This window comes from Brachyistius frenatus, unplaced genomic scaffold, assembly GCF_029030835.1.
Source record: "Brachyistius frenatus isolate BFR_SWC_R1_liver_20210118 unplaced genomic scaffold, ASM2903083v1 Contig_219, whole genome shotgun sequence".
In the NCBI taxonomy this organism is placed as follows: domain Eukaryota; kingdom Metazoa; phylum Chordata; class Actinopteri; family Embiotocidae; genus Brachyistius; species Brachyistius frenatus.
In genome coordinates, this window is record NW_027210818.1 from 404,390 (window position 1) to 546,878 (window position 142,489).

The following is a 142,489-nucleotide window of genomic DNA, read 5'->3' on the forward strand; positions in this document are numbered from 1 at the left end:
TGTTGAGTTGAAAGAACGATCGTCACGGCGGTCTTTCAGTAAAGCCGGTTCTAGTGGAGGGTTTAAAATGTCTGCAGGTGATGTAACGCTGCTACATAATGTCTGTTTCCACAACACCACCCCTCAGTTCCTACCCAGCATGGACGGCGGGCCAAACGATGGTGTAGGGGTGGTGGACGTCCCCACCAAAGACTTCCCGTCCATCCAGGCCGTTCACAGCCAGGACGCCATGGTGGCCGACCTCCTTCAGCAAGCTGCAGAGGCGGGGGGCGTGGTGGAGGGACAAGCTGGAGTCGTCCTGGAGCAAGGTTCTTACTCATCTTCTCGCCATTGAACTGTAAAAATCTCACATAGTAGTGCAGATTTCTGTTGCAAGCAGAAACGGTGTTGTTGTTGTTGTTGTTTTTTGTTTTGAGAATGTGGTCAATGTTGTGTTTCAGGTCACGGGGAAGGAATGGTAGCTGTCTCCCAATCCCAGCAGCAGCTGATGGAGGCTGGGGTCGGTGTGGAAGGCGGAGCAGGGGTTGAAATGATGGTGATGGAGTCACTGGATCCCACCTTGTTGCAGATGAAGACGGAGGTACAGTCATTTTAAGAATCTGTTATTTGATGTGACTCACTTGTTGCCCGGTCTCGGCACAGGCAGGAAGCCCTTTGTGCTAATGTCACTTTCGTTTTAGAAATCAAATTTGCAAGAACTCAAGACTCCAAAATGGCTGCTAGTGTCAGGCTTCACCCAATATGCCCATTAAATTGAAGCTGATTTACAGGTGATTGATCCTGCGGTGGGGGGATCATCAACCACCGTGGGTGTGGTCGGAGGGGTAGCGGGTGCTGCTCACCAAGCCACTGTGACAACAGTGGACCAGACTCAGATCATCACCCTGCAGGTAGGTGCTCCTGTAAACCATTTCATATCGTAACATCTTGTATCTCTTTGTGGTGTCAGAAGGAAGTTGACTTTACAAGATACGTGCAGGCCTTTCAAAAGTTCAATTCTCATATGTTTGGTATCCATTCTGAAGTCTTTCATCGGCCACAGTAGATGCTCCCTAAACACGTGTGCTGACCTCTGTCCTCAGGTGGTAAACATGGAGGAGCAAGCGGCTTTGGGCCTGGGGGAGCTGCAGTTGGTCCAGGTGCCTGTTTCTGCCACCACCGTGGAGGCCCTGCAGCAGGGCACCTTCGTAGACACCACCGCAATGCCAAAGGACGGAGACCCGGTCATCTGTCACACCCTGCCGCTGCCTGAGGGCTTTCAGGTACAACACTGATGCACGACTGCATTTTACAATTATAAACTGGATGACATTGTGGTTTTAAACCCCTCGCAGACATGTAGCCTACTTCATTACAAAAATCTATTCGCATTCAATCCAATGGTCAAATGATCAAAATATGTTTGGCTAGGGATGTTTTATATCATTTCTTTTGTCCACTTCAGCACCTCCAGAAGAAAACTCCACACAATGTCAGTTCTGATGAAATGACTAAACAATCCATGCATTTGATGTTCAGGTAGTTAAGGTCGGTGCGAATGGGGAGGTGGAGACAGTGGAGCAGGAGGAGGGAGCGGAGGTCCACCCCGGAGAGGAGGAAGATGAAGAGGTGGGACACCAGCTGCTGGAAGAAGGCGAGGAAGAGCCCATGCAGCCTCCAAATGACGACTCGAACTGGAATAAAGACCCGGACTATCATCCCCCGTCTGGAATCATCAAGAGGAGCAAAAAGGTGAGATATTTGTTGGTGATATCTGTCTTTGTTCCTGTAGATGTGGCGCTGCTCTCTGGAACTGAACTGAATTGACCTCCCTGTTTGTCCAGGGTAAAAAGAGCCGTCTGCGTTACGCTGAAGGAGACAAAGACATGGATGTCAGTGTGTATGACTTTGAAGAGGAACAGCAGGAGGGCCTTCTGTCCGAGGTCAACGCTGAGAAGGTGGTCGGCAACATGAAACCACCCAAACCTACCAAGATCAAGAAGAAGGGTAAGACGGTGCCTTTGAATGACACGATCAAATATGTAAATGTCCCCATCAGGTTTGATTTCATAGTTGGTTTTGGCTCGAAAAAGGAAAAAAAATACACTGATTTTTTAGAAACTACAGCATGAATCATATTTTTCTCCACCGGATTCACTAGTCACTCTAAATATAAGTAGGTAAGCAACAGGCAACATGTTTTTACAATGCACATTGCTTTACCCACAGTGCAATGCAATCAATTACTTTGTTTTGATCCCATGCTGCTGCTATATTACCGCACGTATTCTTCCTGAGAATTTTACACAAAATTACAAAATGCCAATAATAACATTACATAAAACATTTAGAGAGTAATATGAATTATTTACTTGTGTTATATATGGAGCATAAGTAATGACAAAACTTAACGCTAGTCAACATTTATGATTAGCAATTATTACAGCTATTATTATTATTATTATTATTATTATTTTGTAATACCTCCAACAATAGCAATATCAGTGTTATATGTGATACAGGATTCTTCCACAACACCAAACTACATAGAAACGGCTCATCGTAATACTATCACTACGTTATTATCAGTGTTATTATTGTACCAATAATAGAGTTATCAACACCACATTATTTTCGTGATTTTACCTGTGCAGTATTCAGAGCTATCACAACGATGTCTAAAGAGTCTTTTCTACAGAACAGGACTATTCATTTATTAAAGTTTTTATTTTACCTGCTTGAAGCGTTTAGTGTAGAATTTTTTTTCCTGACGTGTTACATCGTTGGTTTTTTTGCACGAGACCATGTCTCGTGGGATTTGAACCCTGTCACTGAATGTGAGCTCTGTGGATGTCGTTGCTGTGTGGTAGGAGTGAAGAAGACATTTCAGTGCGAGCTGTGCAGCTACACCTGCCCTCGACGCTCCAACTTGGACCGGCACATGAAGAGCCACACCGACGAGAGACCTCACAAATGTCACCTGTGTGGACGAGCCTTCAGGACGGTCACTCTGCTACGAAACCACCTCAACACACACACAGGTATTCACCAACCTACACCTTTACAGAAATATGAGGCCGAAAGTGTGCTGGTAAGTTTTAAGAGGGGACAGAAGACAACACGTGCACGCAAGGACAGTTTCCATGCGTCTTTGTTGCGTGTCTGCAGGAACTCGTCCACATAAGTGCACAGACTGCGACATGGCCTTCGTGACCAGTGGAGAGCTGGTCCGACATCGTCGCTACAAACATACTCACGAGAAACCCTTCAAGTGCTCCATGTGTGACTACGCCAGTGTGGAAGTAAGATTAACTCCCGTCTGCTTTTATGTTCTTGCTTTTTCCCAAAGATGAAATGTAAAAGTTCCCTCTGCGTGACTGTTGTGCAGGTGAGCAAACTAAAGCGCCACATCCGCTCCCACACCGGCGAGCGTCCGTTCCAGTGCAGTCTGTGCAGCTACGCCAGCAGAGACACGTACAAGCTGAAGAGACACATGAGGACACACTCAGGTACAACTGACACCAACTGTTCTGCTACGTGTTTGTTGAAGTACTGAAGGAGCACACTTGCAGAGATATCAGACTTTAGCAGCGTTATTTTTGTTTGATTATAGAAAAAACTCATTTTGGTTATTTTCATTTGGAAAGCTATTTTTAGCCTCACTCACAAAATAATGTATTAGAATTTTAGATTAATAGGAATTAACCTTTTGCTAAACTCCCCAAATAATCACTTTCAGTAGTCGTCATTTGTACTTGTAATGAAAAAATGTGGCTTCACTGATGGATACAGTTTTGTTCAAATCAGTACTTTTGCCAAAATGTATACTTTGTGTTTCATACCGCCGACCCATTATTATTTAATAGGTCTCTTTTCTATTCTTTTATACTTCTGCTGGATTAGAAATGTTAATAAGAAGATTGAACAGTAAATATGATCAACATTCTTCACAGGAGAGAAACCGTACGAGTGCTACATCTGCCACGCTCGTTTCACCCAGAGTGGAACCATGAAGATGCACATTCTGCAGAAACACACGGAGAACGTGGCCAAGTTCCACTGTCCACACTGTGACACTGTCATCGCACGCAAGAGTGACCTGGGTAACACACACACACACACACACACACACACACACACACACACACACACACACACACACACACACACACACACACACACACACACACAGAGTGTAAACATACCAGACAAACAGGTTGTTTACCGTGCCGTGTGGTTTCACCCCCCTGATTTGCGTTCCCTGTCCAGGTGTCCACCTCCGTAAGCAGCACTCCTTCATTGAGACTGGGAAGAAGTGTCGGTACTGCGACGCCGTGTTTCACGAGCGCTACGCTCTGATTCAGCACCAGAAGTCTCACAAGAATGAGAAGAGATTCAAATGCGACATGTGTGACTACTGCTGCCGCCAGGTCTGTTTATACACAAACGTCCTGTGATATGTGGAGTTACTGTATTCTGAGCTAATTATCAATTTAATTTCAATACTCAAGATCTCTCAAGACAGTGACCTTGCATTTTAAAAGGTTAAAATGTTAATGAATTCATTATTAAGAGTTATGAAGTGTCCCCACAGCCACTCCTGCTCCTCTTGAGTTATGTTTGCTGTGGTCATCTTCCTACTTCAGCCTGTTAGCTGGTAGAAGAACTGTAATTCAATTTAATTGAATGCGTGTCCCATGCTGCTGTTTCTAGGAGCGCCACATGGTGATGCATCGCAGGACCCACACTGGAGAGAAACCATACGCCTGCAGCCAGTGCGAGAAGACCTTCAGGCAGAAGCAGCTCCTGGACATGCACTTCAAACGCTACCACGACCCCAACTTCGTGCCCACTGCCTTCGTCTGCCCCAAGTGTAGCAAGACCTTCACTCGTAGGGTGAGAACGCTTTTCTCTCCAGCTGTCACACACCTGAAGCGAAGTCCTGAGTGGTTCAACACCAGATAATTCCTGATACTGACCATCTACCGGTGCTTTCTTTGTAGAACACCATGGCTCGCCACTCTGAGAACTGCAACGGAGAGGTGGAGGAGGCCGAGAATGGAGCTCCAGCCCCAAAGAAAGGGAGGAGAGGAAGAAAGAGGAAGATGAGGAGCAGGAGAGACGAGGACGACAGCGGTGAGAAGTCGGCGTTGTGCACGAGCAGGCCGATGATACTGTGCCAGCTGGAATCTAATCAGATCATCTGTACTCTGTCTCTTGTCATTCAGAGGAGGATCACGCTGAACTGGATGAGGAAGAGGAGGAGGGTGAGGGTGAGGAAGAGGCATCACTGCTACAGGAAGAGGAGGAGGAGCCGGAGAGCATGGAACTGGACCAGGCACCTGCCGCCATCCCGGTGCCGGCCCCCGACGAGCCGCCGGTCAAGAGGAAACGAGGTCGGCCCCCGAAGAACGCCCCCAAGCCTCCGACCCCCAGCAAGTCGGTCAGGGTGGCGGCCAAAACCACTGCTGCTGGTGAGAACACGACACGATGGGTTACACAGATCAGAGCAGCTGACGTTCAAGAGCAAAATGTTGCAAAGTACAGACCTCAGATGATCATCGGTGAAGATGACATCATATTTGAACAGCTGGTAGTCTCCCAGTTTTCCTGCAGCTGTGAGCGGTGCGACGAGGTTACCTGTCGTGATACCTGCATATCAACTGGGTTTTAAACTTAATGAGTCACTGAACATAAAAACAAACTGCTTCAGTCTCTTTTTAAAACATTAAAACAGTATTTTTCTGAGCGTGTGTCTCGCTCAGTTTACTTTGCTGCTGGTTTCTGACGCGCCGCATCACGTGATGTAACGCTGCGTTGTCATTGGTTGAGGGATAGTAGGAGCGTTTGTTTCGATGTAGCTGATGTCCCGAGAGAGAGATTCTGATTTGTTTACAATTAATTGTGCTGCCCTACTTCAGATACGTCCCGTTGTTACCTGCATCAGGTGTTTACTTTTTCTTATTCCCAGAGTTCCGAGCTAAAGTGCGTCTTTGTGTGTTTTGAAGCTACCGCCATCATTCAGGTGGAGGATGAGAGCACTGGCGCCGTGGAGAACATCATCGTGAAGAAGGAGGAGGGCGACGCCGCTGTCGCCACTCCTCTGGAGCAGGGCGTGGCCCTGACTGTGGAGGGGGTGGGGCTAGACGAGGAAGGGGTGGAGACTGTTGAGCTGGCCGTGAATGAGGAAACAGCAGCAGCTGCTGCCAACGGAGACCTGACACCAGAGATGATCCTCAGCATGATGGACCGGTGAACACGACACACTGCATCACACATGTAGCCGGACTACGACTCTCAAATCTGCAAATATACGTTAATATTTCCTCTTACTCTGCCTTCACCTGACGCTCCTCGACCCGAAACGGCTTCAAAAACGGGGGCGGTGAAAATACCCGTGCACAAAGAAGGGAGGCTGCATGTAGATACTAAACACAGCATCCATGTACATCAACCTGCATACTGATTTATACGAGTCACACACACACACACACACACACACAGATAGCAGACCCTCCTGCACACACACCTGTGTCATCTCCCTCTTAGACAGACGTGTCCACCACGGCTCTCTTAATGCTAGTTTTCAGTTTGAATGTCCTATGAATGAGACTCTTTGTATTTTGCTACTTGTTCCTCCTGAAAGCCACATCCTGTGTCGGTCTCCGCCCACACACACACTCTGCAGTTCATCCTCTCCATCACGCTGACATATGAATATATTATTTGATGTAACTTCACATTTTGCTCTTCTGCTTGCTGTTCATGCAACAATGCTGATATTTGCAAATTCCAAGCGTGTGTGTGTGTGTGCGCGCGCGCGCGCGTGTGTGTGTGTACAGATACATGCACATACATACATTCATATATGTATATATGTACACGTGTATTTACTTAACAACAAGGTAGTATACGGTACTTTGATTTGCCGCTGAGTTACCTCTCAGTCATATGACCTGACCGCGTGTCCACACACCAGGTCCTCCGTGACCTGGTGTGTGGACACGCGGTCCACCTTGTACATTGAGTCTTTAAGAGGAGTGAGTCGACGGGAGGACAGACAAACGGGTGTTTTCTAGTCGACTCGTTAGACCTCCACGATGCCGGCACCAGACCCGGTTCTGAACCGAGAGCAGCTCCCGGTCGGCCCGTGATCACTAACGGGTTGAAATAGCTGCTGAATTAGTTTCCCAGTTATATTTAGATTTTTTTATTTTTTAATTCTTTCTCTTACCTATCACGGATGGATGTTCCTCCTCTTCCTTTCTCGCATTTCGAAGGACTCGAAGGCCATCACAGAAAATGAACGATCGCAGGTTGTGATTTTAAAACATTCCAAACACTTCAATCAATATGAAATTATGACTATGCATCTCAATCATCTCACCTCAAGTATTCAGCAGTGACAAATATTGCTTTGCCGGGTAATAAAACTCGCTCTGCCTCTTTCCATGAAATGTTTCCCACCCCAGTTTATATCGAACAGTGAACGAAGACCAGACCGTGAGTCGATGTCACTACCCACCCCCCCACCCCCCAATAATAATCAGCCCTAACCAGCCTTGGCAGGTGGCGTGTGATTGTAAATACACATTAAAAATCCTTGTGGACCTTTTGAATCTTTTTAAATAGTTAATTTGAAGACATGTTTGTTAAAAGAGACGTCAAGGTTTTCATTTCTCTGGTTAACATGTCAGTGCTGCTCTTGGTGCTCCATGTCCATGCCTGTCCTCCTCCTCTCCCCCAACCCCCCTCACCTCACCTCACCTCACCTCACCCACCTCTGTATGCTTGTCTGCTTTGATTCTGTTTTACGGTTTCCATTCCATTTTGTTGTCGCCACTGTGCTTCTCTGCGGTCGGTTACGTTCAGTGTCTCCTCGTGTCCTCCTCTCAAACCGGTGGGAGGTAGTTTCACCTGTAAAAGGAACAAGATGTTTTTGAGTATCTGCTGACAGACTGTTTGGCACTCATCTAAAAACATAAACTAGTAAATATTCTGTAATAACAGCAAAACAGCCTTCTTGTGTGTGTGTGTTTTTTTTTTTTAATACTGTTTTAATACAAGTTTGAATGCTTTTGGAAGCCGTCTGTTATGTGTGACTTGCAGGTTTTTATTTTCTTTCTGTAGGCCGGGTTGGTCCGTGTTCGCTCACTTTTGTAGCTTCGACCTGAGTTTCGGTGGTTTGGATTTAGTTTCACTCCTACGTTCAGGTTCAGGTTATTTCATTCCTGAAGATGAGACGCTGAACAGCTGATGAAGAACAAATCCTGTCCTCCGTCAGTGAGGTGTTTCAGCTGTGTTCAACACCACCAACCTTTTCCAGTGTTTCCCTCCTCTAACATGTGAATCATATTCATCTTGGAATAAATGATTAGTCAGCGACGAAAGTAATCCACAAAAACTTAATCTCACCTTTGCCTTTATTGGGAAAAAGACCTCTGAATATGAAGATATTTTTCAGCCATAACTGATGAGCTGCATTTGAAAATCACTTCATGGTATAAAGAAAACGTGACGAATGTCAGCTCACACGTAAACAAACATCTGTATGATGTCACATTTAGAAAAATTAAAGTACACACAATCACATTGGATAATAAAATACAGTTTCGGGGTATTGTCTGGTAATATAAGTGTGTTGATGACTGAGCTCCTGCTGATGACTTCACTGTGACAGTAACAGACTCCTGCAAAATGATCAGTAATAACAAAGCAGCCTGTGTTTGTGTTTAAAATCCACCTGTTCGAGGCCTTTTGAGTTTCATTTTGAACGCAAAGACTTTGACTTGTAATCAAGGAGTTTTAGATCATAAATTTTCACCTGATCTAAACGGTTCTTCCGTGACCTTGAAATATACCATGTCATGTTTGATTTCTATAAAAACATTTTTGGAGCCCCCTGCTGGTTACAGGTCAGTTAAGCAGCCTTGCGCTGGCTGTGCTTTTACCACAGTACTAATGTCTCTTCAAATGAACCACTTGTAAAAGTCTCATATAAAGTTCTTTTAACCTCTGTGATGCTCTTTTGTTTGCCTCCATTGTTTCGTCTTCAGTTTAATCCCATCAAAGATTCAACATCATCACACATCTTTAAAGGGAGAAGGTTGTTTAGTTATTTTTGTTGGTTTGTTTTTGTGGGGATTGTACAAGGTGTTTGTTTACTTGTATAGTTTGGAGCTGCAGGAAGTTGTGCCATCGTGGAAGCTGAGCTGCTGTCTGACGGTGAGCTGAAGATGTTCTCAATATTGTGCACATTTAAACTGATGTATATTCTTTTAGGTGCTTGAACTACGTGCATGTACTGATCTCCTGCAGGTAAACCCTCCCATCTGCCCCTTTAAACCTGAGACAGTTATGATGGTTGACTTTGTGAAAGTGCAGATTTCCTGGCTGCGGTGGGGTTCTCGGTGTGCGAGGCTCGATGAGGTTCCTGTCTGCTCAGATTTTCTCCATTTTCACTTTAATCGTGACTCACAATATGCAACAGGATGTGTATGTTCATGAGCAAAGATTGTGCATGATGAGCCAGAGAAGGTGACGTGTGTGTGTGTGTGTGTGTGTGAGAGAGAGAGAGAGAGAGAGAGAGAGAGAGCGAGCACAGGCAGGGTGGAAAAGAAAAAGGTGTTTATCGTCAGATGTGTATCAGAAGAATTTTGGTGTCGGTGGTTGGTGTGTTTGTTCAGCCTGTAACGTTCCTCCTGTGCTTCTCTTCTCTGGAGGAATCGTGCTGGTTGTCTGGTGATTACTTCTTCACATCCATGTGTCCCTCCGTGATCTGTCCTTCTGTGTTGACCGTGTGGACGCTGGACGAGCAGCAGAGGATCTCAGCCTGACGGTTTACTGAAGCGTGCAGGATGGACGCCGTCTCCCAGAACCTGCAGGGTGAGATCAGACATTTCAACAGTTCATCCGTTTATATTGGAGACGGAGGAGCAGGCGAACAGCTGAAAGGTCCGTATGTGTGATTTTTAGAGCCACTGGCCACAAATCACACAGTTATGTGTGAGTCTCACTTCCTGCTTTGTTCAGGTCCACATCATTAAAACTGATTGAGTTAGAGAGGAGCTCCTTCAGCTTCAAACTCACTGAACTTGAGTTGTACTTTATTTTACTAAGACAGAGAGGGGACACCAAACACCGGAGGAATATTTGTTTGATAGTTTATGATCTAAAACAGGGAGAAATGCTCACATTATCCTAAATGAAATTTAGAATTTCAATAAATTTCAATTCCGAATAAATAATAATAAAGAATAAATAAATAAATTTCAATACCGAAAACACAAACGGAAGCTAAAGACTTTTACTTCTTCATCATATAAGGAAACAGTTTGTGACTGAGGAAGATCGCTGTTCACCTTCTGTAGAATAAATAAGTATATAATTCATATCACAGAGAGACATCACGCTTGTCTGGACTGAAGTCTGCCTTCACAAACATCCGTTGATCTGCAGACTTTAGTTTTCTCATTACAACGTGTGAGGGAGAGTTTTTATGTCGTCAACAGCTGAGTTTCCACTCTGACAGTAAGAGACACCGAGAAGAAGGAAACGTGACTCAGTCTAAGGTTTTATTAACGAGAGAGATCAGAGAAATAGGATTCTGTCAGTGTCTCTGTCAACCTGCCATCTGTTGGTAGAAGAGGAATTTATAAAGAACAGATTTCTTTAAAAAAAAACCAAAAAAAACTACTGGACAGAAGAGACGTGTCCCTGAACAACATGACAGCTGTTAAAATAGTGAATATTCAGGGTTGCAGACAGAATTCCTCCTTCTGCATTACAAATCTAAGTTCATTCAACTGAAGTTGAATAATTTTTCCAAAGTACTTTGATGAGTTTTCAAAATGTGACACAAAGTTAAGGTAAAAAAAACAACAACAAGAAAACAAGTTAAATAAACTAAGTTTCCTGTGGACGGTTTATTTGACGTCGTCTCAGTTCCTTGTCTGTCAGTACAGTAACAACATGTGAGGCTGGCTGGTTCATTTATAAGTAATATGGACTGATTTCAATATCGACCTTCATTTTTATTATGAAGAAGATGATTTGATTGGACGTCTGTTAAAGACACAAGTTTCCATCATGTTGGTTTTCTTCAATCTAATGAAGGAAGTTTTAAATGTGATGAGATGTTAGCTTTGCGTGCATGAAGGAATGTTTTACAATGTTTGTTTCATGGATTTCAATTTAGTATTCATTTCATTTCACTGCATTTAAAGTAATAAAACTAAATACAAAAGCAACAATTAAAGATTACAAAAAAAAAATCTGAAAACAAAAAAGAAGTTCGTCATAATGAGTCTGAAACTGTATTGGTGATATTTATTTGCTTATTCTCAGCTCCTTTCTGTCAGCTTGTAACAAGTCAGGAGTTAAACTGTTTCTAAACGGCATATTTTGAAAAAAACAAGATGTATTATTTCACCAGTTTATGACTGAGAGTCTTCGGCTGTGTGACTTTAAATTTTCAGCTCCAGTATATTTGATTATCTTAGCTTCCCTCTTTGAGAGTTTGGTGACTCGGGTTCACCAGACTGAATTAAGACCATTAGAAAACCGGATTGAACTGGATTATATAGTTACACAACCCGTGTTATCCCACACAGTGAACCTCTCCCCATCTTCACTGCTGACAGACTCTGCTGTCTGTGATGCTCTTTTTAAACCCCAATATGTCACTGATTTGTTGTCAGTTAACCTAATTAGTTGGGAGATGTTCCACCAGGTTGGTTTTTTTGTAGCATTTCACAACTTTTCCAGTCTTTTGTTGCTCCTGTCTCAACTTTTTGGAGATGTGTTGCTGCCATCAAATTCAAAAAGAACATATTTTCCATGAAACAATTTGCATTTACATGATTTGCAAATCATTACATTATTATTATTACATTTCATTTAGCTGATGCTTTTATCCAAAGCGACTTACAATAAGCGCATTTCAACCATGAGGGTACAAAACCCAGAACAACAGGAATCAAGAAAATACAATTTTCTTCAAGAAAGCCAAACTACAAAGTTCTATCAGTAAGTTCCATTTTAAGTGCTACTATGTCGAGCTGCGGCATTCTGGATGAGCTGCTGAGGTCAGATGGTGCTAACAGGTAGACCTGCCAGGAGGGAGTCACAGTAGTCTAGATGTGAGATGACCAGAACCTGGACCAGAGCCTGGACCAGAGCCTGAATGACAGAGCCGAGAGAGTTGGTGTACAGAGAGAAGAGGAGGGGACCCAGGACGGAGCCTTGAGGGACACCAGTAGTGAGAGGACAAGGTTCAGACACAGATCCTCTCCAAGTTACCCGGTAGGTGAGGTCGTTGAGGTAGGATGAGAACAGGGAGAGAGCAGAGCCTGAGACACCGAGGTCCTGAAGGAGGAAAGAAGGATCTGGTGGTTCACTGTGTCCAATGCAGCAGAAGGTCCAGAAGGATCAGGACAGAGGACAGAGAGGCTGCTCTAGCAGTGTGAAGCTGCTCAGAGACAGAAGGAGGACCGTCTCTGTTGAGTGGTCTGTTGAAACCAGACTGGTGGTCAAGAAGGTTATTATGGTGGAGATAGGAGGAGAGTTGGTTAAAGATAGCTCGCTCCAGAGTTTTAGAAACAAAGGGAAGAAGAGAGACGGTCTGTAGTTGTTTACTTCAGACGGGTTGAGGGGGGTTTCTTCAGGAGAGGGTTCACTCTCTCCTTCAGAGAGTTCAGGAAACAGACCGTTGACAGAGAAGTGTTGATGAGAGGGAGAGAAAAGGAAGAAGGTCAGGAGCAATAGACTGGAGAATGTGAGATGGGATGGGGTCAAGGGGGCAGGTGGTTGGGGGGGTGGAGGTTACCAAGGTGACAACTTGATTGGGAGACGGAGGGGTGAAAGAGGAAAGTGAAGGGGATGAAGATGATGGAAATGTAGTTAGAGAAGATGGATTAGAAAATGAGGAGCGTATGTCATCAATCTTTTTAGTAAAGTAGTTGACAAAGTGGCTCGGTAAAAGAGTGGAGGGGGGAGGAGGGGTCAAAGAGGTTGGAGAAGATGGAGAAGAGCTTTTTGGGGTTAGAAGATGAGGATTGACTTCTGGTTAGGTAGAAGGAGCTTCTGGCTGCAGAGAAAGAGGAGAGGAGAGATTGATAAGTGAGCAGGTCGTCAGGGTGGTTAGATTTTCTACATTTCCTTTCTGCTGCTCTCAGACAACCACGGAGCTGGGGAGGACTGGGGGACATGGAGGAGGACAGAGACAATCAAGAGAGGAAGACAGTAGAAAGGAGAGTGTCTGTGGCTGAGATAGGATGCATGAGGGAGAAAGAGTCAGTTGAAGGGAGGGAAGATAAAACAGAGAAGGGAGAGAAGAGGGAGAGAGGAAGGAGACAGGAGTGAATGTTGTGACGGACAGGTCCAGAGTCTGTTGATGTGGTCAGGTTGTCAGTTTGAGAGAGTCAGAGATAAAGAAGTGGTCGGAGACATGAAGTGGAGTTACAGTGAGGTTAGATGTGGAGCAGTTTCTGGTGAAATATAGTCCAGGTGGTTACCGGCTTTGTGAGGAGGAGGGGAAGGACTGAGTGAGAGAGCAAAGGAAGACAAGAAAAGTAAAAGGTCAGATGACTTCTCAGTCTGGATGTTAAAGTCATCGTGTTCTCTTTTTATTTACATTTTAAACAGCATCCCAACTTTTTGGGGGGGAACAGGGTTGTAATTAAGCAGCATATCATCGATTCTCCAACTCGACGCTCCACACAACTTCCCTTTGTCTTCGTTGGGCTCCTCGCTCCGTAATAAAAGCTGGAGCGGTAGAATTTATTTCTACAATAAGATGCAGCAGGTCCGTTCTTACAGATACTCTAGGCTGCTCACAGAGACAATCAGACTCCCAGATGTGCAGAACATCACGCAGAGGTCCTGTTGACCGTGAAGACGCTCCGAGTGGAGTGTGACAGGAACGTAACAGCGCTGCTGTCTGTGTTTGTGACCCTGAGAGCAGATGAGATCTCGGCGCTGCTGAAGCCTCACAGAGTCTGTCTGGTGACGCCGGTGGTCCTGAACCAGTCCAGTCAGCCAGGTGGCCGCTCAGCCAGCATGTTAATGGTGAGTAACACACACACACACACACACACACACACACACACACACACACACACACACACACACACACACACACACACACACACAGTCCACTCTGTGACTATAAGGGCTCTACTCACAACACTGTTTACTGTGCTCACTTTATATCGTCATGTGAATAAATAAGAGCACCCTGTGGAAGTTGGACATATTTCATCCTCCCTGAAACTGTCTACAGATAAAGGTGACAAACTCAGACTAATGTCACATAAAACTCATTTATTTAATTTTAATAATACCTTTTTTTTTTTTTTTAAATCTCATGGAATAAGTAAATACATTTATCACATCTTATAATATTATATCTGTATCTGTTAAAGCAACTATATTATCTGCATCCCTATCTGTACTTGGAGGGGCTAAAACCGGAAGTGGGTGGGAACTAACCTAAATAGATAAGTAATTAATCAAAATTTGCTAAATTAATCCATCAAACTAAAATCAGGTTCCAGTGATCAGAACCGCCTCCTTGATGGGTCTGATTCAAACCTCTGACATCGAGGCTCTGCTGTTCACTGTGCTGCTGAAGTGTGTGACGTCCTCATGCTGAGATCTAAAGAGCTCTGAGGCCTTCAGAGAAAAAAAATCGTGTCACGAGTTTGTCGGAGATTTAAAAAGATCTCCAGGTGATTAGAAATAAATGGTTCCAGTGTGAGGAGCATCATCTACAGCTGGCAGTAGACTGACTGCTGGAGCAGATTCAGACGCTTCGACGCACAAAGAGTCTCCGAGAAGACAAAACCTTCATCCAGGAGTAAAGAGCACATAGAACATTAAACCTACTGATATTATAGCTGAATAAATGATAGAAAAACATACTTTGTTGAACTCAAAGTGAACTTGACCTTCAACCTTCAAAATCTAAATTTAACATTTGTGACAAATTTGAAGAAACTTTCTCCAGGCATTCCTGAGAAATTGCATTTACAGGCATGTGTTAATGTGAGGTGGCAGTGACCTTTGACCTTTAACCACCAAAGTCTTATCAGGTCATCGTTGGTACTAACTGATGTTTTGGCCAAATTCACTCACAGTGTTCTTCATATATTACAATCACAAGAACAGGACAGATGAGGGGAACATGAGGTCACAGAGGTCACAGAGACTTTGAACTTTGACCTCTGTCCACCAAACTCTAATCAGTTCATCCTTGAAGCCGAGCGAACGATTGTGTCACATTTGTGTTACGTAGCTTTACCTCGTTGACATGGTAACCTCCTTAAGTCTCTGAGAGAAAAAAAAAAAAGGCTCGAGACTCTTGAGCTACACAAAATGACCAGAAACTCATGCAACCACCATGTAACTCCAGTGGGGGGCGCTGTGGGTCTGTCAGCTCTATTGATGTCTGTCTGTCTCAGGTACTGAGTCTATGGAGAGGTTACCTGGTGATAAGCAAGCAACCTGTCAGGGTGAGTCACTACTCAAACCAAAGCTCCGCCCACTCCCTGCTTTGTATGACAAGATTTGAAAATATGCAAGTTTAATTTTCTCTGATAACCTGCTCTGGATCCTCTTCACTGTGTGTGTGTGTGTGTGTGTGTGTGTGTGTGTGTGTGTGTGTGTGTGTGTGTGTGTGTGTGTGTGTGTTTGCAGGTGGAGAGTGCATTCAGCTACCTGGATATTCGCTCCATCAGCATTCACGGTCTCACGCAGGTACGCCATCACTGTGAATCTGATCAGAGTCAAAACTGTTTATTATGTTTGCCCATATTTCTTGGATTCACTTTATCAAACATGTTTTATTCTATTTGTTTATTTTTGCTCTAATGTTATATATATAAAAAACGTCCTGCTATTTAAAATGATTTAAAATAGCAGGTTAGAAATATGCAGGAGAAATAATGTGATTTTAGATTTATTTTGCTGACGTGTTTGTCCGGAGAGTCACACGTGTGCGACGTGTGTTGCAGGTTGCCTTGGAGACCGACATACAGACTCTGTGCTTCAGTGTGCTGCACGCTCCAGATCTGGAGGCCATGATCAGTCACATGACCGCCTCTCTGAAGAGGGTCTTCCCCGATTCGTCCCCGGGGTGAGTGAGGTGTTGTTCCGCCGTGAAGCTTCGGCGCTTCCTGTCAGAGATTCTCCATGTTTGTGTGCGACTATGATATAAATATGTTGGAGGATGGTGTTCGACACTCGGCTGTAAAACCTCCTGCAGCTCTGCTGGGTTGAGATCTTTGAGGGAGTCTCAACATTTCCTTCAGAACATCAATATTCAATGTTTCTGCTCTCTTTTTTTTCCTCTTTGAGTTGTCCACCAGTCTGTAAATCAAAACAGTAACTTTAATCCTGCCATCAAACATATTCAGCACATATTTAAACTAAGAACCATTTGATTTTAATGAGCTTTCCTTCAGCACCAGCAGGTTAAGTGAGGTCATGTAACTCTGGTCTGTAGCTGTATGAGGGATGAACCGAGCTCATGATATTAGCTGAGTGCGAGTCTTATGATGTGTTCCAGATGTTGTTTTTGACAGAGGACACAAAAACACGTTGATTTCTGGGTAAAATAATTATAACTACAGACATTATTTCCAGTCAGTGAGTGTCAACACTACTCTGTCAAAATTCAAGTACTAACCTGTAAGAGCACTATTAGTGAGGGAAGTACATCATCTGGAACACAACGTTAGTGTTTACAAGTGAATTTTAAACATGATGTCTCTGTTGGTTTGATGATGTCAGCATGTCAGTCTCCCACCTTAAACTTGTGGCCCCTTCGATCTTCAGGAAGCTGTTGAAGACGATCCCGACTGATCTCCAGGAGAGACTCCTCTCGCTGACGGCCGTGATCGAACAGCAGCTGGACGGTCAGATGGGCTCCTGCGGTACGTCACCGTCACTCTCTCGTTAAAACGTGTCATCACCCGGCGTGAACGTCACCTCTGGGTCGGATCGAAGGACATCAGGTCACGTGATCACTGACGTGTTTGCATGTTGCCCTGCAGGAGGATTCTCTGACACGTATGCTGCTTTGTGTGATTTCAACGAGATGCCTTTTAGAGAAGAGATCCAGTGGGTGAGTCGCAGCGTCAAACACTTCAACACACGAACCTCCTCCGTTCTGTCGTCAGCTGTCTAAGTGACGGCCGACTGTTTCCGCAGGACGTCGACAACATCTACCACGTCCACAACCGGAGACAGTTCAACCTGCAGGATTTCAGCCACTTGGACAACAGGTGGGATGCAGAGCAGGGCGTCTTCACCTGATCTCCCCTCACATCTGTCTCACACGGTCCTCTGTCTCCTCACAGGGACCTGGCGCTGGCCGTTGCAGCTCTGTCCTACAACCGGTGGTTCACCAAGATCTACTGCAGAGACCTCCGACTGGTTCGCTCTTTCTCTCTTTGGGATGGTCGCATATTTATGCATCAGAACAGAACTCATTTCATACAACCGGGTTTCCAAAAGAAGTTGGGACAGAATGTGATGATCACATAAACCCATATTTAATTGAAAACAGATCAAAAGGCAACACATTAAACGTTGAAACTCTGTGTTTTTGTCGCTTCAGTCAGTGGACGTCCAGCAGCAGCTGGCCTTCCTGTTGTCCAGCTCCCCCAGCCTGCAGGAGCTCTCGCTGGAGGCCTGCGGACTCAAGCTGTGAGTTTGTGTGTGAAAGTAAAGCAACGCTTCCTAGCAGGGAGCGTTCTGCCTGTTTCCCCCAGTGCCTGCGTGAAGCTCTGGTTTCCTCCCACAGTCCAAACACACGTCTGTTCGGTTAACGGCTGCTTGTCGGATGTCTCCAAAAAACTTCTGTCGTTTCTGTGAAATGGACCAGGAGAGGCAGAGTTAGTTGAAACTAAAGGAACTCAGAACTGTGCGCATGTTTAAGGAGCTGAAATTATAGTGAGGATGCTTCTAAAGATTATTTTTTTTTAAGTGAAGAGCTTAAAATTGATCCATTAACTTGATAAAAGTGCAGAAAAATAAAAACCTCATCATATGAGTGTTTGACGTGAGGACAGAACCAGCTCTTCTCGTTCTTCAAGGTCTTCAGGCAGGTGGTTCAGCATGTTGGACGTCTGTCTGCAGGTCTTCTGTGGACTCAGTCTGTCTCCTGGTGAGATCCAGACCGACTCCCTGAAGTGGAGATCAGAGCTGCGATGGTTCAGACCGTCGGCTGCAGGACTCTTTGTTCTTTATGACTCCGGCTGAACGTTTGGACTCGTTGTCCTGCTGCAGAAAGAATTTGGGACCAATCAGACGCCTCCGTGATGGTATCAGACGGAGGATCTGAACATTTTCAGTATTAAAAACCTCTGTGTTGCTGGATACCTCCAGGAAAACGTGTTCACGTGTGAATCAAAGCAGCTGCTTCCAGTTCATGATCGATCGAGAAGTGACTGTTTCATTCTGCTGCAGAGACTTTGCAGTGAAAATGGCGGCGGCCCTCCGAGAGCCCACCTCCTCCACCCTGCGGTCCATCAACCTGTCGGGAAACCAGATCGAAGACAAAGGTGCAGTTCTGATGAATCACATCGGAGGGATACGAACACACGGCAGCAGACTGACGGTTCATCTTCAACCGAGCGGCTGAAGTTCTCCTTTCTGATCATTACACTTCTAATCTGTGGGGATCAGAACACACACTGGGTTTTACACATGTTGTGTGTGTGTGTGTGTGTGTGTGTGTGTGTGTGTGTGTGTGTGTGTGTGTGTGTGTGTGTGTGTGTGTGTGTGTGTGTGTGTGTGTGTGTGTTGTGTTTTTGTTAGGTTAGGTTATGTAGTTACTTTATTAATCCCCGAGGGGAAATTTTTTTATTCCTAGGTGTGATAGCTCTCAGTCAGGAGTTGGAGAATCTGGATGACGGACTGAAGCACCTTTCTCTGTCGCGGGTGTCAATGACTGCGAGAGGTACACACACACACACACACACACACACACACACACACACACACACACACACACACACACACACACACACACACACACACACACACACACACACACACATTGACTGGACAGTGTGTTTCTGTTTTTCCTCCTCAGATTGAATGAGGACAGAATGTGCTGTGATTTTATGGATCTTTCGGTAACACGATCATCATTTGACCTTGTCTGTGTCCTCTCTGTCCTCCTTGTCCTCTCTGTCCTCTGTGTCTTCTGTGTCCCAGGTCTCGGCTGTCTCAGTCAAGTGTTGTCCTCCAGTCAGCTGTTCTCAGCGTCTCTGACCCACCTGGACCTGTCCGGTAACCCCGGCAGCCTGGTCACCGAGGAGGCCACGGTACGCCGATGTGTGTGTGTCTGTCCCGTCAAGTCATGTGGATTTTATACACAAAGAGTACACGCATGGTTATACAACACACACACACACACACACACACACACACACACACACACACACACACACACACACACACACACACACACACACACACACACACACACACACACACACATCCAGAAGTGGAGCTGTAGTGGAGAGGTTGGGGAGAAATCCCAGCATGGACCTGATGGTTAGAATCTAAACATCTAGAGTTGTCAGTCACGTCACAGAAAACATCCTGGAAACCTGGAAAAGGATTTCCTGATGAAATGTAGGAACACCGTACGAGTGTTCGTAGTTCCAGGATTTTTCGCTGAACGTATTTTTAAGTTTGGACTGTAGTAGTAGACTGTACTGATCGTGGTTTTATTGTTTAGGTTTGTGTGGATGCAAACAAAAACTGTCCAATAATTTCTTTTCATAGCGGACATCACTTTATAAGACTAATAAATGTGTCCAACATTCAAAGGGACCCTTCACGCTGGTTAACTCCTGCAGAGATCAACCTTGTTCATGTCAGAATTCCGTTTATTGGCTGTTTTTGCACACCAGGACTTTGCTCGGTTCTGCAGCAGCTCTCAAGACACGTTCAACGACAGACATTAAAGGAAATAAAGTCTTAAAAATAAAAGAATACATATCCCAACGCTGCTGTGAGACTCACAACTGTGGAATTAACTCACTTAAACTCAAACTGCAGCAACCCATGTCTCAACCACTGAAACACATACTACACAGTATATGTATACATTGTGTGTGTGTGTGTGTGTGTGTGTGTGTGTGTGTGTGTGTGTGTGTGTGTGTGTGTGTGTGTGTGTGTGTGTGTGTGTGTGTGTGTGTGTGTGTGTGTGTGTGTGTGTGTGTTGCAGTTTTTCTTCATGTTCCTGTCCAGCATGAACTCTCTGTCTCATCTGGACCTCAGTGACACCAGCTGTCCTCTGGACACGGTCAGTGGTTTTAAAACGCTTCTTTCTTTTGTTTCTTGGATTTCATTGAAGGATAAAAGTCAGACATTTTGGAAAATGGTCACCACGGTGCAGTTAGTGTTGGAGCCACGTTTGAAACTATTCTGCCTCCAGAAGCAGCAACTCAGTCATCACGTCTCCGTCTCTGTAACCGTCTCTTGCAGCTGTTTGTGTCGCTGTCTGCTGGATGTTGTTACAGACTGAAGCACCTGAACTTGGCCAGGAATCCTTTCAGCCACAGGTCAGCTGCTCCGTTCCTCTTCAGTCTGTGTCTGCAGTGTTTTTATGAGACCTGTGAATGATCTCTGCACTGGTCACGCATGGATTCATCATTATAGACTCATTACTTCTGCATATGTATTTCTGCACACGTGTCATGGATGATGTATGAACACATCACTCCGGCCGTCATTAGTTTTGTGGAGTTTGTACTGTATGTATTTAATTCTTCAATAACTGCTATTTGTTTTTTATCTGTTTACCTTTAGTATAATTGGTTTAATTTACTGCAGAGACAGAAACAAATAACTGAGAGTCATTCTGATAATTCATTCAGTCCATGACATCCAAAGCATCAGCTGACAGGAAGTTGTTCACTTCTCTCAAATATAAAAGTTTATATGTTGTTATGTGAATGAATGAAAGCTTTAATACCAATACGTGGATTCACTTTTTTCAAAGAGCATCAACAGCAACTAACATAATCATAAATATGAGGTTATCAAGGTGTCAGTGTGTCCGTCTGTGGTCGTCTGAATTTTTAATAAACATAAAACAATAGATATAAAAGCTGTGTGACATTCAGCCAAATAAAGTCACATCAGTAATTAACAGGTATGCTAAATAAATACACCCTTTATTACAAGTGACGTAAACTCACATGGGTAAAACATGTAATACTTTAAATAGCCACCAGAGGGCGTTGTAAGACAACAACAGTCCACAGTTTGCTATAAACCTCATAAGAGCAATAATGTCTGACTGACCCCTGAAGCTGGACTGTAACATTAACACAACAATAAATACAGAACAGAAACACAGTACATGTTTAACACAGCAGCTTCCCGTCATGCATCAGTCTGTGAGCTGAGAACACATTCTACTGATGACATGCTCTTTTTAAAATTACACAAGCGTTTATTCTCTTACTGCTTCTACACGATTCATCATCACACAGATGCTCACGAGAACTGAGGTGGAAGCGTTATAATTTTTAAAAGAAGTGGTGATATTAACCAAATTGATATCAGCCCTGTTTAGAAAATGTTAGCATGCTCATATGCTATCTGGAAAACATCAGCTTGTTGTCAATATTAGTCTGCGAACATCCTGTTGTTGAAAAAATAAATAATAATAATTAAACATTTTATTCTGTAATGGTTAAAATGATCAAAACAACACATCGACAGAATAAAATGTACTGTAACTGTATTTACGTCTGTCTGTGTGTGTGTGTGTGTGTGTGTGTGTGTGTGTGTGTGTGTGTGTGTGTGTGTGTGTGTGTGTGTGTGTGTAGAAAGGTGCGGGATGTGACCAGGAGCATTCGGGAGTTCTTCAGTCAGAGCTGTGAGTTAAAGTATGTTGGCCTGTCTGCAACCAAACTACCTGCACAAGCTCTCAGGTGTGTTTACGCCCCACAATATGTGTTATATATATATATATATACTGTATGATATATGTTATGGAAAAATAAGATGAGACACATTGAAAAGGATCAGCGTATTTTGGGGATTTTTTTTCAAATCGCGATAGCGATGCAAACATGATTAACTGGCTGACAAAAATATCTTCCCTTTAATATCTGCTGCATTCATTTCTGTTGTCCCTCCACACTCCCACCACGCTGTAAGCATTTCAGCACAGCCTGAGAAATAGGAAGTCTGTTTATGTGTCCACGTGCATGATGTTACATCGATATGTTTTGTTGTGTTGCAGGTTGTTGCTGCAGGGACTGGCCACCAACACTCGTCTGTTTGGGCTGGAGTTGGACCTCAGCAGCTGTGAGGTACAATACACACCTTTATAATACACACATGCAGAGAAAAGAAAAACACCTTTTATGATAATATATGTGTGTGTGTGTGTGTGTAGCTCCGCTCAGCGGGGGCGCAGGTGATACAGGAGCACATCTCTGAGGCGACAGCCATCAGCAGTCTGGATATTTCTGATAACAGTAAGTTAAACCACGTTACGCAGTTAGGTAATACGATACTTTACAAGATGATAAGTTACAGTACGTTACGATACGATACGATACGTTACGATACATTACGATACGATACTATACAATACTTTACAAGATGATAAGATACAGTACGTTGCGATACGTTGTGATGCGATGTTACGATACATTACGATACGATACTATACAATACTTTACAAGATGATAAGATACAGTACGTTACGATACGTTACGATATGTTCCGATACGTTACGATACGTTGTGATGCGATACGTTACGATATGTTACGATACGTTGTGATGCGATACGTTGTGATGCGATACGTTACGATATGTTACGATACGTTGTGATGCGATACATTACGATATGTTGCGATGCGATGTGTTACGATACGTTGTGATGCGATACGTTATGATATGTTACGATACGTTACGATACGTTGTGATGTGATACGTTACGATATGTTACGATACGTTGTGATGTGATACGTTGTGATGTGATACGTTACGATGCGATACGTTACGATGTTACGATACGTTACGATACGTTGTGATGCGATATGTTACGATACGTTACGATACGTTGTGATGCGATATGTTACGATACGTTACGATACGTTGTGATGCGATATGTTACGATACGTTACGATATGTTACGATACGTTGTGATGCGATACGTTACGATACGTTACGGTACGTTGTGATGCGATGTTACGATACGTTACGATACGCTGTGATGCGATGTTACGATACGTTGTGATGCGATATGTTACGATATGTTACGATACGTTACGATACGTTGTGATGCGATGTTACGATACGTTACGATACGTTGTGATGCGATGTTACGATACGTTACGATACGTTGTGATGCGATACGTTACGATACGTTACGATACGTTACGATATGTTACGATACGTTGCGATGCGATACGATACGTTGCGTTACGATACGTTACGATATGTTACGATATGCTACGATACGTTACGATACGTTATGATACGTTACGATATATTGTGATGCGATGTTACGATACGTTGTGATGCGATACGTTACGATACGTTACGATATGTTACGATACGTTGCGATGCGATACGTTACGATACGTTACGATACGCTACGTTACGATACGTTACGATATGTTACGATATGCTACGATACGTTACGATACGTTATGATACGTTACGATACGTTACGATACGTTACGATACGTTGCGATACGTTGCGATGCGATACGATACAATACTTTGCATTTTTTGACAAAACATAACATTATTCCTAAAAAAAACCTGTGTTTGTGTGCCATAATTAACGATGTTTAAATAAAAAGGTCTTCACATAAAAATAGACGATACATTCCAACGCGTAAGACATACGTGCACAAATGAGACGACACTCAGCTTAAAGAACTAGCGGTGTCTACAAGCTTTAAAACGTACTCGAGCACAGCCAGTCTATGAAGCATCCAGCACAGTGCACAATCTAAAAATACATCTTAGGTATTGCGCCTATTGCATAATAATATTGCACCATTAAGGACGACACTTTAGACAACAGATTACACAACTATTCCATCCTAACAGAGTCCCTTGTTCAACGTGTTTTTGATTGATACCACTGTGCATGTCAGCTGAATAAGGAGCTGCGGCCGCTGGACGCTCCGTTTATTTCAGGAAGTTGAGAAGAAAGAGACTCATTTGAAATAATCTGTCTGGTTTCAGGTTTTGAGAATGACATGGTGACTCTGGTTCTGTCTGTCGGTCGCTGTCGGTCTCTTCGACACCTGGCGCTGGGGAGGAACTTTGCCATGAAGTCCAGGTCTGGTGAACATCACACAGACGCTTTTAATCAGCTCGTTACACTGAAGTTTAAAATTTAAACGTCACTTAAAAGGAGTCATTTGAGGTGCACAAAGTAAATATATGTATGAATGTACTTTTCATATGATGGAAATATGTGACTAAAACTGTCCAGCTGCCTGAATCCAGATGTGAGAAAGTCCCATTGTGCTTTAAAGTGCTGGTTAGACCGTCTGAAACAGACCACTGGAGTTATTATTTGTATGATTCAGAGCGGTTGGAGGGAAATCTGGGACACAGCGAGGAGGCGTTTGGACCTGTCAAATGTGTTTTGTGGTCTTTTCAACCCTGGGTTTTGCCTTTCAGGGGACAAACAAGTTGCCCTTACAATGTATTTGGCAGTAGATGCCAGGGTCTCGTGCAACTTAAGAGGAAGCAGACAAAGCTGCGATAACTACTGCAAGCTGCTCTGCATATTTATGGAGAAGAAATCATTTCATCATTTTTACAGGCAACAATATTTAATTTGGATAGAAATGAGAAGATGCTGTGATATCAGCGAAGGACTCTGGTGTTGGTCACTGAAGTATCAGTGAAACCAAATGTGCTTTTCAGCATATTAAATGAAAAATAGGCCTCAGATTGCATTTTGATGTATTTTTCAGAAGAAGTCTCATCATCATGTGTTGTTTGCTCGGTTAATATAAATGTATGTATTTAAATATAACAGACCGGGCTTTTAAAACTGTTGCATCCATGTGTGTCGTCATGTTTCCTCATTTCTGTTTCTGGTCTTCTCTCCTTCGCTCCACGCTTCATGATCTCTCTGCCTGCCAGAGCTCTCAGTGATGTTCTTCATCGTATCGCTCAGCTCATCCAGGATGAAGAGTGTGTGAGTGACACTTCCATTAATATCAGTCTCTCATTTCAGCAAAATGATGCACATTCACTGATTTATTTACACAACATGAGTGGAATCTGTCTCAGTTTTGGACATTGAGCACTGTGTGTGTGTGTGTGTGTGTGTGTGTGTGTGTGTGTGTGTGTGTGTGTGTGTGTGTGTGTGTGTGTGTGTGTGTGTGTGTGTGTGTGTGTGTGTGTGTGTGCAGCTCTTGCAGTCGCTGTCCGTGTGTGACTCCAAGCTGAAGGCAGGCATGCACATCCTGCTGAGCTCTCTGGGTGGCCAAGCTGCTCTGGCTGAACTGGACATCAGTGGAAACAACATCGGAGACACCGGAGCCAAAATGCTGGCCAAAGCCCTGATGAATAACACCAGACTGAGGTGCACACACACACACACACACACACACACACACACACACACACACACACACACACACACACACACACACACACACACACACACACACACACACACACACACACACACACACACACACACACACACACACACACACACATATACACACACACAACAATCTAGCCAAAGAGTTGGACACACAATAATTAGAGGCAGATTGATCCATTTTGATCTTATTTTATGACACTGTGGTGTCACTCTTTGAGGTGTGATCGCTGCATGTGAAGCTCAACTGACCTCCGTTTCTCTTTCAAGGACATTGACATGGGACAGAAACAATGTGACTGCCAGGGGTTTGCAGGATGTGGCAGATGCTTTGGAGAGGTCATAAACACACACACACATACACACACTAAAGTCCTGTTCTGCTATTTGACTTCCAGATATTGTAGGACTTTGCTGCTGAAGTCTTTATTTATTATTCATTATTATTATATAATTATTTGTTTTATTTTTTCAACGACAGGCTGCTGACTTGCTCATACTGGCAACAAGCTGATATTTTGCATGTAGCCTGTTAGCACGCTAACAATTTTTAAACAGAGATAAAGCCGAGGAGTTTAGGGGTCATCAACCAAAGTCAGACGATTATTATGGTTGTTACAATTCATCCTGAGTGGAACATGAATGTGTGCATTCAGCTGTTTGGAGCTATTAATGGATGGAAAATCAGAGAATCAACAAAGTCCAGGATCCATGGGAGACACGAATGTCTCTGCAGAACTATAATATAAAATATATAGTGTTTTGTTCTGCTCAGTTGTTTGGATGTACGTTGTGACGGGAGGCTTCTTTGTGCTGCAGGAACTTCACTCTACAGCAGGTGTCTCTTCCCCTGGCTGACATCACTCACAGTTACCGCAGCAACCCTGACAGGACGAGAGAGGCCCTGCACAAGGTGTGTGTGTGTGTGTGTGTGTGTGTGTGTGTGTGTGTGTGTGTGTGTGTGTGTGTGTGTGTGTGTGTGTGTGTGTGTGTGTGTGTGTGTGTGTGTGTGTGTGTGTGTGTGTGTGTGTGAGAACTGCTGTATACAGAAAGCCTTCCTCATTTGTCTTGTCTCGTTTCCAGCGTGCCGTCTTTCTGTGTGACTCAAGTTTCTACAGGTTAACAGTTTAGGTGTTTTTATGGTTGAATATTTTGTGATTTCATATCAGGACATCACAGAGGAAGTTAGTGTGTTGTACCTCTCTGCTGTCAGCATGCTGTCATCATGGTGGATGTAAAGTATCAGCTGAGGTTCAGTGAAGGTCACAGTTCGATTTAGGCTGTCCACAATCAGTGACCGTGTGTGTGTGTGTGTGTGTGTGTGTGTGTGTGTGTGTGTGTGTGTGTGTGTGTGTGTGTGTGTGTGTGTGTGTGTGTGTGTGTGTGTGTGTGTGTGTGTGTGTGTGTGTGTGTGCGCAGATTCAGCAGTGTTTAGACAGAAACAACCGGAGACAGTCTGACAGCAGTGAACTTCAGCAGGTGTTTAGAAGTCGCCGGCCCGAACAGGTAAGAAGTTCAGCAGATTCAACAGAGATGTAACACACAGTGTGTAGCTGAAGGTCAGTGAACAACAACAGTAGAAGATCTACCGCTAACATCCCATAATGACTGTTCATCACTATCACAAAAAGATAAAGTGAAAATGTTTTGTGGTTGTGACTCACAGCTGAAAAAGTTTTGCTCAAATCTGGAATGTTTTTACTAGTTTTTTTTCTTCGTCTCTCTCCATGTCTTCGGTTTTCTGTGTCGGTCTGTGTCTTCGTCTCTCTCCGTGTCTTCGTCTCTCTCCATGTCTTCGGTTCTCTGTGTCGGTCTGTGTCTTCGTCTCTCTCCATGTCTTCGGTTCTCTGTGTCTTCGTCTCTTTCCATGTCTTCGTCTCTCACTATGTCTTCATCTCTCCATGTCTTCGGCTCTTTCCATGTCTTCGGTTCTCTGTGTCGGTCTGTGTCTTCATCTCTCTCCGTGTCAATCTGTGTCTTCGGCTCTCTCTGTGTCCGTCCTCCTTCCAGCTGCTCGCGGGGATGTGTCGGCAGCTGGAGGACAGCCTCCAACGTCTGAGACGGTGTAACGTGCAGGAAGTGCAGGCGGACGTCCTGACGGCACACGAGGTGCTGCAGAATAGCAGGGAGGCGTACAAGGTACTGAAGACCTGGCAACCATCATCATCATCATTATCATCATCATCACTACAGCGTGTGCAGTCATTACATGTGTACATGCAGTCAGTACGCATGTCATTAATTCTACATGTAAAATCTGACGGGAGCTGATGCCACAGCTCGGCCATGAAATCTGCCTTTACAAAGATATTCTATTCAATTCAATTTTATTTATAAAGCGCCAAATCAAAACAGGTTATTTCATGGCACTTAACACATTAAAGTCCTTATAGCAGAACTTTACAACATTATACAGAGAAACACAACAACATAAGCTAGGAGGGAAAAAAAACTACTTTAAGGGAGAAAAACCTCCAACAAAGGGAAGAAAAACTCCCTTTAACAGAAAGAAACCTCCGACAGAACCAGGCTCAGAGGTGGGCGGAGCATCTGCCTCGACCGGTTGGGGTGAGAGGAGAGCAGAGAGAGAAAAGGACAGCATAGAGATAGAAGATGTGAACCGTTGGTGGGTCGACAATCGCAGAGATGTGCAGCTCCATGACGGGACATCTGGAAAAGAAAGAAGAGAAACTACACGAGTGAAGGAACTGAATGGAGACAACAGACAATAAGAAGAAACTCTGGGAGAGAGAAAGCATGAAGTTAATGAGATGTGATGGTGAGATATGAGTTGTAGAGAGTGAAAGAGTGAGAGGAAAGAAGCTCCCCCAGCAGCCTCGGCTTATAACAGCAGAACTGCAGGATGGTTCAGGGTCACCTGAGCATCTCTTACTGGAAGCTTTATCAAAAAGGAAAGTTTTAAGTCTAATCTAGGGGTTCCTAATAAAGTGACCAGGCAGTATAAATGAAGCTTGCCACCTCATTTTTCCTTGTGCAGCTGCTTCCCTCTCTGTATGAGGCAGGCAGGACGTGCGCCCCCGATGGAGACGTGGTGAACAACATCCTCACTGACGCTGCTGCTGCTCTGACGGATGAGTTCACCAGAAACATTCAGGTACACGTTCAGAAACTCAGCCTCATCTCACGGGCCACATTAGAGCCCTGCTGACAACAAGCACACACCCAACTCAGTAACTCTTACATCTCTGTTCACAGGAGAGGTGATAGTACAGCGTGGGCCTGATTTACTAACATCTCAAATAAAGGGGACTAAATTGCGTGTTTATTCCAAAGGTTTTTAACATTTATTTTACGGGTGATTTCCGAAGAGTGTTCGCGTCATCGATATCTGGTGCAAATCGCGCTCTATTTCGTTTGCGTGTTTTAAAGTGATTCCAGCCATGAAAAACAGAACGACCGCAAAAAGAAAAGGAAATTTGATCCCTTTGAAATTAAGAAATATAAATATAACGAGAAGAGAACTCTACGTGGGAGATTATCAGCAAGAAAGTCAATGCAGTGGGAAAAACCAAAGAGATCAATAGCAGATGGTACGACATGAACTATCAAGTAGAAACGCTCCAATATTACATCATGCATTTAGCGGTGTTAAAATGCTCGTTTGGAAGAAGCAATCCTCGCTGCACGTCGTTAGTAGATCAGCCGGGACATTTTCTTGCGGGTGGTGTGAAGTTTGCATGTGATGTTACACCTTCAGAAAATCAGACTCATTTTGTTGGTCTTCCGACAGTTACAGAGGATTACATCCATTTCTCTCTCCACACGCAGTATCGAGGGCATTTCTGTTCCTCCTCTCGTTCCCCAGTCAGTGAACAGACACGCTGCACATAGCAACAGATGAAGTGAGCGTGCAGCAGGTTCACCGGGGGCCTCATTTATCAGAGCGTGCACAGAACTCACTTTACATCTACACGCATCACCTGCCGCTGCACACAATACAGTCTGTGCTCATTAAACAAGCTGCACACACCTGGATGCAATGGGAGTCATTTACAATTGGCCAATAGAATTGCTTGCAGACAATAAATTGAATGAGGAATTAGCCTTATCTGTGTCGTCCAGAGATTAACAAATAGTGGAAGTTAAGAGAAGGATGTCAGTTTCTTTAATATGACTGACAACAGTGCTTAAATTTCTGAGCCTGCAAGTCAGTTCCAGTGATTACATCTGATTCTGTCTGTTGACGTGCAACATGTGCAAAAAAACAAAAGGCTTTTAGGTTCGGAGCAAAAAACTCTTCCCAATAAAATCATATTAATCTACACAAATTTAATTTAGTCTATCTAATGTTTTTCTGTGTAATAATCTCATTTCCCAGATATACTTTAATACCCTGCTGAGGCCCAGAGGGAAAAGGGTTTTGCAAAATGTAGATCATTTAAGTATTGTAGTTAAAGGAAACATGTTACTGCCCCTGGTAGTGGACATCACGTCTTGGTTGATTAAAGATATTTTATTATTTTTCATGTGTATTTCTGTTCAAATGTCTTTCCATTTAATGAAAATAAGAACACTAAAACATAATTTTTCAAAATAACCTCTCATAGAGGACGCTTGTCTTCGTGCTCAGTCTCCCCTGGACTTTCCCCTTTGAGTAAAATCCTCTCCGCTTCCTGAAGTATGGAAATTGGTTCAAAATGACAGTTAGCGAGTCCTGCTGTCCACTACAGAGGACCCTGAATAAAAGTTGGATTTTGAAAGAATTACTGTACACTTCTGAAATCTTACTAAATTGAAGTTAAGACTCTCAGATTCAAGAAACAATTTGATTATTAGCAACAGAAACATAATATTCTCCCAAAAAAAATGGACCAATTACCTAGAATGTAGAAGTTAAGATGCCCGTCATTTTGAAAAGAAAGTCCATGCGCCCTGTTAGCCAAACCCCTCCAACTATTGCATCAGTAAAGCCCTGGATGTCCCCTGTGCAGCACAGCAGGAACGGAGCGGATTGCATTAATATTGTTGAAGTCTCAGATTCACGTCCCCCACAAGAGGACAGAAGTGAATCGGACGGTCTGAGGAGGACATCCTCGGGACAGTCCAGAGTGACTCTGAGATGAAGCTCCAGCCCGGTCCTGAGGGGGGACTCGTTCTTGTTTGGTTCCCCGTCTCGACCCCGTCTGTGTGTTGCAGGAGTCGGCTCAGGGCCTGATGAGATGCGCGGAGGCAGCGTGCCCGCGGGCGGTCCGGCGGTCCAGCGTGTGCGACGGTCTGTCGGAGTGCGTGTCCAAGAGAAGCCGACAGACACGCGTGTTCCTGAGCAGGACTCTGGTGGAGAAGACGGGGAACCTCATCAGCTGCAGACTGCGGTAATAACAGAAGACCGAAGACCTCTTTCACACCATTTCATCACCACAGATCATCGACTGTATGACTCGTACCAGTAGATTTACTGATTTATCCTTATTTACTGCACATTCAGTTTTCATCAGAGATCACTGACTGATGAAATAAATGAAGTGATTCCTGAGCTTCTGGCTCACTGTGAATCTAAAACATTTCAAAGTGACATTTATTTGTCCGACTCGAAGGCTGCAAATGTGTTTTACTGCATTTTATTTACATCGAAGGAGCAAGAAACATGTTCAGGACCGAAGCAGCATGATGAGCTCCGACACAACAGCTGATACCACATCAGGAAGTGGAAGCAGTTTTTACTGTAGAAAACTGCACATTACACTGCAACGCACGTGGATCTTTGTTATAATAGGTACAGAAACTAGAATCAAATAGAAAAGGAGACATTTTCAGGCCTGCAGATATTTGTGGACCAACAAACTGAGTCGCTGCTCTCTGAATATATTACCGACCAGTCTGCTGTCTGACACGACATCACGATGTGACAGAGTTACAACGGTAACACCAGCTGTGTTAAAGGCGACCAGATGGATATTGATGATTCACCGTTAATGTGTTGTCTTCGCTCTTCGAACCGCTGCAGTCGAACTGTGTTTCCGTTGTTTCTTTGCTGCAGCGAAGTGAGACGAGCGCTGAGCGTCACTCTGGCCGAGAGCATCGTGGAAGGAGTGCTGCAGGACCTGACGACGGCGCAGGACAAAGTGGTAAACAGCTGCTTGTGTGGTGATCACACATTTCATATTTATTACTCAGGATATTGTATGGCAAAATATTCATTTAATGACACGTGAACTGTTGCCGGACACCAGTGGGACCTGCAGTGATCAGAAACACCTCCACACCAAATATGTTGTTTTCTGTCTTATTTCAAATCAGATGGAAACATTAACATCCATGTATGTTTGTTTGTTTGTTTTTTTAGATCCCCATTAGCCTTTGCATTGCAGCAGCTACTATTCCTGAGGTTTTCATAATTGACATATAGTGACAATACAAAGACAGACTTTATTCAACTCATACAATACACAAACATGACACATTGTTTTACTAACTAAATAAAAATGATGAACAGTTTTAAAGGACACAAACACAAAAGTAAAATACAAAGAAATGCTCTGATTGAATCTACTGTGATCAACAAGACAAAATGTAATTTCTGCCCTCAAAAATGAAGAAATACAACTTCCAATACAGTGAACCCTCGCTATAACGCGGTTCACCTTTCACGGTCTCGCTACTTCACGGATTTGCATCGTGCATTGTGTTCTGCATTCTGATTGGCTAAACAGTCTCTCCGCTTCTTCTCTACCTGTTTGTCAATAACGTTGCGGTTTAATATGTACACGTACGTAAAACAGCTTGCCAAATTAAAAATAATCGATGGTGGCATGTCGGTTTATAAGAATCTTTTTGCCCAGAAGAAAAAAGAGCGACAACAACTACCGATAACTATGTTCTTCTCTCGAAAAACCACACCTGCACCGCCGGCTTTAGAAGAAAGAACCGCTGCAGAGCGGAGTCAGGATGCAGCGGCTCAGTCAAAAGAGCAGTGAAATACACGAGTCACTATTTGTCCGACTGTACTTTGTACTTTGTATTTGTTTTCATAATCATTTTTCATTTCCTCCCGTTCTAATCCAATGACTCGGGTCGCAGTGGGGCGGTGCCGATCTCAGCAATTTGAAGCCTTCAGTTCGTATTGATGATTAAAATTATTATTTTACAGTACAGTAGTTATTTGTTAAAAAAAACACATTTATACAGTACTTTTATTTGTTAAACAAATGCTTGGGCTTGTAAAAAGGTTTTGTTCTTTGGTTTCAATGTATTATGGAGTATTTCATTGTATAATAATTGTAAAAAAAATAAAGGTTCCTACTTCACGGATTTCACCTATCACGGTCTCTATTTGGAACGTAACCCCCGCGATAAACGAGGGTTCACTGTAAATCCATCACGTCTTCTTCATGTTCCTCTTCATAAGACCACAATATCTTCCTGAAATGTTGTTGTATTATTACATGATTATAATTATGCAGCAATTACATATTATTGGAGAACTTTGTCACACATTTTATTCCATACACTTGTCAGTCAACAACACATCGTATTCATTATTGGAGATGTGTTTTTTTTTTATTTGCTGTTTAGGACTGCCTAATAAAAGAAACCTCGTGCGGCCCTCAGAGAATCACCATCCCGGAGCTGCGACTGGTCAACAGCGACTTCCCAACAGATGACGTGAGGACACACGCACACACACACACACACACACACACACACACACACACACACACACACACACACACACACACACACACACACACACACACACACACACACTCAGTCCCTCCATTCAATCTGCTCTCATTCATTTCTGTGTTGAAACTGACTCTTCCTAACTCCTCCCTCTCCATCACAGTACAGTCCGGCAGTGTGGAGAAACAGTTTGTTCTCCATGAGCCTGAGGCCCGCCGCTTCAATTAAAAGTAAGAGAAACCCCCGATGACGGTGTTGTCCGATGATGTCGGATGTCGCCTCCGTTCTCTAAACTACTGCAGTTGAAAATAGCATGTTTGTGGTATTGTTTATGTATTTTTATCATTTAAGCAACGATATAAATATATAATGATCATATACAGTTTTGCTGTAGATTAAACAACCCAAGCAAGTAGTTATTAAAATGAGCACAACCATCTATAGCAGTAAAATGCATACACATACACAATAATGCAGCTCTTCGGTAGTTTTTTCATTCGGCTTATGTGAAATTAAAAGTGAAAGCACTTGGGTGCTGCTCCGACGTGTTTTGATGGTTAAGGAAGTTTCTTAAAAAGAAAAAGTCGCTGTGGAAACACTCGACTTTGTCTGTCCCGCTGCTCTGCGGTCCCGGCAGGGTAGGGGGAGTCAAAGTGGACTGCTTTTTCAGGCATTTTCCAGTCACCTTTTTTCTGAAAATCTATAAATACGGTACGTGTCGCGTCTCCAAATCGCACTGAACGCACTGGGACCTCGGGTCCCCAGGACACACCTACGGAGTTTGAAGCAGGTGGGACGGACGGTTGAGGAGATACGCCGAGGACAAACAGACAGATATTCCTCGAATTATAGTTCAATTCAATCTGCATGTGCAGGGTAAAAGACATTAAGTACATGAAATAGCAAACTGCAACAATAAAAACAACCACTTACTAAAACTCTATTAAAAATAAAACGGTATGTAGTGTTTTAAAAGGACTAAAATTAGATGGTTGACAAATGTTCTTTACTGTACTCCACATGTTAGCAAACAGCTGTGTAGACATTAACTATCATTTATAATCACCTGAAGATCTGAAGACAGAAATTAATTTCAACATATCTGCTAAATAACAAAATAACATCATAAGTATAGTACCATAAACCCAGTACCGTCCACAGTGATCATAATTGAATGTATTAATGTAATGATGGTATTACAACTGCATGTTTTAAATCTGTTGTGGTGCTGCAGCAGTCTGAATCTGAACCTCCTCCTCATGTCTGTTCATCTCCGAGCTGAACCGTTCTGTGGCAGACGTGCGGCTCCGTTTGGCTAATTGGAGCATAGCCTGTTTACTCTCACACCAGTGACTTCCACCATGGGGGAGAAGATGGAGGAGGGGAGGGGAGAAAACATGGGGGGCTGGGGGAGGATGGAGGGAGGGATGTGAGGCACTTTGGTTCACAACACCCTACCCCCACCCCCACTCCTTTTGTTTGATGGGACGGGAGCTTTAAAAGGGGTGATAACAACAAAACCAGATCGCACGCTGTGTTGTGTTTGACATATATAGGTCACAAAAACAATGAGGTCAATATTTTATGAAATATTGTGACCAACACATTTGGATGTTGTTATTTGGGGGTTTTCTTAAATGTATTCATCAATTTGCATTACAAACGGCCCTCAAATATTGACACTGAAGCCGAGATAGAGGAACATTTAGCCGGACTTTATTCCGCCTTGTCCTGTGCGACTCGGATGATAACTCGGTACAGTACGACTGCCGCATCCATCTGCTGCTCTGCTTCCTCTCTCTACGCTGAACTGATTATTCCTTCCTCTCGACTCCTTCTCGTCCATTCTCCCCCCGCCTCCCTACATATGCGTATATACAGTACGCTCACTGCGTGGGCTGGATGGCCGCTCCATCCTTCCCTTCCCCTCTCATCATCTCTCTTTGTGCCTCGTGCTCTCGTCGGTCATATTGCTCCTCTTGCAGGTCTCCTGGATGCAGACTGGGAGCAGCAGACCAGGGACCGGAGAGCGGAGAGAGAGAGGGGAGGAGGTGCCGAAGAGGACGACGTAGGAGGAAGGTGTGGCCTCCCCCGGTTGCCGGCAGCAACCCCACTGTCACTCACGACCTTAAGCCCCTCCCCTTCTCCGTGCACTTCCCCGTCCCCCTCCCCTCCAGGACAAAGGGGGAGGAGGTGGAGGGAGGGGGAGGTGGTGGCAGTGGATGCTGCAGAGGCGATATCAGGAGCGAGAGGAGCATCGTTCTTTCCTCCTCCCAGTCTCCCCCTCCTTTGCTCCGTCTCCGCTCGAGCTCCAGAGGAGGAGGCAGCCGGCCGCGGAGGCTTACACCAACCAGAGGCTCCCTTCCCCGGCTGCGGCCCCAGCCCAGGCCCCCTCCGCGGCTCCAGACCCCCCGCTTCTCCCATGGAGCCTCTACCCACCCAGGGACAGACTCTAAGGCACTACACTGCCTCCCGACCGCGGCCGCGACGCACTCACACACAGCCCCCCTCCTCCAGGCCTCAGGTAAGAACACACACACACACACACACACACACACACACACACACACACACACACACACACACACACACACACACACACACACACACACACACACACACACACACACACACACACACACACACACACACACACAGCAATGACAATCCACACAAACACACACAAATGTTTTTTGAGTGAGCATGCAGAAATTATAGAGCACTTGTATCCACACACACACACACACATACATATACATTAATGATAATGCAGAATCAACATATTTGCATTGGCACACAGTGCAGTACATGTGTAAAACACATCCACAGGAGGAGGTAGACAGCAGGAAAGATGAGAAACAGGAGGGAAGGAGAGATGGATGAAGGATGGAGGGAAGGGTAGAGGAAGTAGGAAGCTAACTGCACGACTACAGAGGGATGTCCAACGGATGGAAAACAGAGAAAAACAAAACAGCAGCACAGGAAAAAGGTTAATGCAGCAAAATATCTATCTATCTATCTATCTATCTATCTATCTATCTATCTATCTATCTATCTATCTATCTATCTATCTATCTATCTATCTATCTATCTATCTATCTATCTATCTATCTATCTATCTATCTATCTATCTATCTATCTATCTATCTATCTATCTATCTATCTCTGTGTCTCCGTTACTCTCTTGCTTATTATTTCTGTGCTGCTGTAGTAATAACGGTAGCCATCTTTATCTTTGCATTCTCTTGCTCTATGTTGTCGTGCTCCCCCCCCCCTCTCTCTCTCTCTCTCTCTCTCTCTGTGTGTGTGTGTGTGTGTGTGTGTGTGTGTGTGTGTGTGTGTGTGTGTGTGTGTGTGTGTGTGTGTGTGTGTGTGTGTGTGTGTGTGTGTGCTCATATGTTTTGGGAGTGGTGTTCCCTGGGATGTTCCCAATGGTGACTTCTCCATCTCTTCCCAATGATGAAGCCCCCCCCCACCCCCACCCCTCCTCCAATCCTCTCCTGGGAATTCTTTCACTAAGTCAATTATTCATGTTTCACATTAATGGGGGTCTCTCTCTCTCTCTCTCTCTCTCTCTCTCCATGTTGTCACTGTAAATGAAACAGGATTTTATCTTCTTCTACAGTGGCCTCGTGTGTGATTTTTTTTTTTTTAAGATACACATCTGTAGGTTGTTGTTGTTCAGTGCCTTCGGTTCTATAAGAGGTTCCTACAGTAGATGGTAAACAGTCTGTGCTCGGTGGGGAGATTTGATTGTGTTTAATAACTAATGTTGTGAGAACCACTGGTGTGTCCAGCGTGGACATTATGAGACTTTGGTTACTATAAAACTGACTTACGGGACTGGAGCGTGATGGACACTTTTCTGACAGTATAAAAGTGTCTTTTGGGCTACAGGGGAGAGGGACCATCCGGCTTGTTAATAGCGCACAGTTCAAAAGCCAGCTGCCGTCATGGCATGAGTGTGCATTAGTGCACATGGGCTGGGTGGCTTGCACATCTGGAAAGGTCCCATTAATGCTGAACGAGATATATATCGGTTTTGGAGCAATAATGTGTCCATCCAGACGCTGATTTCAGCAAACCACATTCTGCCCGTGTTCCAACAGCACGGCTCCATAGTAGAAGAGTCCGGCTGCTAAACTGGCCAACCTGCAGTCCAGACCTGTCTCCATTTGAAAATATTTGGCGCATCATGAAAAGAAACTGTTGAGCAGCTGAAATCTTGTCAGGCAGGAGTGGGACAACATTTCACTTTCAAAACTCCAGCAACGCGTCTCCTCAGTTCCCCAGACGTTTACAGAGTGTTGTTAAAAGAAGAAGTGATGCAAAATAGTCCCTGTCCCGACAAACGGGGTTGTAGACTGAGACGAGTAAAGGATGTCTGTAGTTACGTTAACACATCTGCTCATTGATTTCAATGGAAAGTGAGCGCCAGTGATTTAGCAGTTAACTTGCTTTAGCCTGTGAGGGTTAACAGGAGCCATTAGCATGGTGGACTAGCTTTAGCTCGAAGATGAGAGCAATAGGCTGTTTAAAAAGTGTAATTAAAGGGGAAGTTCACCACTTTTTATGTGGATGTCAGTGAGGAAGTTGCCAATTGAAGCAATGACTTTCTCAGTGCTGCTGTCTAAACAAACGCCGAGTTTTCCTACGAGCGGCTGCCAGTGCCTACATGTACCAGGATGCATTGCGTGCAATGCTTTTGTCGCTTAGCCCCTACAATCCTTCGGTTCCCTTTGTAACATCCATTCTACAAAAAAAACGATAAGCCGCTGGACGATGTTATCAGAGAGGAGAAGACAGGACAGAAGGTGGTTATTGATCAGGAAGCCGCCTGATCAGATACTCTAACGAAACACAAAAAAACACAAGGTGTTGAGAAAACTGCTTGTCCAGCGTCGTCGTACATCGACAGTCATCACTGTTGACATCAGAGGGCAGTTTGATCAAAGGCACCGGCAGCTTTCTGTTTGCGCTCAGCAGCTCAGTTGCTGGAAGGTCCTCGCCGCTCATATCGTCTTACACGGCGAAGCTAATCGTCTACGCTGGTTCAAATATATACGTGTGAATATCCGAATCAGCCTGAACTCTGTAAAATAGATCCGACCGGCACGTCCGGGAACTTTGGCTTTCAGAAACGTCCCCGCCCCCTTTTTGGGGAAAAACATACGACCCTCTCCGTAGACTTCACTGTAAAATAGCGCTACAAAACCAATCTGTTGTAAACCACCAGATCAAAATGACTTTAAAAATGACGCGTCGGCACTATTTGCCTGCCAGAGAACACGCTGGATAGATGAAAGAGTTTGATTGGATCCCTCCTTGGTCACCTCAGTCTTCCCTTCTATCAGGATCTTTTTTAGGACATGACAGGGAAAAAAATGTGAGATAAGAGTTTATTTCATCATTGTTGGTGCAACTAACTACGAAGCAACTCTTCGGCACAGCGTTGTTATTTAAACCGGTTAGTTTCAAGCAGAAGTTTGGAGAAGAGTCTCAACTTCCTCCGATTCTCCGCAGCTGTCAACGCAACGCCATCGATCAGACCGGCATTTCCTCTTCCAGGGACTGAGGATCGAATCACACTTTGTTTGACTATGAAGCATCTTCTCCGGCAGGTAGAGTGAAAATTAAATACCAAGACGCCGCGTCGTCTTCAAAGTAATTCTGACCCAGTGGTTCACAAAGGACTGATGACGAGTCCGTCTAGTCAGCGGTGCTGCCGGTCTCCGTGGAGATGACACCGATACTGTCAGTTACAGTTAACCACGGAGGTTTTTACTTCATGTCTCTCACCGGGTCTTTAACCACGACCACGAGCTCCATGCAAACTTAACCAAATCCTTCTACTTGCCGAACAGTTTTGTCATTGTAATCCTCTTTGTTGACTTTTAAATGAGATGAAAAAACGGAAGCAACACAATATGAATATGAATTCCTCTGGAGCATGAAGGAACCAAAGCATGAATACAGTACACGGACAAAAGGAGACGAAGAGTTACAGGATGTGGAAAGAAAAATACACGGAAATGATTTTTGTCTTTGTTTCTCTTGGTGTCCAGAATCAAGTCTGATTTGAATCAATTGTTCAACTGTGTTTTAATTTAAGATACTTGAGGTAATATTTAAAATACTTGAGGTAAATGTTGTACTTGTTGTGTCTTCTCTTATCTAAAAAATAATCTGCAGCTACTTTCTTGTCAACTTTGAAATGTTTTTTCCAAACAGTAGTAAATAAGAGAGGAAAGATTGGTGCAATATTTGTTAGATTATTCTAGCTGTGTGTGTGTGTGTGTGTGGGGGGGGGGAGGCTGCCTCGGCATAGCATGCACATAAATATGTGTTTGCACATGGTTTTGTTTTGCCATAAAGCGCTGTGTATAATAGACACGCCTGAAGACATTGGCGTTATGACAATAACATGTTTTGCTTGTTGTGTTGTATGTGCACATATTTGCCATGATACCGTGTGTGTGTGTGTGTGTGTGTGTGTGTGTGTGTGTGTGTGTGTGTGTGTGTGTTTGTTTGTGTGTTTCTTGGTCATGTTTTCTGACTGCAAAATGATCAGTCTGGATGAATCCACTCTGAGATGAAATATTATTTTTAAAATCCTGCATCCATGCATCAGTATATTCTGTCTTCTCTTTCTACAGGTAGTCTGTCAAACATCTAGAACTGCCTCCCTGATTATTTACATATATACTTTGTACAGTGGGACTAAAGTACCATCTCCATTATTTGCCCTCCCTCTCCTCTCTGGCTCTGACTGGTATATTTGAATTCCCTCATTTTAAGCTTGTTCTGTTGTTTTTCCGTGAGCTGGCTCGGAGATGCTGCCTCAGCTCTTTCTCTATACTTTTATGTAAACAGCTCAGCTAAACATGTTATTGCCAAGTCAGAAGTCTAAATCATCCTTGAGTTGTCTTTATGCTCCATGCAGACCGCTCAGATGATGAAATGCCCCAAATGGAGCCCGTTTCATTCACGCGGCAAAACACAGAGCTGCTCCGCCCAAAGAAGAAGAAGCTGCTCCGAATGTTTGGTTTCGTTATTCTGATCTACCGGGCGCACAGAGCTCTGATTATTTAAGGAAAAATGCAAAGAAAGAAAATGCAACTCAGCCCAATGAACAGATGCCGTTGGCCCGGAGGTCTAACGGAGTGTTTTTGTGGGCTGATGCCACCGCAGAACCTTTTGTGCTGCTAAAAGCAACCCTTTTACAAAGGTTCCCAATAGCAGCACGCTCAAATGGTTCAACATAAAACATGTATGAAGAACACGGTTCCACTGTGACACAATTTCAAAACCTTTTTAGGAAACACAGTGAGGTCTTGTGAACAAAAAAAAAACAAAAAAACGAGACTGAAGGAAATAATCCGAGTATATCCAGTAATGGCGGCGTTATTTGGGTCGGTCCTCGGGCCATGTGGGCCGACAGTGGTGGTCCATGTCTGCTCCCTCAACCATGACATTTTTCCCGTCATGGAGACAAATTGTGTGAATGCAACAACTGCCTTTAGTTTTACTGTGATGGACTGGAGATACCAAAAAAAAAAAAGGAATTTCTTCCATTTTTAATATACTAAATGAGCAGCAAGTCATTTATTAATCCATACATCCACACCAGCAGTCATTACAGCGCGATCAAGTCCTTTTAACAGAAACCGATGATGGTTTTGAGGCAGGCGAGGTAACAGATGGCTCGAACACTCGGCACCACCGGAAGATCTGGCGAGGGAGGCAAAAGAGCAGGAGGGAGGTCCTGTGATCACAACCTGGGAAACGCAGTAAGGGCATCTACTGGACAGATGTGGTACAACCAGGAAAACGATACCAATTTTTATATGTCATTAATATCAACTTGGTATTCCAGCACCTGGTCCTGCTTTATTCGGAGCAAGTAGATCATGAAAAATAAGGTGTATACTTCTTTTTTTATTTTCTATTTTAAGAAACACTAACTCTTTCTGCTGCAGAGGTAAATCTCTCCGTCCACCGGCTGTGGTCGGCCCAGCCGGGCCCACGGTGTGCTGCTGCTGCTGGCCCGGCTCGTCTGTCTGTACACACACGGGAAGATCCGTGTTTGCTCCGCTGCTGTTCACTCAGCACACCTGCTGAGTGAGCAACGATGAGCTCACATTTGTTGTTGTACAGTAAGAGCTGTAAAAACCTGTGACAGGATTTCAAAGGTCGAGGGACCGAGATTAGATGAAAGCCGGGTTTACGCTGCCCTCTATAAGTGTGTGAACTGTAGACACTGTGTGTGTGTGTGTGTGTGTGTGTGTGTGTGTGTGTGTGTGTGTGTGTGTGTGTGTGTGTGTGTGTGTGTGTGTGTGTGTGTGTGTGTGTGTGTGTGTGTGTGTGTGTGTGTGTGTGTGTGTGTGTGTGTGTGTCGTTTGAGATTAAAACTCAACAAAAGGAAAGATTTGCTGCACTTTTGTTTCACACTGTTTATTAAACATTTGTCATTTTTAACAAAGAACCCCACAGAAAGAAAAATATCAAGTCTGTCGAGGCCACGTTTTACTACATGGAAAGCTTGAAATACCCCAACCACATGTTGCTATTTTTAATTTACATAAGTGAAATCAAAGTGCGCTCTTGTTGCACAGGTGCACACTTCCTGTCACAGGGTCAGTACCCCGGCATGTTGTGTGCACACATTTATTAAATGTGGGAAAGAATTGCATCTCGTGCACATTTCTAGCACTCAATGTAGGAGAAAAAAAATCATGTTGAGCCCTCCGTTTTTTGTATGTGCAAAAATAAAAGAACCACAGTGTGTGTGTGTGTGTGTGTGTGTGTGTGTGTGTGTGTGTGTGTGTGTGTGTGTGTGTGTGTGTGTGTGTGTGTGTGTGTGTGTGTGTGAGGGAGAGTGATAAAGTAGCATGCTGGCATGCAGCACATAGAGACAGGTGGCTGTAAGGGAGGTGGCAAAGAATGAAAGAGAGGCACATTATTGTCATTGGATGATTAGGAAGAATGGAAAGAGCTGGAAGATTCTTCATTTTCAGACAAACGTCCCTCGGTGATGGCTTTGGAGCGTTCGTACATTATTCCAAGTATTCATTTTGGCATCGGATTTTGATTTATTTGATAGCTTGACATCATTGCCGGCTTGGTAACCCCTATACAACGCAGGGGCACCCCTTCGTGCGTACAGTTACCATGGTTACAGGAGTTCTGTTTCTACCCGACTGTAAAGGCTTAAACGCACGGTTTCATCTTACAACACACTCACTTTCTTCAGGAAATCAAGTTGTCATTACAAACTGCTGTTTGAACAGAGCCACTGATAAAGAACAACAAAACAGCCTTTTCATCGACTCAGCTGGTTTAGTTTCAATCAAACACAGCAGCTTAGTTCATTTAATTCATGATTGGAAAGTAAACTATTCACACTCAAAGCTGCCGATGCAGTTTATTTATTAGCACCACGACACCAGTGACGTTTGGAGCACACTGCTCTTCATCAGTGTTGTTAATAAATGAATCGCATCGTGTGAATAATTTACTTCTACTCACTCTTCAACATCCTTCCAGCACCTGATTTCACCTTTGTTCACTTTGACATTTAATTAATGCTGTGGTTATGTGTCTCTAAGACGGAGGCTGAAGAATCGTTTATTTCACATGACTGTAATTTATTGGCAATGTTGGTTTTCAGTCACTTTGACCTGCAATAATAACAAATATCTCTGCACAGGAATTTGCAAACAGAATTCTTAACACAGTATCTCTGATAAATGATTACAACCCGTTTTATTCACTGATGTTTGCCGTCTGAGGCCATGATGTGATTGTTCATCTGTTTTACTCGTTCTAATACTGCAGCATCAGTTAAGGTCATAATTATAAAGCCATCCTACTATGTGCAGTAACATGTAGACAGAACGGTGAAAAATCACGTTTACTACATGTAATGGTTTGCAGAAGGCTTTGTAATACCCAGAATGCAACTCCAGGAGGTTTCTGCAGACTTTGCTTGACCCAGTTAGAATTCTGCTTACCCGTGACAACTGTCCTGAACTGGAGACACTTGTTGTTCAGCCCGCAGCAGCCTGAATCGGTCCGATCCAAAACCCAACACTGCTTTTTATCTACAGTTGAACTTGATGAAGAAAAATGCTGATTAGCTGAAATGTGTGGTGTGATGAGTCATGTTGGAGTAAAGTATGAAAGCATACTGCGTTCTAGAGTTCATTTTTGATCATCGTTTTATTGTTTTTACATTAATATGGATATAGGGGGTATTAAATTGACTGAGGCAATCTCTGACTTTTTAAAAGGATAGAAAACTTACAATCATGTAATAAAAAGTTGGGAAGTTGTGTAAAATGTAAATAAAAACACAATGCAATGATTTTCAAATCCTGTAAACACATTTAATTAGAAATTCAATCAAAAACAACATATCAAATGTTAAACTGAGAAATTTCATTATTTTATAAAAACAAATTGCTCATTTTGAATTTGATGGCAGCAACATGTTTAAAAAAAAAAAATTGGGACAGGGGAAAAAAAGACCTGATGGAACATAATAGGTTACCTGGCAACAGGTCAGTAACATTATCAGGTATAAAAATAGCATCCCAGAAAGGCAGAGTCTCTCAGCAGTGAAAAAGCAAATACAAATATGTAGTGAAAGTCACTGCATGGGCTCAGAAACATTTTCAGAAAACCATTCGTCTTTTTCAGGGAAGGTCTTGCATTTTTTCATCAAGTTGCATTCTGCACGTATTACAACAGTCCGGGTGTCAAACCGGCCTCCTGCAGTCCAGACCCGTCACCCATTGAAAACATTTGGCGCATTATTGAAATGGAAACTTAACACAAAGGAGACCCTGAACTGTTGAGCAGCTGAAGTCCGTTACCAGGCAAGAATGGGACAACATTCCACTTTCAAAACTCCAGGAACTGATCTCCTTAAAGGGAAATGACACCGGTTTATTTCATGTTACGCCCAAAACAACCCCTCTGAACCGTGCTTTGTACTTTGTGCTCAGATTATCTGCCTTTAAATGATCTTAAATGGATCCTGACATGGCCTGCCTACATTGTGCTTTTTAATTGGTTTATAATGATCCCGTAGTCTACCTGTCACCAGGGTTCACTGTACTTATTCAGCTGTTAAGTAAGCACTTCTCTCTGACTGTTGACATTACAAACCTTCCTTTCCTGGTGAATGTTCTCTGTGTGGTGTGTTTCATGTTTAATGGTTTCGGTGATCTTAAAGTCGGTTCTCAGATTAGAAGGAAGGAATAGAGTCCGTTGTGGCAGTCCAGTGGGGAGGAGATGAAAACACACTTTTCATGGTTGCTATGAGATGAAGACTGCTGATTATTAATTGGATATCTGTAAACTAAAACAAACTAAATGGACCAGATTCACATTACTCCTCAAAAATAAAGTCAGACTCAAAAACAGCCTGATTTATTTGGTTTTAACCGTTTATCTTGGTGACCCTTCAAGCAATGTATTTTCCCCTTTAAGAGTTCTTTCTGAGTGATATTATTTCCTGATATTGTGTTGTTATCAGTCATTTCCAGAGAGGGGAATGTTTACTTGAGTGTCATTTTTTACTTGCAATATGTATGTTTAATTGTTCCTCTTTAGTTGGTGAATTTAACTAATATTCTTGTAAAAGTGCAGCTGAGTACCAAAAAGCACTGGATGATGACTGATGGATTCTACCTGGGTCTGATGTCGGGATCAGACCCAGGTGGGTGTGATGACACAGATTCTAGAGAACCTCCCTGATTGGCTGCAGACAGGAAGTGAAAAGGTTTAAAAGGTCTCGTGCTGTGTTCCAGATGTTGTACTTGTGTTCCAGATGTTGTTCTTGTGTTCCAGATGTTGTACTTGTGTTCCAGATGTTGTACTTGTGTACTAACTCTCTACTCTGAGTGCATCAGTGTGTTCTCACTGTCAGTACAGGAACATCAGAACACTACAAGTACCAGGATGAAGCACTCAGAACGCAAAAAAAAAGAAAAGAAGCGAGAAACACTTTCCACCATAAACAGTCGCCATCTTGGCTACGTAGAGGAAGTGGGCGGAGCCACCAACGTAAAGGATTTTCAAATTAAAAGCTCTGATGAAGCTGCAGCTGTTCCTGAACACTAAAGTGTTTCTTTTCCACTGCTGCTGCTGGACAGAAGAATCAGAGTGTTTATTGAGTGTTAAACAGAGGACACAAAAACACGTTGATTTCTGGGTAAAATAATAAAAGCTGCAGATATTTTGGAGGGTGATGTGGTCACATGATGAGGTCATTTCTGGTCAGTGCAGAAAGTGGATGAGTGAATCCTCTTGTTTGCTTTGTTTTTTGTTTTTAGTTATTCTAAATAAATAGAATTTGTTTTCTGTAAAAATCACTACCTCCATGCTGGTCAATTCTTCCCACTCAAATTACAACTATAGTCATCTGCAACACCCCACTTCATCTGTCACTCACATTTTGAGAGAATACTGCATGTTTTTATTGTTGTTGTTGTTGTGTTTATTGCAGGAGCCCGTGTCAAAGTTCGAGAATGAGGCCAGTGATGCAATGGGCCGAGTGGATGAAGGAGTAGAGGAGTTCTTCACCAAGAAAATCATCCCTGACTATGCACTGTGAGTCAAACTAACACACACACACACACACACACACACACACACACACACACACACACACACACACACACACACACACACACACACACACACAAACATTTTCACCCAAAGTCAACTTAAGGCGGCAGTATACTGGGAAAGAAATATTAGATTTATACTGAGACGCAGCAGGAAGCAGGGACTTTTTGTTAGTTTCAACTACCTCCCTGTTTCATTTTGATTCTTCTGGAAATGCGAGTAGAGAAACTGAGTTCCTCCGATCGTTCTAAGTTCCTGTGGTGGAAACAAAACACTAAAACTTCTGCTACCTACAAATTTTATTAAAATATAAATCTGAGCAGGCTGTGTGTGGTGTACTTAGACATGTATACATGCATATGGTGGCCATAAAAACTCTGGGATATAGAGGAACATCTATTTCAACAAAATACTGTAAGTACATCTGGAACCAGTTGAAAAAGTGGAGTTAGATATGTAAACATATTGGCTAATAACCGGATCATGATTCAGAAAGTCTTCATTTTTAATAACATCCTCTGTCTGTTAATTTACATACATTTACACACAAACATGGCCTAAAAATCTCAGATAAAACCGTGTGATGTTGACTAATATCCAAACAGCAGATTGTTATAATTTCACCATCAGTGAAGATTTTGTCTCACCGTGTTTCGACCTGAATCCAACATACTGCGTCTTAAACGTCACGTCTGATGACGGTCAGTCCTGAAACCTCCTCGAAGGACTGACTGCTCGTGGGTAGAAGGACAAACTGTCAGATCAAAGAAAGAAGGAGGGAAATCCTCAGTGACATCCAAGCTGACAGATGTGGAAATTGACTGTGGCAGAAGAAGAACTGAAGGAAATATTTTTCCTTCTTTACGAATCAAACTCCCGGCTCACAAGAGACTTTGTTTCCTCCCGAAACCACCACTCAACAAACAGGACGTTGAAATTGGACGAGTCTGAAAAACATTTTGCTCAAAAGTTTTGATGTTTTCCTTCCAACATTTTTTGGCTCCTACATTTGGAGACAACTTCGAGTTTGGCTGAAGGAGCGTCATGAACGCACCAGGTTTGATTTCATTTCTGGTATACTGCCACTTGTATAGCTGCATCAGTGACATGATCCGTCTACAACAAAGAACACGTTAACCTGCCTCACATACGACCGGAGTCTGAACTCAGTGACAAACATTTCCACCAACGTCCTTGATGATAAGTTACTGTTTGTCCCTCAGTCAGTGCTGAGGAGAGCAGCTCATTCAGGCACATTTTTACTGTATATAATAGATATATATAATAGATATATATAAAATATGTGCACAGTGAGCTTCTGTTGTCAGAAGCCTATTTTTTCTCGGCTGATAACTGCCTGAATAAGAGTGTATTGTTGTGTAGTTAAACGTGTGTGACTCCCACCGTGTTGTCGGTGAGGCTGCATGGTGAATGTTGTCGTAGTGTTGAACCGACCCCGTGTCCCTCCGCTGTAACACCACATGAACACACTCCCTGTCTGGACTCTGTTCCGACCCGCCTCAGTTCGCTGAGCACAAAATAATTAAGATGCTTGTATTTTACAAACTGAACATATCACGACTCAGTCTGTGTGAGAATTTATTTAGAAGTGCTTTTATTTTGCCCACCTCGACACGGCTGATGTGTCCGTCCACGCGGTGTCATCATTTCACCCAACGGTGACAAACTAACCTCAGCCTTACCAGCTTGTTCCGCAGCTTCCAACTGAATCCCGTGGTCTTCATCGGTGGATGAAACGAGATCAAGCATCAAGTGTGAGGTGGTCACGTGACTGTTCAGAGATGATGTCAGCTCCTCATTTTAGCCGACACAAACTGTCGCAGTCGATATCAGCTGTCGCTAATTCATCTTAATTCAGTGAGTGAGTTGATTGTCGGGTTTGATGTGCTGCCTGCGGGGCCTGTCGGTGCTCAGCCCAATAAAAAAAAGCTTTAAAAGAAGCATCTGTCGATCCAACACCTCCAGTCTTTCTCTAGCACACAGTGTCGTTATAAAAAAACATGCTGATGAAACTGAAGTATCTCCCGTCGCTGCTGCTGCAAACAGAATCCAGACACGGCGACACACACCCCTCCTTCCCCCCTTTTCAAAGCAAACATGCCTCCCGTCTGCAGCACGAGGTCACATCTCTCAGGGTCAGCAGGTCCACCTCACCTGCTTTGCCTGACCTGATTCACAAAGAGAATACACATGTAGGATGTTTGTGGAGCCGCGATTGTCAGACACACATTTTAGTGTCCATCTTACATTTATATGTAGAGCCGGCCGGATGTCCACAGACCGGCACACCAGTTCGTCCTCCAACCAGTGCAGTGGTTCAAATAAAGCATCAGTTTTTTCAGAGCCAGAAGCTATGAAGACTTTTACATACAGTCTGTGGTCACTACATAACAGATAAATACCAAAACCAGTTGGTAATCTTGCCTGTAGTCCGTCCTCCTGCTCTGAGCAGGCTGACGGACTGATGACATCACCACGCCTCCGGTGGAGCGCGTGATGGCCGAGAGATGTTTTTGCTCTGAGTGCTGTCTGCATGTGTGTCTTTGAGCTGAGCATGTGTCTTGGGTTCCTGTACCAGTAGTTTTAGTACTGAGTGTCTCTTCTTGTCTGTTGCTCTTTCTGCTGTCTCCCTGCTGCAGAAAAGGCCGGTGGGAGGAGTCAAACCCTGCCCAAGCCACTCCCTCAGAGTCGAGCTCCACCCCCACAGCCTCAACCCCTTTTTCCTCCTCGTCTGACATTGTCACCTCCTCCATCACCTCCACTGTCACTCCTCCTTCTATTGCATCACCCGACACATCCCTCACATCTACTGATGCCCCTCCCCTCTCTACATCCGACACCCCCCCCACCTCCTCTTCTGTCACCACCACCACACTTCCCACCAAAAATATCAAGAAAAAGTTTGGTGACTTCTTCGCCTTCAAGAGGGCTCGAGCCAGCCGAGCCACCAAGGCCGGCGGGGGAGAGGGAGGTGGAGAGGGGGTGAAGGTCAAAAGGACCTCCATCGCAGACCTCATCCGACCCCTCCGTGAGGCCAAAGAAAGGGAGAGGGACAAAGAGAGAGAGAAGGAGAGAGGGGGCAGGTCAGTGGAGGATGTTAACGTTTCTAATGATGCCGCCACCACAGAAGGAACCGTCGCCGCCAGCCGCCACCTTGTAGGCGACGTGAGGGGAAAGATGGCGCCTGCCAAGACATTAACCACGACGACGCCCCCCAGTGAGACAGCTCCCTCTTATCCCACCGCCACCACAGTCCCCGACCTCGCCACCGCCGCGCTCTCCCACCCGAAAGAAGAGGCGGGGCCTGTCTCGCCCGGTCGCACCCCCAGTCCCGTGGTCACCTCCCCTCTGACGGAGCAGGAGGTGCAGCTGGGAGGGACTCCGTACGGAGAGAGGAGACTGAAGGTGACCAAGAGGTCACTGAGGGAGGGAAAGAGCCAGAGTCTCATCCTGCTGACGGGATTAGAGCCTGAAGACAAGGATAACACCCCCAGTAAGGTCAGTCTGACACACAGGAATGAAACACCAACAGATAATCAGCTCAGACGGGGAATTCTTCTTCTGCCCGAGATCCTAATTTCCCTGTTTTATTCCTATATTTTTCTCTCCCGGTTCTCTAACCTGCTCCTCTTTTATTCTCTCGTCGATGCTTTGTTTGTTTTTAATGCGCACCATAAACACGTCCTCCATATTTACCCGTCGTCACGGTAAATCCAACATAACGTGCACACGCACACCGTCAGTGCACATGATGCAAGACTCTCACTCTGCTGCTCTCAACTCCCTTTAATAACACATACTGTTGTTACTGACTACGTAGCTGATTTTTCAATCAACGTTAACATACCGTCAATAAGATTCAAATCTTCCTGCACATGAGCATTTAATGTGAAACATCTGCATGCGGGCTGTCCGACACAGACTTAAAGGAGATTGAGGAGTGTTATTCTGACTGATTGGAGCTCCTCTCAGTCTGCAGTCCATCTCCGGCTCCCCACTTCCACTAGAAAATACATCTGTTTCTGGAAATGAATGCAGAATTCAGTCTGACTGAACTTGGCGAGATTCTAAGTTTTCTGCTGATTTTTAGTAAGCAAATATTCTTTGTTTATATTTGATAAAAACCCTTTATAACATATTTGCGGGATGCAGCTCAGACGCAGCAGTAATCCAGGTAATCAAGATGAACCCAGCTGCCCCGAGATGGAGGGAACGACGCTTTTAAAGATGCACCGGTGCCAAGCAGTGTCGGTGGCAAGGTTGAGGTGAACTTGAACCTCAGAGCAGGTCCAGATGCAGTGCAGCCGGAGCATGTTGGGTCGTTCTGCCTTCAGTGGGCAAAGTGCACATGAACAGAGTCAAATTCACAATTACATAGCAGAAAATGTTTAACAAAAAAAACTGAGATTTACTTTCTTTCTTTTTCTCTTTTACTTTATTTTAAGTTTAATAGTTATAATTAAATCAACCAGCCCCACAGGGGTGAGGTGAACAGTCTGAAGGTCGTCAAAACACAGAAATATTTTAAAACTATATTTTAGAACATAATTAATGTTAAATATTGTAATTATTTGGTGTAAAAGTGCAGAAACACAGATACTGTCCACACTGAAGGCTCTGAAAGGTGTGTGTGTGTGTGTGTGTGTGTGTGTGTGTGTGTGTGTGTGTGTGTGTGTGTGTGTGTGTGTGTGTGTGTGTGTGTGTGTGTGTGTGTGTGTGTGTGTGTGTGTCTGGGGGGGAGGGGTGTGTGTTACCGCTCTAAACTTTCATGCTCTGTCTTCCAGAAACATGCTTCTGACAGCACATGTAGTTTTGAACAGAGGCTTCAGGTGATGCTGCACAGAATGGGCGTGGCCAAAACTCCACCTGCCGACACCAAGATGAGCCAGGTAGGATGGACGTGTGTGTGTGTGGGGGGGGGGGGGAGACAGTTCATATCTCCTGTATATACATGTTAGGATTGATAACATTATACCTAATATTATCGGAGCTTATGAGCAGTCTCAGCAAAACGTATTCGTATATATTTCCACTCTGTTACGACATTATACGCGTGATTGCGAAACTGACAATGTAAACACTATACTGCTGTTCACAGAGGAACTCTGTTTGATCTGTCTAGTCAGCTGACATCCATGTATGGACCTATGTCTAGTCAGCTGACATCCATGTATGGACCTATGTCTAGTCAGCTGACATCCATGTATGGACCTATGTCTAGTCAGCTGACACCCATGTATGGACCTATGTCTAGTCAGCTGACATCCAGGTATGGACCTATGTCTAGTCAGCTGACATCCAGGTATGGACATATGTCTAGTCAGCTGACATCCATGTATGGACCTATGTCTAGTCAGCTGACATCCATGTATGGACCTATGTCTAGTCAGCTGACATCCAGGTATGGACATATGTCTAGTCAGCTGACATCCATGTATGGACCTATGTCTAGTCAGCTGACATCCAGGTATGGACCTATGTCTAGTCAGCTGACATCCAGGTATGGACATATGTCTAGTCAGCTGACATCCATGTATGGACCTATGTCTAGTCAGCTGACATCCATGTATGGACCTATGTCTAGTCAGCTGACATCCAGGTATGGACATATGTCTAGTCAGCTGACATCCATGTATGGACCTATGTCTAGTCAGCTGACATCCATGTATGGACATATGTCTAGTCAGCTGACATCCATGTATGGACCTATGTCTAGTCAGCTGACATCCATGTATGGACCTATGTCTAGTCAGCTGACATCCAGGTATGGACCTATGTCTAGTCAGCTGACATCCAGGTATGGACCTATGTCTAGTCAGCTGACATCCAGGTATGGACCTATGTCTAGTCAGCTGACATCCATGTATGGACCTATGTCTAGTCAGCTGACATCCATGTATGGACCTATGTCTAGTCAGCTGACATCCAGGTATGGACATATGTCTAGTCAGCTGACATCCATGTATGGACCTATGTCTAGTCAGCTGACATCCAGGTATGGACCTATGTCTAGTCAGCTGACACCCGGGGTGCAACCATTGTACCTAAGATAGGGGCGTGACTGATTGTGAAAAGTACATCCCACCCCACTATGATGTAACGGGAGTGTATAAAGACTTTACGTTCTCTCAAGAAGTTGGAGAACTTCTCACCATGCTGCATGTCCATTAAAGAAGTCTTCTGAATCCATCTTCGATCCGAGCCTCATCTGTGACCTGTCTACTCAGGAAAGATATTCCACGTGTGTCACGCTATGTACCTTTAATAGTTTAGACCTTGTTGGTTGTAATCAGATGGTTTGATGAAAACATCCCTTTAACACACAAATGTTCTGATGAAAGTTGAATGTTGGGAACAAAGTGACATCAATAAAGAGAAGTTATGACAATCATACAAGTTGGAAACAACCAAAATAACTCTGAGGAGCCAGTAGAGGTGAAATCACTCCGTCCCAGTTTCCAGACTCAACCTCCTGCTTCTACTCTGATGACTTCACCTTCACACGTCTCCTGTGTATCATTACTCACTTTGAGTTTTACCTCCAGTAAAGATCTTTAGACGATCTGGTTTGTTTCCAACCTGTCAGATCAGCTGACATCCAGAGCTCATGAGCTCGGTGTGTAAATGTTATCAGAAATTGTCCTTTAATCAGTTCTCTGTCCTGTTCCTGATGTTTGTGTATTATTTACCCTGAGTTCAGTCTAAATGCAGAATTCATTCATATTCTCAGACTACGTATAATGCAGTCTTTTGTTCGTGGCTCCTCCTTCTGAGTATAAATGCTTCGTCAGGTGGTGAATAGTTTGTGTTGTTGGTTAAATGTCGTGGTCGTTTAATTGTGGCTCATGTTTCTGTTGTAGAATAAAGACGAGGAGCTGAGAAAGGCCAATTCTGAAGGTAAGCAGGTTCAGTAGCTCTACAATGGTCTTTTTTTGTCTTCTAATTAAACAAAATAAAAATGTACGATTGTCCGTAACTGACACGGCAAAATCAAGTTAAAAACTCACAGTTGTATTTGTTTCAGAATAAATATAATGACCTTGATGATCCATTTGTTTTGTGAATGATTATTTAGCCAACATGTTTCTTCTAAACCACGATGAGCCGTCGTTTCATGAAGTGTTATTGGTGGAAGTCATGTGATCTTCTCCTGTTCAGACTGTTCTGAGTGTGAACGTGTTCCAACTGTCTGTTAATGTTTCATGACAACTCAACACGCTGTTTAAAGAAGTCCTTCAGGCTCCTGACACATTTCCAACTTCTGCTGGAGCTTCCTGAAACTGAAGCTCGCTGAATGCTTCAAGATGAAACTCCTTCAGTGTCGTCTTTCCTCCTTCTTTCGTCGTCAGCAGCGTTTGTTCAGGAGCCTCTCGGGTTCACGCTTAAAGTTTGGATGAAATGTTCTCCTGTCTGCTGTCTCCGTCCTTTAGGTGCTATCCTGGAAAAACCTGAACCGCCTCCCACATACATGAAGCCCAGAACCATGTCCACTTCATCAGGTACCGCCGGTGTCTTATTCTAATGTTTCCTGGTATCTGATGGCCGAGATCAGGGATTCATTTCTGAAGTCGTCCAGAGTGTCCTTGTGACTCACAGTCTGTCTCACCGTGTTTCCAGCTGACCCCAGGCATCCCATGAGAGCGCTGGACCCCATCCGACCGGACCTTTACCCGAAGCCCGCCATCCCTGAGCGGCCCGCCGGCACGCTGCCACCCAAACCGGCCGTCGCAGCCAAACCTCCCCTCCCCACCCCCGACGTTGCAGGAGGAGCGCGTCCCTCCTCTGCTCCTCCTTCCAGCAGTTCCACGGACCGACTCCAGATCAGAGGACACACACATGACCCCACGGTGCAGGTAACACAGCGCTCATCCCATAATGAGCCGGCTACACACACACACACACACTGGTTAAATATTTATTATATATTCATATCATATTTTTACATTTACCCCAAAAGTTAGTTTGAAGAGAACCGACATGTGAGCCGTGTGAAAGTTATAAAAACATATAACAATGTAATGTTAAAAAAAAAACAGGAAGAAAGAAGGAAATTTATGAATTACCCACTGATATATTTTGTTTAATGATTTTATTCAGAGACTCCCAAAATCAAATATACCAATCTTTTCTACATGTGACAGGACTTCTAATTTTAGAATTATTTGTGGACATCACTTTATATATAAAAGAAAATGCAAATATTAAAACACCTTTCACACAGATTAAAAGGTGAAATGAATTGAAGATTAAGCTGCTCCTGATGATGCTTGATGTGATATTTGATGGTCTGATACACAGAGTTCAGCCTTCTGTTGCACCACATGGAAACAACAGTACCGCAGCCTGTCCTGGGTTTGGCCGGGTGGAGGGAGGGGGGGAGGGGTTGGCCATGAAGGTGTACAACAGATGGTGACACGTTACAGTGTCCAGACGCTGGACTGTTGGCAGGAAGTGTCCGTCCGTATCACTCGTCCAGAGTTCTTCCAGACCAGAAGGATTGCTGTTTACTCCCTGGTCTCTGGGGATGTTAACCACGTCACCATGACAACAACACCGCTCAGCCACTCAGTGTTGGTCCACCTTGGAGCTGTGCTGATTGTGCAGATCTTCTGTGTGTCGGGTGGAACGTGTGCGTGAAGCTTCCGCATTTTAAGAATCTGTAGCTTCTTTCCGTCCATCCATATTTGAAGCATCGTCTGTTGTCATGGCGACAACATTCATTACAATCAGTTTAACATTAACATTTAATCAGCTTCTCCTTCAACTTTTTGACATGAAATGATGAAATAAAAAACACATCCACACAGTGTCCATTTCCCAGCAGTTGTTGATATTTGTATAAATATGGGAGGACAACATATTAGACTTTATTGGACATGAACTCTGTCTGCCTCCATATTCTGATATCAGTCCTGAAAACGCAGTTCTCCTTGTTTGTGTCTGAGTCCGCTGAGCGTCTTCTGACCTTCTCACCCAGAACGGCGGTCAGGATGTCCACCGGGGAGCGACGGCCACGCTGTCCCCCAGGAAAGAGCTGCTTCCTTCAGCCACGTCTCCGTGGAGGGTTCCCAGCACGCAGGACCGCACAGAGAAAGCACAATCAGTGACCGAGGGTACGTCTGACGGGCTCACCCAACCTTTCCTCAACAGTTTTAAATGTGCGTTTATATTTACTGATAATGTTATATGAGCTTAAAAAAAAAAAACCATGTCACTCATGGTTTGAGTGTTCCCTCCCTGTTTGTGTTTTTATTTCCTGTTCATTCACTTCCGTTTACATCCCAGATAGATTCACTGACAGAGAAACTTATGAATTCATATTTTTATTGGCGTTCTCAGAAAGTGATGACGATGACGTCGTACATCCAACGTGGAGCGAACAGACAAACGACAGCTATGTCTGCATAAAAATGAGCCGTGTGCGGATACAGACCATAAAGTTTTGGAACAAGCTGCCTGAGAAAAATCTCTTCTTAAAAACATACTTTAACGGAAAGCCTTTGCTGATTTTAGTGATCTGCTTTAATTTATTTTGTAAGCTGTTTTAATTTGTTTAATGTTTTTTTATTCGATTTTTGTGTTGTAAGGCTCGTTTGAATTCACAGGTCGTTTTGTTTTAATGTCTTGTTTTCTTTGAAGCTCTTTGTAACTCAAGTTTAGAAAAGTGCTGTACAAAAATAACATGTCTTATTATAATTATTATTATAAATACAGTTGAATAAGACAATGAAAATACAGAAACACATTAACGTACCTACATACGAAATACATAGTAAATAAAACACAACGGAATAAATCAATTTCAAAACAAACAAACAAAAAAGAAAGCATCAAGAAAGGTTTCAGATCATCTGGTGATCAGTTTCACTGTTCGATTTATAATATTCCACCTTTTACATTTAAAAATGTCAAATTCAAGTTTAAAATTAAAGAAAGTTTCCTTAAAGCTCTCCGCATGTGTGTGTGTGTTTGTGTGTATGTGTGTGTGTGTGTGTGTTTGTGTTTGTATGTGTGTGTGTGTGTTTGTGTGCGTGTGTTTGTGTGTGTGTGTGTGTGTGTGTGTTTGTGTGCGTGTGTTTGTGTGTGTATGTGTGTGTTTGTGTGTGTGTGTGTGTGTGTGTGTGTGTGTGTGTGTGTGTGTGTGTGTGTGTGTGTGTGTGTGTGTGTGTCTGCATTTGCATACTTTCAGAGAGTCTTCCGAAGACACGCCAACACTTGAAGCCCCTCCCACAACGCCGAGCCGTGTCCGTCCATGAAGACGCTCTGGCCATGACACAAGGTGAGGAAGAGTTCGATGGCGGCATCTAAAAACAAAAAAAGCAGCTGGTCGCAGTAAAAGCAGCCGTCGAGTCAGCGAAGTCGTAACTTCACGCTCTCAGATTTCACAGAAATAACAGTTATTAAAGGTCGGATTAATGCAGCTTTGAGTTTGTTCATATTTGGTTGGAGTTTCTTGGTGATAACTGAAGATGAACTCAGAGGACACAATAACACGTTGATTTCTGGGTAAAATAATTCAAGCTACTCTGTCAAAATTCCTGCATTACACTAGTAAGAGTGCTGTTTGTTAGTGTACTGAGTGAAGCGTGTCATTTGCTGCATGAGTCTCACGCTCCTCTTCACTCCATCTTCCTCAGAGCTGAAAGCTGTGTTGCAGAGGTCACCCATCCGTTTCCGGGGCAACAGAGGGGACCTGCCCTCCTGCACTGAAGATCCATCGACTGGAGAGGAAGCACAAAGAGGTGTGAGACAGTTCAGCTTCTAATTTGCCTGTTTGTTTTTTTCTCAGTCATGACTGAAACTCATTTATTGATCCGTCCGTCTGTCCGTCGTCCCTCCGGCCACCAACACAGGGAAACATACGGATGGAAAGAAGGAGGAGCTGCAGGCCGACAGAGGAGCTGAAACCAAGCGTCCCCCGCCAGGAAAGGAAGACGCTCCGGGCTCACGGTCTCCGTCCTCTACAGCTCAGGCTCCTCGAGAAGAAGCAGCGCCCCGATTCTTCAGTCCAGCTGCAGCACCTGACAAACCTCCGTCCTCCCTGAACCCGCCTCCGGCACAAACCCAGACCCTGGAGAGGTCTCCGGCGTTCCCCCCCTCACGGAAAAAGAGCCCCAGCAGCGTCCCAGCAGCGCCCCAAACTCTAGTAAAACATCCGGTCTCTCCGCCGCCCCGAGACAAGCCCCCCAGCACAATCCCGGCCGCCTCTGAATCCTCAGAAATCCCAAAGGTGAAGAAGAAGAGCACCGGCGCCGAGGACGTGAGAAACAGCACACAGGAGGGCGGGGGGGCGGCCGCCAAACAGCACACGGTGCCGACGGAGCCAGCAGACCAAAGAACTGAGCCCCGCCTGTCTGAGTGACAGACGGACTCACCTGGGGAGGAAACACGAGCACACACACACACACACACACACACACACACCTCGGGGGAGGGGGGAGGGCAGGAGGGCGGGGTCTGTGACGTCACTGAGATCAGGAAGTTGGAGGGTGGATGAGGTCTGAGAGGAAGAGAGGAAACATGTCAGGGCTGTGAGGACGACACACATGGGTGCTGCGTGTTTTTAGCGTGTGCTGGCTGCTGTACGTTCACGGTTTGGGGTGAATCAGCTTTTGTTTTACCGGTATGAGTTCAGTACGTGTTTGTGTTGCCGGTTTGGATTTTGCGGTCTGTGGTTATTTACCTCAAGAAGCAGACGTACAGACGGCTCACACACACCTGGCAGGTGTGTGTGTGAGTGTGTGTGTCGACAGCTCATCCTCCGACTGATGTCACAACGAGCCAGATTCATGATTTTTCTTGCGTTTTTTGCATCCTGGAATATGCAACAGTCTCTCAAATGCATTTTGACACGCGGTCTGGTTTAGGTGGAGTTTAGGTGGAGTTTAGGACTCGGTGTGAGATGGGACACGACTCGGTCAGTAAACCGACACGAGCATCACCTTTGTTGTTTTCCGCTCCACAGAAGTTCGGCTCTCGTTACAACGCGTCACATCGAAGAGGTTTTTCTCTCTTCAACGTGTCTTTAAGGAGATTTTACAAACAGTTATATAACTTACTGTGACGAAGGTCGTTTAGACATTCAGGATTTTTTTGGGCTCATTTAAAATCGTAATGAAACGCGCCGGCCTTCGTTACCTGACTGAGAGGGAGGATTATTTTTCAGTCACTGTGACACTCATCCACTCAGACAGATGCTGCGTCTGCAAATATTATTAAGGTTGCTTCATGTCAATCAAACTCATCTGTTTTGAAATGGCTGATTCATTTCACTGCTTATTTATTCCGCTGAGGTCCTGCAGTTTAAGATCGCACAACTCGCAGTAACTTAATCTGCTTTTTCAATAAACATCAGTGAGATGAACGAGTATCAGCAAACAGAAGTGCCATGCTTATTGAAATAACATAAAGTTATTACGTAATATGGATCTGATGCCATATCATCACGTAGTTATTTTTTTATGACTTTTTTTTTCAGATGAAGGATGATTCTTCACCAGATTTGATTATTTTTATAGCACAGGAAGTCATTCCCTCATCTCGCTCCTCTAACGTCCGATGACGATGTTTGGAGTTCAGGTGAGACGTCGTTACGGGTTAGAAACTGGTCAACAATCAGATAACAAGACAACAAACAACATATATATTATAATGTCTGCAGGACCTCATGGTGCTCCGTGGTAACTCCTTGTCATTGTGCAATGTTACTGTGAACTTTTATCTTTATCCTCAACTAAGGGAACGGAAGAGAAATATGTTTTGAATCTCGTTTCCTCGTGAACTAAAAAGGTCAAATAATAAATTCCAAACCGAACTGTGAGAATACAACAAAAAGAAACGAACCCCAGTGCAGTTTAAAGTCTGTCTGTCCGCCTGCAACAGTTTATCTCTCATTTGTCTCCACATCTGTTTGGAGGAGCATTCAAACTGAAGCGCTGCTCACAGTGGCTTTGATTGGCCGGTTGTTTTTTCCAGCTGTGAAATCATCCAATCAGGAGGGCAGCAGACCGTTCAGTCAAAATTCACCCGGCGACTAAAGCTTAAAGTCCCCCTCCACGCTTGATGTCCCTCCAGCTGAACGTTGTCAGCTCCACCTGCTGAAAGGGGGAAAGTTTAGTACAATTTTAAAGGGGCGGGGTTTTCGAGCACAATTTGTGACATCACAAATAGTTTGAAAGTTGATCCCGGTCCGTTTCAGCTTATGTGATGAGGAAATGTGGCGCCTCCGGTGCACAAACGCTGAAGTCTGAGACCTCTTGTGTTCCAGCAGTTCATCTTTCAAAATGAAATATATTTAAATTTTATAGAGTCTGAAATTTTTAATGAGGGAGATTACATAGATGTAATTTTAAGGAATTTTACAAGATAAAAGTAGAAAAACCATATCAGACACAAATTAGTATTGAAAGTGGAGTATTTTATATACATCTTAAAACATGTCTGGAGGGGATCTTTAAGGTTTTTGCCTTAACTTGATGTTAGCAGATTTTTTTTTTTTTTATGATACCTCCTAATTTTTCTTACAACAGCGAGGAGATGCTTCTCCTTAAAATTCCAGCAATCTGCCCCATTTTCTGATTATTTTCTCACATTTTTTATACTTTGAAAATGACAATTTTTATAGTCCCATCATGCCGTCTTGAGAAGGCTGTCAAGGTTTTTTTGTATTTATTTTTAACTTGTTTTCACGTGAAGCCTGTTAAATTCTTCAGCTGAATACTTGGGACACTAAAGCGCTGCATGTTTCTGCATATTTCCGTGGGATCACATTATAATAAGACGTTCAAATCAATCCACGCTCATTCGCTCCACTAGTTTCACCAGAGGACCAGAGAAGATTCGAATTAAAAAAAAAACATATATGACTGGATAAGGTGTGAGGAAGTGTTCAGATGATCAGACTCTCAGGGTGGAGGTGGAGAAGGAACGGTGTGTCCGTCTCATCCTGGGCGAGAGTTTATTTTCTTGTTTATCTTTGCCTTGCACGCACAGAATATGTACAAAACATAAAGCAAACAAAAACAAAGTTATGAACAGAGTGTAAATCCATACCTATACTTGTTAATAATTATTAAAAAGTCGATTGAGTTGTGTCAGAATTTTGTGGTCTCTTATTTGGCTCAGTTGTTTTCTGTCTCTTCCATAGACTGAATATAACAGTCTGAAAAAAATGAGGAAGAAGTGCTTTAAAGCTGCAATACCACCAATTGCCACTAGAGGTCGGCTCCAAAAAGCCTCCGGCTCCATAGACTCCCATTTTACACATCAAATGTGTCCATCAGTTCTCTCGGTGTTGTTAGCTAAAGTCACTCCTTCTTATTAGTTTTCTGGAGGTCCATCTGAAAATAATCCCTCATTCATTAGAAAAGAAGATTCAAAAAGCATATGTTTGGGGCCGTGTCTGTTTTGATTGACAGGCCTGTGGTGCAGTCAGGTTAAGGCTATCGGTGGGCGGGACGTAGTATCGCCAGGCCTCCAATCAGATCGAGTCAGATCATGTTTGAAGTCTCCATCATGTTTCTGTAAACTGCTCTTGAGCAAATGTGATCCATTTTCTGAGCACAGCCATCCTCCACAGAGGATAAATCAATGTGGTGTTAATGACTCCTGAACGTCTCCCCTAAAACGACATATTCACTCTATCACTGATGAGATTCTGAAAATATCAAAATTACAGGTGTATTTTGTGTCATCCAATATTTCATACTACAAACATCCTCAGTAAACCACAGCATCAACACTACCAAAACTCCAGAGGGCCTGTTTCAATATTCAGTTTTAAAATATTCTGCCAGTAAAGGATGATTCCTGAGCTGTTTTGCTTTGTGTCCCAACCCCTGACAAACATGACGCAATTTTTATCCCAGCATCGAAAAAATATACACAAAACACAGAGACTGAAAGGAACGGGCCACCAGGGCCAATATGGGCCAACAGGGGCCAACAGGGGCCACCAGGGGCCCAGCACGGGCCCAGCAGCCTCGAGGCTCTGACCCACGAATAGGACAATGCAGACCTGTACTTAAATCTTGTGAAATGTCTCTTTGGGGAACTCCATTGTGTGTCCGTCCCACAGACTGTATATAAAAGTGAACCGATGTGAAAGTGCATTAAGCTGTAATACCAGCGAGTGCCACTAGAGGTCGGCTCCAAAAAGCCTCCGGCTCCATAGACTCCCATTCAACTTCTCTCATCAAATCCAAAGTGAATAAAATGTGTCCATCAGTTATCTCGGTGTTGTTAGCTAAAGTCACTCCTTCTTATTAGTTTTCTGGAGGTCCATCTGAAAATAATCCCTCATTCATTAGAAAAGAAGATTCAAGAAGACCTGTTTTTGGGGGCGTGTCTGTTTGATTGACAGGCCTGTGGTGCAGTCAGGTTACGGCTATCGGTGGGCGGGACGTAGTATCGTCAGGTTTCCGATCAGATCGGTCAGATCCACCGCTGGCTCCTCCCCCAGCTCCTCCAAATATGGTGACTTCCTGCTCCAAACCGCTCTGAACTAGCAAAGATGGCGACGGACAAAATCGGAACTGGAGGATTCATAACGGTGACAAAGTTCACGAGTTCAAAGGCCGGCTTAATATTATGTTTGGTAACAGAAAGGTCAGACGCTGCATGTTACCACCCGGTATCACGGCAAAGCGTGAAATAGAAGCACTCGTTGACTCCAGAAAAGCGTGAGATAGCTACGCTTGGTGATGTCTAGGCGTGAGAGTTACACGTTTTGCGTGCCTATTACACCTTACACACACGTAAATGTCACGTGGTGAAGGGTCATGTGACCGTGGTGCCGCAACAGAGGTCTTGAGAACAAGTGTAAAGGACATTTATTTGTAACATTAGGAGGTGGGAGGGTGTCATGGTGCCATTAATCACAGACTGCCAGACGGGACGATGAGGTTCGAATCTTGGAGGTGTCAGATTTCTTCTTTAATTGTTTATTTTCTCCTAACCACAACCATTTTATTACACTAACGTCAACCACGTTTTTGCTCATGTTTCGTTTGTCACATGGTTGAACTCATGCAGTAGGTTTTATTTTCTTAAAATCGCTCTAGGCCAAAGCGTGTAATAGACACGCGCGTGACACTACAGAAAAATGTGTAACTATCAAGCCGAGACATCGCAAAGCGTCGCTATCTCACGTTTTGGTGTAGGGCGTGTCTATTTCACGCTTTGCATGATTGGAGGAGCTGTCTGAGAAAAAAACAGAACGTGGCATCTGACTGAAGAATGTTTGCACACATTTCTTCTGCAATTTATTTTTACATTTTTTTCATTATTCATAATATGTTCTATAACGGTTCTGTGTCCCATAACAGTTTCCCTCCTTCTGTTCTTAATTATGCTCCATTTCTTCCCACATACCTCCCACTGGGATCATTTCAGTCCTTTTTCTTTGGTTTGTTGTGTCAAAGAGCAGCCCGGCAGCTCCTGGTGGATCAGAGCTGAGGAGGAACGCTGTTAAATACAGGAAGACAGAACTGCTGCAGGTTCTGCCACTCACAGTCCAGATGTACGTACACTTTGTACTGTAACAGCATCGTGTTTGGTCTCAGACCTTCCTCAGTGGACCGGACTGACTGGTAACATCTGTCCCAGCTGGTTGGATGTCAGGTGACTGATGTGATCCCTGATCCGGACCGCAGCCGGCTGACTGACTGCTTGCTGCTGAAACTCGACCAAGGAAACTGTCTGTCGCCTGAAACCACTCGGCTCCACTTTTCTGAGACCTTTTGCCGAACAATCTGGGCAGAAAGGACTCCGATTGTATTCATTATCTCTCTGCAGCCCCGCTTTAACTTCAGAGGGCTGACTGGTGCACTGTGAGGAAGAGGTACCAGCCTCCACTCTTCCTCACCATCTTCACCCGTCAGTGTGCGTGAAGACCGGAGGGCTGAGTGTGATTAACATCCTGCACCAGAACACTGCCGGGTTCACACCCTGCAGCACCGTCGCCCTTCAGAGCAGCACGGTGATAAAGACACGAGATAACACTGTCGTTTTCAGACATTTAATGTATTTTACAACCCATAATACTCAGCTATACAAGAACAATATAAAGGAGTATATATTTCATATAGGTTTTAGACTACACTCTTTGCATAAGAATATTTCATCTTCAGTTTAAAATGAGAATCATCGGCAGCTTTATATTTCACCTCTAAAAATAAAACATCTAAAGGGTTTTACAACAGGCATCTAAAATCCATTGCTTTATATATATCCAGATGATTCCATCATCACAATCTGCTCTTCGGCTTTCACATATTTCATTCTTTCTACTGAAAAGTCTCCTCGTGAAGAGCTCCATCAGTCCGTAAAAATAATCCTATAAAGTTTAACTTCTGCTGGTAAGAAAGGTCGACCTGAATAAATGACCCCTCGAAGACAAGATGGTACATCCCAAAACTTGTATCCTAATAAACTCATTTGAAATATCCTTTATATATATATATAATAAGGTTCTGAAATCATATCGGAGCCACGAATGATCAACACAACAGAAATAATAATGACCAATCATAGATGACCTGCACACACACACACACACACACACACACACACACACACACACACACACACACACACACACACACACACACACACACACACACACACACACACACACACACACACACACACACACACACACACACACACACACACACACACACACACACACACACAGCTTGGACACACCTAAACACATAAAGTGCAACTAATAACTGATTATGATTAATAATTATGAGATGAGACAGGAGGAGGATTTAAAGGACCATACTGATGCTTTGTTCATAATTTATCACTCACGTTCATCATCTGTGAATTAGAAGGAACCTTTTGGAGATTGTCGCTAATTCAAGTTGATTCAGGAACAATGTCAATTGTCGACCTTAAAAAAAACATCTTTGAACAGAAACGTTCCTCCACTGAGCTGGTTGCTTTTCAAAGTGGACTGAAATGACAGGAAATTCTGTAGCTGACATGAAGTAAAACCAGCAACATGGTCCTTCAAGCTTCCTCCCATGTAGCCGCTGTTGTTTTCACTTTTACTAAACAAATCCAAACTTTTCTGCCCCACAGAGTAAATAAAGTGTTTCAGGAAGATGCGTGTAACGTGAGTATCTAAAATAATTCCACAGATTTTCTCAGTTGTTGTTTTTTTACGGGAGATGAATCTGCTCGTGCCTTCATGCTTCTGCGTTCACTCGGCTTCGTCCTCGCTGTCGGGATCGGCCGCTTCCTCTGACTGGAACAAAGGATTGTGGGTCAGTTTGTGCAGATCGTCCGGAGTCATCTCTCTCATCTTCCCGTCCATACCGAGCTGCATGGGCTGGATCAGATTGGTCCTGCATGGAGCAGAGGTGCAGGTGTTATAATGGGTTCTGATGACTGAAAGAAATGCCTCTGAATCTGAGTCTTATCGTATTCTTTATCACGTTCAGTTATATTGACAAATACACAAAATATAAGTTTTCATTAAAACAGGAAATGAAATCTAAATGATATATTTGAATTTGTCTCTTTAAGGCGTTGTGTGTTTCCTTGTATTCACCTTGACAGTTTGTCAAACATGCTGACCAGCTTCATGGCTTCGTACTCTTTCTGCTCCTCCGTCATTCCCTCCATCGGATTGGGCTGCTCCTCTTCTACAACTCCTGTTATCGGGTTTATTCTGAAGACGAAACAGACGTCACAAGAAAACACTTTTTAATGAAGCAGATGATGTGCATAAAGAATCATTTGAAATCACATCAGCGTTAAAGATCGAAATAATCTGCAGTTTCACAACAAAAGCACATTGAAGCTACAATTCACGACAATATTTAAGTGGCAGTTCTGATGCGTTCAGTCAGATCGGTCAGCGTGAAAGAGACGTGCTCGTAGCGCTCAGTGACAATTTGATTTTGGATTTAAGACTCCATCTGTGCATAAAAATCTACTAAAGACGGTTAAAAGCTCCAGAGAAAAAAGACTGCACTCAGCAAAACACAACACTTGACTTTGAGTTGAAGTTAAAGATTGGAGACTTCTTCTATGCACACAAAAGGTTTATTTATTTTTCTTTCTCGAGTTGCAGTTTTTTTTCCCAAATTCCAGCAATTTTACGCAAAAAACTCACTTGAAACGCCGCAAATAGCAATTTTCAATCACAAAAAACCTCCTGGAGGGACTGATGATAGCAGTGAGTCAGTAAACGCTGACGTTACTGAACCCAAAGCAGGATGTTTGGTGAAGGTGCCCTGAAACACAGAGTTCAGGTGGCCCGGTGTCGTGGGTGGTACTGACTGGTTTCTGGCCTCTCTGTACTCTTCTGTCTCCGAGTCTTCGTCCTCAGAGTAGATCCCGGAGTCTCTGCCGCCCCTCAGCAGCCCTCTGGCAGCCAGCAGACCGGCGGCGTTACCGTACCCGGTGTACTTAATGAACCTCGAGACTGGAGAGGGATGTCACAATAGTTAACGCCATAAAACCACAATAATACATTAATAGAGCGTCAACAATCATTCGGTCGGACTCGTAACCAGCTCAGGTCTTCATACGAGCCGTGATGTGTGTGATTGAACCAACACGTTTCTCTCACCGCTTTCCTTGCAGAGAACAAACAGGAATTCTGCAGCACAGTCTTTGACGTCGGTGTTGATGTGTGTCATCAGACGCACTATTTTGTTCCTCAGAGCGTTGCCCACCTCCGGCCTGTTTATCACGTCACGCAGTGGAGGCAGCACCTGACACACACACACACACACACACACACACACACACACACACACACACACACACACACACACACACACACACACACACTGAGGGATGCTGGAGCCAAAATAGTGACAGTGCTCATGATTCATGTCTTTGCCACAGCCCGGGACTGACCTTTGACCTGAGGAACTTCCTGGTCTCTCTGTGGATGCGGGCGCTCTCAGTCAGCAGGCTCAGAGATGGTAGAAGGATCTCCTTCAGTTTGTGTCCCTGAGAGACAGACAAGTCATCGCTTATCAGGTCAAATTTCATCCAGTCAGTGTCACTGTGTTCTCCAGTCTCAGCAATGAACATTGTTGATAAAAAAAAAAAAAGTAGATTTTTGCGGTGGATTTTTAAATTGTAATATAATTTGAGTTTTGTGTGAATTTTTTGGGGTACAACTGAGTAAATTATAAATAATTTCAAGTTGAGACAAAAAAAAAAAATCGAATCTACCTGATGAAGAGTACTACGTAATGACTTCCTGTTACTTGTAATCTCTTTAATTCTGTTCTGACTGTAGAGAACAATGTCTGAATCAGCTGAAAGTGATGAAAACTTCCCTGAAGTGATGTAGCTTTATAGAACTTATGTCAAAATTCAGTTCTGTTTAATTAATATTAATTTAACATAAACTGTATGCACACAAACAAAGTGCAGTCTATTACAACTTAAATATGTGTGTTTAAAACTAATTTAACAAACATTATTCCTCAATTTAACGTTAAGAGCCCATTTCCCACAATCCCCGGCACTTCTGTTTTTTCAGCTTGTCCCGGTTTTCTTTGGTGCACAGATGGTGAGAGGAGGCAGCAGAGCTGTGCTGATTGTAAATGACGAGTTATTTTTGTTGATAAAGAGAGTTTTGTTTGGAAAGGCAACTTTATGGTGAAATACTTTCAGCGGAGCTTCTGTTGACGACATTTTTTGTGGAAAAATTGTGGGGATTTTACAAAATTGCAAGCTTCTTTAATTTGCGTTAATTATTGCTATCACAAGATCATGATTTCCTGGAGGGACTGATCATTTTCTGATTGAACTGTTGACCAAAACTATATGAAAGAAAGTTGTTGTAAATCATAATTATCATTAAAGTAAATGTCTCTCACAACAACAATACTAATTTATTTTGGCTGCATATGTAAAACATTACTTAAAAGTCAACTTAAAAACTTAAGAACTTAAAAACGTTGAAGTTGTAGCAAACACGTTCATCAGTTCACATGCAGCTCCACCTGGTGACAAAGATCACGCTCAGGGTCGACAACGGTTTGCCTGCATGTGTCCAGTAGTTTGTTTCCAAATACCACATAAATATTAATCCAGCACATTTTAAAACCATTGTTTCATCATGTAATTAAGGTTATAATTTGTGCATTTTCATTCTCTGTTATAGAAGTTGAACACAGAATCTGATCCTACCCGGTCCAGTTTTTTCTCCATGAACTCCAGCAGCATGTTGACGGCGTCCATGTTGACGCCCATGTACTCGATGGAGCCTTGTTGCACCTTCGGCATCAGCAGCACATCCAAACAGGTCAGAGGCAGGTTACCGAGCAGATTCACAGTGTGGCTGAGAAAAAGAGGAGGGAGGAGACGGGGCGATGACATCACAGGTGAGCGATGACTGACGGACTCCGGCAATCAATGAAGAGGAACTCCGAGTGTTGAGATACCTGTGAAACTCCTCCGTCCGCTCCTCTCCATCCGCCTGGCTCATCAGACAGTGTCTCAGTATGGCTCCCAAATGTCTGTACTCAGCTGCCTCTTCCTTCACACACACACACACACACACACACACACACACACACACACACACACACACACACACACACACACACACACACACACACACACACACACACACACACACACACACACACACACACACACACACACACACACACACACACAAGCTGTTCACATGTTTTTAAGAGAACCCTGATCTCCATGAGTCTTCACTGTGTATTTTACATTTGCTTGAATGTAACCGGCAGCGAAAACTGTCCGACTTCATGTTCTGTTGTTTTCTGGTATTTCTTGCATTGAAGAACATATCGTCCAAAACTAGAATTACATATGCAGTTCATGCCACATATAGTTTAGAGATTTTTTAAAAGGTGTTCCTGAGATATCACGTTCACGGTGAGAAGCGAACGGGGACTCGGAGTGACCTTTGTAGCAGAAAGGGGGAAACAAGAAACAAAAAGTAGGGAAGAGCCCTTTAGCACCCTGATGGGGAAGTGATAAATGAAGCACACCAGGAGGCGGAGCGATCAACAAACAAAAGAAGCCTGAAGGAGAACTGAGTGACTAAAAGAGAAGCTGTTTCAAAGAGTAATTCAGTTTCTGGATTTAGTTGCTCTACAAAAGAAAGTGGTAAATATTTTCGAGGTAAGCAAGCATTATTAGGATAATCCCAGAGCTTGCTTTGACCTTTTTTGGAGGCCGAGGACTCGTGCAGCTGTCTGGATCCCCGGAGCAGGTGGACCGCGCTGAATTTGTCCCCCACCACCACTTTGGACCCGTGTGGCTGCGACTGAGCTTCCCTGGCTTCAGTTGAGTGTAAGATAAGTTTCCCTGTAAGGAAACTCTCCAGGCTTCTCCCTGTCCTTCCTCGCCCCTTCATCTTTAACTCTCATCTTCCTGGACCTACGCTGCACCTTCGACCACGAAAATCCTATCAGTTCATTCTTCAGTTAAATTGAACATTTGTGACACATTTGAAAGAAATTCCCTCCAGACGTTCCTGAAATATTGTGTTCTTGAGCACAGGCCAATGTGATGGGACAGTGACCTTGACCTTTGATCTTTGACCACCAAAATTGTATCCGTTCATCCTTTAACCCTCGTGTTGTCCTTGGGTCAAAATGACCCGCAGCTGTTCAACCAAGTTCTATTTTATTTCTACATTTTTATATTTTTTGGGATCATTGATGACAAGGATGCTGTGAGGGTTTCTTTAAACCAAAAAAATCCCCAAAAATATAAAAATGTAGAAATAAAATAGAACTTGGTTGAACACAGCTGCGGGTCATTTTGACCCGAGGACAACACGAGGGTTAAGTGAATGTGTGAATGTGTTTGCCAAGTTTGAAGAAATTCCCTCAAAGCTTTCTTGAGATATTGCATTCACAAGAGCGGGACGGACAGATGAGAGGGACGTAAGGTCACCGTGACTTTGACCTTTGACCTTTGACCTCCAAACTTTAATCAGTTCATCCCAAGTGAACATTTGTGTCAAATTTGAAGAAATAAATCCAGGAGTTCCTGAGATATCCTGTTCATGGGAATGTGTAGATTTAAGGTCAGAGTGACCTTGACCTTTGATCTTTGCCCCCCAAAATCTAATCAGTTCATGCTTGGTATCAAGTAAATGGTTTTGCCAAGTTTACAGAAATTTCCTTCAGGCGTTCTTGAGGTATCTCATTCACAAGAAACCCCTAAACTCTAAAACATCTGGCTATGGCTATCACCGGCACAGAGGCATAAAAACAGAACAGATATTTGTGTCATATTTACCACAAACATCATAAACCAGAGCAACAAAGCTGACAGCATGAAATGTCTCAAAAAGGATTGGATGGATTGCTGTGAAATGTAGTAAAAATATTCTGGGACCCCAGAAGATGAATTCAGACCTCGACCAAAAGTATCATTTATCACAAAATGGTTCAAATCTATGAAAAACTCCGCGTGCGAGTACTTTTCTTTCTTACCTCATCGACCTTGCGTCTGGTTGAGTCAAATGTGACGTTGAAGAGTATTTTCAGGATCTCCATAGCGAGTTCAGTCTGCTGCCGGCTCAGTGGGGGCAGCTCTTCGGGCGGGACGGCTTCGAAGCCGGCCCTCGCTGTCTCCAGAGTATCTGGCCAACAGAGACCCAGTGTGGCATCCAGCTGGTTACCTAGAACATACACAGGACACCAGCTTCTCAACCTCTTTAACATACAACATGTGTACCTTCTTCTTCTGGTACATGTTTATCAGACTATGTGTGATAATTGTATAAATTGATCATCGGCTGTTGGACTTCAGAGCATCTGAGGACTTCCAGACAGATCAGTTGCCCTCTTAAGCTGCTTTTGTACAACAGGAACTGAATGACCCATAAACTGGACCTCATTAGATCTTGTAGGGAAAGGTAGTCATTTCTTCTTTTGCTTTTTTCAGAGTATTGTACAGACGGAGAAGGACTGGATGAATGTTCAGTAGATACATCAACACAGGCAAATCAAATAAGGTGTGCATTTTTAAAAAGTTGACTATTTAATGTGTCCAAAGTTCACTCTCCATCGGTCTTCATTATAAATAAAAGTTGTTTTCAATGTAGACACAGAAGTGACATGATGGTTACTGTTGTTATTGAGTTTATAGTTGAGAGGTGACTAAATCATAGACTGGATATAAAAGTGTTCGTAATTTCCGGGTCTGAAAAATGGGGCCAATGCAGAACTGCAATACCACCGAGTGCCACTAGAGGTTGGCTCCAAAAAGCCTCCAGCTCCATAGACTCTCATAAAATGATCTCGGTGTTGTTAGCTAAAGTTACTCCTTCTTATTAGTTTTCTGGAAGTTCATCTAGAAAATAATCCCTCATAAATTAAAAAAAATAAGCTTCAAAAAGATGTGGTTTTGGGGGGCGTGTCTGTTTGATTGACAGGCCTGTGATGCAGTCAGGTTACAGCTATCAGTGGGCGGGACGTAGTATCGTCATGTTTCCAATCAGGTCAGTCAGATCCACCGCTGGCTCCTCCCCAGCTCGTCCAAATATGGTCACTTCCTGCTCCAAACCGGACAAAACCTGAACTCGACATTTTATTGCGGCCGTTCACAAACCAACGGGTGACACCACCGCTGGCTGCCACTTGGACCAAATGCCTGTTTGACGCATTGCAACCAACAGCCATCTGACCAAAGACAAGCGACGCCCATCGCATGTACCTGAACTTTATTAACACCAACACCTGAACGGAGCTGAACTAAACCAAAGCTGATGGAGAAAAGTGGGAAAAGTAGAAGTAAAAGTTCAGTTATGGGTCAATGAGTTCCCGTCGTGGATGAGGCCTCTTATAGTTGGTTACCTTGGAGACGCAGAACCTAGAGATCTGACTGTGATTAGTTACCGAGGAGACTGATGCCGTGGAGCTCCTGGGCCAGCTGAGCCCTGACGTCCACTCTCAGGGCGGTCAGCAGGAAGGTGAGGCGCAGGTCAAAGAAACGTACCTGGACGAACAAATCAAACGGTTCACGACACACTGTTTACCTGCTTTTACCTCCTCAGAGTAGATATCAAACTAACTCATGCACTCTCACAGTAAAACGTCTTTCGACTTCATGTCCATACCTCGTGGTTCCAGGTGGGATCATGGCACTGCTTCAGCCTCGCCGCCACTCCTTTAATCAGCTGCAGATCTGCTGCTACCACCTGCCATCCATCCATCCATCCATTAGTCACGTATTATAGATCAGCACCAATCAAATAAGATCTTACAGTCTGAGTAAATCCCAGCAGGCTGACCTGTCCTGTCACGTTGTGTAGCAGGATGTTACAGATGGACTTGAGAGCCTCAATGATCACTTCCTGGTCGGCGTTTTCTGACAGAGAGGAGGATTCCTTACCAGATGATTCCTCCGCCTCTTCTCCATCTCCTCCCTCTCCCTCCGCTGGGAAAAAAAAACCAGAAGAATACGTTCAAGAAGCTAAGTCCTTGTTCAACTCATACTTAGACTGCTTCATATTCATATAAAGAACGGAGGACAAAGATGAACAGATTCTCTTTTGATTCAATTTGCGCTCTGCTGTCACCGAAATCCTCTAATCGAATCTCGTCCTACGCAAGCAGAAAGAATGTCACGTTGACGATCTGCAGAAACCCTGTTCGTCTGTTGTGAACGGACGACGGACAAATAGCAGAGAAAAGACAAAAGAGATCAAAGCATTAATCTGGTCTTACTTCTGACTGCTGTGGCCAGAGGATCTATGTTTTCGGGCTGAAGAGCGTCATATCTCCGAAACGCCATGAGGGAGTCTCTTCAGATCTGGCACAAATGTTCACTGAACATTTGTTCTATTACTATTACTATTCTAATTTGGAGAAAATTCCTTCGATGTCACATTCACGAGAATGGGATGGACACAAGCTCAGTGACCTTTGACCTTTGACCACCAAAATCGAATCAGTTCATCTTTGAGTCCAACTTGACATTTGTGTTCAATTTGAAGAAATTCCCCTCAAAGTCGTTCCTGAGACATCGTGTTTACAAGAATGGGATGGTTGTACATACATGACCAATAATAAGACAGAAGAGTTATAGTGTAAAAACATCTTCTACTTTTTTCATGTTTGTCAGAACGTTTGCAGTGAAAAAGGTCTGTTTGATGCTTAACTGATGAAAGAAGGACTGAGGAAATGGAATTTAAATGTGAGGAATGGAGGGGAAGTGTTCAGAGTTTTATTTGAGCTCCCTGAAAACAACCTTAAAAAGAGTTCAAAACAAAAAGGATTATAATAGTGATGTGAGGATTTGGGGGGTTTCATGGGAGAAACAACAGAGACGAACACCAAGGTAGAAAGAGGCCTCGGAGCACATGTGGAGAAAGCTCGGAGTGTTGACAGGCGTTACCTCGGTCCTCCTCCGGCTGATTGTGGGCGGGTGTGGCAGCGCCGCCCACAGCGATGCCAGCATAGCGGGCGAGAGTGGACATGGCCGAGCGGCTGGTGAATGGATCCAGGCAATGTTTGTCTCTGGACAGGATGCGGACAGTTTCTAGACAGGCCAGCAGACAAGAAGGCTGCAGCTCCCTGTTTAGGAAACCGAGCACCAACTCGCCCAGATGCTGCGTCACACAACAAACATAGAAAGTTAGAAACATGGAGGCAGATAAAAAGCTATAAAGATTTAAATTACTGAAGTTTGGAACATACTGCTGCATATTTAATGTTTATATCTAAATAACTCCAAATTATTTTACTTTCTCAATTTGAAGTTTCCAACTGTGAAATAATTTAATCAGTCCAGGCCAAAAAATTCAAATCAAGTCAAAAAGTCAACTTGCTGAAATTAATTCAGTCAAATTCAGACTCTAAAAATCCAGAAACACTGCACACGTGATTTTCACATCTATATTTACCCTATTTCAATATGTTTAACCAAAATTCAGCAAAGACATTTTTGCTTTGAATATCTAAATAAACTGACAATTCCCACTGATCACATTATGCAAGTTACTATTCTACTGTTTTACTATTCTACTGTTTATTGACATTAAAACTATGAAAAATAAAGCCCCTCTGCAGCAGGAGTAGTGCCCTCACTGTTACAGCCACTACACCAACATCTAAGTGACCTGCCGAGCTGAATAATGTCTGCTGACGTGCATATTTCCCTGCAGTCTGTGTGCAGTCTGTGTGAGCACGTGTTTATTGGATAAAGAAGACATGCAACGGCACATAAGCTGCACCTGACCTCAACTCAACCCTGAACTCTGGACATTTCATGGGAATCTTTAAGAAAAAAAAATTGAGAGACGAACGGAAATCTGAAATCCTGAGGAAGTTGTTTAATTGGCCATGGATTTTATTTCGTCAGAGGTTCTCCACCATGTGAGAGCCATTTTTAAACAAACTTCCTCCAGGAGCCTGCGAGCTGAGATGGAGGTCAGACTTAACGGTACATGTCTTCTCTTCGTTTTCTCTATCTCTTCATCTTTCTGTATTAGTATTGTTACTTTTTCTTAATTCTTTCACAACAACTATCGGGGGAGTTGAATGAGTTTGGGAGACAATCTGTCCACCATGGGCCCTATCTTCATTCGCATCTGCACCGGTGGAGCAAGTAGGTGTCGCCAATTTGTTTGGTAATTTGGTGAATTCAAAAACTAGCGCATCTGTGCTGCAGCGTGGCACAGTGGTGGAGTAGGAGGAGTAGATGATTAGAAGGTGTGTCACAGCTGACTTCAATCACAGCCAATCAAATCAGCTCCTCTCATCCCCTTTAAAACCGCTGTGATGCAGCTTATTGTCAGTTTGTAATGACTGAAGAAGGAGCAGACCGACACCATCCAAACTTTATACAGGAGGAAACTGACATACTTGTCTGGAGGTTCAGGCTCTAATCACTGAATTCATGGTAAAACGAGTCGGTCCACGGACTGATGACGTTAAATCAGATTTGAAGAGGTCGCTAATATTATAAATAACTCTTCACTGGTATTATGAGAACCGCTGCCCAGTGAAGGAAACAGTTCAATGACATAAGACAAAAACCTGCGTTTTGTAGACAGCAAACACTGTAATTAATTAAATGTCAGTGAACAAACAGTGAAATCAGGTGCGGGAACGACATTGAGGAGTGGGCAGAAGTAGATTATTCACAATTAAAGCTCCCAATGCGATTCATTTATTAACAACACTGATGAAGAGCGATGTGCTCCAAACATCACTGATGTTGTGGTGTTAATAAATAAACTGATGTTGTGGTGTTAATAAATAAACTGATGTTGTGGTGTTAATAAATAAACTGCATTGTGAGCTTTCAGTGTGAATAATTTACTTTCCAATAAATAATAATAACTCAAGCGGCTGTGTGTAAACTGCTTTAATCTTTTGTGTGTAAATGACACAGCATCTTAAACAGCTGGTAGGTCACTAAACCAGATGAGTAGATAAAAAGACTTTTGAATTGTTTCCTATTTCTGTGTAATTTAATTATAATTCATTTGTAGTTTTAACCTGAGTGTCTTCTTATATTTTATGGCTGCTGCGTCACGATGCCTGTCAACCACCTGATTCACATCCAATTCAATAGGCAAGAATCAACTTCATCTTTTGATGATTAACTGAATCATAAGGTTGCATTTATTAAAATAGATGTGGCTGCATGACATCGGTCCTGCTACAATCACATGGAGGTAAACAAAGGCCAGTTTCAATCTGCAGAGAGGACGTTATTACCATCTAAGAACAAAGCAAACTATCAAGAACCAAAACTACCAGGTCTACACACACTGACATCTAGTTTGCTATCTTAAGCCCAGTTTTGTGAAACAAATCACAGCAGTGAACTCACTTAAACCCAGGACGGGTCTGAAATAACCAGAAGTTATCTGTTTCTGGTCTAAACCCTCCTTTAACCTGTCAACTTGTTTGATTCGTGGACCTTTAAAAAGCGCTCCTGACATGTGAATGTGAGTAAAAACAAATAATATCTGATCTGTAATCACTAAACACTCAAATGTACTTCTGACAGGAAACTGGACTATTGTCAAAATGGAGACAACCAGCAAGTGTTAAGCCAATAATCATGACACAAACTAATGGAGGAGACATTAAGGACTGAACACCACAGATGACAAAGAAAACATGATAAAGGTAAAGCTGTTTGTTAACTTTGTAAAAATGCTAAATAACAATGACAGTGGAGGAACTCTGAATAAAGTCTATTCTACAGAATAGTTTAGAAGCAGGTGAGGTGGGCTGCATTGAATTTGAATGTTTTCCAACTTTAACAGTCCTACCAGTTCCCACGAACACCCTTTTCTGTATCGACCCATCAGTGTGTTTCCTGACTGCAATCTTCAAACTGAAAAGACTTTAGATTTTGAACTTGTCTGACGTCTCAGTAAATAATCTACTGACAGTCATGATCGCTGCTCAGATAATGATGACGTTCACATCGGCTGCACGTGATCTCTGCTGTGGTTAGACCATAAAGACCACCACAGGTCTCCCTGACAGCTTCATTTCCCTTTACATCATTTATATTCTCTGATGAATTCCTCACACTCATCACTTCTGCTTGTAGGAATTAGTCAAAAAAATTTGAACAAGCAAATCTGAATCTGAAGCAAATTGAGGGTTCAGTGTCTAATGGGGAAGTACAACACGTTGCTCAGCGGTTATTCATACCTTTCGTAACTTTTTGTCCTAAAGGCGAGCACACGCAGGGACAGACAGATGACACGGGTGAGACGAGGCTACTGTGAATTTCCTACTGTATTCATGGAAATGTGCGACAGAGCAGACTCTCAAACTAAACATTTCTATTAAACATTTATTTATATTTATTATTTATATGTCCTTAAAATGCTGCTGACTTCTTGTAAGTCTTGTTTTTGGTTGCAAAAAAAAGTCCTGAGCAGTCAAACTGAAGACAAATACTTAAGACACCTTCAACTTAACGAGGAAGGTGGTTGTTTTTCATTGACTTTGGATGGGAGTGTTCAGAATACCTCTCTGTTCTCCTCTTCTTCGCTGTTGAATGTGAAGCACTGGTTCATCTGCAGGAAAGAAAAAGCACAAAGGAAGATGCGTCAAAGATGGAAGATGCAGAAGAACTACCGCACTTGATTTTTATTTTTTATAAAACAAACAGGTTATGTCACGGTTCATCCTCGTGGTTCAGTTTTGTCAGATCAGTTTCTTCCTGTCTCTTTCGTCTGTTCTTGTGGTTCAGATGTCTTTCTGTGTCTTCCTTGTCTTTCGGTTATGTCTCTCTTTCTTTTAAGGGTTTCATGTTCATTTCCTGTTTTATTTTGGTAACTCTCCTTCTGTCTTGTTTCCGTTTGTCTTTACTTCCTGTCTTCTGGTCTTCCTACCTGTGTTTGATTGTCTTCCCCGTCCTGATTGTTTCTTCCTGTGTGTGATTGACCTCCTGTGTATACAGTCTGTGCTGTCGACCTCCTTTGTCCAGATCATCATTATGTCCACAGCTTTTTCTTTTGTTGTGTAAGTTTTTCTTTTTCCCCTTTTTGGACTTTCTTTTCCTTTCACGTTTTTGGGGGATCAATGACTTGACAATTGTGAGCTTTTGGACAATGTTTGTACCAACTGTTGCCTGTTAATTAGTGGAACTAAAGGAATCTAACTTCCCTTTTTGTTTGTTGTGCTTTTGAGTCCAAACACCTGAAAAGGTGACCGGTTAGATACATTGAAAATACCCCAAAGGTCAACCTTCCTGCGACGACACGTAATTTCCAGTTAGGAAACATGAACACCTCAGCATCTCATGTTTGGCCTGTGTGGTTTGTATAACTGCATGCTGTCATACAGTAAGAAGCCTGAAAAGGTAAGACTTCTCAACGATGGGAGAGGAACAATTGAATAAAAAACACATCTGCAGCAGTGCTGAGCCGCTACAGGAAGCAGAGCCTCCAATAGAAGAAGAAACCAAGGCCGTCACTTGATCATGTTTCACGTTGTGAAGAACATTTTCTGCCTTAAAACACACTAAAACATTACAGATGAATGAGTACATTTAATTTAAGAATGAATCTGTTGAAAATGTAAAAACAGCTTTTAGGTGCATTACCGCCACCCACAGGCAGCAGGGACACATTACGACCTGGCACCAGGAAAAATGTGGGAAAAATATTTTTTAGGATGTGACAATAGTCACATAAACTGTTTTGTCTTTCCTTGTTTAATGGATATTTTAAAATTCAATAATCATAAGCCACCCCTATATTTGAGCATCGTGATATTATGTTTCATGATTTCAAATGTTTGCTTATGGCTCATTATGAGCTACAGTTACTTTTGAAGTAAAGCGTCCTCTGGTGGTCGTATGAGTGATTTCAGCTTTTCCTTGTTAGGAGGAGGTTTGGGTGGATACTTCAATACAACAGTGATGTTGTGTGAAAGAGTCCGTTGTTCGCTTTCCAACCACAAGTCGGTGCAGTTATTTTTATTGTGCGTTTGCTGTTGCCATGACGACAAAGGTCACAAACCATTATTTTTCTCTGTGCTTTAACCTAACCAGGAGTGCTAGTTTGGAAAACACTCCCGTGAGTCCTGTCTGAGGGTCGGAACAAACCACCTGTGGGGGGACTGGACCACTAGTTGCTTATGAAACTGTTTGGATCTCATTAGCAGGGGTTTGAACACACAAACAAACAAACAACAAACAGTCTATTTAGCCTCTTACACATTAGGTAAATACACAACACTCCATCTTAAAAACAAAACAACTGTTGTAAATGTGACTCAATTCTGACAAGTTATCTAGTTTTCTAACGTGTTGGCAAACACTTTCCTACAAACTCATCTAACTGACTCAGAAACACATTTGCAGCCATTAGGAGCTGTGTTGGTGTTCAATATTCCTTTCCTTTTGACTCTGATATCTGATTTTGACTGATATTTAAAACCTTTAAATCAGACTTTGTGTCTGATTCTCTCTTCACTGCCTGCAGCTGTTCCTCGCAGTCATTTTAAAGGCCCTGTCTTTAATTCTGCTGCAACGGTTTGGACGTATACATTAATGCAAATATCAAACATATTTAAAATTCAATTTGTGCCCTCAGAAGCTTTTTGTCCTTTTTGAAGCGCGCGCCACCTGTACTATCCCCTTGAAGTTGATCCACAGCTTCCAGCCAATCAGAATCCAGGCTTCTCAACTTATATAGTATGAATAAAAGTTAAATATAAATTCAGTCTTTGAGTCTTTAGTGTGTCTTCTGATGCCAAGCCTGTTTCCTACCATTATGGAAATAATGATTTACTAATCATTTATGTCATCAGGTTTAGGTGAAGACGATGCAATGAGCCTCTCAAGGAAGGTATAGAAGAGAAACCATGCAACCTACATGGGCAGAGTCGTCTGTCACACTAAGCTCTTCATCTCTAAGAGCTCTTTAGCAGAGCAGGATTTGACTGGACTGTAGGTGACTCTATTTGTGTATCAGTGCATCTAATCCTCTTGCCTTCAAGATCAACTCCCACACAGCCTCGGCGGCTGAGAGAAGCCTGCAGCTCAGCTCACTCGCAGGTTAGACAGCATGTTGAAAAGCTCAAGTGGCATTTAGGCAAATAAAGCACGTCCACACTCAGATTGTGGGCTCTGTTTTTATAAAACCATCAGGGCAGTGCAGATTATTCTGCCGTACACCCAGCCTCAGTGAGCCGGGGCCGAGCCAAATACACTTGGTGAGCAATTCCACTTCTATGGAGGTGTGATGGGAGGGAATATATTAGCAAACATCACAGGTGTCATCTGCTTTGAAAACAGTCTGTCATCACACACTGTCAGTCTGCGACTACTGAGGGGAGTTTTTCTCAGAGAAAACAGAGTTTTGAATACGAAAGTCACCAAAAGTTACCTGCTGGTTTTCTGCTGTCTGCTCACTGATTGGGACCGACAGAGAAGGACAGGTGTGTTCGTAGTAACTCGGCTCTCAGTGGGTTTGATTTGTGAGAAGAGATTTAATGTTTGATATGTTGGTAGTTGTTTCTTTGAATGGAACCGGTTTTGCTGTGAAGCCACGCCCCCTTTGAGATGCAAATCTACTGAGTACTATTTTGGGCTCTCAGTTCCAGTGAAGGAATAACTGGAGTATATGATAATGCCTTTTAAGATGAACTTTATACTAAAGGCTGATACCTACATTTTTGTCAGAGATTTATTTAGTGCTGAGCTTGTAGTCTGAGTTCTGACATTAATACAGCAGCTCAAGTATTGCTAAGAGCAGAAAATGACTGTTGCTCTTCATTCATTGAAAATTAAGTTGAATTTGTTTTTTTTTTTTTATCCTAGTCATCATTGTTCTCCCTGCATAATTGTGCACACATTTTTTGTTCTAAAAACAATCTATGCGAGAACCATCTTCAATTAAATACCACCTAACATGAAAGTAGAATTAAAACGGCAGTCTGGTTGTTTCCACGTCATTTTATTTTAATTCTGGCGACATTTTTGGTCCCTAAACTGTGACTATTTTACATGCAAATGATTTGTAAACAAGGTGAGAGGAGAGGAGAGGAGAGGAGAGGAGAGGAGAGGAGAGGAGAGGAGAGGAGAGAGGAGCGGTGCATTGCAGAGCAAACGTCCCTTCTGCCCTTCTGTGAGTGCCAAACACCACAGGACACCACGGGACACCTCGGGACACCTTGCAGGTCTTGTTGAGTCCATTCTTTGGACGATGAGAGTTGTTCTGGTGGCATGTGAAGGACCGCAGCATCATTAGGCAGGCAGTCATTTTAGGCTCATCAGTTTATATCTAAAGTTCACCAAGATTTGGTCAAACCAGACCGAGTTAAAGCAGCAGTGTTGGTGAAATGAGCAGAGGTGTTTTATTGGTTATGTCTTCCTGGATCTATCGATGATTAATATTGAATGTCACCAGCATGATTGTAGAAGTAAACAGATGAAGGGAAGTTGTGGTCCATGATGATTAACTTGAATTTGAATTTGACATTGAAATAATTAAACTCCAGACTGCAACTAAAACTCTTGTGTTAGTTTTACTACTTTGACATCAGATTTATCTTTAAACATGTCAATCTGCTGCACTCGGTGCTGCCGGGTCTCTTCTCCCTCCACATCTCTCCCCTGATCTCTTTAATGACTCCACAAGTAAGAGAACTGTGTTTTTCTGCCTCCTCTCTCCCTCCCTGACCCCATGTCCAGTTTTCCATCACTCTCATTGGATGCTGCTCTTTCAATGTGCCCTCAATTACAAGCACCTCTATGTTTGACAACTATGACACCGTGGACAGATCACATTGAGGTAAAGACATGTTTCTGAAAATGAGATATTTGTCTGAGAGTGGCAAAAATAATCTGCTCTCTTTCCATGCATGAAATAGATGGATATTCTTTTTTTTTTTGTAACTTTAATTTTAGATCTGCATTAATCTATAATGTTTACATGATCAATGGGAAGATGTAAGGATGAGAAATTGTGCAGCAGCAGCAGCTGGAGTGAAAAAAGCTCAATTTCACTGTTCGCAAGCAGCAGATTTAAAAAGGCCAGCGGGGGAACATGTTGGATCATTCAGCAGCCCTGAAACAACATATATTTCTCAGGAGTTGGTAAAGACAAATCCAGCAGGAGAGTGAATACATTGACAGTCATCAAACGACCCAAAATACTGCTCTGCCTCTGTTGGATGCGCAAACGGGCATCTGTTTGCCTGGTATAATAACATTATAAATAATATATTGGTGTTATTTCTGTTCTGCCTTCCTGAGAGTATTTGTACATGATAACTTGCCGTTTGGATGCACATGCAGAGTACGTGCCGTTCTCATGATGCTGCACTGATGCTTACCTCCCTGTTGTAGCCATGTAACGCCGTCAGAGCTGCGTCTTGATCTCCGGTCTCCATTTGCTCTAAGATGGCATTTAAATCCATTTTCATCGCCATTGAGCGAGCTGCTGCTTCTTCCTGGATGCGCCGTTGGAGAGCAGGATGGTGTGTGTGCGTGTGCGTGCGTGTGTGTGTGTGTGCGTGTGCGTGCGTGTGTGTGTGTGCGTGTGCGTGCGTGTGTGTGTGTGTGTGTGTGTGTGTGTGTGTGTGTGTGTGTGTGTGTGTGTGTGTGTGTGTGCGCGTGTGTGTGCTGTCCCTCAGACTGTATACACACACACACACACACACACACGAGCCACGGTCTGTCACCTCCCACAGATGACTGCATGAGCCGGCGAGAAGCGATTAGCGGAGAGGATTTGTACAAGCCAAGTACTGCGTTTAGTGTCCCATGGACCGACGAGAGAAGCGAATTAAGAAATTATAAAATGACCTATTTTGTTGGGAAGAGAATAAGTAGCCTGTGTCCGATGCAAAAGATGTGACAATGCGTGTTATGAACAAACAAAGGCAAACTGGAAGATTTAAAGGTTTAACATTGTATGTGCAGTCTGCGGTTTAAACACTGAGGGCCCATCAGTATTGTGTGCATACTTTTAGATATGTGGTGGTCAAAGAGCTGCGTGCTCGACTTCCTTCCTCTTGCCACTTTGAATGTGAAACAGCATCAGCAGTTCGAGCTCCAGGACCTTTTACAACCACCAGGACCTTTTACAACCACCAGGACCTTTTACAACCACTTGAATAGATACGCGGATAAAGCGTTCGGCTTTTTTCAGTCTCATTTCCGGTTATCAGTTGAAATGAAGGTATTGAGATGAAGTTGAACATGAAGTGAAGCATTGTCCGGCATGTTTACATCAAGTGATTCATCTCAAAGCATACCGTGGTGTCCGCACCACCACCGCCTGCCGTAAACTGGGCGTTTCCCAGCTGGCCATGGGCGTGCTGGCACTCAGCGAGTACGCTCGATTTAGTGTACAAAGCAAACGCGCGGGCGGGGTTAATATCTTATATTTGCAGAATTCCTGTTTCATATGACAATCTAAAAGGTAAGATATTCTTAAATACATGATTAACTTCTTGTATAAACCGCATGAGTTGTACTGATTGTGTCTTGTTTGTACAACAGTATAAACTCCGTTCTTCCGGGCCACAGAATGCCCTCACTCCGAATGAACGGTGCCTTGAAGAAACGCGCTCTGTGAACCAATCAAACGGCAGGGCTTCGTTTGAGCGATGAGGTTACAACCAATGGGCTTGCGGTGATCGTTTGATTGACACGCGTTGCAGCTGTAGTGGGGGAAGGGTCGCTGAAGTTGACGGAACCGCCATCTTGAAAAGTGCCCTCCGATGATCTGCCTTTTCGCGCCTGTCAGAATCATTTTTAAACGCTTTATTTTTCTTGCTGGAATTTGGTGTTTTCTCGGTGTCCGCTTTGTGAAGGTCCGGGGCTAATGGCAGGATAAGCTCTATGCTGGAGACTCGCTGTTTGTCCGCCGGTAGGTACACTCGGCAGCCCGGGCTCGGTGCTGGAGACACGGCTAGCCAGCAGCTAACGTTAGCTGCTGGCTGGAAGCGGACTCGGCCCTCAGCGCTCCGCTGTCAGACCCCGTCGGTCACTCGGACCGGGGTAACACCGCGCATTAGTTCTGCTGTGTACCGTCAAAACATAGTGTTTTGTAAATGACCGTCGGAGCTGGTTGAACACCAGCCCGGAGCCCGATGGTCCCGGTCCGTTGGACGTCGTTAGGGACGTTAGTTTGATGTTGGTTATCACGTTAGCTAACAATAGCTAGTGACGTTAGCCCGCCTGTAGCCGGTGTGTTTGGACCGGTTGGGCCCTGGTCCGGGAAGGCACGGGCTACTGGGAGCCGAGTCAGCGGCGCCTCATGTAAGCCAGGTGAATAGCTCGCTTCCTAAATGTAGCTCGCCTCCATGAACCGAGCCGTGCCGCCCGGGGCCGCCGTGTCTTCACCGGAGCGGTGACTTCCACCATGGCGGTGCTCGGTGGAGTAAATCATGGTCACGGATCTGCGGCTGCATGCGGAGACGGAACAGCCTCCAGTCTGGTGGCTCACAAATGTCAGCTGGAAATAAACTGCAGAGTTTCATCTGCTTCCTTTTGACGGGTTATTCTGCAGGTTGAGTCTCAGCTGTCAGACGGACCCGGACTGTGTCTGGTCTACCGGAGGATCCCTTACAACCGGACAAGTACATTTTACCGGAGGCTCAGTTATTGTAGTCTCTGGTAAATGTCCGGGTGCTAGTTGAGGTTAAAGTAACAAATGTTGAATTGATTAAAAAAAAGCCAAAACAACACAGATGTGTCGGTTACACACCTGATTATTCACAATAATGCCTCAAAAGTCACAGTAACCGGCATCTTTTATGTTTATCACGCAATATCTGCTGCAGTCTCTTGGTACCAACTTACTCCTCTGTAAATAGGTAAATATTAGGTTTATACACCATTTTGTGCTCGTGAATATGCTGTCGTTAGCAGGTCACTGTGTTAACACAAACACCAGTGAACAGATTACTGGAAGAAACGCGAAGAAATCCCTAAATCCTGTGAAGCTTTTGCTGCTTTCACTTGTGTTCCTGTTTGTGGCTGAAAGATATTTTCATGATCCAAGTATTTAGACGTGCTTTCTGTTTTACAGCGTATGTGTTCATCACAGCACAGTTTGGTTATTTATGGAGATAATAACATAAACTTGTGTCTCCAACCTTATATAGCCCTGTATAGTGACAGCATAGCCTCCATTGCAAACACGGCCCCAGACACATTTTTGCATTTGATGCTCTTGTGCACCAAAGTTTTCTTGTTCGTTTGTACCCAAAATATTGAATTAGATTTTGCTATATTCAATTTTAAGTTGTTTTTTTTGTACACATTGATAATTCTTGAACCCATGTAAAAGATTGAGGATTATAACGGTGTCCTACTTCATCCTCCACATCGGTTTGAAAAGCTTTAAGACTCATTTACTGGTTGTTGTTTTTTTTAATACATTGCATTTATGCCATTACAATAAAATGTATTTACACAAAATTCATGTACTCCTGCTTTGTTAGGAGGACTGCATCATTTATTAAAATTACAAATTGATAGTGGTACTGGCAGTTAAATGCTCGGGAGGAAGTATGTTTTGATATATATCATATTGCGAATATTTTTTGAGGTGCACCTGAGAATTCAATCTGGGAAATTGAGTTGCAGGAACACCACACAACAATTTGTAATGCTCATTCAAAATTTCACATTGATATCAGAGCACCATCTATTGTGTCTGTAGTTGCAATGATCTGGTTTTTTATGTTACAATGTAATTGCACCGGCTATCTGCACTTACATAATCTGGTTGACCAATGCATTGCCTCGTTTCATAATGTTGCATTGCTTCTTAGAAGAAGATTAGCCTGGGTTAAACTTTTTTGCCCAGTGAGCCGACATCGTTGGCACCGCTGCCGTCAATGAACTGTGTACGTTCCAGTGAATGAGAGGACTGTTCAGTGTTGCTTGTGAACGATCTGCAGCTTGGAATTTTGTGGGCTACAAACAAAAGTAGAAACCAAAATCTTTTCTCTCTTCGTATATGGGTGTGTGAATTATTTGTGTTGTTTGTTATGAAGTAGAAATCTAAATTTGCTGTTATATCCACATGAAAAGCAATGCAACCTTCCTTGTCCTTCTGGGTCTGTGTCTCTCAGGTATTTCCTGTTAAACTGCTGTATATGTGCTTTTTTTTATCAGTCTGTCCATCACCGCTGTCTGCCTGCCTGCCCGTCCGTCCGGCTAGCCTGGAATGGGCCGCAACTCCCGAAGACTAGAACACACCTCTTTTTAACCTGAGCTCCACCGTCTGGACTCCAACCTACGCACAGGTAGGCAGAAGAAAGCTGTCAGTGATCCTCCAATTAACATGTAAATCATGTTGTTTATGATCTGGTCACGTCTAATGACGGATCTCATCTTGTATTTATTTTAGTGACACATGTTGTTGATTATGTTTGCAAAAAATGTATTAATGTTCTTTTTTTTTTGTAGCACCAACATGTTTTGGAAATTTGATCTCCACACCACATCCCACATTGACACACTGCTAGAGAAGGAGGATGTGACGCTCACAGAGGTAATGGACGAGGACGACGTCCTGCAGGAGTGCAAGGCCCAGAACCACAAACTGGTTGACTTCCTTCTGAGACCACAGTGCATGGAGGACCTGGTCACCTACATCACACAGGAGCCCTGTACTGATGTTGAGGAGAAAGTTAAATACAAGTAAGAAAATGGTGAAAATTTGACAAACACTCGTGGACACTTCTTATTCTCACTTTTTTAATTTCCGTTAATGATTATACAAGTTCACAGTGCTAATTTGCCTGGTAGCTTATCTTGCAATTTAATGATACTGTCTAAAACATTTCCTTTCCACATTTTCGGCTTTCTCAGTTTACTCAAGCTGTCGGTCAAGGCTGAAGGAGGTAGTGTCAGTGTGATTGTGTTGAAAGTGATCAATCTTAACAGGGCTGGTGCCTCCTTTGGTTTCTGCTCCAAAATTGTAAAAAGTCAGGTCAACTTGTGTGAGAGCGTGAGCTCTTCAGCGCTCGCCAAGCTCAAACTCTCACGTGATAGTTGCTTTTTGCACTTGCTGCTTATTTCTATCCACGTAGGTGCCAGTTTTTTTTGTCTCTCGCTATGTTCTCTCTCTTGCTCGCACCTGCCTGTGCAATGCTTGGTTGTTAAATTGGTGTCCCAAGGGCTTATCTTACTTGTTTTTATTACTCTTGGCTGCACACACACACACACACACACACACACACACACACACACACACACACACACACACACACACACACACACACACACACACACACACACCCTATTTAAATCTCTCTGTAGACTTGCAGAAAGCCTTAATGTTGAGTGTCAATAACAACAAACTCAATGTTTCCTTGGCCAAAAAACATTTGTTATTCCCAAAGCAGTAACATTATGGGGACAAAAGCTATAGAGAGGAAATAAATTGAGACCTTTGGCACATCCTAGTTGCAGAGATCAGTCATGATTTTGGATTTTTCAAATAGTAGTTAAAATATAAAGAATCAAATAGTTTGTGTCACTCTTGTCTCTTTTCCCTTGTATTTACTGGGGCCTGGTAGTAATACTATTTCTATAAGATGGTGGTAATGCACCAGCGTAAGAAGAAAACTTTAGAACCTTTTATAACTCGTGACAAAAAGCAGGATATATTACAGTTTAATGTCCACACTGACATCAGTTCACTGAAAGAGTAAACTTTACCGGGAATTTAATAATGATTAATGACTACAAAAACAACTAATGGAACAATTTCTAATTTACCGCAAGCATTTTTTCTGTATTGTGATCTGTAAATATACGCTTTCATGCCGATATATCTGCAGTCCATTAACCAGAGCTCCACTAAGTAGTAATTTACAGCATCTTTTTGGGAATCCAGAGCTGATCAGCTCATTGTCAGCCTCTTGACTTGACCCTGGTCAGTCCAGGTTGTTCCTACTTTCTCCCTCATATTCATTTGATGTCTCCTGCCTCTGTCATGGCGAATCGATGTACATTGCACGACCATATTGTAACTTGAATAATCTAAGCAGCAGCTTTTGTGTGTTTGCAGGTATCCCAACATATCATGTGAGCTTCTGACTTCAGATGTGAGCCAGATCAATGACCGACTGGGAGAAGATGAAAAACTGCTGATGAGGCTGTATGGTTTCCTCCAGAATGAGCCGCCGCTCAACCCGCTGCTCGCCAGCTTCTTCTCAAAGGTCCTGTCTATTCTCATAGGACGCAAGCCCGAACAGGTGAGTGTTTGAGAAGAGGATGTTTCATCCGCACATGTCGCCAGATATGTATTCTCTAAAAACGTAATAATCACGATTATTACCGTCGACCGTCACATGCTGTCAATGTTTTCTTTGTCTTCGCCACTTGGACAGAATAAATTAGACCTGCAGGAAGCACTGCAGTTTGTCCTTGGTACTGATTTTATTTTCTCTGTTAATAGATAGTGGAGTTTCTGCGGAAGCGGGAGGACTTTGTAGATTTGATGATCAAACACATCGGGACATCTGCCATCATGGACCTGCTGCTCAGGATGCTCACCTGCATCGAACCCCAGCAGCTTCGACAAGACGTCCTCAATGTGAGCAGCAGCACAACCATTTCTCAGCTTTACTAAAATGATCTTCCCTGGTGGTTGTCAGGCAATTTAAACTGGACCATCGCATCCCACAAGAACAAGCCAACAAATTATATTTGCTTGTTGCCATCTGGCGTAGCTCATTAAATACTTGTTGAGGGGAAGGGTTGGGCAATATATTGATATGATCTCAGGATCTTTATGAGACTAGATATCGTCTTAGATTGTGGCTATCATGAAAATACTATTTGATAATTGCTCGTAAAAATTGCACCATTATTGGACTGTTAGACTTAAGAGAAGCGACTCACTCGCGCCGTAAACTTGTACTCAACAAATGCCACACAACATCTAAAACCATTATCTTGGACAGAGCAGATGAGAAGCATGTCTTCAGTTTCCTCTTTGAGATGAGGCCCGTTTCTTGAGCAGCATGTCCAACATCAAAACGTCTAGCCATTGATGATTGATCAGTGGATGGACCGTCTCCTTGATGCATTGCTCTCTAATGACTGTACAGCACTGTGGTACACTGATGATCTCCCAGCTTCCCCTGCAGTTTGCACTGCACCTCATCTTCATTTATTTTTCCAAGTTTCACGTAGAACGTTTTGATGGTTGTCGTCATCTCTGCATGTTTCTCCCGGTTGCACCGGGACATCTACTCTCACAGAACTACACCGGTTTGCCTGCAAAGCTCTGGAGCCTGGTAGCAACATGTTCTTCTTCTCCTAATGTTGTTTAATGGCAGCTGGCAGACAGCTTTTAGGTGCATTACTGCCACCTTCTGACGGGAGTAACACATTATAACCAGGTGCCAGTAAAAACGGGGAAATAAGGAAGCACGATAGTTCCACAAGATAATTAATGCTGTTGTTACACACATTTAAATGAAGTCTCTCTATTAGAGCTGACCCAGCACATGCCGAGAAGTCATTGGTCTGGACTAGAAAAACAATAATGATTATTCAGAAAATGCTGAAGACTTTTTCTCAACTATCCACTTTAACGTGTTTCTGAATAAATTTCAAGGGAGAAATTGACTTACTGTTAGTTAAGTGATGCTAGTGATACTTTTATTTGTGTTTACAACATGTGGTCCCTAATGGGATGAGTCAGGTCTCAGTCTGTGTTGTCTATTTTGAAATAGCAGAAGTAACAAGGTTAGCGACAATTTCTATTTTAGATATTTATAAATGTACATTATGTATCTATCAGCAGTGTCCAACATAACGTGTTTCTCTTCTTTCAGTGGCTGAATGAGGAGAAGGTGATTCAGAGACTGGTGGAAATGGTACAATCTGCTCAAGATGAAGATGTGAGTTTGACACAATTCACTTTTATTTATATACCGCCAAATCATCTCAGGGCACTCAACAGAGTGTGTTCAAGACCTTTTAACACACACTTTGCTGTTTTCCATATAACATGGTGGGATAAATTCAGCAGTCACTGTCTGTTTGGCCACTGGGATATTAAAGTCCTATGTGGGCGTTTGATGAGCTGAGGAACGTGTTTTTTGCTTTTATTTAACCTTTGAAGACCTCAATATGCATTTAAAATAGTTGCAATAGAATTTGCAATTCTACTTTCAAGGATTTGTTCACTTATTCCATTTTATTTTATTGGTAATTTTATTAGTGTGCATGAGGAGGAGTACTTATTTAAAATCTGTTTAGGACTTTTAGGACCTTAATTTGAGGAATGAATATATAAGTCACATTTCTGATTTGATTTATTTAATTTCCTCCTCACAGAGACACTCCAATGCCTCACAGTCGCTGTGTGAGATCATCAGACTGAGCAGAGACCAGATGTTCCAGGTCCAGGGCTGCTCAGAGCCGGACCCACTTCTGGCCACACTTGAAAAGTATGCACGTTTTTATCTTCAAGAATTAATCTCATCAGTATTGTACATATTTTTTGATATTGTCCGTCCTTCTCGTCAGGCAGGAGACGGTGGAGCAGCTGCTGACTAACATCTTCGACAAGGAGAAGAATGAATCTGCAATCGTCAGTGTCATCCAGATCCTACTCACCTTGTTTGAGACAAGGAGACCAGCGTATGTCCTGTTCTGTCCTCTTGATATTGTGAAATTCACATTGATATACAGTCGGTGATGAGATTGTTGGAGAATGTAAACGAGAACAAAATGCGTCTTGGGATATAACAGAGGTAGAGAAATCAATTATAAAAAAATTTTTTTTTATGTGCAGTAGCTTTTGATGTCACCGATTTCTTTACAGTGAATTCTTATTTGATAGTTTGCTTTAATACTGTCAGTACCTTATTGTCAGTTTTGTCCACCATTTCTGTCAGCTTTAATAACTAATTGACAGTCATTGCTGAGATCTGGGGGACAAGACGGCGTTGAAAGAAAAGACGAGCAGTTGGATGATAAAACAAGTCGCACACAATTCTGTTAAAAGTTAAATGTTCGTAGTTGAGAGCACTGTTCACACCCCCACCAACACAGACATTATCAAAGTGAGTAAACACAATAAAGTTATTACCAGAAATATTCCCACTACTTTAATAACACTTTAGGGAAAACACAGTGTATATCTTTGAAACCTTAATCCATAGTTATTTTTCCAGTGCGTTACTTCAGATACTGTCCAAAAGACTACATTATGTTCGTTGTGCTAGTTGATAAGATTATGACTTTGTATGTTGCAGATTTGAGGGTCACATGGATTGCCCCCCTGGGATGTCCCACCCTTCGTTCTCGGTCAACCACAGCATCCTGGAGGCTGTAAGGCCTCGCCTCAAAGACTTTCACCAGCTGCTACTCGAACCCCCAAAGGTAAAATCTCACTGACCGATATTAGCAGCTTCCTACAAGCAAAATGCAAATCGGAGTTATAATTAAATAATTTAGTCCAACCCATTATCGGCCCTTTACAGTTTGCTTGTTGCATTGAGTTTCTCCCTCGGGGACAATAAAGGCTGAAGTCTACTTTGAAGCACTTGAGTAATTAATATGGACATATTATTGGAGTCAGTTGTGTATATGCTGAACAGTGTTTGTTCTCCATCGTCAGAAGAATATGATGAAGACAACGTGGGGGGTACTGGACCCTCCAGTGGGCAACACCAGGCTCAATGTGGTCAGACTGGTGGCCAGTCTGCTGCAGAGCAACACACACAGCATCAACACAGAACTCATTAACCTCAACACACTGGGAGTCATACTCGTAAGTACTGTCTGTGTTTGAGCTTTTGGTTTTTGGCCTCTTACAAGCCAACCACACTACTATCTAATGACTTTCCACACTACTGTCATGGAAAGTAGTTACATAATAATGTTAAACTGGAGGCTGGTCGGTCACTACAACCCTGAACTACTGTACATTTTTAAATTTTTACGAATTTTAAACTTAACTTCTTCCCTAAACCTTGAACATGACCACAGGTGTTGAGAAGAACAAAAAAAAATCTGAATAAAAATGATTATTAACTGAAAGGAAAGACAGCTAGAACAAAACAGAAAAGCTAGAACCATTTCATGTTTTTCTCTTCCATTAACTGACCATCACATCGATTACTCAATATTATACAATCCAAACCATTTACTGTGTGCTTTTCGTTTTGTAATTATTTTTGTTCTACTCAACAGGACATGTATTTCAAATACATCTGGAACAACTTTCTCCATATTCAAGTGGAAATCTGCACCGCCATGATTCTGGCTATGCCCCCCGCCCCCACAGACATCCAGCCAGACACGGAGCAGGAACACACGAGGGAGAGCATCCTCATCAAACACGTGAGACCGAAAACAATATTTTCATCGGTCTCTAAATGTATCATTATTATTATTAGAAGTCATAGTTTTGTTCTGCACACACTTTTATATCTGGGACTGGAGAAAATCTGCAAGCTAAAGCTGTCATTACAACATGAAGCAAAACGTGTTCTACCTCCACATTCAGTACAAACACCATCATTTTAGTAACGGTACAATTTCCACCAACGAAGACTTGATTGAACTCCACAAGTAATCTCGATAATCTCTTGCATAATCTGTTCATGCAGTTCCAGACACAGAAATATTTAGCATACTGCCTTGAGAGACTCAGGAGCCCCTATAGGTCAGACATGACAATTAGTGAAGGCTTATGAATAATGCAGGATTGCAGCCTCGGGTGTTTGTGATATTGCATACTGCACTACATCCTAGGCTCACTGAATTTTTCATATTTAACATCCTTGTGTTTTTCTCCAGCTGTTTCAGAAGTGCCAGTTCATACAGAGAATCATAGAAGCCTGGAGCTCCAATGAGAAAGAACAGTAAGTCGTTTTGTTCACCAGAGTAATGCTTGGCCTTCGTGTTCAAGGTAGGAACTGGTTATGTATTATCTTCCTAATTCTGCTGATCTTTTGTGTGTTTTAGGGCTGAAGGTGGTCGGCGACGAGGTTACATGGGTCACCTCACCAGAATAGCCAACTCTATAGTTCATAACTGTGACAAAGGCCCGAATGGACCGCAGATACAACAGCTCATCTCTGGTGAGGACTCGCTCTCCTCTGATCTCGTGTCCTGCAAATTAGATTTTATTTTCTTCACTACGTTTCAGTGAAGAAGATACGTGAGAAAGTCTTGTGTAGAGAGTAACTGGATGGAAATGTCCTCGTGGCATTACATACCTCTGTATTTAGACTATTTATCAAAAATAACTGGTTGCATTTGACTTAACAGCTTTGATAAATATATCATATACCAGTCCCCCCAGAATTTTGTGGAGTTGTTTTTTTTTTTGTTATTGTTGCAATCAAAAATGTTTGATTTTTGTGGTGGATTTTCTCAAAAAATGCATTTGTGAGGGTTTTTTTTTTTTTTTTTTTTGGGGGGGGGGCAGAAAAAGGCAGCAGAGCCTTGCTGATTGTAAATGAAGAGTTATTTTTGTAAATAAAGTCAGGTTTTTTTGGAAAGGCGACTTTATGCAGTAATAGTTTCAGCAGACCTTCTCTTGATGACACTTTTTGTGGAAAAATTAAGGGAATTTAGCAAATTTGCAAGGTCCCACAAATATTGTGGACATTGCGTAAAGTAATTTCCTGGAGGGACTGATATATCAAGATTAAGTATAAATGATGTGTGTGTGTGTGTGTGTGTGTGTGTGTGTGTGTGTGTGTGTGTGTGTGTGTGTGTGTGTGTGTGTGTGTGTGTGTGTGTGTTACAGAGCTCCCTGCAGAGGACAGGGACAAATGGGAAGCGTTTATTTCTGGCCAGCTGTCTGACACAAACAAAAGAAACACCATCGACCTGGTGAGTAACCACTGATGTCAAGCTTTAATATGTGTCTGATCACATGTTGATTATCCAGTGCCCTTATTTAGACTGAGACATTTTTTTATGTGTTGGCTTTGTAGTGCAGCATATTGGATTTGAAATGATACAGTGACTGAGTGCAGCACAGAGTTTACACAGCAGATCCGATGTGAGGTCATTTTAAAGAACCTAAAGTGTGCGTTTCCTCAGGTGAACACGCACCACATCCATTCTTCCAGTGATGATGAGGTAGACTTTAAAGACAGTGGCTTTCACCAGGACTCCTCTCTTCAACAAGTAAGACCTAAACACACACACATACACACACACACACACACACACACACACACACACACACACACATATGCACTCTAAGCAGACCCATAGCCACACAGACCTCACTTGTGTACCAGTAACCTTAAACAGAGGCTCTGTTGTTCTGCTTTGGGAGCTTTTCTGTCATCATGGAGTGAAAATATAATCTCATCAAAGCTTGTCAAGAGACACACGCACAGCTGTAATGAAGAACCGTTATTTGGCAGAAACCTTTCAGTAATTCATACAAATACCCACATTTCTGACCATGATGCAAGTTTCTTTCGCCATGAAAAATCATATCTGGAAAACAGACGTGTTTACATAGAGCCCTTGTCATTAGTTGTTATAATAGGACTTGTGTAATCTATATCCTCAACAGTTTATTTTTTCATCTTTTCACCTCATGCTCTACAAAAGAAAACACCTCTTTTGAATTGACCAGTTGAAATACTTCGTGGCTATGGGTCCTGCACAGTAACTTTCTACCACCAGAACATCTTTCTGCCATGTTTTTAATTAATTTAATTAACTACTAATGATGTTTAAGAAACTTTGGTCACTTTACATATAATACAGTTGACTTTAAAAAAAATAAAAATAATTAAAGCATTTTGGCTTCTGACCGTAAATGCATGTTTGAGTGCTTTAACCTGTCGAGCCAACATATCATACATTCTTTGTTTTGACAACACAGTATATGTATGCATTTGCTATTCTCTGTACTGCAAGTAATGACCAGCTTTCTGTAAGAGCCAAGACTATATCATTATCGTTGGTCCTGGGTTTTGCCAGGCCTTTTCTGATTATCAGATGCAACAAATGACGTCCAATTTTATTGAGCAGTTCGGCTTCAATGACGAAGAGTTTGCTGATCAGGACGATGTTGTGGAGTGAGTACTCATCCTGCATGACTGGACTTGGTGTCTGTATATTACTGTGTAACATCGAAGGGACAGGACACTAAAGACATTACGAAGCTGGTGGGGCAGGTTTATTAATCTATTCACTCAATAGTTACATGTATATCACTTTAAAAAGGAAAAGTCATTCCTAATGTCTTCCTTCTCTGAGTTGGATTCCTTTTCCAAGCTCAATTACTAACATTAAAATCTTAAATTAAACTTAAAGCTTAATTTGGACAAATCTAAAGCTTGTATGGTGCACCAGAAACCTTATATTTCCATTTGTTACTGAAAAATGTCACAGACATTAATTATAAAATATTGTCTGTTTAGAAACCATTTTTCTTTGGCATTAAAACAAATGCTGTTTCTTCCAAGATACATACATCCTATTCCCTGTCTGATATGGCTGCCTTGATTAATACAAAATATAGCTCCAAGAGAGGAAACCATATCCATCTCTTGTGTTGCCGTGTGCTGTCCCTTCTACTTCCCGTAGGGTGATCTGGTTTGGGGTGTCTAATCTTGGTTGTGGGTTTGTGGGGATAGCTGGCAGTCGATTAGTGATTTAAAAGGTCTGCTTCACATTACACACACACTGGGTAGAAGCAGAACCTTTTCCTTACAAAGATCTTGGGCTTAGCTTTATTTATTTATTTATTTTAAATCACAAAAGTCTTATGTGTAACAGTAAAAATGTGTCAAAAGGAGTTTGTCTCTCTCCAAAATGTTGAGAAATCATATATGTATTTATGAAGATGGGAAGACTGGAGTTCCTGTTCACTTTGAAACAAACGACTTCAGTAAAGATCTAAAAATAAAACACCAGCTGAAGCACTACAGCACACACAAGGACTTTGCTCTTAGCTGATGGAGGGATAAAAAGATCTGCCTGAATGGCAGCAGTGTTCATATTGTGTTCGGTAAATGGACATAAAACTGACTCGGAGCTTTGACAGCACAAAAACAATAAAACGGCAGATAGGACACAGATCCTGATCCTGTTCACCATCACGGGTGAAAAACAATAAATCATCTCATCTGCACTTCTTTTATTTCTTTGTTGTGGAGCACAAAAGGTTTTTAATAAGTGCTGTGTAAATAAGTGTTTGGGTAATGATTATATAGATCTGTCTGAAAGCTTTCAGACCTGATATTATGCATTTAAGACATTATGGCTAAAAGGTTTCACATTGTTACAGTAGCAAAAGTTAAAACTCATTCTTAAACCTCCGTTACAACACTCGACTTTGTAATTCTCAACACATCAGTTCAGACTCCGAATATTGAATTCTTCCGGTGGGTTTGAGAGCGTCAGGCTCGGCTCTGCGGTGGATCCATGAACCATGTGAGCTCTTCCACCACTTTGGGTCTGGTGGGTCAGAACTTATAGAAGAAATCAACTCGGTGAAACCAGCGTCAGGTAGACAGCCTGTGTTTTAATCCAGTAAGTAGCTGCTTTATAGCCACCAGTTCAGTTTGCAGTAAATCCTTCCTGTACGGTTCAGCTGCACTAAGCAGAATCACACAGGACAGCTTTTCTACAGGAGATTATTTCTATTAATTATTCAGAGGACGTCAGTTGAGTATGTGTTCCTTCAGTGTGGCCCAGGACACACACTGCTAAAAGACTGGTCATACGTGACTTACACCTCCTCTGAAGCCATCTTGGTTGTTTTCAACTTTAATGTCAATCCACTATATGACTTGGACATACCGATAGATCCCCAAAACATTCTCACAGTCCCACGGTGTGCAAAATATAAAGATAAAACAAGAAAAGTATAAATATGTAGCAATAAAAAACCGATGAGATTTCTTTTTCACACCTGTGTTTAGAGCTGACCACATGTGATCGGATCACCGGGGACTCGTGTTATTTCCAGGTGTGAACGGGCCGCAGAGCACCATCTCTCTTTAATCTGTCGGTTCTCTATGATGCTATTTGATGCCAACATTGGGAAAAGACATTGTAAGAGTGACAAACTTCAGACAATTTCACAAAATCTCTTTTTAAAATTGTAAACCGTTATTCAATGAACTCTTGCTCTTGTTTACCTGGTATAGCTTTGAATAGCTAAGTCTAAGGTCTGTTGGGTGGGCTTCCTATCTGTGCCATCAGGATGCCTGGAAAGTATCTGACGTGGCGTTTGGGGGTCAACAAAGGGAAGACGTGCACCAATCTGCAGCCGTGCTGTACTGTAAACAAAAAACAACACATTGCATACTGACCAGATACTTGCCAGTTGTCATGAATGCACAGTTTGGAGAGTAAACATGAATACAATCACTTTCCTTACTGCAAAAGATATGGAACTTTTTTTTTCTTTCTCCTAACTATGCTTAGTAGGGAATCATTTTAACAGACAACATTAGGCTTCTCGGCTGATAATTCAGATCACGAGTGTTTGAGAAGCAGCTGTAGTTTCAGGTTAAACAGGATTGAATGTTTACATGTTGAGGCGGCTCCCCAAGTATTGATGATTGATGGTTTGCCTGATCGGGACCTCATCTTGTCAGTCAAAGCATGGCAGGATACAAAGTTTAATCAGAGTTTGTCTCAAAATCAATGAAAAGCTGCATACTTTTTATTTTTATATACAGCAGTGAAGGATTTTACTCTACAAGAGTTTGAGGATGCTCGACACCAGTAAAGCACTTAAAATGTTAGTACTGATACTATTGTATGTTATTACTTGTGTACTAATATATAAGTAATAACATAATTGTATTTGTAAGAACTAAATATTAATCAACATTAAGGCACTTATGAAAATTGATCAGTAACTACTTTGATAATTAAATCAATCATCAGTTCCTTTAATCAACATACAGCTTCAGTATGTAAAGTGAATGCTGAGCCAGCGGTTTCCTTTTGCATGGACGGACAACAATTCTCCCAAATGTTGGGCTTTTTTCCTGAATGACTGATTTTCTGTTTATAACGTTGAATCCACAACAAGTTGCCGTCCATCCGCTCAGAAACACAGACAGTGTCGGTGTTGGTTATCCTTCCAGAAATGTTTTTTCCAGCCGCACGTGTACCATTGTTTTCTTTTCTTACTTTGATCAGTTAGCAACACAGGAACATGCTCATAAAGAACAGAAGCGTCTTGTCGGGAAATGTTTGTTCAGTATCGTCTGTCTGTTACGATGAACTCTGCATGTGTCCAGAATAAGTGTTTGTTCCTCCCGCAGTGTTACGTCCACCGAGTGTCGCCGTGTGCTGCGACCTGTCTGCCTGTGTGTTGCCATGTATGCGGATGCCTAACGACCCTAACTAAACTAAACTCTGTTCTCTTTAACATTGCAGTATTCCCTTTGATAGAATATCAGACATCAATTTTTCACTGAATACAAATGAAAGTGTAAGTACTTTGATTATTGATCTTGAATTCATATGTAGTGAGAGTGAGAGGAGAAAGTAAAATAGTTCACCGTCTGTGGAAGCATGCCTTCTGTTTTCTCATATCAGTGTTAACATTCATTTAAAAGCAGATGCATAAAGTGAGAGATAATTCTTCCTATACAACAAATGGATGGATGGCGTAAGGAATCTGAGAATGTGATAATAACTTGTATTACCTGCATTTCAATCTAAAGATTTGACTCGAAGCACAAACGGAACCAAAACCAGATTTTTCCACAAATACTTTTGCCTGTTTTTTACAGAACAGGCAAAGATGTGAAATGTAGAAACGATGCCGTCATTTATTTGTTTGAGAGCCGTTCTATGATTCAGGAGCTGTACATGTTAATCTCTGCTTCACAGCTTTTGTGGGTTTTGTTCTGTAGGATCCAACCTTAGTTTGTATGTGCATGTGCCGTCGGTGTGGACCGCGCTGTTCTGACCGTGGAGCCCTTGTGTGCCTCTTTTCTCAGGCGAATATAGCTTTGTTTGAGGCCCGCTGTAAGGAGAAAATCCAGCAGTTTGAAGACGGTGGTTCAGACGAGGAGGACATCTGGGATGAAAAAGATGTCACCTTTGCACCGGAGGCACAGAGACGCCCCAGGTCGGCTCAGAGAAATCTTTCTCTTTTAATCTCATACTAAAGTGACTTTTGTTGTGACTTCAAATCATTAAAAAAAAACATTTCAAAATTTAAGCATCTGCATTCATTTTGTCTGAAATCATCAAGTTTAAGAACTCTTTATAGCTTCTTTTGTGTTTATATCATTTGATCTAATATTCTGGTTCCAGAAACAGATAAATGATTTTCATTGTTGGTTAATCTATCATAGTTTGGATCCATCAGCTGTTTGCAGTATTTCTTCCTCAATAATGGTTGAAACACCGTCACCACATTCATTCAACTTTCACCAGAATGACCCAAACTGTGGTTTAAAACCAAAACTGATTCCTTGGTTAATTGGTGAATATTGATTTGTGTCCATCTCAGGAGTTCGGGCAGCACAGACAGCGAGGAGAGCACCGACTCCGAGGAGGAGGACGTGAAGAGAGATCCGTTCGAGGCTGCGAACCCGAGCACCGACGACAGGATGGAGGTTGACGCAGGTCGGTCAGGCATCAGCCCAGGCACACAACCATCATCTATCATGTTTACTAGATGGAGGCCTCGTTAACAACTGGGATTGGGTCTATTTTTAGATTAAAATTTTGCGCAGTGAGGGTTGTGCATACCTGCAAACTCATCACCTCCGTAGCAAACAGTAATGTGCATTTTCACTCGTCATGTTTGGCACCTAGTTTAGAGTCTCATGTTGAGCTGCTGCTAACTTCTGCTGGACAGCTGTCCGGTGTGACATGTTGTGGCAGTTATTTGCGTGCTTTGTCTTTATTTCCCCCATTTTTCGACTCAAATTGATATAATGAATTTCTAACCTGCCCCGAATCACTTTATATCCGCCCGGGAACAACAGCCATTTTCTGAATGAAGAGAATATGCAGATTTACTGATTGCTTTTTGTTTTTTCTCATTCATTACAGTATTTTTCTTGTTTATCCAAATCTCTGGGGGGAAAAAAACATATTTTAAGACCAATTACTTGATTTAAATTTCACTAATGTGATGAAAAAGTGAAGTCTGCTGGAAAACTCAATCAGTTTGATAGTTTATTAGTAAATTAAGTAAAAATGGTTTGGTATCCTGTCAGGTTGTTGCTGCTCTGGGGATGCAGGTGTGTTTATTGAATGACTATATTACCTCATTCAGGTAACGGTGTGCGGCATTAGGGGAAGGTTCAAATGTGATTCCAACTAATATTGTGTTCTTATTTTTATTGTTGTTTAGGGCCAGTGTGGACAGCCAACTTTGATGACATCCCCATGGACACGGGGACATCTACAGCTCCGGCCTCCAGCCCCACCAACGCTGCTGTGTCGTCTCCTTTGTCCCCCTCATCCACAGAAGCCCTCCCCGATGCAGCGTGGAGCTCCTCTCCTCCTGCGACCTCCAACACTGAGACGGGCTGGGCAGATTTCTCCAACTTCACTCCTGTCAAGTAGGACGTCCTGAAACTTTCTGGATCCGTTTCTTTTCTTTCTTTTTTATGTGTGTCTGCAGTGCTTCAGCGTCTGCTGAACATTTTATTGTCTTTAAAGTTATTCATAAGTAAATAAAAATTCTCTTTCAGGCCCAAAGACCCTCTGAGGTGCAATTCTCCTGTTGCCATGGAAACCAGCATAGAGACAATGGACCCTCTGGGGGTCAATGCACCCATGCAGCCTGAAGGTGAGATGTGCACGCATGTATGTCCATGTTAACACACAAAGACTTATGAACAGCCATGTGGTCTTAAGAGAGAAGCACACTAACATTTAAATAGCAACTGTCCTCAGTGGGTCCACTGGGACAAGCTGGACACACTTGGACATGAAATTTGATACTTACTAATGTGATTTCACTTGGCTTATCTTTTAGTAGAAACATCAAGATAACCCTGAAACAGCTTGGCTGGATCAGACCTGACATTCAATGACCCCCTTTCTTACCCCCCCCCCTCCCCCCCCAGACTGCGATGGCTGGTTGGGCACCAGCGTGGCGTCGCCCTCGTCCACCTCGCCTCAGGACTGTGGGAGACCGAAGTCCGAGGAGGAGACGGCCGGTTCTGAGCAGCGCAGCATCACCGAGACCGTCATCAACGGCTCCATGAAAGAAACCGTCAGTCTCACCGTCGATGCCAAGACCGAGACCGCCGTTTTCAAGAGGTTCGCCCGTCACATCCACTCACAGACAAACACATCACACCTGTTCTAAAGGCCGGAGGGTCAGCAGCAGCAGCTTCAGGGATCAAGTTGTGCTTTTTGTGTTGAGAACAGGAAACGCTGGATCGTTCTCTTAGATTACGTTGTCTTTATCAGTCTGGATGCTTGTCAGGATACGTCTCATTAGTGTTGTCACATCTGTTCTGTTATGAGTGCCTTCACACTACTACACATCTCCTGCAGTGACGGTGTTAACGTCCAATCAGAGACTGGCATTAAACTGAACTATTTCTGTAAATATTGTTCAGCTGGTCGTTGCACCGCCACAAAAAAAAGGCCCACCGACTGGTTCAGTTTTCCAACATTTTCTGTTCCCTTTTTCACTGTCTAATAATTTATGGTGACTACTGTACAGCTCACTTAATAACTGCTCTCCACTAATTGTATATTCAGACTTAATACGCCGACTAGAGACTTGAAAATTGAACATGTATGTGTATATACAAACTTCTGTCTCAGCCCTGTCAAATCGGTGCAAACAAACAACAGTGGACAACAGAGAAGAGGCTTATTTTGCAGGTTATGTTGCAGAAGTGATTTGAAAAGTTTCTATGAACACTCTTAACATGGAAACCATTCAATATTTAGAAACACTGTAAATTATCCCTTTATTCTACACAAATCATGTCAACATAAACTCTTTACGGCCGGCCTTCAGTCCAACAGGGGCCGATCATTTATTACTTCGACAATTCCTCCATGGTGAAATACTTGCTTATCCTAAACGCCCCAGTTTAAAAGCAACAATATGTCACTTTTGATGAGCAGCAGCAACAGCGGCCTCTGTGGCCACAAGTGGTAATTACACAAAATCATAATGTTGCTACAAACCAGCAGTCGTGATGTTGTTGTGTACCCAAATACATGCGATGCAAACGGACACAGAACAGCTAGAGACCTGAATAAGTAAATAATTTAAATTTTATAAAGCAGAATAAGAGGTCTTGTTAACACGTGTGCTTCTAGGCAGCAGCTAACCCTCTGCTGACATGAACCCGCTCAGCTTATGATCACAAACTAGGAAGGTGATCATTTTGCCAACACAGATCATACACAAACATCAAGCGAGTGCTACGTAGTTTTGTAGCCTTTTATTTAGTGAGATTCGGTCTCGTTCAGTCTCTCTCTTCTCTTCTCTGCCTCTGTGAACGTCTTCTCCCGTCTGCCATGATGTACGTACAGGAAATACCCAGCACCATGAAGATCTACAGAACCCAGAGTACTGCCCTTGTTCCTATTACAAGTCACAAGCTGTTATTTTAAGGTCCAAAAGTTGCCTATTGTTGCTTTAAAACTGGTTGTCCTCTGTCCCTCCGTCACCTTGTTGATGCTGCATTATACTGTCTGTCTGTCTTGAGTAAATAACAACAGTCTAACGAAGCGAGCGACTCTTACAATCTGAGCTTCCCCTCTCTCTCTTGCTGTGCGTTGTGGGTGTGGTCTTCTTCAGAGTGTTGAAATCTTATCGGTATGTACAGCCAATCAGAGATCAGCCTGCAGCCGTGATGTAGTCTTGTTGTCACGTCAACCACCAACTTTTCTTTCCCGATTTTGATCTTCTTCTTTGGTTTCAACTCCTTGTTTGTTTATATCATTATCTCCATTCTGCATGTGTTTTTACCTGAGGTGTTATAAAGTGCAGTTTTTTTTAATTTTTATTCAGATGGATTTTACCTGAACACGCCAAGACGACAGGAACAAATCAAGACATGAAATGACACGAGTTCAAATGTCCCCCGAGTGGAGGTCACTTCTTTAAAGTGGCCTCAGCCTCTCCACAATTCGGTTTTCTTACTTACAAACAGCAAAAATAGATATTTTAATTCATACGTTTGTTTGCCTGCCTTCTTGAATCAAAGACAAAACAGCTGAATAATATTTCATGTGCTGACAGGAGGAGTGTCCTTACAGACAAACTGAAAGAAAAAACCTGTCGTCACCACTAAATTCATTTTAGAAAAAATAGTACAGTGTGAAATGGCCTCGCGCCGGCTCAGGAATTAATATGAATGACAAAGATTTTCCATTCTTCTTCTGTCATTCATTAAAACAGTCCTCTTGCAACAGGCACAAAAAGAACACAAAGCTTTCTCTTGTTCATTTGGCTTAAATAAAACAATACTCAGCGTAATAATAATGTTAAAGTTAGAAATGTATTTACACCATCAGATGCTGCTAAAATGAATCGAAATGCCAAACTAAAATGTACACAGGAAAGTGATATTAATAAAACGTCTGTAATTGGAAACAGATGTGAGTTACTCACAGGAGCTGCATTCATATAAAGAAGGACGGATTTTACATAATAGACACAAAAAAAATCCCTCCAGTTTCATCAATGTAATCAATAGTCGTGTCCCTTTCTGAGAATGCAATGACATTAAAGATCCGTCAGATTGATCTTCTACTCAGTGAAACTACGTTTAACCTCGCATGACGTTTCTGTATTTACATTTTGCTCCAAACACGACCTGAGTATTTTTAATTGGACTTGTGTTGTGATGTCTGAGATGGACAGGCGTCGGGGTAACCGTGACGTAGCACCTCCGCATGTCGGATTATATTTGGATGTTTGTGGGTGTTTTGCTTTGATTGAGGCCTCATCAAGATTATTGGTGGTTCTCTGAGACAAAGCAAGACTGACGGCTGGTACGATCAAATTCGGCTCTAATCGGTGTCCAGATCAGTTTGCAGGTCTGCCTACCGCCTGCTCGCTCTGTAGCTCCAAACTAAATCACAGCTAAACGATCCAAAACACTGGACTTTCTCCATTTGCTGTACATTTTGATGCTTCTCCTAGTTGACCAGAGTTTTCCCATTTCAACACACCCATCCTTTGTTTTTACTGTTCTCTGTCCGTCGGTTCAGCATGCTTCACTGTTCACATCTCACTGTGTTCTCTGTGTGTGTGTTTGTGTGGGGGAAGTGCGGTGGGCACCGGTCAGCTGTCGTCCGTGTGTGTGTTAATGTGTGCGTCTGTGTGTTGCAGTGATGAAGAGAAGGTCGCTGCCTCGGTAGCAGAGTGTGTGGACTCGGAGAGGACCGCCGTCAACAGCTCAGCCGCCGCCTGCTGTCCCAAACCAGGGTCAGACGCACAACAAATCACACACACACACACACACACACACACACACACACACACACACACACACACACAAGCACTCTACCATATTTCTGAATCTGCTCCTGTTATAACAACCAGATCTAAAACTGGTCGAGGTTGAGTCTCTTTAAGAACGTTCCACCAAAACAAACACGACATTCAGGCACAAAGATGAGCCACATTAGGAAAACCTGATCAAATATATTTACTCTTATTAAACAAAACAAATATATATACATATATATATATATATATAATATGAACTAACATACTCTGAGAAACTATCCATTTTGTGTTCAAGTTGTTTTTTTTCCTCTCCCGTCTTGTGTCCTGGTGATCAGTGAGAAGTGTCGGCCCACCGCGGAGCTTCCCAACGGTCCTCTGGAGGAAATGTCCACCACAGAAGAGACCAAGTAAGCGTGACTGAGCTGTTGGGACTGTGATATTGTTGAATTAGGAGTTTTCTAGGCTGCACACTCATCACGTCGTTGTTCAGTGAAGGCTGTTTTTCCAACCGGTTCAACGCGGCTAACGAGTTAATCGCCATCATTAAAGTCAAAAGTCACCCAACGGGATGAACAGAGCAGATCAGCCGGAGAAAGTCCGGTCCGTTTTCAAAATAAAACAGCCATGTGCAACTCTGGCTTGTAAAACGCATCACGTGATCTGATCTCTGCAGAGTCAGTATGTGAAATAGTTACGTAATAAACGGGAGGGTTCCTGTTTATAATGACTAAAACACAGCTGGCTGTCTTAACGTTGTCTGTTGGCTGCAGAACAAAGTATAAAAAGAAATCAAATAAACATTCAGCACCTCGTCAAGCTGCTGGTGTTTATTAAAACTACTTTAAGAATATACTGAACTCAGGAAAAATCCCTTTGGTGGAAACGGGAGGTCGTTGCAGCTGATCGGTTCAGATCAACCCGACGTCTCTTCCCTGTGGAGGGCGGACAGACCTGGTTAGGAAATGACATCAATAACCACAAAACATACAAAAAGTAAAAACCGTTTAACATTGTTTACCCACGACGAGCTTAGAAATCCAGGAAACGTGACCAAATCAGGAAGTAAGATAAAACGGTGGGAGATGAAGCCGTGCACACGCAGCATGACCGACCCGTGTTCAGGGGAATAAATGCAGAGCCGCTCTCACATGTGTCGCTCCACTCGGCGGTCGGCGGGGTCAGTAACGGTGTCTCTGCTCGTCTTTCCCAGGCCGGACAGGAGTCCGGTGTCTCCGGAACCAGCCGTCAACGGGCCCGCGTGAGGCGGCCGATCGACGCCTGCCATTGGCCAGCCTGTTCTGCCCTGCGGGGCCCTCCTCCTGGCCAGCCAGCAGAGTCCACTGCTCCGAGCTGAACCAATCACACGCCCCAACAGGACCAGCAATACTCCCATCGGCTCTCCACTGACAGACAGACAGACAGACAGACAGACAGACAGGTGTACAGACAGAACGGACTGAAAAGCAAACGAAAGACATACTCAAATGGATACAGAATAATTTTTTTCTGCATTTGTTTATATACTGTTGTTCTTATGAGGTGATGTGCGACTGATATCTTGACACTCAAAATTAAATAGTAATGTTGCTATAGTTAAAGAAATGATTGTATGAATAAAATATTTTATAAAAAGAAAAATGTATACAGAAACATAAGATGAATTACCACAGGAACAGGACTAGCTGATTAGTGACCCAACGACCACCGAGGCTGTTTGAGTGGCGGCGCAACAGCTGGAGTCGTGTTTAGATTCTCACCCGCCGTCGGTCGACGTCGCCGAGCAGCGCTGCTCCAACCAATCGAAACACATTTTAAAAACACACTTAAAAGTTTGATTCTGCTGCAGTTATAATTTGTAAATGTTTTTTTTTTTCTCTCTTGTATTCTTCTGCATTGAGCGACTTTGACGAGCTTTTTTTTTTTTTGTGGTATGATTTTTTTTATTTATTAATGGAAGTGAGATGATGGTTATGTTTTGTTACTAAAGAGTAAAGAGCCATACCAACACACACACACACACACACACACACACACACACACACACTCACTTCTAGCGGGCTGCATTCATGCTAACCAGGTTCCTACCTCGCAGCTAGAAGCTTCAGCGGGAGATGCAGTTCGTTGTCACGGCAGCCTGAGCTGGGAGCTATAAATGCATCCTTAGTTTGTGTTTTTAAGCCCCAACTAAACTTTCTTCAAAACCACAGTCCTCTTCTTTGGTCCAAAACTACTTTAAAAAAAAAAAAAAAAATCTTAAGTGCTTTTCAGACAGCTGCAGGTTGGTTTTTTTATTATTATTTTTTTCTTTAACTGCATTCACTTCTAAAGAATTCCATTGCAGGCTGAAGATGCTTCTTCACGGTGTGCAAAATTTTATTTCCAGTGGTGACTGGACTGAGAATTAAAGAGATGTTCAAGACAAACCACACACAGGAGCATGAAATAAAATGATGAGAAATGAATTGAGCGCGTGTTAACCTTTGCCAGATCAGCCGGGCCTCAAACAGGCGCACCGACGAGGGGGATTTACTTACTTTAATACATTTATGTCTGAAGGTTGAAATGGTTTCGACTGCTGACAAAGTGCCAACATGAGGTCAGACTGTTCAGAGTTGGTGGTGAATTGGAGGTACTGATGCAAAAAAAACAACAACAAAAAAGCATTGTGACATCACAGAATGCACAAAAACAAAAGAGTGTTTCAGTCCACCACCGTTTCTTTAAAGGTTTTACCTTCGTGAGGTGTAAGGACTTGAAAACAGGCTTTTAGCTTCTGCTGTTGTCTCCACCAGCTCCTCAGAAAGATGTCTGACTCCTGAGCTGCCAGGTGCTTCATTTTTCTTTTTAAACATGAATAAATCACCAACTTTAACAACGGGGTCATCTGTTGGTCTCCACAGCAAAAAGGTACTTTAGTTCATCGCGGTGTCCTGGTGACGCTGATGTTGCATTGAGCTCTAAACAGACTGGTATTTCTTGTAGCTGAGTTTGAATGATGATTCTGTATGTTCCTGTGTTTCCATGCAAACCTTTCCTTTTCCCTGGTTGAGATTCGGTTTCAGCCTTAAAGCTTGTGTTGTTTTTGTGCCTCAGTTCTCCGTAGCAGCGCTGGATAGTGAAGGAGCTGTTCACAGGCGATGGTGCACATGAACCATCTCCGTTCACTTACTCATGCTTGATGGGTGTCAGGATGCTGATGGACGGTGAATCAGCGGCTGGTAAAATCTTCTTCTCCGTCGAGGCTCTTTGAAAACCAGCAATCTTTTTTAGGAAATCTTGAAATGGAAAGAGGTGGACGATGGAGAAGTTGTGGGTTTTAATGGTTCGTGTAGTTCAAGAGCTTTTATGTCCAAACTGCTGCAGATTATTGATGTCAGAAAAATACCTGGGAAAGATCAACACTTCTTTTTTTTCTGTTATAAAATGTTCTTTAAAAATGATTTAAACTTAGCTGAAAGAAGTGGATTTAAGTGGTCAAAGCTCACTGACCTCATATTCCTACTCAACCAGCTGATTAGATGTCAGGGGTCAAAGGTCACTGACCTCACGCATGTCTCATTTTTGAATTTATAATTTGTTGGGGAAAAACACCAAATATCGTTGAACTTTTCCTGGTGAAGTGATTCTGTTTGTACCTTCAGGGGCACCGAGTGGTGACGCCAACAAAAACCTGTTATAAAAGTGTCAAAGCTTTACAAACAGTCTGTAGCTGAAATGAAAACATGATCTCCATCTTCTGTAAAAGAAATGCAAAATAAAAGTGTTCATATGCTTCTCAAACGAGACAATCCCAGAGTGCAGCCTTTCACAAGCGGAAGGAGGCTGAGTACTTCTGTATTTTGACAGGTACTAATGAGACCTTATCACAACACCACATTTCACACAAACCACTTCACTTCCGGTTTGTCCGTCACCCGCACGTGGTCAGTTTTGATGATGATGATGTTGAAGATGCTGGAAGACGACTTATATTTATATATACTTATCTTTGATCGAGCAAGTTTTATCTTGAAAACTTGTGATGCTTTCATCAGAAGTTGACCGGTTTTTATTTTTATTTTTTGTATTATTTGTGCAGCCATAGCCGGCGTGTACAAATACGCCGTGAAGACCGTGATCTCCTTGGAGGCTCTGGTTTTCGGAGTCGGACAGTTGTTCTGTTTTTGTTTGTTTGTTTTTTTATTGCCTGACAGACTCATTTTAAAAAAATGCCTGAAGCTCTTTTTTCCATGTTATTTTTGCCTGACGGACTTTTTTATTTGTATTTTTTTTATTTGCTTTGCAGACTCCTTTTACTGTTATTTTAATTTGCCTCACAGACTTTAATTTGTTTACGTATTTATTTATGTTTTGCCTGACAGACTGCGCGCGGGGCGAAGTGCGCGCCGTGACGTCAGACCGAGTTGTGTTGACAGCTCGCGCACCGCCCGCCGGATGCCAGCTCGTCCTCCGGTAGCTCGACACGTCCGCCGGCCGCCGTCCCTCCCGCCGGCTCTCATGTCCAGCGTGAGACATGCAGGACAGGTACAACGAGATCGGGTTCGTCCAGCAAATACTCGGTTTGAATTTAGTGCCGAGGAAGAATGTCACGCACCGAATCAACGACACGTCACTCAGAGACTTCTCAGGTGGGCTAATGTTTGTAGCATGCTAGCTACTCGGCGAAGTGTCTGAGCTTCAGAAACGTGAACTGATGAACTGGTGAACTGATGAACTGGTGAGATGATGAACTGGTGAACTGTTGAACTGGTGAACTGATGAACTGGTGAACTGGTGAGATGATGAACTGGTGAACTGATGAACTGGTGAACTGGTGAGATGATGAACTGGTGAACTGATGAGCTGGTGAACTGGTGAGCTGGTGAACTGATGAACTGGTGAACTGATGAACTGGTGAACTGATGAGCTGGTGAACTGGTGAGCTGATGAACTGATGAACTGGTGAACTGATGAACTGGTGAACTGGTGAGCTGATGAACTGGTGAGCTGATGAACTGGTGAACTGTTGAACTGGTGAGCTGATGAACTGTTGAACTGGTGAGCTGATGAACTGGTGAACTGTTGAACTGGTGAACTGGTGAACTGATGAACTGGTGAACTGTTGAGACTCGGGGTCTTTTCGAAAGTTCTTTAAATGAACGAGTCGACATTAAAACGTGTTCCCGAGTCCCCGGACACCGTTTGAAGGCGTTAGCATAGGAAGGGGACGTAAGCCAGCTAACTTCCTGCTTCAGTCGGGCTTGTTGAAGCCTGAGGTGACCTGCTGCCTTGTTTCACAGGTGGATTAACTCAGCCTGTCAATCATCACGTCATGTCAATCATCATGTCTCTCAGGTTGGACGTCCTGCGAATGTTGGAGGAAGAAATTGTTTACAAAAAGTTAGGTTAGAGTTAGGTTAGAGTTGGGTTAGTGTTAGAGTTAGGTTAGAGTTAGGTTAGAGTTAAGTTAGAGTTAGGTTAGAGTTGGGTTAGTGTTAGAGTTAGGTTAGGGTTTGGTTAGGTTAGAGTTAGGTTAGGTTAGAGTTAGGTTAGTAGGTTAGGAGAGGTTAGGTTAGAGTTAGGTTAGGAGAGGTTAGAGTTAGGTTAGTAGGTTAGGAGAGGTTAGGTTAGAGTTAGGTTAGGAGAGGTTAGGTTAGAGTTAGGGTTAGGTTAGAGTTAGGTTAGGTTAGGTTAGGAGAGTTGAACAAGACCAACAGTTTACAGTAAGACAGCCTGAATAAATCATCCCCACTGTTGGCTGTCAATCATGAAGCCATCCTCCACTCTTCACGTTTCCTGAAGCGTCTCAGGCAGTGAGAGTGATGAGGAAGAGGAAGAGGATGAGAACTGAACTGTGATGAAGATTATGTTGATTTATGGTCCTGAGTTGTGTGAACGTCAGCTGGAGGGTTTCAGATGATGTCGATGCACCAACGAGCTGCAAACTAGTCCCAATAAACACCAGTCAGGATCCACGTCGTCTTCACTCACTTCGTTTGTCACTCGTACGTTTGTAAAACTTCAGAGTGTAAACTGAAGATGTCTGACGTCCTCCCTGTGTCCTCCCTGTGTCCTCCAGAGATGTGGTACGGCGTGTTCCTGTGGGCGGCCGTCTCCTCTCTGGTCTTCCACCTGCCGGCGGCCCTGCTGTCCCTCGCCACGCTGCGTCAGCACAGGATGGCCCGCTTCATGCCCCTCGCCATCGTCCTCATGGGCATCGTGGGACCGGTGTGTGGCGGCGTCCTCACGAGTAAGACCTGTGTGTGTGTGTGTGTGTGTGTGTGTGTGTGTGTGTGTGATCTGTAGGACCCGATCCTGATCCAAGTCATGTAATAAGTCTAATCTTTCATTAATTCATTCAACCTTTATTTCTAATCATTGACTATAATATCACTAAAGTGAAAGCAGACTCTCCCAGATCGGTCCTAACGTACGTAACAGGGAGCAGTCGGCGTATACGAGCACAATCTGAGACACACTTTCATTTAATGAGTATTTTACAACATAGAAAAGAAGTTAACTCGCCCTGAAGATGTTTTTAGCCTCATTATATCAATACTTTAGGAAATACAGCAACATATAATTATATTATATGATATGAGTTCAACTGGGAGAATCTGACTCCTGAAATTGATGCGACTGAAGATGGAGAAACACCCGACGGGCCCACAGCTCCGCTTCCTTCCTCACAGATGATCCCTGAAAAATACTCATTCAAAGAATAAGACGCAGTCTGACGCTGGTGTTGTTTTCTGACCCGTTTCAGGTGCAGCCATAGCCGGCGTGTACAAAGCCGCCGGGAAGACCATGATCTCCTTGGAGGCTCTTGTTTTCGGAGTCGGACAGTCGTTCTGCATCCTCATCATCTCCTTCCTCAGGATACTCGCCACCCTCTAGCGGCGCCGCGGCCCGCCCGCTCGGCCGGGCCGCGGCGCCGGACCCTGAGCTCAACGTTGGCACGAGACCAGAAGTCCCGGGACGCGTGTGAACCCCGTCCGGTCCGGGACACCGTGTCATTTTCCAGTGATGCGGCAGGACGGGTTTTAATCCAGCGACGTGCGAACTTGAAGGTGTTCTGCAGCACGTTTCGCCATCGGACGGCTCGACGCTGCAATCACATCACCGAGCAACCGCCCGATACGTAGAGCGTCGCCGAGGACGAGCCGCCGGCCCGGCAGCGCGTCCTCACTTTATTCCAGCGTGAAGTGAAAACTCTAAATAATCATTTAGTTCGTAGTTCTTCGTGTGTGACGTGAAGGCAGCAGGATGCTGTAGTGATCTGTTGCCAGGGGTTACGGTTCAACAGCAGGATGACATTAACCTCTCTCAGGGGCAGTGTGTGTGTGTGTGTGTGTGTGTGTGTGTGTGTGTGTGTGTGTGTGTGTGTGTGTGTGTGTGTGTGTGTGTGTGTGTGTGTGTGTGTGTGTGTGTGTGTGTGTGTGTGTGTCCATGCTGAGAGACAGAGCAGCAGGCGGGCTGATGTACTGTTAAACCTGTTCAAACAGGAACGTGATGGTTTATATGCAAGATTCTTGCTTTTTTTCTCTTGAGGCCTTAATTTCTATTTTCTACCTTCCAAAGTGGCGTTTTTCTCTTCAGGGCTGTTTCTTTAACTCTCTTGTCTCCGGCTGCTCTTTTTTTTTTTTTGTTCTTCCTCGTGTGTTTTTTGTTTTTGTTTTTTTTAATTCAGATTCATTCACTACTGACTGCTTATGTGTGTGTTTTTTGGGGTTGAATCCCACATTAGTTAGAAGCACGTATTTATTCCAGACAGATGCAGGTGTGGAGGGTTTGACGCTGGACATGTTGGCTCAGAAGCATCAGGGCGGTCCGATTGTAAACAAACCCCAGACCAGATGAACTCTTACTCTGTTTCTCTCTCTCTCTTTGAATGATTATGTTTTACAGGTTTGTCATTTTGTAACGATGAACTGATTTGTATATATTCCGAATTATTTCCAGGTCTTTGTAGCTTTTTGATCTCTATGACCAAATATGAATTGTTATTTTATTTTTCTGCACCACGTGTGCATACTACACACAGAGTTTTTAATGGGCTCGTTAAAATTACCACAGTCCTCAGTGACTGCTTCTAGTTGCTTTTGGTGGCTTTTTGGGGGGATTTGCATAGTGTATGCATTTATATGGGCATATACAGACAAACACTACAATAAAAAAAGAAAAGAAAAAGATGGCGCTTGCAAGTGACGCTGTTTTCTGTTTCTTTTATTTGCATCTCCGTGACGATGTGAACGAACATGGCGGTTTGACGGGAGTCTCCTCAGTTTGGTTTTCTTTTCATTTCATCCTTTCTTGCAGCTGCTTCTGTTAACACACTGAAATTCAGATAAACTCTTACAGACTATAAAGAGGGCTGGATGAACTGGCTGGAAGTACGGTGGCCCTGAGGGTCAAACGCAAACAACATTTCAACAGAATACAAAAAGATTTTTAACAAAAATGCAAAATTATTTCACAAAACACAAAAACATTTCAGAAAACTGTTGGTGAAATAATGTTGTGTTCTGTGAAATATTTTTGCGTTTGACCCTCAGGGCCACCGTACTAGAGGCCCTTTGTGCACACATGATCTGTGAGCCCCCCTCCCCCCTCTCCCCTCCCTCCACACACACACACTCAGTTCAAGTTTAAAATGCACTCTATTAGATTTGTATGAAGTGAAAAGGTTTAAAGTTCAGATCGGACTTTAATGTTTCACGTTACCAAACAAACATGCATTGAAACATGCGCACAGGAAGCTGCCGGTTCACCGTCGGGAATCCACCTGAACACAAAGACGACTTGTGTTCGAATAATCTCTGGAAGTACTTTGTATTTTAATCCTTGTGCAAGTTGTGCACAAAGACATTCCAGAAATGTTTTCCTATATTTGTAATGATGACGCCGACGGTGCCGAAGCCTCGACAGCGTTGTAGTTTTTCTGTGCAGATTCACAGCGAGGAACTGAAATGTCTTCAGTTCTTCATGTTCACTGAACACTTCAGCAGCTCCTCCTCAGTCCGGCAGGTCTGTTACATCTGAGACAACAGAATCAAACCAAGTCATGGCGAAGTGAAATTATAAAACCAGGGAGAGCCGTGTCTGAAACTAATGAGGTGATTTTTGAGCTTTTTTTTTGCCTGACAGACTTTTTTTTAAACATTTTTTTGCCTGACAAACTTCTTTTTGTTGTTTTAAATCAACTTTTAACTCTGTGGACTTTTTATCTGCTCACATGTTGACTGAAATCACATCCACAACAAATGAAACAGAGTCTCATCGACACTTCGGCTTTTATGCTGCACATTTTATAGAGTTTGTTTTATGTGATGTGTGTTCTCTGGTTCTGGTTCAGGAGGGTCCACATTCATAACTCCAGCTGGTACTGAAGATGTTGAATACGTCCCATATAACGTCATCCTCTGTGCTCATCGGCAGCTTGAAGACACTTTGTTTGAAGACACTTGGATTTTAAAAACCATCAACAAAATGTGAAGTATGTTATAATTTTAGAAGGTAGAAAACCTTGTGTTGTGATATAAGTCTTATAACTCTTATATGACTTATTAATTACATATATTTCCCAGATGATTGTCTTTACATCAGAGACCCAGATGGGGTCATAGTTCACATGCTAATGTTCTAAGAGCTACTTAAAGAAGGAGGATAAAACTGGATTGAAAATGTTAAGGACGCTGAAATAAAATAAAATACCTGAAGAAAGCAGCCACACAAACCTGTCAGTCATCCACACGTCAAACCGGTGATTTATTTTTACAAGGTCACCTTGAGGTCACCACCAGATCTAACTAAACTTTATCAAACAGGAAAGTTTAATATTAAAATCGGAGATGTTTTTCTGCAGTAGATCTGCTCCTGACGGTTGTGATGTTCAGGTTTTGTATCACTGGAGGATGCAGCCGTGCTCCTGTTGAACTGTCCTGCATTATTACGATCAAAGCAGCTCAGGAGCACCACAAACTACAACCTCTGAACTAGGATGTAGTTCTTAGTTCATGTATTTGCTTCAGATATCTATAATAATTCTTACTTTCTATCCCATAATTTCAATTTACTTTTGTCATTCCTTGTACTTCAGCTGTTTCCATTCTCCCTCTGTAGACGTGAGCTTCCATTCAGGCCGAACAAACAGACAGTTTTATTTTGAAAGGACAGAAACTCCCTGATGTTCAGCTGAGAGGAGCTGATGTGTACAAACTGCAACAAGTCATCTGACTTCATCGTTGGAGCTCCAGATGTAGAAATGACTGGATTTCTTTCGTGGCCTGACTGGGTCTCATTTTCAAACGGATCCAAAAGGTAAATTAACGGTTCATATTTTTTATGAAATAAATTGTTTCAACTACCATCTTCTGCTGTGTCTTCATGTCTTTTATGTGATCTGCAACACGACGGTTTAATCAGACTGTTCATGGACAGAAAGTAGTTCCTGTGAAAACGGTGTGTTTGCTTGGTGAGTGAGACGACATGTTCAACAGCAACTTTTTATTTGTTGAAAAAGAGAAGAACTATAAGGAGCACTTGAAGTCATGTTGGGGTTTGATCGCCCCTCTGCTCTCAGTGCTCCTCAGGTTCAGTGTGTTGGAGTGTGAAGGAGCAGTGAGGCCTCTGTCAGGCTCCACCTGCTGCTGCTCATCAACTCCTGGAACCGCTGAATTTCATCCCACTAATCACCTCCAGCAGTAAATCACCTCCTGGTCTCAGATCCCTCCTTCATCCACGTCGTACCACGACTCAGACCTCCTGCTGCCTTCAAGTCTTTACCTGAATCTCGCCTTCATTCCAGTTTCCTGTCCGTTCCACGTTGACTCCAGTCGGAGCCCTGAGATCTCCTCCCGTTCCCTGAGATCTCCTCCCGTCCCGAGATCTCCTCCCGTTCCCCGAGATCTCCTCCCGTTCCCCGAGATCTCCTCCCGTCCCGAGATCTCCTCCCGTCCCCTGAGATCTCCTCCCGTTCCCCGAGATCTCCTCCCATCCCCTGAGATCTCCTCCCGTTCCCTGAGATCTCCTCCCGTCCCGAGATCTCCTCCCGTCCCCCGAGATCTCCTCCCGTTCCCCGAGATCTCCTCCCGTCCCGAGATCTCCTCCTGTCCCCTGAGATCTCCTCCCGTTCCCCGAGATCTCCTCCCGTTCCCCGAGATCTCCTCCCGTCCCGAGATCTCCTCCCGTCCCCCGAGATCTCCTCCCGTTCCCCGAGATCTCCTCCCGTTCCCCGAGATCTCCTCCCGTCCCGAGATCTCCTCCCGTCCCCTGAGATCTCCTCCCGTTCCCCGAGATCTCCTCCCATCCCCCGAGATCTCCTCCCGTTCTCCTGCAGACGTCTCCTCGCTGTAACTCTGCTCAAATCAGAAACAGGGTTACCGTTGTTGTGGGTCGGGACGGCCCGCCTTCCAAAGTCAAGTCCACGCAAGTTAAATCATTTAGTTTTACAGAAATGTGAACACTGTGTGTCTGAAGTTCAAATCAAACAAAAAGCCCTGAAGACTTTCGTGTCTCCTGTGAGGTTCTGTGGTTCCTCTCACAACAGGTTCTGGTTTTGGACCTTTTCATCAGAACAGCAGAAGATGTCACTCTGGTATTTATAATCCTCCATCTTTGATTAGTTCAAAGGTGAAAGGTTCAAAATAGGATGTAATATTAAAATACACTCATCATCATCATCATTTATGTATTTTTGGTGTTGTGAACATAATGGAAGGATAACAAAGTACATTATGATTATTTTACAGTTTTAATGGAAAATATTGGTAAATTAAAGTGTCTCAAAAGATGTAAATGTATTTAACTTCTTCTGTGGGACACAGTGCTGAGTCATCGGCTCCACAGGTTCAAGATGTGCACTCGGCACCAGCTGGTGGCCAGGTGTCACGCTTCAGCAGCATTTTCACCCCTCGTCCTGCGTCCCACATGTTGAGACGATGGACGGACGCTTTTCTAAAATCTGGAAATGCAGCTACGCAACAAAGACGTTACCACGGAAACCCAAAGATGATTGAGACAGGTCAGGGAACAGCAGTTGGAATAACTTCACCACACTGTGCGGCACTCGTACCCCCACACAGGTCTGCAGACCGTGGGAGTAAACAAGCACCACATAACACCAAAATAAATAACCTTTAATCTGCATAAGTATAACGTTTTTATGCTCCGAGTTGGATAGGCGTGAACATTTCAGACGACCTCTCAGCATTGGTAACACGTCTCACACAAACGTACTTTGTCCCACATTGGGTTTGTTTAAATCTGGTCACCCTGCGTAAGACGGGACACTTAATATACTGAAATAATTGATTGACATGTAAGGAGACGCCTCCGATGGGGCGATCAGGCACATAACAAACATACCGGTAGCTGTGGTCAATAATGTGTTTTTAAAGGCCTGTGGAGACCACAATGAGAAGTTATGGATAAAAAGGGAGATTCTTGGGGGATATTTTCAGAGTCGGTTTCCATGGAGACCAGTGCTCTGTTCCAAAATGGCATACTTGTGTGTACTCTGAGTACTTCAGTGTGTTCACACTGATGTACAGAAACACCAGAACACTACCAGTACCAGGACGAAGCACTCAAAATGCTCCAAAGAAGAAGTGAGAAACTCGGGCCACTTTCCAACCTAAACGGTCGCCATCTTGGCTCCGTAGAGGAAGGGGGCGGGGCCACGACGCAAAGAATTCATTAAAAACACGTCTTATTGCAGCCTTTTTTTAGTCATCAAACACCTCATACAAAGATCCCAGTCTTTATATCATACATGTATTTATTGGTGAGAGGTCAACAAGAACGCAAGCAGAAAACTGATATTTGGTATCATCGGGACGGACGACGGCGAGAGGAAGAGGAGCCGTCCGGTCCGCATCTTCATCTGGGCCGGAGCGACGCTCTCGTCTTCCTCTTTCCTCTTCTTCTTCTACGCCTTTTTCTTGTAGTCCTCCAGATGAACTAGTACCCAGCCCGAAGGACCCAGGATGGCCGCGAACAGGGCGGTCATAGCGATGGCCTGCTCCTGCAGGGACACACGGCCACAAAAGAGAAATCGTCTTTATCTGACGCACCTGGTTGATGTCAGGAGGACGACAGAGACGCTGGTAAACACAGGTGAATATAGTGCGGGAGCTTGTGTACACTTCAACACAAAGCTGCTCCAGTCAAATGTAATCTGAGATGTTAAAAGTTAATAATCAAACCGTGTTGGAATATTTCCTGAATCCTCCCTGTGACTGGGTAAACAACACTGATTTCAGTCCTGTCTTTCAGTATTTAATTTGTCCCCCTGTCTGACCTGTCCACCGTCAAGGTCGAACGCATGGCACGAGCGCGCGTCTCTGCGGCGACGTCACCGTATCAAACTTACACAGGGACACTTTAATGTCAAACCTCCACTGTTTCCACTGAGACAAAGGTTCTGGATGGCTCAGCTGCAGGTTATCAGCACATTCCTGGGTCCAGTCTGCTGCTGTGCACGCGCTCCCAGCTCGGAGGACTACGTGTTGGATTAAGGCTGAATCATGGCGAGATACTGACGCACTTCCACAAAGTGATTGGATATATTCACAAGTCCTGATATAATGAGGAAGCGCAGGAATAAAAGGCAAGCCAATCAGCACTTGTTTTAAATCATGAATAGATATTTCTCAGAGGGAGAGCTAATTTGACGCAGGTGGAAGGAAAGTGCGCAAACAAAACTTAATGACCGGGTGGGGCAGGGCGGCGGAGCCCCAGTGAACTCACCCCTGCAGAGACATTGTGTTTGGCGGGTTTAGACGTCAGATTGGCGGCGGAGAGCAGCTGAGTCCTCAGAGCGCTCCTGAGGAGCCGGGAGGCGGCGGGCAGAGACATGGCGACGGTTCGGTCCACAAACAAGGCTCCTGAGCAGGTTCTGTCTGATTGTGACTGCCTCACTTTCAGTTCTGCACGACGTGCCACGCGGATTGTGTGCGTAAGTGTGTGTGTGCGTGCGTGCGGAAGTGTGTGCGTGTGTGTGTGGGCGGGTGTGGGAGGGAGTGAGCGAGTCGCGGACAGTGTCGGAATTTAATTGGCCGTCCCACCTCGGATATGTGACACTGACCGAGGCGCGCGCCCCGAGTCCTCACGTCACCCTCCGTCTGATAAGGTCCGAGGGGCGGCCGCGACGCTTCAGAGCTGCGCAGCAAACTGCGTCACGGATGGACTGCTATTTATTTTTACATACTTAGTTCACTTCGACCTAAGTTCTGTGTTGATGACGACAGTTTGAATCTTTGAGGAAACTTTTTCATGGTGAGGCAACAGTTGTGTTTTGTTTGAAATTTCAAGGCAATAAAGGATTTTGAATTTGACTTTGAACTTGATCCCCATGTTTAATACGTTTTTCCACATTCACATGTCAATTTAACTCTAAATGTCTGTATTTATGTCTGTTTCTGTGTATGTATGGTACATAAAGAACAAGTTGCAACCGGAGTCCAGTTCCTTGTGCAGTATGTGTAAACATACCCGCCCTACAGACTCCTGCACCATGAACACATGACAGGGGAACTTCACACATGTTCATGTCCTCAGATGTCCCACATCTTGAACAACCAACATGTTAATACATTTCTGGATTATTTATATTTATGCCAGACAGTGTCATTATGTTTTCAGAACACCTTCTGAAAGGAATTTCTTCAAACTTGACACAAAAGTTAATTTGGCCTTAAAAAGGAATGAACTAGAGTTTGGTGGTCAAAGGTCAAAGTTCAAGGTCAGTGTCGCCTCACATTTACCCATGCTCCAAAATGCGACATCTCAGAAACGCCTGGAGGGAATCTCTTCAAAATTGGCCCAAATGCTCACTCGGACCTAACGATGAATTTGTAGATTTTGAAAGTTCAAGGTCACTGTAACCTCACATCAGTTTCCCATTGTGAACATGACATCTCAGCAACGCCTTGAGGAAAATCGCAAACATTCACTTGATTTCAAATTTGAAGTGATTCAAATTTGGTGATCAGAGGTCAAGTCAAAGTGATCTCTCATCCATCCTATCAGTCCGTCCCATTGCTGTGAATGCGATGTCTATCTATATCAGATCCTGAGTGTGACACTAATCTAAACTGTGATGAATGTACAGATCTTCTGAATCTGTAGCACCTTTGCAACAACATCCAGATTTGAAGCATTATCTTCTGTCATGGCAACAACCTTTTGTTCTGTCAGAATCACATTTATTAAAAAAAATTCCCTCAAAGTGTTCACTCCAGACATTATGAGTGTGGATAAACATGGAGGGAGACGGACAGCTGACTGGTTGGTGAAGGCAGACAACAGCGAAATGGTGATTCTAATTTGCAACTTCTATATTTTTTTTTTTTTCTTATTTTGTGTGTTTTATCTGCTCTTATGCATTTTATTTCTTTTCCATTTTTCTAAATGTTAATTTATATCTGTTTTAATGTAAAACACCATGTCATTTTCTTGCTGTAAAGAACTTTGAGCTGCATTTCTTGCATGAAAGGTGCAATACAAATAAAGATTATTATTATTATCATCATTATTATTATCTGTCCTGAATAAATGGTCTTGTAGGGAACTACTGAACCAACCTAGGCTAACTGCACTTACTGTTAGTCTGGAAGGTTACAGCAAGTGCAAACTCGAGTGGCTGCAGTGATTAAGTGAAATGAGGAAGTCAGACGAGTACAAAGAGTGACAAAGTCCATGTAGAGACTACATGGATAAAAAAAAAAACACGGGACTTTCACCCAGGAGACACTGTTTGTGTCCCAGTCATGTGCCATGTGAAACAAGTCAACGTTGACTAAGTATTAAGTATTAAGATTAAGTATTCAATGATGTTTTATTTATAATTTTCCAAATTCTAACCAAGTAGTTCTGGTGTCAAAACCTAACCACACCGTAACGTTACCAATGTGTTTGTTATTTTTTTCTGTGATGATGAAGGTCTGATACACCTGTGGCTGGTACTGTTCACTGGGTATCATTAACAGGCTCCTGAACCGACCAGTAGGCCCCCTACCGGCCCACGGGAGGAACTGCATGTTCATCAGTCTGACAACAGTGACACTGGCTGGGCAGAATATAACTCCAGCTTTAATGTGAGCTGCATCTGCTGAAGTGTTGAAAATAACGTGATGTTACAGAGTCGTCCACTAGGTGGCGGTGTGCAGCTTTAAGTTGTTCACGATGCTCCTTTAAAAGAAGCGAAGAAGAAGGCAGCGGCTTCCTGCTGCTCCCAGGATGTGTTGACATCAGCCCGTCTGTCTGTCGGCTTCAGCGGACCGTCGTTGAGGAGCAGGTAAGTCTGAACTCTGAACTCTGAACTCTGAGCAAGGGAACGTGTTCGCAGGGGTCATGACGTCATGCAGGTAGTGGACAGAAAACGTCTCGTGAGCACCAGCTCGCGCTCCAGTACAACTGGGAGACACGTGTCCTCACCGCTTGACGTCCCTCCCGCTCTTCGTCACGTTGTTCCGTCTCAGGTGACTCATTTCGGACTCTACCTGCCCGCAGCACACGTTTGGGTTCATTACCTGGACTACCGGCGGAGACCTCGGCTCCGTGCCGGCCCTGTGTTAGCTTTAACGGGCCGAGTCCCCCGTTTGTCCCCCCGTTTGTCCCCCTCTGGTTGACACACGAGTCGGTGCCGTGGCCGCAGTGTGAGCTGGGTAACGAAGACCCCAGACGGGTCTCCAGACGAACTGTGGTGTTTGTGTTTGACTGGACGTCCTCGGGGCCTCCGGGTCACCAACGACTTTGGGACTTCTGTTAGTTTTTTTCTCGCGTGAAAGGTTCGTTCAGGTCCGACAACCGGAGAAGAACCGAGCAAGAACCGGAGAAGAACCGAGCAAGAACCGGACAAGAACCGAACCGGACACGAACCGGACACGAACCGAGCAAGAACCGGACACGAACCGAGCAAGAACCGAGCAAGAACCGGACACGAACCGAGCAAGAACCGGACACGAACCGGACACGAACCGAGCAAGAACCGGAGAAGAACCGGAGGAGCCTTTCAGATGAGAAAATCCCCAAAGAAGTCCGGGTTCATCCGGACCGGACTTTGGTCTTTTCTCGCTGTAACCGTCAGTCGTTGTTGACACGCGTCAGAGCGCGTGCGTGCGTCAGAGCGCGTGCGTGCGTCAGAGCGCGTGCGTGCGTCAGAGCGCGTGCGTGCGTCAGAGCGCGTGCGTGCGTCAGAGCGCGTGCGTGCGTCAGAGCGCGTGCGTGCGTCAGAGCGCGTGCCGCACCGCTGCTTTTCTCCACGTTGGCGCCTGCAGCGACCTTTTGAGTGTTTTCCTGTTTGCGTTCAGGGCAGGTCGCTCTACCTCTCACTTCCTTCATCTTCATCTTCATCACTCCTGATCAATGCGAGTTTACGGTCTAAACTCAGGTTCTTGTAAAAAGTCAGTGAACTTTTTTTTGAAATGTAATTTTTTGTCTTTATTATGCAGATTTGAAATGAGCTCTGCTCTAATGTCCAGTCACCACACACCTCCATCTGGTGGTGGTTCAGCTGTCAGCATTTTAAAAGCTGACCTTGCGATCTGTCCCTTCAGGACAACTTGAAGAAGTCCCTCTGGGTCTGTTCAATACATCCTGCTGCGGTTTCCCTCGTGGCTGCTTTCATCTTTACCTGTTGAGTCCTGTTGTACTGTTTGTTATTTCTGTGTTGTTTCATGCAGCTCTGTTGAAAATGGGAACTGCACCAGTTCCCACTTGCAAAGACACTTTGGTGATGTTTGGTGCTGCAAGGTCCCTCTTGATTCATGACGATGACGTGCAGCGTGGTTTAGTTTGAGTCTCTTTATACATGCTTCCTCTCGGTCCCACTGCATGCAGACATCCTGTCAGCCAGAAATCAGAAGTCACTGTTCACTAAAACCAGGAGAAGAGTTCACGTCACTTTGATGCTTTTAACTTTGTTCTGACTGCAGCAGATGTGAAATGATCATTGTTGAACTGTTTATTTCCTGTTTACATCAAGAAGCTCCAGTAACCTGGATGTTAAATGAAATTAATAACAGATTTCTTTGTATTTATGTGAAATTATACACTTTGGAAAAGGTTTGAGGGCTTTTTAGATGAAAGAAACGAGGGACTGAGTGTGCTGCTTCCACAGAACTGACACTAGGTGGCAGTCACTCCTCTCTGTTAGCCTGTAGACAAACTCTTCTTCTCCTCTATCAGCCTGTGGACAAACTCTTCTTCTCCTCTCTGTTAGCCTGTAGACAAACTCTTCTTCTCCTCTATCAGCCTGTGGACAAACTCTTCTTCTCCTCTCTATCAGCCTGTAGACAAACTCTTCTTCTCCTCTCTATCAGCCTGTAGACAAACTCTTCTTCTCCTCTATCAGCCTGTAGACAAACTCTTCTTCTCCTCTATCAGCCTGTAGACAAACTCTTCTTCTCCTCTATCAGCCTGTAGACAAACTCTTCTTCTCCTCTCTGTTAGCCTGTAGACAAACTCTTCTTCTCCTCTCTGTTAGCCTGTAGACAAACTCTTCTTCTCCTCTATCAGCCTCTGGACAAATTCTTCTTCTCCTCTATCAGCCTGTAGACAAACTCTTCTTCTCCTCTATCAGCCTCTGGACAAACTCTTCTTCTCCTCTATCAGCCTGTAGACAAACTCTTCTTCTCCTCTCTGTTAGCCTGTAGACAAACTCTTCTTCTCCTCTCTGTTAGCCTGTAGACAAACTCTTCTTCTCCTCTATCAGCCTCTGGACAAATTCTTCTTCTCCTCTATCAGCCTCTGGACAAACTCTTCTTCTCCTCTATCAGCCTCTGGACAAATTCTTCTTCTCCTCTATCAGCCTGTAGACAAACTCTTCTTCTCCTCTCTGTTAGCCTGTAGACAAACTCTTCTTCTCCTCTATCAGCCTCTGGACAAACTCTTCTTCTCCTCTCTATCAGCCTGTAGACAAACTCTTCTTCTCCTCTATCAGCCTGTAGACAAACTCTTCTTCTCCTCTATCAGCCTGTAGACAAACTCTTCTTCTCCTCTCTGTTAGCCTGTAGACAAACTCTTCTTCTCCTCTATCAGCCTCTGGACAAATTCTTCTTCTCCTCTATCAGCCTGTAGACAAACTCTTCTTCTCCTCTATCAGCCTCTGGACAAACTCTTCTTCTCCTCTATCAGCCTGTAGACAAACTCTTCTTCTCCTCTCTGTTAGCCTGTAGACAAACTCTTCTTCTCCTCTCTGTTAGCCTGTAGACAAACTCTTCTTCTCCTCTATCAGCCTCTGGACAAATTCTTCTTCTCCTCTATCAGCCTCTGGACAAACTCTTCTTCTCCTCTATCAGCCTCTGGACAAACTCTTCTTCTCCTCTCTGTTAGCCTGTAGACAAACTCTTCTTCTCTTGTGGTAAAAAGCTGGATGCAGTTTGTCGTAGTTTCTGGTGAAGTTTGGAGGCATCTTATATGTGGATATTTTATGTGGATATTACAGAGACTTTTCATCCAGTTTTTGTTCCTGATTGTAATAAAATCCCTGTTTGTATGTTTAATGATGTGTTATTAAACTTTGGTTAGACCTGTAGATTAATAGTGGCATAAAATGAACAGAGAAAGACTTCAATCATTCATCATAATAATACGTGTGTGTGTGTGTGTGTGTGTGTGTGTGTGTGTGTGTGTGTGTGTGTGTGTGTGTGTGTGTGTGTGTGTGTGTGTGTGTGTGTGTAGCTCTAGTTCCATGTGAGTGTGTAAGGTAGTGTGTGTGTGTGTGAGTGTGTGTGTGTGTGAGTGTGTGTGTGTGTGTGTGTGTGTGTCTGTCTCTATCCCTCCCAGCCCACCATGTCCCTGAACTCCTCGATGCTCCAGCTGAGTCCTCGGGTGTGTGTCCACCTCTTCTGCCTGCTGCTCCTCCTCATCCTCTCCTCCTCATCCTCCTCCTTCTCAGTATCTCTCAATGAACCAGGAGCTCCCGGTGATCCCGACATCCAGCTCAACGCCACAGCAGGTAACTGCAAATGGAAAATTGGTACCTGGTAAACTTTTTAACTGTAGTAATATTTCCAGTATTTAAAGGGTTAATCGTCCTGCTGCTGACACCTCATGGTACACCAAGTTTTATTTATAATTCATTGTTGGATTGCAGCAGGTTAAATCTTCCCAGATTAACATTAAAGCTTATTCTCTACTCTTGTTTTTTTAATACATTTTAGCTCATCTTTTAATAGGTTTTAATGCAGCCTCACACACATGTACACTGTTACCGCTTCCTCCACGATGTCTGGGATCCAGTTTTTTAGCAGCTTTTCTAAGAATTGAGTTTAGTGTGATTTTATTTATTTTCTTTTATTGTAATGCATAAGAAAATTACAGAAATTGGCCAATTATTTTATAACTACTACGTATTAAAGAAATCGTCCCACGTAACCACTTCCTATGATAATAAACATGCTGCACATGACAGAAAACTGCTGGAAATATTTCAAGTTCTTAACTTTTTAATTGTCTGAACTTCAAAAAAACATCAGGGGGCTCAGTTGCAAAAACATTCCTCAGTCATAAAAATGACACTTGTGATATAAAATACATAAGCTGCATCTGCTGTGAGAACAAGGAGTGAAAATGTGTTTTAAATGATATTAATTCAACACACAGTATGCACCAAAACAAACACTGATTCTCATGGAGACCACATTTCCCATCAACCCCGTCACTTCCTGTTTTGATGTTTTTTTTCTAATGGGGTTTTGAATTGATGTGAGAAGAGGTTGACTGAAAATGAGATTATTTTTCTTGTTCAGATAAATTTGGTTTAAGTGTCCAGCTGTCTGTTTTTAAAGTGGGAGGAACTTCGACTCGGCGCCTCCTTGTGGACATCAGGAGAAAAACTTTCAGTTTGTAACACCAATGAATCTGTTTTTATCTTCCATGAATTTGGACCTTTTGTTCTGTTATTGTTTAGGTGCTGAAGGTTCTGTCAGCAGAGATGCAGCAACGGAGGGTTTGTCAGAGATCCATTTCGGCCGTGTGACAGCAGAACCATCCGTCTTGGATGTACTGATTGACTCCACCTTTAAAGGAAACTCGTCTTCAACCGTCAACCACACTGCTGAAACTCCATCCAAACAACCGCCGTCCAATCAGCAGTCAGGATCACCCGACCGCCAGCCTCCTTCGACCACGCCGGGCTCTGCCCATCCTGGATCCATCACCAGCACCAGTACCGCCGAGCACGGAGAGGACGCAGTCGCTGTACCGGGGACAACACCAACAACAACGATAACAAACACAACACCACCATCATCTACAGCAATAAAAACTCTAACAGCCGCCCCACGACCTCCAACAGCTACCACAACCGTTACTGTCACAGCAACAACAACAACAATAGCTACTACAACCACAACAACAACAATAGCTACTACAACCACACCACCACCAACAACAACAATAGCTACTACAACCACACACCACCAACAACAACAATAGCTACTACAACCACACCACCAACAACAACAATAGCTACTACAACCACACCACCACCAACAACAACAATAGCTACTACAACCACACCACCACCAACAACAATAGCTACTACAACCACACCAACAACAACAACAATAGCTACTACAACCACACCACCACCAACAACAAGAGGTACTACAACCACAGCATCAACAACAACAGCAGCAGCCCCACAACTTCCAACTAATGCAACAACCAGCATCCCTCCACCCACAGCTCCAAAACCGCCTCCATCACAGTCAGCGAGCACCAGGACGCCTCCCGTTCAGACGCCTGCTTCCGTACCCGGTACTGGTACCGGTACCGTCACCGTCCCCTCTGCCAGCCACAGCGAGGCTCCGGCCTCAGCCACCCAGGCTGCCGGGTTGGAGGCGGCGGGGTCGGCTCTGACCCGGCAGCTGGCGGACACGGCGTCCCTGCTGGCCGTCCTGCTCTTCGGCCTACTCTTCTTCTTCGTCACGGTGGGCGTGTTCGTCACGCAGGCCTACGAGAGCTACCGGAGGAAAGACTACACGCAGGTGGACTACCTGATCAACGGCATGTACTCCGACTCCGGGGTGTGAGGCACCGAGAGGCTCCCGGGCCCCTCGATGAACAGGACGTTACCACGGCGACAGGACCAGCCGGTGCTGCCATCGCATCGGCAGGAAGGAGGAGCGGACCGATCTGACCCGGCGCATAAAGCAGTCTGACGTGTTTCTGCTCCACTTCCTGCTCCACTTCCTGCTCCTTTCTTTAAAGGGTTCAGTCATGAACTCGTCCTATTTGTGCCAAACGTTGAGTAAGATGATGGTTCCAAGGCGGCTCGACCAATCGGGATGCTTCCATAGTTCAACAGATGTCAGCTGAAGGTTTATTTAATTTTATTTTATTCAAACTGAAACCTTAAAAAAATGTCAGTTTGATGTCACTGTTTCAAGAAGTGAAGTCTTAATGGACTCGACGTGCTTCGTCAGAACCGAATGTTTTTCCATTTTGAATTCATGACTCCATGAAGGACCAAAGCTCATTGATAGATATGAGAGTTTGATTCTCTGGTGATTACCTCATCACTTCTTCCCCATAACAACACAGTGAACCTGCGTCCTCACAGCCAATCACCTGACAGGAATAGTTCTGTGGAAGATGATTCAGTATTTTATGATTTATCACATTCCAGCAGATATGAACGTAATTTGTTAACCTTATTTTTTTTCCCTTCAAATTCCAGTCAATTGAGTGGGTCCGTTAAGATTGAGTTTCCCACACTTGAATAATGTAGTCGGCTGTAAAGGATCACAGAGGTGCTCCGTTCACTGCAGTGATCAGTTCAGTCATTCTGCATTTTATTTTCATCAACACGTCTGTTCAGATTTGTGTTGAAATTTCAACCTCGGTCCGAGATTTTCATAATTAGTCTGTTGTTCAAATGATTCTAATTTATCTCCAAACACACAAACCAGAGAGTAAACCGACCGCAGTCCAACCTCAGTCAGTCCAACCTCAGTCCAACCTCAGTCAGTCCGACCTCAGTCCAACCTCAGTCAGTCCAACCTCAGTCCAACTTCGATACATCATCAGGCTGCTTTTAAAACAGGAGTCTCCAAGCTTTTGTTTTTCCGCAGATCTCTTGGATCTACCGTTTGGAGGCTCCTGTTTTTAAACATACTGACGAAGGGACCAGAGTCGGGACGAAGAACCGCTTGAGACGGAACCAGAACATTTCAAATACAAACATTTCAGCTCACCTGAGTCTGACCTCAGATAAAACTAGGGGAGATAATCTGGCTAGTTTACAACCTAACTTATCTTGTAACTACTTTGGTGAGCAAAGTCTAATTTGAACTCTTGAGATTGGCCAAAGCTACAGAAGTAAGATGGAGGTTTAATGAACCTCTAGATGTAGTGATCCTGTCAGATCCCGGTCCGGTCAGTGGCAGGAGTTCATCACGTGAACCAGAGGGAGACACAAGAGCTCTCGGAGACTCCTCCTGCAGGACGTTGTGCCCCCAGATGTGTCCCCAGATGTGTTTCAGAGTGTTGAAGCCTGATGTTTGCGTCCGATTCAGTCAGCAGGTCAGAGAGTTGGTTACTGTTGGAGACGGACTTCGTTCTTCGGGCTGCTTGTTGGATGAATCATTCAAGAAGACAGTCAGACCTGTGAATCCACCACAGGTCCATTAACGGTACACACACACACACACACACACACACACACACACACACACACACACACACAGCAGCTTGTAACCACCGTTAAATGCGTCATCTTTCCATTTCACTGCTTTAAAGGGAACTTCTGACCTTTTGGGAAATGGGTTTGTTTGTTGCAGAAGTGACTCTGTGTGTCAGGTTCATCACCCCCTGTTGGACTGACACCCCCTCCTCCCTGTTAGACTGACACCCCCCCCCCCACACACACACTTTGTTAGACTGACCCGGCTGTGGCTCAGCTGGTCCAGGAGGCTCAGCTCAGAAACGGAGACCTCTAGTGGCATCTTGGTGTCTTCACTCAGAAAAAGAGGAAATGTCTTACATGGAGCTGCCACGTTTTAACGAGCAGAATTCCTCCAGTGGAGTTTGAATCGCTCCTTCAGACGAAACCGACGAGCTGATCTTCAATCTGACGTTAAACGATGTTTGTCTTTAAGTCCTTTGATTTCATTTGAAGCGTGTGAAGTTCCTTCAGCTTCCGTTCATGCAGTGTTTGAATGATTCTTTGCACACGGTGAATTATGGCCATAAACCACATTGTTTATTTCAGTGTATTTTGTATATATTTGCTCACGGTGAATGTGTCTTCCATCACTAGACGGATTCCTCTCGTAGCGTAACATCGTCCTCGCTGTCTAGTTTTTGTCTCCAGTCATTCGTCCACTTCAGTTCTGTCGTTCCTGGAAACCTGCAAAGAAAACCCGATTTTTTTATGAGTTTCCTCTCAACTCCGCTGAGTGTTTGTGGAGTTGTGGGATTCTTCGTAATGAGATGAAGCTGTCAGTGGATTTTTTTTTTTTTTATAACTAGGAGTGAGATTTTTTTTTTTTCTCATGAATCACAGATCTGAATTGTGGCGGGAACTTTCACAGCAGACATTATGACATCAGGAGAACTCGGGCGCGTTGACGACGTCACACCTGCGCTTTACTTACCGTGAAATCAATCCGTTAACGAGGATGTTTCGCGTGTCGTCGTTTGTTTAAACATTTCACGAAGTGCGGACGATGAACTCTGTCGGTGTGGTGAAGGGTCGGAGGATCGCGGGCCGATGATCCTCTGAACGACTCCTGTTGCCTTTCTCTCCTCTTCAGCTTCTTTCTGGTTTTCTTCTTCACGGTTGATGGACATTTTGCCAAATAATAATAAATTTAAAAAAAAGTGAAGCACATTGTTGTATGTTAAAGCCAAGGGAAACGTAAAGCCATGATCGATGTGCGTGATGGTTTATGGGCCTCAGACGAAAACACGTCCCGAGATGTTTTCATCCTTTGAGTCCATTTTTCATGTCTTTAAAGTCGCCGTCACACCGAACTCATTTGTTGTTTCCTCCAGTTGTTTTTTTTGTGTTTTTTTTTAAGGAGTATTTGAAAGATGTGGTGAACATTCAGACTGGTTCACAGAACATCAGAGGACATCAGTATGGAAACGGAGAGCGGCTTTGTTTGCACTCAACCTTCTTTTTTTTTTTAATGATTTTTGATCCCGTTACTTTGATTGTTTATTTAGAGACGACCTGTGATGAGAATTCAGTTTTTCTTTCTTTAGCTCTTTTTTTACTTTTTCGTTTTTCTTGACATAAGAGATATTCATCACATTTATTTTTTACATAAATGTAAGTGTAATACAGCTTGTAAACTGTAACCATGGCCACTCTCAGCTTCCATATGTGGGTGTAATAATTGTTTTGTTTCCTTGTTTTTCATTATGATGCTATGTATGTTATTGGTTGTTTTTTTTGTCATCACAAAAAAAATAATAATAATAATAATAATTTGTATTGTCAGCATCACGCAAACTATTTCCAAATTGTCCCCAAAAAAGTAACTCTTTTTTAAAAACGCATCACCTGATGTCTGTAGACTGATCAATAACAATCACCAGAATAACATTTGGGCTAGAACTGATTGCAAAAAAAAAAAGGAAAAAAAGAAGTGATTGTTGAAAACAAGCTGCTTCTTTTTTTCATCCTTGTGTCAGACTGAGCTGATGTCTGCAGTGATGAAGGTAGCACAGTTTCAGGTGACGTTCAGTCGGAGGACAGATTTACGGTGGACTTGTGTTAAAGGTGGACTTGTGTTTGTGGTGACTGACGTGCAGGATGTCGATAGACGACACCGGCCGCGTGCCAACTTAATATTGTACTAATGCACTTTGAAAAGAGATTTTTACTTTGCAGAAAAATAAACAGAAAAGAACCACATCGATCTCGTTGCTGTTTGAGTGAATTGGTTTAATCCAGTCGTTCCACCATGAAAAGAGGCCTCTGCGATGAAAGCTGCGGTGCGGGGTCCTGCCGGGGGTCCCTCAGATCCGCCCAGCTCGGCCTCAGGGGACTCTGACAGATACACAACGAGTCTGTCTTGGCTTCTGTACCGTGCATTTATGAAAGATGAAATCTTTTTTATTGGTGTGGTGTCCTCAGCTGTTCTTGTTAATCACGTTGCAAAACGCACGCTAATAAAAACCCTCCTGCGAGTTAAACGGAGCTTCCTGCTGGTTTGGCAGCAGACTGCAGTGTTTTCGTGGTGGAATCGTACATTATTTTTTTTATTTTTTTCCCCAAGTCTCTCCTCAGTAACGGTTCCAAATACCTGTTATAGATTAAAATGCTCCTGCTGGATCCTTAAAGGGCCAGCTGCTCCAAATCAGCCGTTTATCACGGAACACACATTCATTTCAGAACAACGTGCTGATGAGCGACTTCGTGATTCTCACGTCTGCGTCGTTGTCAGGATTTCATCACCGTTGTGTAAAGTGTGCTGAGTTTTTTGGCCTCTGTGCTGTGCAGCTGCTCGGTTTGTTGCACACGAGGACACGCATGCATTAATACACAGCTCCGCTCTGTGACCGACATGTTGGGCAGAGGAAGATGACTGGCTGTGTGACCCCCCCCCCCTCCCTCCTATTGGCTGAGAGGGTCGTCAGCTGACACCGTTCACCTGCACCTTCCAGGTTATAAACGCTGGCTCTTGTGTTCGGTCTGTTTCTTTCCTTCTTTGGCATCATTTTGTGTTTGTTCTTCAACACTCCATTCTGGGCGTCTGTTATTTTCCTTTCTTATTAAGTTCAACTTGTTTTCAGGGACTGTCTTCGGTGGACTCCCTTCTTGTCACATTCCTCGAGGCAGTTTGTGACAAGTAAACATTCAGGAGTTAGAAATAGTTCAAAACTCTTTTCAAACACTTAATGAGCAAATAAATCCTCTTTTTATAAACGTCAATGTGTTTTTAATGATTAACACAATGTAAAGAGAACTTGAAGTGTGCTCACAATAAAACTCCGCTGAGCCTCTTTAACACACAAAAGGAAAGGTGGAGCAACACCGACACACCTCCATCAGTTAGTTTACTCAAAAAACAAATAAATGATTGTATGACTGACGGAACATTTTCAGATCATTCAGCCAAAGTATAAACTGTAGGCGAAGATCCTCCATGAACCTGAGAGAGCGTTTAGTCTGAATGTCATACACCCTGAAGTCCAGTAGATGGCAGTGAAGTTCAGGAGTGACTGAACATAAGCCAGTCCAAAACTACAATAACATACATATCAGTCCACATTCATGAATCCAGCAATCCTCTGGTTATACATGTACCTGTTCAAACTGAATACAGCAGCAGTCGTTATGGAAGACTCGGGGACAGATGTTCCACAGTAGAGAACCAGATGTTCCATAGGGGAGAACCAGATGTTCCACAGGGGAGAACCAGATGTTCCACAGGGGAGAACCAGATGTTCCACAGGGGAGAACCAGAACCAGGACTCAAACTGAGGTGTGGGACTTCAGCTTAACAAAGCTTCATTCTGGTCATGTTAGAAATATATCGATACACATGGTGGCAGATTTACTTGTTGTCTTTACAAGAAAAAAAAAATGGATGGACGGACGACAGATAGACTGATGATGGACGGACGGACGGATGGATGGACGATAGATGGATGATGGACGGAAGGATGGATGGATGATGGATGGATGGATGGAAGATTGATGGGATGGATGGACAGATGATGGATGGATGGAAGGATGATGGATGGATGGATGGAAGGATGATGGATGGATGGAAGGATGATGGATGGATGGAAGGATGATGGATGGATGGAAGGATGATGGATGGATGGATAGATGGATGGATGGATGGAAGATTGATGGGATGGATGGACAGATGATGGATGGATGGATGGAAGGATGATGGATGGATGGATGGATGGAAGGATGATGGATGGATGGATAGATGGATGGATGGAAGGATAGATGGATGGATGGAAGGATGGATGGATGGATGGATGGATGGATGGATGGATGGATGGATGGATGATGGATGGATGGATGGATGAATGGATGATGGATGGATGGATGATGGATAGATGGATGATGGATGGATGGAAGGATGATGGATGGAAGGATGGATGGATGGATGGAAGGATGGATGGATGGATGGATGAAGGATGACGGATGATGGATGGATGGATGAATGGATGATGGATGGAAGGATGGATGAAGGATGACGGATGATGGATGGATGGATGATGGATGGATGAATGGATGATGGATGAATGGAAGATGGATGATGGGTGGATGGATGGATCCAGCTTCCCATCAGCTGATCCGTCCGGCCGTCCAAACCCTCTGAACTGAAATGAAATACGAGTCCTGCAGGAGTTCGGTTTCCATGGCAACGGCGGCGTGTTGAAGGCTTCCTGCACTCACCTCTGCGCTGATGTGTTTCCCAGAGAATCAGCGAGCGCTTTCCCTCTGAGTCATCTGCATCAACTCCGCCAGCACACCCACAACAAAGACAACACGCATAGCAACACACGGCTCGGGTTCACGGGAGTCCAAACAGGGCCGGCCACATGCAGACTAAACACCACACACGGTAAACAGCTGTGTGTGGTTACATACATATAAACATACAACTTGGTCTCATCATTGAGAGTGAAGTACTTCAGATCTCTAAATCATTTCCTTCAACATGGGAATGTTATTTCAAGACAAGACAAGTCACTGGAAAACAACACTGACTGCACCGGACAGAACAGATAATGGAACGACATGAGCTCCACTGAGGAGTTCAGAGAAACCATGTTTGATGTTTGGAGCAAAGTTTTGTTTAAAGTAGAAGAGAAAAGCACCCTCAGGGGGGTTAGAAAAAAAAACAACCTTGTGAAATGTACCAAAACATTTTCCACCGATTTGCTGTAGTGACTGAAACTGGACTCCTCAGTGCATCGCTGCTGTACGCGAGGCCGCGGACACGCTGCCTGTGTGAACGTCTCGCTTTTCATTTCAGCGCCTTCGTTAACAGGTTAACCTTAAACTGCAATACCGCGGAGGGCCACAAGGGGCTGGGCTCCAACAGGCTCTCTAAGCCATCATGGTGTCATTCGATAGAGTCGCTCCTTCTTATTAGTTTTCTGGAGGTCCATCTGAAAATAATCCGTCATGAATTAGAAAATAAACTTCCAAAAGATGTGTTTTTGGGGGCGTGTCTGTTTGATTGACAGGCCTGTGATGCAGTCAGGTTTCAGCTATCAGCTGATTTAATAATGCTTTGCTGTTGTTGTCTGAATTATTTGTCTGGCTGCACTGACCAATGATCCTGTCACTGTTCATCCCTGTAGTTAAGTTGCTCTTCTGTTATTTTCATGTCTGTTTCCTATTTTATTTTGAAACTCACCTTGTGTCTCGTTTCAGGTCTCGGTTCTGTGTTCGATCGTCTCCGCTCCCTCAGGTGTATAAAGTCTGCAATTTCACATTTCAGAAACCTGGACATGCAAATATTTTGCAATAATTAAAGATTTAAACAATCGATAATCACAAATGTTGCGAATTAATTTCCACCTGATCAACTAATCAATAAACAGATTGAGTGTTTTGTGCTTTATGAATATAGTCATCAAGCTTTCCTTTTGTTTTCCACACATAATACATGACATACATACAACAGAGACAGACATGAAGGATGAGTGACTACTGACCACAACGAAAACCTGTGAAATACAAAAACACTAGAAAGTCTCAAAGGTAAAAGTGAACAGCAGTGTTATAATAAAATATAATAATTATATAATATATATAAATATGTATTATAATATCAGCAAAAACATGTCTTGTTATCAGTTGGAGGTTTGAGAGTCATTTCAACTGTCACCATCTTGGTTTTTTTTGGAGCCAGAAGTGACCATATTTGGACGAGATGGGGAGTAGGGAGGTGTGGACACTATGCCCCGCCCACCTATACTGGAAACCTCACTTTAGGCCTGTCAATCAAATCAGACCCCCCCGCCCAACAGAGCTGTTTAAAGCTTAATGCACAATCTAAATGTTAAATAAAAGCAAAATGATGCTGTTGGTTATTTTTTATCACCTGTGACAACCCCCCACAGCACCCCTCCAACACACACACACACACACACACACACACACACACACACACACACACACACACACACACACACACACACACACACACACACACACACACACACACACACACACACACACACATCTCCTCGTGTGTTTGTGTCCAGCCAATTAGCTGCCTCAGATCTTCAGACCAGCCAGACTCCCAGTGAACGGGAAACGCAGCGCGAGCGCGCTGCTTCCAGGAAGTAATCAGCTCTCTGCAGATGGCTCTTTGTTTGCTTCTCGACCACCTTGATTACTGAGACATGACTCATATACACCGGCCAATAAAAACATTCCTTAAAACTCTGTGAAACAAGAATTTCTAAGCAAATAAAAATGCATCCCATACATGGTTAATAGCATCAGTTCATTCAGATCATTCTGATGTTCAGGAAAATAACAGCCTGTGTGGTACAATTCAGTTCAAGTCGGGCCGAACACATCGACACTAAACTGAGAAGTGTGAAATGTCTCAGAGTTTGGTTCTCCTGTGCAGCCGTACTGCTGCCGGTCCTGTTTAGTGTCCACGCTCTGCAGGAAGGAAACCGTGCTTCTGCATCATCTCTACAACCAAACCAGTATTACAGCAAAGGGTGAAATAGACACGCCGGTCCACCGCAGCAAAACGTGAAGTAGCTACGCTTTGGCTTGTTTAGACGTGAAAGTTACACGTTTTGAAAGCGTGAAACTTAAACGCACGTAAATATCATGTAACGCAGTATCGTGTGACCAATGTCCCAAAGGACATTTTTCGGTGGTGTTAGTCACAGACTGCCATACGGGACGATGAGATTTGAATCCAGGAAGTGTAACGTTTTTCTTGACTTGTTTTTCGTTTCCTAACCCGTGTTTTTTTTTTTCCTCTCAAACCCCAACCTTGTATTGTAGCTATAAGTTTCATTTTCATGTAAATCACACGGCTCTACGCACGCAGTCGGTTTCATATCCAGGAAAACGTGTAACTTTCACACCTACACAGGCCAAAGCGTGGCTATTTCACGTTTTGCGGTGATACAATAACGGTGGTCACAACCTCACAACCTCAACTGGGAGCTCGATTAGTGCCAGAAGTGCATCTTCCAATGCAGCATGACCCAAAGAGGACGAGCTGAAGCTGGAAATGAAAACAGCGTCAGCAGGTGCAGAACTTGAGCTGCAGCTGATGTCCAGGTCAAGGATGTGCTGTTATAAAGCTCAGTTTATAGTCATATCTTCTTTTTTCTTTTCTTTTTTTAGCTTTGTTTCAAGGGTCACATGAACTCATCAGAGGGGCAGAGTGCAAATTGAAGCCGTAAAGCCCTCTGATGTTGCCAGTTTTTATCTGTGCACTGGGAACCTGACACCAGGTTTATTATGTCTCTCTTCGTTTGAAGTAATTTGAGTAAACATACGTGTGGTTTGGAATACAACCAATAAAATAATGAAATAAACTGTGAGTTCCTACAGCTCCTCCTCATCGTGGCCACAAGGTGAGCTAATAAAGCTGCTTTTACCTTCAGGCTCCTGTATTTCCATTTGATATTTGACTTTATTCACAACACATTTAAACCAAATAAATCCAACCAAGTGACTCACAGCGGAGAAACAACAGCCTGAGGGCAGTTTGCTCACCTTCTCCACTCCATCATCCAGAAATAAGGATACTACTGCAAATATTATAAGAACAGTACAGCGTGTCTTTAAACATGGCAACATCCTGTCATCCACACTGAAATCTGTGTTGGATAAATTAGGACTGAATTTTACAGACATTCATGTTCCCCTGAGGAAGAACTGTCCATACTGTGGTGGTTCTCCCCTGAGTTTACCTCCTGCACCACCAGGACGCCAGCATGTCTGTTTGTCCTGTAGTTTGTTGTAGGACTAAATGTGACGATCCTGTCTGTATGTTTTGGCAGAGCTCGTCTTTGTGCTCTGCTACCAGTCCGGTTATTTCCAGTATTTCCTGCGTCACCTCAGTGCATCACCGCCGCTGTTCAGGCAGTTGCATCTTTTCTACACCTGAGCCATCTGTCAGCAGAGGTCCAAAAGTCTGAAACCACAGATGACAAAAGTCACGTCAGGACTCATTAAAATATAACGACTGTGACTCATCAAGAGGTTGAAAGTTCTCTGTTCCAGCTGCAGACTTCATTAGTGCTCGACTGCGCCCACTAGTGGTTCAATAATTAATGTCTCGTTTCCTCACTCGCAGGTTTTAGTTCAATAAACACGCAGTGAAGGTTGTTGACCTGTGTGACACCATCTGTTGTGATCAGAGTTTCAGGGGGGGGGGGGGGGGGTGGAGAGACTCCAGATGTATGATGTCACAATACCTATACAGCCTGCCTTATATTCATTAACAGAATAACGTCCACCGCAAGAGAAAATGACTGAGGGAGCGTCCACTCTTCTGGTTTCAGACTTCCTGCTTTCAGAGGTCCAACACTGACAGCGGGTGATGAAGCCCGGCCCGCAGGCGGTGTCAGTTCATCTGAAAAGGTGTTGGATAAAGTTGTAGTCAGAGTTCATCTTCAGCAAAGTGAGAAAACGCATTTGTTAAAGGAACTGAAACAGCAACGGGACACAAACACACAGCTGGAAGCAGTTTTGTCTGAAATAGATTTTGGGGAAAAAAGTCAGATGCGTCAAAAAACATAAAAGTAATTTTAAACCTGATTTTACAGACCTGCATCTTGCTTTTATTTTGAAAGAGCACTCACACACCTCGGCCACCTCTTTCAGTCCGGTCGATAATCTCGGTCACCTGCCTAATATTATTATGATTTAATATGTTACAACTGGGGCAGAGGGAACAATCTTACAGTCAAACTGCAGAGAATCAAGTATAAAACGTTTTTACTGCAATGATCAAATAGAAATAAACACACACACACATATGCACCTGAGCACGTGACCATTTGAACCATACACACCAACATCAGGAGGACTTTTCAGGTTGAAGAGACGGACATGGGAGCCACTGGTGTGTCTTCAAAGGACCATGTGAGTGCGATGCCTCGTCTACAGGCTGCTCAAACAGACGACACTCACTAATACGATTCCTCAGAACCACCACGGGGCGTTTTTTTCACTTGTTGTTGGTGGGTTTTGTCGCAGCAGGTGCATGTCTCCAATCAACGATCCTCGCAGCTCAGCGGGTGCCAACTTGAACCCGTCCCAGTTTGAAATGGCGTCTTCAAACAGGCGCGGCGCTGCACACCGTCACTACTCTGACGGTGGAGGATGTACCTGCAGGAAGTGCGGCCGCCAAGCGTGCCTCCAGGTGGGCGAGGGAGGTTTGTTTTCTACTGCTGCATGATGGGACTGGTCCCTGTCATCTGGGAGATCTGTCTTGTTTTAATCATTGTGAAGCAGCAGCTGGGAGCGATTGTGTCTGGTTCATTAGCATCAAAGTGAACTTTTAGGCTTTGATCTCTGAAACTTGATAATATTTTAATTTGAACTTTATTCAGCTTCATTAAACTTCTGCCGTGTCATCTGTCAGGAACATTAAACGGGTTTGGACGCTTGTTCTGTTCGGTGGTTTGGAAGGTGGAGGTCTGCTCCATCGGAGGTTCAGAGAGGGAAGCGGAGGAGGTAAAAGCCTCCAGACTTCCACACACAGCTCATCCAGGTAATACGTTCTCACCTCACTGACGATGTCCAACCATCAAAAGTGGAACGTAACATTGCTGAGACTTCATTACTGATTTGTGCAAAAGATTAAAAATGATCTCAACGCCAATAAGCTACAACATCAGGATACTGATGTCAGGATACGCTTTAATGCAATATAAAGATAATAATAATCATATGTGGATATAAATGTAGGTTGTAAAACATGTAATAAACTGTGGGTGGATGCTGATAACAGTACTGATCTGAGACCAGCTGACAGATGAGATGTTGACCTGGCGCTTAGAGAGACTGAGAACCAGAACACCATCCAAGTTCTCATTAGTAGGTTTGTTCCTAGATTGAACGGCCCAGATGGTTCAGGCTGATTGATTATTGTTTCTATTTTTAGATGAGAAAACAACACGAACCCTGCCAGCGCTGCGAGAGCAGCTCGGTACCAAATAGGCTTGTTTAGTCCTTCATCTCCTCCTGTCAGTGCTGCGGTCCAACCAAGCTGCTGAGACCAAAAAACAGAAAAGAAGGGATGGAGGGCGGGTGTGTGTGTGTGTGTGTGTGTGTGGGGGGGGGGGGGGGGGCTAGTTGTTGTTTACCAATGTGCACTTTATTAGGAGCACTTGTTCGTGTAGTTATCCGATCAGCCAATCATGTGGCAGCAGAGTAAACTCCTTCAGACTGGTCAGGCTGCTCTGAGCTGACAGAAAGGCTACGCTAACTCAGGCTGGCACTCTGTACAACTGTCAGCTCAGAGCGAACATCGCATCCAAAACTGAGGAAGACAACACCGGGTTCCACTGGTGTCGGCCAAGAAGAGAAACGTGAGGCCGCGGCGGCAACAGGCTCACCAGAACTGGCAGCTGAAGATGGAAATCATCTCCTGGATCTTCTGATTCTGCTGAGGCTGCAGATGTAGGTCAGATCCAGCAGCATGAATCCGTGGATCCGACCTGCCTCGTGTCTCCATCCAGGCTGCTGCTGCTGGCTCACTGAGGACAACCACAGTCTGAAGGCCACAGCCTGTCTAAGTGCTGTGATGTCAGAGAACTGGAAAACAAGGTGTTGATTTTTTTTTTAAACCTCACAGCCTTGTTGTAAAATTGAAGCACTGTTCAGTTAGCTCCCAATCTTTTTTTTTAAATAGATAAACTCACTGCATTCTTTTATTTCTTAAATAAAAAGGAAGTCTTTCATGCTTTATAAAATCCTGCCCAAAACAATGCAACTATCGTTTAACTTTTACAGCGGTGTTTTTTGCAAGTTATGCAATTAAAAGCTTTACTTGAGCAAAGCTCTGCTCTACTAATAACGTTATTAATAAGTGAAGTGTGTAATGTAAAAGGCGTAGAGGCTTATCATCAGCTCTAAAGTTACCTTCATCTCTATGGAGCCTTTTATCCTCTTTCAGCTCATTGTTTTGGTTTTCTGGCTCAAACAAGATTCTCTCTCATCAACTCTGTCACCTTGTTTGATGAACCCTGAACGATCCGGTTTAATCAGAGCAAAAATCCCAAATCCCAGATTCCCAAAAATTTAAACTGACTTGCATGAAGTAATACGTTTAGTCAAAAATATATATGTATAACTTGTATTTCCATGTTTGTGCAGCTGCTTTCTCAACGTCACAAAACCATTGATTAAAGTGTAAAATTTGAAGAGTTCAGAACTCCAGTAGGTTACAAATGACACATACCAGCTGTTGTATGTTTACAGTGTTACTCTGAACTATATGGATATATGGATGAGTCTGATAATGTGACTGACGTGTCATCAGGCAGAGAGTGAGACATTTTTTTCTCGTGTAGGTTGTATTTTATTTTTGCTGTGATTCAAATTGTTGCTTTTGTTTTTTTGTTGCATGGGCTGTTTTTGTTTGCGTTGTGTGGTTCCAGCATGTGGTGTTTTATTTGCAGATTTTTATAATCTACAATTTGATCAGGCATGTTATTGGGCACTCTGTTCTGATCTGATTGAAGCTGCTTGTAATCACTGATACTTTGCACCTGCAAAAGTTCTGTTTGTCTAAAGGACCAATTGGTGCCAGCAGGACAGAAGCGGCCAACAGTGTCACAGGAGGGCAGCATCTTCTTTCAGTAGGTCCTTTTTAAACTGCACTTTTAACTCTTTTTAACTTGTTTTATTGAAATGGCACTGGACTTTTAGTCTTTTAACCTTTTAATTGCACATTTACTTTATACTATTTTATGGGTTTTAGGTTTTAAATAAACATTTTTACCATTCCTTCATTGTCTTGGTAATCCCTGCCGCTCTCCCCCTGATTTTTAAAAGAGCCTGTGTTTTAAATGGAGACTTAGACTCCTCAAACTAGGTGGCGTTGTCAGGCAACCTTTTAACTTCTATTTATTTCATTTTTAAAGCTTTTAGTCTGCTCAAATTATTCAATTTCAAACCCCCTCCCTACTGGTCTAACAGATGTAGTTGTGCAGTGAGCTTATAAATCTCCTTACTGCGCCCTCAGATAGATGAGAGCCTCACCTGTTCCTTGTTACCCACGGAGAGGCAGAAAGGTATTTGTTCCACTCTGCCATATTACTCCTAAGCCTCGGACTTGGACGGAGGAAGAACGCAGACCAATGCAGAGATCGTTTTGATATTTGTGGAGAGCGGTGTGGATCAAAGCGAGGCCAGCGGCTGTGGGCTGCAGGTGACTGCTGAGAGAAAATATGTTTCATTACAGCATTCCAGGGCCCGGCTGGGAGCATAGAAACGAAATGACTAGAAGAGATATGCAGCTATACCCACTTATCCTCAGAGGATCCCTATAACAATACAAATATTGTAATATAGAATGTGTAATTTTTTTTTAAGAAGTATCTTACACGTTAATAAATGTGCAACTTAAAAAAAATTAATCTACAAAAAATAAATAATTTCCTGTAGTCATAAATAGATATTGTGAAGATTTCAAACCTTAACACGACTACAGTCAGTGCCTAACCCCGACCATTATGAAACCTAAATCTAATTCTTTTTCTTATGAGAGAAATACGATTAAAATACAAAAAACATCCAAAAAACATGAAAACAAAGGTTAAGCATTCTCTTCCCCTTAAACGTTCATTCCCCTTTATTCACGTAGAAACCAGTTTGCAGGACTTTCATCTCTCAGTCTTCTTGGGAGAATCTCTACGCGCTGTGGACATCTGGATCCAGGCTGTTACCGATTCCTCCGGGCAGATCCTCTCAGGCTGCGTCTGGTCATGAACGTCCATCTTCAGGACTCTCCACAGATGTTCTGACTGGGTTGAAGTCTGGACTTTGACTGGGTCACTCGAGGACAGTCGGAAAACTCGTCCTGAAGAAGCCTCTCCGGCGTTGTCGGATCATTCGGGTCGATGTGGTGCTGAAAGGTGAACCGGCTCTGACCAGCCTCCATGTCCCCGCAGCCGAGAAGCTCCTCCACACCATGATGCCTCCACCACCGTGCTTCACTTTGGTCTACATCTCATCACAGTTTCATCAAAGAGGTCGACAGAGAGTTCTCTAAAATGATCTCCAGGATAATTAAAGCAAACAGTGTGCACCTGACGACAAATGTGAGTGCCACAGAAATGACTCAATTCATAGTATCTCAAAGTTTTGGATGTAAGAAATGTGCAGAAAATTCTACTTTGTTATTATAGATTAATGAGAGCAGATTACTGGGCAAAAAAAAAAAAAGGCAATTTTATTTTATTTAAGATATAATCTACAGCACAATAAAGTGCGTAAAAAATAAAGAATATTGTCCGAAGCGACTGCAGATATTAGGGTAAACCTGTTGTACCTCGGGCCCTCTTCTTTCCTTTCTACATCCATATACCCGTATAGAATATGGATTATAATCTTGTTAGTGTGCAGGACGCAGACTGAAGATGTATTTTTTCCTGAAGTTCATTAAAAAGGAATCTCTGACCAGCGAGGAGGAAGAGGAGTAAAACCTGTGTGAAGGAGAGCATCTCCTCATGATGTATTTCACTTCTGACCGTCTTTAGGGCATTGGACTGATAACAAGTCTGTATTTCTAGCAGTAAAATATTAGTATGATAATGGATTTTTATACAATGGTACTGTAACCTTGCAAATCACACAATGAAAACAACCACTGTTATTAAAACCACAGTACCTGGTCTGTTCTGCGTATTCTACGGTGTGGAGTCGATGCCTGCCTCTCTACGTGCACTCGGAGAGGCGCAGGAGGAGAAACATGTGCTTTGAGTTTACGCAGCCTTTAAAGTGGAGGCCAGTTGGAGAGGAGAGCTGACAGGCTGGCTGAGCTGGAGGTGTGTGCGGTGTGAAGACCTCGATCTGGGATGTTCCGTCTCTGTTATCGGTGTGCAGGCGAGAGTGTGTGTGTGTCCATCTTTTTGTCTCGAAAACATGACGTCCCTCCAGTCAGCTTCTCCTCGGCTTTGTTTCACGGATCGAAGTAATTCATCCTGGATCTGGATGTTCTCTTGTTGTTTTCCTGGAAGATGTTGTGGAAGATATATCGCAGTCACACAATCAATATTCTTTTTTGGGCGAATGTCAACGATACATGTAAAGCCCAGTTTTCTTTCATTTAAAATGATTTATTTTCACACACAGGTGTGACTATTCGCTACACAGATAAAAATGATAGGGGCAGACGAGTGACCACCAGTGTGTTGCTATGACAACCTCCACTCGGCCGCTTTCATGATGAAACAGACAAAACACGAACTCCTGAAACACAGACAGCAGAACTTTATATTTTCTGAAACATCAGCGCAGCATTAAAAGGCGCTTCAGGAAAATATGTTCACTTATTTTCTTTGTCAGAGTGAGATGAGAAGGTTAATATTTATATCTGCATGGAGCTCGATGCTTCATACACACAGAGAAAGTGTTTATGGGTCACTTTGTGCTTTTATTTGGAGGCGGACAGTTGAGAGTTAACAGGAAATAAAGGGAGAGCGAGAGAGAGGCCGGGGAAGAGGGTCCGCCACAGGGGGGCTTCGGCGCAGATATGAAATGGATATCGATCTTCTCAGCTAGCTCTCGGGAAAACAAATGAATAGTTTTCAAGAGTAGTTTTGGAAATAAAGTGCAAAGCCACAACGATGGAAGACTCCCGTCTCCTAACAAGGATTTACATGCTATTGGTTTGAAGACTTTTTGATATTAACAGAGATTTTAAACTGCGTTTTAATTAGAAAACATTTTAGATGAACATGTGCCAAGCTGACAAGACACAGACTGCATTTACAAAAATCTTCATTGCCAACCAGGTTTCATTTGTTCTCCTGGCAAATCTTCAAATACACTCCTACCTTGTGTTTTATGGTTTTGTTCCAACTCACAGATGTGGAAAAAAACAAAACATGTTTTTAATTGAATGTGTTTTCTTATTATGAATTATATGAATATCTAACTAAACCCTGCTTGTTTTTCCCCCGGCTCAACGTCCACACCGACCATCTGCCTCAAAACCTTTGTGAGGTATGAAAACATGGCAACTAAATGACTGGAAAAAAAACCTTTCCCACTGAAGATCAACAAGAACATTTCTCACACAACATGTTTGTCAGCAGTAATTTGTATAAAACAGGGTTGAAGGTCACAGATAAACTGTTTAATGTACGTTTGTCTCGTCAGATATAACGAAGACAAAATAAAAAACAAACTCGCAAAGCCGATTTAGGATTTTCATCAAGTCGACACAAACAGAAAAGTGCCCACATAATTACAACAGTATGGGCTGTTTGCTGTTTGATGCCAGCTGACGCACAAAACAGGACGACCTTCCAGTGTGTGCAGGTGGTTTAAATAAACACGAGCCGTGTAAAGCTGGATGGAGCCTTGATCTGTTCCCTGGCATCGCCTAAGAGACTGATATTACACCGGTTTTCAGTGGGTGTTCTAACATCTGATCTCATTAAAATAATTTAAAAAAATATATTCCATGCATTATGTGTAGGGAGGGTGTGTTTTGGTTTTCCTCGGAGCGGCAACGTTTCTTCTGGCCAAAGCTTTTGGCAGCTGAAATTACACCGAAACTTTTCTGGATTTGTGTAGAATTAAGTT

At 43.4% G+C, this 142,489-nt stretch overlaps 8 protein-coding genes across 16 annotated transcripts in view; 6 read left to right on the top strand and 2 right to left on the bottom strand.

Annotated features, from left to right (window-relative positions):
* Window positions 1-6,932, top strand: part of ctcf (CCCTC-binding factor (zinc finger protein)) — a 9,982-nt gene extending 3,050 nt beyond the window's left edge. For 4 of the 5 annotated variants that reach the window (XM_069719641.1, XM_069719642.1, XM_069719643.1 and 1 more), the window contains 15 exons: window positions 128-308; window positions 441-580; window positions 771-890; window positions 1,083-1,262; window positions 1,519-1,731; window positions 1,824-1,986; window positions 2,850-3,020; window positions 3,148-3,281; window positions 3,368-3,488; window positions 3,933-4,082; window positions 4,249-4,409; window positions 4,693-4,875; window positions 4,983-5,115; window positions 5,208-5,453; window positions 5,988-6,932. In XM_069719641.1, the coding sequence (XP_069575742.1) occupies window positions 140-308; window positions 441-580; window positions 771-890; window positions 1,083-1,262; window positions 1,519-1,731; window positions 1,824-1,986; window positions 2,850-3,020; window positions 3,148-3,281; window positions 3,368-3,488; window positions 3,933-4,082; window positions 4,249-4,409; window positions 4,693-4,875; window positions 4,983-5,115; window positions 5,208-5,453; window positions 5,988-6,235 (2,532 nt within the window). In that variant the 5' untranslated portion in view covers window positions 128-139 and the 3' untranslated portion in view covers window positions 6,236-6,932. The remainder of the gene's footprint in view (window positions 1-127; window positions 309-440; window positions 581-770; window positions 891-1,082; window positions 1,263-1,518; window positions 1,732-1,823; window positions 1,987-2,849; window positions 3,021-3,147; window positions 3,282-3,367; window positions 3,489-3,932; window positions 4,083-4,248; window positions 4,410-4,692; window positions 4,876-4,982; window positions 5,116-5,207; window positions 5,454-5,987) is intronic. The other variant, XM_069719640.1, reaches the window with a different exon arrangement.
* A 2,754-nt stretch (window positions 6,933-9,686) lies between these two features.
* carmil2 (capping protein regulator and myosin 1 linker 2) lies at window positions 9,687-57,605 on the top strand. The gene is made up of 41 exons (XM_069719601.1): window positions 9,687-9,864; window positions 13,943-14,046; window positions 15,441-15,491; window positions 15,676-15,735; window positions 15,993-16,114; window positions 16,816-16,913; window positions 17,034-17,104; window positions 17,191-17,264; window positions 17,340-17,415; window positions 17,600-17,688; window positions 18,451-18,545; window positions 18,857-18,943; window positions 19,204-19,313; window positions 20,225-20,302; window positions 20,485-20,561; window positions 21,837-21,941; window positions 22,256-22,325; window positions 22,412-22,493; window positions 24,224-24,320; window positions 25,139-25,193; window positions 25,411-25,583; window positions 25,878-25,946; window positions 26,427-26,520; window positions 27,027-27,113; window positions 27,618-27,746; window positions 28,606-28,722; window positions 30,765-30,940; window positions 31,606-31,693; window positions 33,141-33,230; window positions 33,412-33,478; window positions 35,234-35,772; window positions 45,763-45,866; window positions 48,545-49,403; window positions 50,690-50,794; window positions 52,766-52,802; window positions 53,336-53,404; window positions 53,523-53,758; window positions 54,883-55,018; window positions 56,095-56,184; window positions 56,543-56,647; window positions 56,759-57,605. Exons 1-41 carry the CDS (start codon window positions 9,837-9,839, stop codon window positions 57,265-57,267), a joined length of 5,508 nt encoding a protein of 1,835 aa, XP_069575702.1. The 5' UTR covers window positions 9,687-9,836; the 3' UTR covers window positions 57,268-57,605.
* LOC138633402 (uncharacterized) lies at window positions 50,841-52,751 on the top strand. Its single transcript, XM_069719616.1, has one exon. The coding sequence runs from the start codon at window positions 51,041-51,043 to the stop codon at window positions 51,956-51,958; it is 918 nt and encodes a 305-aa protein (XP_069575717.1). The 5' UTR covers window positions 50,841-51,040; the 3' UTR covers window positions 51,959-52,751.
* A 5,930-nt stretch (window positions 57,606-63,535) lies between the features above and the next one.
* On the bottom strand, window positions 63,536-80,935 carry ric8a (RIC8 guanine nucleotide exchange factor A). Its single transcript, XM_069719612.1, has 14 exons — window positions 80,708-80,935; window positions 75,889-75,936; window positions 72,282-72,495; window positions 71,176-71,321; window positions 71,002-71,082; window positions 70,781-70,880; window positions 69,374-69,561; window positions 67,331-67,425; window positions 67,077-67,227; window positions 65,787-65,882; window positions 65,494-65,638; window positions 65,202-65,346; window positions 64,468-64,587; window positions 63,536-64,261 (listed from the first exon to the last, which is right to left on the bottom strand). The coding sequence occupies exons 1-14, from the start codon at window positions 80,801-80,803 to the stop codon at window positions 64,117-64,119; spliced, it is 1,770 nt and encodes a 589-aa protein (XP_069575713.1). The 5' UTR covers window positions 80,804-80,935; the 3' UTR covers window positions 63,536-64,116.
* Window positions 80,936-82,060: 1,125 nt separating this feature from the next.
* On the top strand, window positions 82,061-104,403 carry ppp6r3 (protein phosphatase 6, regulatory subunit 3). 5 transcript variants are annotated; one of them, XM_069719606.1, is made up of 26 exons: window positions 82,061-82,248; window positions 84,507-84,637; window positions 84,801-85,034; window positions 86,410-86,596; window positions 86,800-86,937; window positions 88,187-88,252; window positions 88,692-88,804; window positions 88,884-88,997; window positions 89,615-89,741; window positions 89,980-90,132; window positions 90,555-90,704; window positions 91,164-91,228; window positions 91,332-91,447; window positions 92,122-92,207; window positions 92,421-92,507; window positions 93,321-93,418; window positions 96,744-96,798; window positions 97,313-97,443; window positions 97,831-97,946; window positions 98,683-98,893; window positions 99,026-99,123; window positions 99,404-99,599; window positions 101,107-101,124; window positions 102,646-102,741; window positions 103,101-103,172; window positions 103,976-104,403. In XM_069719606.1, exons 3-26 carry the CDS (start codon window positions 84,808-84,810, stop codon window positions 104,025-104,027), a joined length of 2,772 nt encoding a protein of 923 aa, XP_069575707.1. In that variant the 5' UTR covers window positions 82,061-82,248; window positions 84,507-84,637; window positions 84,801-84,807; the 3' UTR covers window positions 104,028-104,403. The 5 variants fall into 5 exon arrangements, with proteins under 5 accessions (XP_069575707.1, XP_069575711.1, XP_069575712.1 ...); XM_069719610.1 differs by having other exon boundaries at window positions 93,339-93,418; XM_069719611.1 differs by having other exon boundaries at window positions 93,372-93,418.
* A 2,739-nt stretch (window positions 104,404-107,142) lies between these two features.
* On the top strand, window positions 107,143-110,934 carry tmem170a (transmembrane protein 170A). Its single transcript, XM_069719623.1, has 3 exons — window positions 107,143-107,393; window positions 108,824-108,994; window positions 109,511-110,934. The coding sequence occupies exons 1-3, from the start codon at window positions 107,279-107,281 to the stop codon at window positions 109,639-109,641; spliced, it is 417 nt and encodes a 138-aa protein (XP_069575724.1). The 5' UTR covers window positions 107,143-107,278; the 3' UTR covers window positions 109,642-110,934.
* A 4,570-nt stretch (window positions 110,935-115,504) lies between these two features.
* On the bottom strand, window positions 115,505-116,736 carry cox8b (cytochrome c oxidase subunit 8B). Its single transcript, XM_069719627.1, has 2 exons — window positions 116,494-116,736; window positions 115,505-115,768 (listed from the first exon to the last, which is right to left on the bottom strand). Exons 1-2 carry the CDS (start codon window positions 116,599-116,601, stop codon window positions 115,673-115,675), a joined length of 204 nt encoding a protein of 67 aa, XP_069575728.1. The 5' UTR covers window positions 116,602-116,736; the 3' UTR covers window positions 115,505-115,672.
* A 5,802-nt stretch (window positions 116,737-122,538) lies between these two features.
* On the top strand, window positions 122,539-135,238 carry cunh11orf24 (chromosome unknown C11orf24 homolog). The gene is made up of 3 exons (XM_069719628.1): window positions 122,539-122,704; window positions 123,823-124,963; window positions 135,229-135,238. Exons 1-2 carry the CDS (start codon window positions 122,539-122,541, stop codon window positions 124,782-124,784), a joined length of 1,128 nt encoding a protein of 375 aa, XP_069575729.1. The 3' UTR covers window positions 124,785-124,963; window positions 135,229-135,238.
* Window positions 135,239-142,489: the final 7,251 nt, after the last annotated feature.

Excerpts from the sequence above, each read along its gene's own strand:
- tmem170a (XM_069719623.1), top strand. The coding sequence starts at position 107,279 with ATGCAGGACAGGTACAACGAGATCGGGTTCGTCCAGCAAATACTCGGT. Across the intron at positions 107,394-108,823 it reads GTCACTCAGAGACTTCTCAG|AGATGTGGTACGGCGTGTTC; the intron begins GTGGGCTAATGT and ends TGTGTCCTCCAG. Across the intron at positions 108,995-109,510 it reads GTGTGGCGGCGTCCTCACGA|GTGCAGCCATAGCCGGCGTG; the intron begins GTAAGACCTGTG and ends GACCCGTTTCAG.
- ric8a (XM_069719612.1), bottom strand. The coding sequence starts at position 80,803 with ATGGCGATGAAAATGGATTTAAATGCCATCTTAGAGCAAATGGAGACC. Across the intron at positions 71,322-72,281 it reads TCAGCCGGAGGAGGACCGAG|CGGAGGGAGAGGGAGGAGAT; the intron begins GTAACGCCTGTC and ends TTTTTTTCCCAG. Across the intron at positions 65,883-67,076 it reads TGGAGAAAAAACTGGACCGG|GGACACAAACTGAAGGAGAT; the intron begins GTAGGATCAGAT and ends TCTGTCTCTCAG.
- LOC138633402 (XM_069719616.1), top strand. The coding sequence starts at position 51,041 with ATGTATGGACCTATGTCTAGTCAGCTGACATCCATGTATGGACCTATG.
- ppp6r3 (XM_069719606.1), top strand. The coding sequence starts at position 84,808 with ATGTTTTGGAAATTTGATCTCCACACCACATCCCACATTGACACACTG. Across the intron at positions 88,253-88,691 it reads AATCTGCTCAAGATGAAGAT|AGACACTCCAATGCCTCACA; the intron begins GTGAGTTTGACA and ends TCCTCCTCACAG. Across the intron at positions 89,742-89,979 it reads TGCTACTCGAACCCCCAAAG|AAGAATATGATGAAGACAAC; the intron begins GTAAAATCTCAC and ends CTCCATCGTCAG.
- cox8b (XM_069719627.1), bottom strand. The coding sequence starts at position 116,601 with ATGTCTCTGCCCGCCGCCTCCCGGCTCCTCAGGAGCGCTCTGAGGACT. Across the intron at positions 115,769-116,493 it reads AACACAATGTCTCTGCAGGG|GAGCAGGCCATCGCTATGAC; the intron begins GTGAGTTCACTG and ends GTGTCCCTGCAG.
- carmil2 (XM_069719601.1), top strand. The coding sequence starts at position 9,837 with ATGGACGCCGTCTCCCAGAACCTGCAGG. Across the intron at positions 18,546-18,856 it reads AAACCAGATCGAAGACAAAG|GTGTGATAGCTCTCAGTCAG; the intron begins GTGCAGTTCTGA and ends TTTTATTCCTAG. Across the intron at positions 33,479-35,233 it reads GCCCGCCGCTTCAATTAAAA|GTCTCCTGGATGCAGACTGG; the intron begins GTAAGAGAAACC and ends CTCCTCTTGCAG.
- cunh11orf24 (XM_069719628.1), top strand. The coding sequence starts at position 122,539 with ATGTCCCTGAACTCCTCGATGCTCCAGCTGAGTCCTCGGGTGTGTGTC. Across the intron at positions 122,705-123,822 it reads CCAGCTCAACGCCACAGCAG|CAACCGCCGTCCAATCAGCA; the intron begins GTAACTGCAAAT and ends ACTCCATCCAAA.